Source organism: Erythrolamprus reginae, chromosome 3 (assembly GCF_031021105.1).
Source record: "Erythrolamprus reginae isolate rEryReg1 chromosome 3, rEryReg1.hap1, whole genome shotgun sequence".
NCBI lineage: Eukaryota > Metazoa > Chordata > Lepidosauria > Squamata > Dipsadidae > Erythrolamprus > Erythrolamprus reginae.
Genome location: NC_091952.1, coordinates 230,548,148 through 230,666,142, shown reverse-complemented (window position 1 = coordinate 230,666,142; position 117,995 = coordinate 230,548,148). Strand labels below are relative to the sequence as shown.

General features: G+C 40.8%; 2 protein-coding genes across 3 annotated transcripts; one reads left to right on the top strand and one right to left on the bottom strand.

Annotated features, from left to right (window-relative positions):
- Positions 1–9,556: 9,556 nt before the first annotated feature.
- Positions 9,557–42,781, bottom strand: ATP6V1C1 (ATPase H+ transporting V1 subunit C1). Its single transcript, XM_070748165.1, has 13 exons — positions 42,492–42,781; positions 38,366–38,510; positions 36,612–36,679; positions 32,005–32,090; positions 30,984–31,078; positions 28,546–28,637; positions 27,970–28,068; positions 25,264–25,332; positions 22,074–22,166; positions 21,436–21,529; positions 14,425–14,522; positions 11,715–11,841; positions 9,557–10,170 (listed from the first exon to the last, which is right to left on the bottom strand). Exons 2-13 carry the CDS (start codon positions 38,495–38,497, stop codon positions 10,075–10,077), a joined length of 1,149 nt encoding a protein of 382 aa, XP_070604266.1. The 5' UTR covers positions 38,498–38,510; positions 42,492–42,781; the 3' UTR covers positions 9,557–10,074.
- Positions 42,782–55,996: 13,215 nt separating this feature from the next.
- On the top strand, positions 55,997–96,024 carry AZIN1 (antizyme inhibitor 1). 2 transcript variants are annotated; one of them, XM_070748164.1, is made up of 12 exons: positions 55,997–56,168; positions 77,960–78,097; positions 80,003–80,200; positions 80,431–80,604; positions 80,899–81,071; positions 82,657–82,791; positions 83,636–83,717; positions 86,376–86,450; positions 87,995–88,160; positions 92,343–92,458; positions 92,607–92,821; positions 94,058–96,024. In XM_070748164.1, exons 3-12 carry the CDS (start codon positions 80,099–80,101, stop codon positions 94,167–94,169), a joined length of 1,350 nt encoding a protein of 449 aa, XP_070604265.1. In that variant the 5' UTR covers positions 55,997–56,168; positions 77,960–78,097; positions 80,003–80,098; the 3' UTR covers positions 94,170–96,024. The 2 variants fall into 2 exon arrangements, with proteins under 2 accessions (XP_070604265.1, XP_070604264.1); XM_070748163.1 differs by lacking the exon at positions 55,997–56,168 and adding an exon at positions 67,482–67,963.
- The last annotated feature ends 21,971 nt before the right edge of the window (positions 96,025–117,995 follow it).

The window sequence follows — 117,995 nt, the reverse complement described above, 5'->3', positions numbered from 1 at the left end:
TGTGCCCATGGCTTTTCGTCGATGTCTCTGCCTGCCCGATCCGGAGTGCTAATAGCGGCGGCGGCGGGAATAGCGGGGGGGGGCTCCTGCCCGCCGCCGCTATTAGCACTCCCGCGGATCGGGCAGGCAGAGACATCGACGAGAAGCCATGGGCGCGAGGGGGCTCAAGGGCTGAGGCTTCCACTTGCAGGAGCCCCCCCCGCCCGATCCTTCCTTCTCTGGAGCCCCCTCGCGCCCATGGCTTCTCGTCGATGTCTCTGCCTGCCCGATCCAGAGTGCTAATAGCAACAGAGAGAGAGAGAGTGAGAAAGAACAAGAGAGAGAAAGCATGACAGAGAGAGAAAGAACAAGAGAGAGAAAGAAAATAAGAGAGAACAAGAGAGAGAGAGACTAAGAAAGAGAGAAAGAAAAGAGAGAGAGAGAGAAAATAAGAGAATGAAAGAGAGCAACAGAGAGAGAGAAAGAAAAGAGAGAGAGAGAAAATAAGAGAATGAGAGAGAGCAACAGAGAGAGAGAAAGAACAAGAAAAAGCACGAGAGAAGAAAAGCAAGAGAGAAAAAGAGAGATAGCAAGAGATACTGAAAGAAAGCAAGAAAGAGAGAGAGAGAAAAAAAAGAAAGCAAGAGAGACAGATAGGAAGATGAAAGGAGAGAGAGAGAGAAATAAGAACAAAAAGGGGAGGAGAAATGAGAAAATGATTGAGGCAGAGAATGAGAGGAGAAACAAAAGAGAGAGAGAGGTGATTCTTGAAGCATATGGTAAAAAGCACCCAAATAATAAGAAAAAAAACCCAGCCCTCACCTGGTTTTGGAAATGGTTTGAGTACACACAGACATATAAGGGGCGGGGGGAGAGACAGAAATGAGACAGTAGTATAAATTTGAGGAGGGATGATTGATGATTGACTCTATTTATAAGGGGATGTTACATGGGATTGTATGTTCTATGTATAAATACATGTAGAAATACTGTAAATCTGAAGGTCAGCAGTTAAAATCTCATCCCCAGCTCCAGGTTGACTCAGCCTTCCATCCTTCCGAGGTGGGTAAAATGAGGACCCAGATTGTGGGGGCAATATACTGGCTCTGTTAAAAAATGCTATTGCTAACATGTTGTAAGCCGCCCTGAGTCTAAGGAGAAGGGGGCATAAAAATTGAATAAATAAATAAATAAATAATATTTACTGTCTTTTTGTGTCATTTTGGTTGGTGGTGTGCCCCAGGATTTTGTAAATGTAAAAAGTGTGCCGCGGCTCAAAAAAGGTTGAAAATCACTGCTCCAGACTATACAGATTGAGTTCATTAAGTCTTTCCTGATACGTTTTATGCTTAAGACCTTCCACCATTCTTGTAGCCCGTCTTTGGACCCTTTCAATTTTACTTCATAGTGCTTTTACAGCCCCTGGTTTACGGAATCAGCCTATTGCCCCCCAAAATCTTGGTCCTCATTTTACCCACCACGGAAGGATGGAAGGATGAGTCAACCTTGAGCCAGTGGTGAGATCTGAACTTCTGAACTACAGCTAGCAGTTAGTTGAAGTAGCCTGCAGTGCTGCGCTCTAACCATTGCACCACCCCGGCTCTTATCAGGGGATGTCTTATTTTGCAGGAAACAGAGTAGTATGTAACAAAAGATCTTTCACTTCCAGGATGCTGGGAAAAAGTTTCATTCTGAAAAGAACACAATTATTCCTAATGGATGATGCGACAGAATCACATTCTGAGAAAATGGGAAATGGAGATGATACCATCCTGTTTCAATATTGATTCAAAAACCTATTAATAGTGTCATTTTAATGAGTCAGTTTAGAGGGGGGGGGGAGGTTATTTTACGGAAAGTGGAATCTTTCCTTATATCTATTCCACACAACGGCCTAGCTGCACACAGCCACTGCCTGGCAACTGGTGAGTCAGGATTGTGTACACAAATAAAATGGGTTATATTTCTAAACACAGACATATGTCCCTTCCTTTGCAGGCAGCCTTCTTAACATCCTAACATTTCCTTCTCTCCAAAGACCGTGTTGGGGAAAAAGATTTTGAAATACTGTACAAAATTTCTGCTGCTTTCGATTCTAGAAAACCTAACCCAGCTCATCTCCCCCCCACTTTAAAAAAACTATTTTTTGTTATTTTATTTATTTATTATTTATTTATTTATTTGTCAAACAATTATAGGATGGAAATTTGTGCAAATAAAACATTAGATAAGTACAGTGATACCTCATCTTACAAACGCCTCATCATACAAACTTTTCGAGATACAAACCCGGGGTTTAAGAGTTTTTTGCCTCTTCTTACAAACTATTTTCATCTTACAAACCCACCACCGCTGCTGGGAAACCCCACCTCCGGACTTCCGTTGCCAGCAAAGCACCCGTTTTTGCACTGCTGGGATTCCCCTGAGGCTTCCCTCCATGGGAAACGCCACCTCCTCACTTCTGTGTTTTTGTGATGTTGCAGGGGAATTCCAACAGGGGAATCCCAGCAGCGCAAAAACAGGCGCTTCGCTGGCAACGGAAGTCCGGAGGTGGGGTTTCCCAGCGAGGGGAGCCTCAGTGAAATCGCAGCATCACAAAAACACAGAGGTCCGGAGGTGGGGTTTTGAGGACTTCGGTGTTTTTGCAATGCTGCGATTTCACTGATGCTCCCTTCGCTGGGAAACCCCACCTACAGACTTCCGTTGCCAGCGAAGCGCCCGTTTTTGCGATGCTGGGATTTCCCTGCAACATCAAAAAAACACAGAAGTCCGTGAGTTTTGGGCTATGCACGCATTAATCACTTTTCCATTGATTCCTATGGGAAACATTGTTTCGTCTTACAAACCTTTCACCTTAAGAACCTCGTCCTGGAACCAATTAAGTTTGTAAGATAAGGTATCACTGTAATAATAAAAAGTAATGGCAGAAGACAATAGGTCAAGGGCGGTAGGCACAATGGTGCATTTATGCACACCCCTTACACACCTCTTAGAAAGGGGGAGAGGTCAATTGTAGATAATCTAAGGTTAAAGGTTTTGGGGTTAGGAGTAGAAACCACAGAGTCAGTTAGTGCATTCCAGGGGTTGATTACTCTATTGCTGAAGTCGTATTTTTTGAGTCTAGTTTGGAGCAGTTGATATTTAATTTAAATCTATTTCGTGCTTGTGTGTTGTTGCAGTTGAAGGTGAAGTGGTCGCTAACATGTAGGACATTTTGGCATATGACTTTATGAACTATAGTTAAGTTGGAACGGAGACAACGGAGTTGTAAGTTGTCTAATCGAGGAATTTCAAGTCTGGTGGAGAAAGGTATTTTGTTGTGAGAAGATGAGTGAAGGACTCTTCTTGTGTAATATTTCTGGACTCTCTCAATTGTGTTGATGTCTGATATGAAATGCGGGTTCCATACAGGTGAGCTGTATTGTAGGATTGGCCTGACAAATGTTTTGTAAGCTCTTGTTAGCAGTTCAGTATTACCAGAGAAGGAGCTGGGAAGGATTAGGGTAACAACTATTAAAGCCTTTTTGGCAATGTTGTTGCAGTGGGCTCTAGGACTTAGGTCATTGGATATTGAAAATAAAATGTTACAAGAGAGCAAAAAATAGCCCTCCCCCCCAAAAGCAAAAAACAAAATAACCATGGCCAGGAACCAGCGCCAACAGAAGCAGTTCCGTGACCTCACTACCGGTTTACTACTGGTTGTATAGAACTGGTTAGAACCAGTAGGATAGAACTGGTTAGAACCAGTAGGACCCCACCTTTGCATCAAACTCATCTAAATCTTTTGGTATATTTTATTTATTTATTGGATTTATATGCCACCCCTCTCCGAAAACTCAGGCGGCTTACAACATATAAAAGAACAATAAACAACGTCTTAAATCCAAATTTAAAATTAAACTAACCTAAAACCCCAGTTCCTTCAAAATCAATCACTCTCATTCAGACAATCAAACATACGTTCCATTCAGTAGCCAGGGGCTAATGTCTAATTGCCCCAGGCCTGTCGGCAAAGATGGGTCTTTAGGCTCTTGCAGAAGGTGGGGAGGGTTGGGGCAATACGTATCTCGGGAAGGAGCTGGTTCCAGAGGGCTGGGGCCCCCACTGAGAAGGCTCTTCCTCTAGGTCCTGCCAGGCGACATTGTCTAGTTGATGGGACCTGGAGAAAGCCGACTCTGTGAGATCTGACCAGTCGCTGTATTGTGTCTGTCTTTTGTTGTATTGTGTTTGCTGTATTGTACCTTTCTTTTAAAGAGAAGTATATTGTCTTCTATGCCAGTGATTTTCAACCTTTTTTGAGCCGCGGCACATTTTTTACATTTACGAAACCCTGGGGCATATTGAGGGGGGGGCAGCTAAAAAAAGTTTGGACAAAAAAATTCTTTCTCTCTCTTCCTCCCCTTCGCTCTATTTCTTTCTCCCTCCATCTTTCTCTCCCGTCCTTCCTCTTTCTCTCTCTCTCCATCCCTCTTTCTTTCTCTTCCTTCCTTCCTCTCTTTTTTGCTCTCTTTCTCTCCCTCCCTACATCCCTCTATGTCTTTCTCTCTCTCTCCTTCCCTCCCTCTCTTTCTCTCTCTCTTTCTCTTCTCTTTCTCCCTCTCTTGCTTTCTTTCTCTCTTGTTCTTTCTCTCTCTCGCTCTTTCTCTCTCTTGCTTTCTTTTTCTATCTCTCTTGCTTTCTTTCTCTCTTGCTTTCTCTCTCTCTTGCTTTCTTTCTCTCTGAGATTCGCGGCACACCTGACCATGTCTCGCGGCACACTAATGTGCCACGGCACACTGGTTGAAAAACACTGTTCTATGCCATCTTCTTTTCCTGGATTATTTTACCCACAGACATGAAGTACAGTACCTTGAGACACCAGCAAGGATGTGAATTCTAAAATGCTGGAAATAAATGTGAAAAATGAAGACCCACCCAGCTGGTGAAGACTCGCTGTTTTAATTCAGATCAACATATTCAAATTAGACACCATAGACTCTGCAATGACTATTACTCAAGGAGGATAGTCTCCCCTGACAGCTTGTGGATACTAAGCTGTGCAGAAGATAGTGTTGCTTGGCAACAGAGAATAATTCTAAAGAGCAACCTTTGCTAAAATGGCAGCTTTTGAAAAATAAAGAGGAATTTGAGACAGGTAGAGATCAAGGGGGGAGAGGAAAAAGATGGGGGGGGGAATGGTTTCCTTATTCTCAAGAACCATTTTCCACTTACATTTTCCAAGCCTCTGAAACTGTAACCGTGGGGCCTCTCTAGGAATCTCCTGGGAGGAAACAGGGCCAGGAAAAGCAGGGAGAAGCCTCTGTGGGGCCTCTCTAGGAATCTCCTGGGAGGAAACAGCGCCGGAAAAGGTGGGGAGAAGCCTCCATGGGGCCTCTCTAGGAATCTCCTGGGAGGAAACAGGGCCGGAAAAAGCGGGAGAAGCCTCTGTGGGGCCTCTCTAGGAATCTCCTGGGAGGAAACAGGGCCGGAAAAGGTGGGGAGAAGCCTCCGTGGGGCCTCTCTAGGAATCTCCTGGGAGGAAACAGCACCGGAAAAGGTGGGAAGAAGCCTCCTTGGGGCCTCTCTAGGAATCTCCTGGGAGAAAACAGCGCCGGAAAAGGTGGGAAGAAGCCTCCGTGGGTCCTCTCTAGGGATCTCCTGGGAGAAAACAGTGCCGGAAAAGGTGGGAAGAAGCCTCCGTGGGGCCTCTCTAGGAATCTCCTGGGAGGAAACAGGGCCTCCATCCTCCATGTAGTTTCCCCAATTGTACACATTATTTATTTTTTTCCTATGGGAAAAATTGCTTCTTCTTATAATCTTTTCTACTTAAGAACCAGGTCATGGAATGAATTAAGTTTGTAAGTAGAGGTACCACTGTATTCAAATGCTGATGTTACCTTGAAGCAAACTTCACAAGAATAAAGAAAATAACCCCCAGAATCAGCCCGTAGAAGAAATGGGCAGAGTAAAAAATTGAATGAAGCAAACATTCTGATAAGGAAATATATCTTGTATCCAAGAGATTGGGTGAACCTGCATTTACGTGTGTGCACATTTGTAAGTATTGCTTATGCCAGGGGTTCCCCAACTTGGAAACTTTAAGACTTGTGGACTTCAACTCCCAAAATAGCTGGCTGGAGAATTCTGAGAGTTAAAGTCCACAAGTCTTAAAGTTGCAAGATTTGAAGACCTCTGCTTTATGTTCAAGAAAAAAGAAACTGCTGTACCAAAGGAACATAATTCCGGGGTGGCACAGCAGTTAGAGTGCTGTACTTCAGGCCACTGAAGCTGACTGCTAGATCTGTAGGTCAGCGGTTCAAATCTCATCACCGGCTCAAGGTTGACTCAGCCTTCCATTCTTCCAAGGTGGGTAAAATGAGGACCCGGATTGTGGAGGGCAATATGCTGGCTCTGTTAAAAAGTGCTATTGCTAACATGTTGTAAGCCGCCCTGAATCTAAGGAGAAGGGCGGCAGAAAAATCAAATGAATGAATGAATGAATGAATAAATAAATAAATAAATGCCACCACTGTGTGAAATCAGCAGCTATTACTGCAGATCTCATCTGCCAAGGAATTCCAGTTGGTGGGGTTCAGAAAAGCCTTTTTTGCCACGGCTTGTTCTCTGAAACATTGTGGTTCTCGAAGTGAAATCTGTCCCCATCCTATTAGCCTTCCAAAAAGCGTCAAAATCTGGCTTTGCTGGTTAGTTAACCTGGTTAGTCCCCACCGTATTGTTTACTGGATCCAGTCTTGGCTAATTTTTATTAATTTTAATAATTAATGTTCTAATGTTTTATACTTCTTGCTTCTAGCATGCTGTAAGCAGCCCAGAGCCACCTGACAGTCAGATGGGTGGCATATACATTTTATAAGTAAACTATGATTTGCAGAAAAACATTGCAAAATAAATATTGAAATAAAATAGAAATAAATATTGAAAAATATTTCAAAATAAATATTGAAATCACAGAATTGATTTGTGTGCCTTAAAATCAAGAATTTATGAAAGCACACAAGATTTTAAGGAGGAAAATATCTCTGATCCAGCGAAGGGCTGCAAAAAAGTTTACTACCCCGCTGTGGGCGTGGCTTATTTTGTGGGTGTGGCTTGCTGGCCATGTAACCAGGTGGGAATGGCTTGACGATCATGTGACCAGGGGGGAATGGCTTAAAGGTCATGTGACTGGCTTAAAGGTGGCCAACTTGACATCACTCACACCAAGGGTTTGGGTTAGGGTGCCTGACTTCTCCTCACCTCAAAGAAATGCAGTTTCCCTATCTATTTATTATTACTGAACATCCAAAATACACTATTTAATTCGATGTATATATATGCCATATGTGTACATACGTATTATACACAGGCACACAAAAATATACATTATCTACTATGTAAACTGTATGTGTATGTACACGCACACACAGCTCTTCTAAAATTATACACATTCAACCTCATTCACTGTGATAGGAAAAACATACCCAAAGCCCAGAACAGAAAAAAAGAAAAAAAATCAATTTTTTTTCTACCAGTTTTTGCGTACCTGACCAAATTTTTTCTACCATTTCTTCATACATTACCGTACCTGTAGGAGCCCATTACTGCTCTTATCCATGTGGAATATTATACTGAGGCAGGAGATTTAAGAAATAAAATACAATGCTTAATTGCATATATCTTAGCAATGAGGATATAATTGTTTCACCAAACCATTATTTTTATTTTTCTGTACAAGTAGTCTAAGTAGCAGCTATTCTTTTTTTAAAATATTCATTTCTCAGGATTTTGTGTAATTTTAAACTTTATTTACTACAACTTATGTATCAGTCAATTTATTTTGCTTTCTCTGTGGGGTTTAACCAAACCATTAATCCTTTGTTGCATTACACAATAGATTCTTCAATGGTAGTAATTTTCACTATGTATATATAATATCTATACAGCAATTGTCACAGTATATTCAGATATTTTGCCTTTTAACAGTTTCTGGAGTTTTCTAGAAGTTCAGACTTTTCATTCTAATGTTTCAAAAGCACGTTGTCATTCTCCTAAGCGCTACTTGTACCTGATCAATGTATTCTTGTTAGCCGTAGACCTACAATTTCTATTTTAACAAAATGCAGAAAAAGAATGATATAGAAACATGAGGAAATTCTAGCCTTGCATTTTTCATGTAACAAAAGCCTGAAATACCATTTATCATGTTTATTTTAAAATAAAATAAACAGGGGTGCCCCCTAGTGGACTGGAAAAGTAATACCCAAATTGTACAGCAACTTATGGCTATCTGTAAATAAATGTAATGTGACCAACCAATCAACAGTCAAGATGGACTCCTACATAATAGCCTCTCATGATCCAATTTTTAAAGCTTTGTATACATGCATTTATCACCTCTGTGAAGTCAGCCATGGCAGCTTGTACATCATGTTTTCAGGGGTGGGCTACTCTCCCCATGGGGGAGGGGGGCACCGTTCCGGTAGCTGAAATGGAGCTGTGCGCGCAGCTCCAGCTCACGGGTGGTCGAGCAGGCGCACCAGGCGTGAGATTTGCTTCCTGCACATGCACAGGAAGCAAAATCTCATATGAGGATGCTCGTGATTGCAAGATTTTGGCGATTTTTGCCAAAAACGTTTTGCTTCCGCGCATTCGCAGAAGCAAAAAAATCCAAAATCCTGCAGCCACACGCGTCCTCGCGTGAGATTTCACTTCCTGCGCATGCATAGGAAGCAAATCACACTGGGCACGCACACTGAACCCCTGCCCTCGCGACAGACGCCCACTCATGCCCGCCCGGAGGCATCCCAGTAAATGGAGATAAGTGCAGCCCCTCACTTTACTCAGCGTAAAGAGTAAACAAGGATTTCTTTAATGAACAATACTGAAACAAGCCATGCCTTAGTACAGGCATCAAACCCGTGGCCTGAGAGTCGGATAGGTCACACACTGGCCATACCCGGTTTAGCAAAAGGGGGAGAAGTCTTGATATGTCACGTGACAATGCAGGTTTGACACCCCTGCCTTAGTGCAATATTTAAACCAGGTTTACGGGGGGAAAGTGGGGCTGTAAGTTGCAGTATGACCACTGTAAATGTGACTGCTTGTGACTCATATTTATTTATTTATTTGTTTATTGGATTTGTATGCCGCTCCTCTCCAGAAACTCGGGGCGGCTAACAGCAACATGAAACAGCATATAACAATAATCCAATACTAAAAGCAGTTAAAAACCCATTATTATAAAAAAACCAAACATACCTACAGACATACCATGCATAAATTGTAAAGGCCTAGGGGGAAAGAGTATCTCAATTCCCCCATGCCTGGCGGCAGAGGTGGGTTTTAAGCAGGTTACGAAAGGCAAGGAGGGTGGGGGCAATTCTGATCTCTGGGGCGAGTTGGTTCCAGAGGGCCGGGGCCGCCACAGAGAAGGCTCTTCCCCTGGGTCCCGCCAAGCGACATTGTTTAGTTGACGGGACCCGGAGAAGACCCACTCTGTGCGACCTAACTGGTCGCTGGGATTCGTGCGGCAGAAGGCGAAACTCTCCCTATATGTTTCTATAGTGGCCTATTAAAAAAAATTACAGAGGCAAGACAATTGTACAGGTGTTTTTTTTTTTATTTTCTTGGGTGGGTGCAGTACTTAATATCTTGTAAACTTAAAACATTCAGAAAGCATCGACTGAATATCAGTCTGCACATATTTTACATCACAATTCAATTACAATGTTTATAGCACATCTATGAAAAACACAGTGAACAATGGCACGTTTCCCCCCACAATCTTGCTATATATAAACAAGGTCTTGACGAGACATGGCATGAAAGCGTAATGACCTCTTTTTTATTTCTTGCTCTTTAAATAAAGGACTATTTATAAATACACTCTTGATTCTCTCAATATACAATTACAGACCTGATCTATTAAAAACAATAATTACATTTCTCTTTAAAAAAAAAAGGTCAAGGGATCAACCACCAAAGGGGATTGTTCTCCTATGCAAAGGGAGAAAGAAGCAAGCACGGATTCATGAGAGATTTAGGAGCGACATTCTTCAACCTTTGTTTTTGCTTGAACATCAACACTATGAGAGGATCACTAGATTCAGAAAGAAGCTACTTGAAGTCAAGCAAGTTGCAGTCTATCTTGTAGTACACGTAAGGATAGTATTCCTGCTGACTGAGATTCAAACCTGGAATGTCCATGGTTGCCTGGAATTATTTAAAAAAATAATTATTATAGGTTAATTTAATCCCCCAAATTAATGGTTGCATCTTTGTCTCACACAGTGATACCTCATCTTATAAACCCCTCGTCATACAAACTTTTCGAGATACAAACCCAGGGTTTAAGATTTTTTTGCCTCTTCTTACAAACTATTTGCACTTTACAAACCCACCGCTGCCGCTGGGATACCCCGCCTCCGGACTTCCGTTGCCAGCGAAGCACCCGTTTTTGCGCTGCTGGAATTTCCTTGAGGCTCCCCTCCATGGGAAACCCCACCTCTGGACTTCCGTGTTTTTTTGATGCTGCAGGGGAATCCCAGCAGGGGAATCCCAGCAGCGCAAAAACAGGCGCTTCGCTGGCCACGGAAATCCAGAGGTGGGGTTTCCCAGCGAGGGGAGCCTCAGTGAAATCGGAACATCGCAAAAACACAGCGGTCCGGAGGTGGGGTTTCGAGGACTTCGGTGTTTTTGCGATGCTGCGATTTCATTGATGCTCCCTTCGCTGGGAAACCCCACCTCCGGATTTCCGTTGCCAGCAAAGCACTCATTTTTGTGATGCTGAGATTCCCCTGCTAGGATTCCCCTGCATCATCGCAAAAACACAGAAGTCCGGAAGTGGGGTTTCCCATGGAGGGGAGCCTCAGGGGAATTCCAGCAGTGCAGAAACAGGCGCTTCGGCTGGCAAAAGGGGTGAATTTTGGGCTTGCACGCATTAATCGCTTTTCCATTGATTCCTATGGGAAACATTGTTTCGTCTTACAAACTTTTCACCTTAAAAACCTCGTCCCAGAACCAATTAAGTTTGTAAGACAAGGTATCACTGTATATATAAAAATTACCACCACCACCCAAATTCAAATCTCAGCACTACCTTTTCATACTTCAAGCTGCTTCTGAGGCTAGACAGACATTAACTTAAAACATTGTTTTAATGTTTATTTGTTTATTATTAATTCAACTTCCATGCCGCCCATTTCCAATGGGGCTCTGGGCGGTTTTAATCTGGACTTCTGCACTGGGCATGGAATTGGATTCTGTGATCTCTTCCAACAGGAAATAAGAAAAAAAAATCTACAGTGGTACCTCTACTTAGGAACTTAATTCGTTCCGTGACCAGGTTCTTAAGTAGAAAAGTTTGTAAGAAGAAGCAATTTTTCTCACAGGAATCAATGTAAAAGCAAATAATGTGTGCGATTGGGGAAACCACAGGGAAGGTGGAGGCCCTGTTTCCTCCCAGGAGATTCCTAGAGAGGCCCCATGGAGGCTTCTCCCCACCTTTTCCAGCCCTGTTTCCTACCAGAAGATTTCTAGAGAGGGCCCACGGAGGCTTATCCCTGCCTTTTCTGGTTACAGTTTCGGAGGCTTGGGTTTGTAAGTGGAAAATAATTCTTGAGAAGGGGCAAAAAAATCTAAGAACCCGGTTCTTATCTAGAAAAGTTCATAAACAGAGGTGTTCCTAGGTAGAGGTACCACTGTACTTGTTATGGCAAAACCTATTAGGTAACCTCATTATGGTATAGATTACTCACATCAATGATTGCTGCAGCACTACTATCAAGATGTTTGTACAAATCATAGAGGATCTCTCTCAATTTCTTCATTGTTCTCTTGTTGGGTTGAAGAAGCATAGCCTGGAAATTAACTGGCAAGCCATACCTAAATAAATGACAATAAATTCTGAATATAATTGACTAATTGTTCTTTTGCAAAGGCTAATTAACTTATGGAAAGGGGGGAACTTATGGAAAAAAGAACTCACATTATTACACCCAACTCCCATTTTTTTAAAATGTTAACATTTTTGGAAGCATTAATCAGGGCTGTCAAACTCCCATCCTGCAGGACAGATGCGTCACACACTAACCACGCCCACACCCCGTTTAGCGAAGGGGGAAAAGGCCGATGCGTCATGCGACACCACCGTGACACCACAAATTTGACACCCCCGCACTATATCGCAAGTACGCTATATCATACTGGGACAGTCATAGGAATAGAAATTAAATCTTTTGCTGCATAATGAAAACACGGATTATAAAATTGGCCTGAAGGGATTAGCAACTGGATAATAGCTAGGATGACAAACTAAACTGCAGCATATGCCTGAAGCAGAAGTTACCAGTTCTCCTCTCACATCTGCATTAACCTAAGATGAACTGTATAGAAATATAGAAACATAGAAGTCTGATGGCAGAAAAAGACCTCATGGTCCATCTAGTCTGCCCTTATACTATTTTCTGTATTTTATCTTAGGATGGATATATGTTTATCCCAGGCATGTTTAAATTCAGTTACTGTGGATTTATCTACCACGTCTGCTGGAAGTTTGTTCCAAGCATCTACTACTCTTTCAGTAAAATAATATTTTCTCATGTTGCTTTTGATCTTTCCCCCAACTAACTTCAGATTGTGTCCCCTTGTTCTTGTGTTCACTTTCCTATTAAAAACACTTCCCTCCTGGACCTTATTTAACCCTTTAACATATTTAAATGTTTCGATCATGTCCCCCCTTTTCCTTCTGTCCTCCAGACTATACAGATTGAGTTCATGAAGTCTTTCCTGATACGTTTTATGCTTAAGACCTTCCACCATTCTTGTAGCCCGTCTTTGGACCCGTTCAATTTTGTATAAGTTGAGATAGTGAGGGGCTTATATTATAATTTCATTCTCATTTACATAGAGTGATTTGCAAAGCTTTTTTTAATTAAACAATTCATTTTATCAACAGAATTTGGCTGTCAGGGTTCCAAATAAGATCTAAAATCAAATCAGAGTCTGAGGCAGATTCTTCCTCAAGGTTCCAATTTTTACTGTATTTTTCAGTGTATAAGACTTTTCCTCCCTAAAAGACGCTGATAATTTGGGTCTTATACTCTGAATGTAGCTTTTTTCCCCCAGCCCTAACTAGCTGCTAACGATCTTCCCAGCTCTTACCTTGCAGGCTCTTTCATTGTTTCTCTCTGCGAAGAATGTGTTCCAAGCCCTAAGTCCTTGCAGGGTTTTTTTCACTGCTCTAAGTTGCTCTGAGTAAGTTTCTTTCCAGCCCTAACCAGGTACTAACAATGTTCCCAGCTCTTACCAGCTTGCAAGCTCTTTCATTGTTACCCTCTGCCAAGAATGTTTTCCAAACCCCGTCTTTGATTTTTTTTTCCATTCTCTATTTGCTGCAAATTTATTTATTTATCATTTATTTATTAATTAGTATAGAACAATACAAATCCAATACTAAAACAATTTAAAACCCTTAATATAAAAACAATCATGCATCTCATACAGACCATGCGTAAAGCGGAGGCAGCCCAGGGGAATCAATTACCCCATGCCTGATGACAAAGGTGAGTTTTGAGGAGTGTGCGAAAGGCAAGGAGGGTGGGGGAGTCCTAATCTCCAGGGGGAGTTGATTCCAGAGGGTCGGGGCCGCCACAGAGAAGGCTCTTCCCCTGGGTCCCGCCAGACGACATTGTTTCGTCGACTTGATTCGGAGAAGGCCAACTCTGTGAGACCTAACCAGTCGCTGGGATTCGTTTCTTTCCAGCCCTAAGCAGGTACTAACAATGTTCCCAGCTTTTACTGGCTTGCAAGCTCTTTCATTGTTATTCTCTCAGAATAATTTTTTTTTTAAAAACCCTTAACCAGGGGATAAAATAATGTGCTGAACCTGACCAAACTAAGGACGCTAGCCAGATGAATACCTGGTGAGCAGATTCATTTCCCTATTTTCCTCCCCCAAAATTAAGGTGCGTCTTATATTCCTATGAGTCTTATACTCTGAAAAATACGGTATTAACAGAGCTATGTTGGCACAGCTGGGTGAATCCTGAATCTGAAGTGCTTCGGAGTTCACTAACCAGTTGAAGGTTCAAGCCCTTGTCCCCACTCCCCCAAGTCCATCACATTGACCAATGTCCGACAGCCAGCCTGGCAGATCCACCCATCTTCTTCCACGCAGGTGCAGAAGTGCGAAGACAAAGGATGACCTTGACTTTCTAGAAATAATTTGTTATGACTACATGCAGACAGCCCTCAAACAGTCCTCCTCCCAAGTTCCCACAGTAAAGCATGCATAATATAATGGTATAAAGTGTGGCAGGCTGAAGACCCCAACTATATTGGCTTCACCCTGACATTGGTCATTTTAAAAGGGAGTTCATCTACCAAGATTTACTAAACTGAGATTATAAAATTGTTGTATAATTCCTGAAGAATCAGAAAACTGTATATGGCAACAAAGATAAATACCTTAGAACAGATTCGACAAAAACTCTTAGGGCTTTCACATGAATCCATGCAATAAAAGCTTCACTGAAATTCACTTTTAGCCACCGGACTAGAGGCCCCTGTGATTAAACAGAGAAAAGCAAGCAGACACTGTAAATATTAGAAGACTTTCTCTTGAATATTTAAAATGTGTATGTACGTACGCAAAACTGTGGTTATATACTTCTTTCAAACAATAAGCCAAAACATATCAAGATAATTGAACCAACTGAGCACAGTTAATGTATTTAATATTTTAAGCATTTATACTTTGCCATTTTATTATTCAGAACTGAAATATTATTTAACATCAAAAAATTGCAGGATCAGTTTTAGGACTAGTGAAACTGGACATCACATCATCGTCATGACAATCATCAAGTGTTGGACCATATGATTCTTGACAAATCTATATTTTCGTTTATGTACACTGAGAGCATAGGCACCAAGACAAATTCCTTGTGTGTCCAATCACACTTGGCCAATAAAGAATTCTATTCTATTCTATTCAATTCAATTCTAACTGGACAACTGAATAATCCTGCATAGAATCAGATTCTTGGCAATGCAATGCAAGTATTCCTGATAGCATATCATTCATCTCACATGAAGAAGTGTTAGTGTCCACCACTTATTGACACTCTCAAGCAATTAAGTTGTTAGAACATTTCTTGTAATGTTTAGCTGAAAACAATATTCACTTTCTTGCCATATCTGATCACTGGTTTCAGATGTAATCTTTGGAATCTGTTCTCGTTTCCTATGCAACAATCTTTCAAGTATCATATTTTTGAACGCACCGGTGTATAAGATGCACCAAGATTTTTAAAAAATAGTTTTTGTCCTTCCCAGCCCCCAGGAGAACTTTGCAGGTCTCCCAAACCCTCTGAGCACCCTGTTTTTTGCAAAAAACGGGCCTGGGCAGTAAATTTGGGAAGCTTGCAGAGTGCTTCTGGAAGCTGGGGGAAGGCAAAAAAGACCCCAGTTTTTGTGAAAAAAATGGCCCGTTTTTCATCTGTTTTTTTTTTAAAGACTGGGGCATTTTTTGCCTTCCCCCAACCTTCAGAAGTATTCTGCAAGTCTCCCCAGCCCATTTTTAGAAAAAACTGGTCAATTTTTTCATAAAAACAGGATGTAGGGTTACGTTTTGGGAGGCCTAAAATGGCAGTATTCGGTGTATAAGAGGCACAAACATTTTAAACCCTCTTTTAGGGAAGGGAAAGGTGCTTCTCACACTCTGAAAATTATTATGTCCTTTTAATTTTTCCTTCTTCATAAACAAGTCACCTGCTACTCAAAGGACTTCATTTGCAGAATTCTCAACATCCTAGTTGTGATTTCTCTGTGCAAAGTAGTTTAATCTATTTTTCATGGACTGGATTTTATTTATTTATTTTATTATTTATTTTATTTATTGGATTTGTATGCTGCCCCTCTCTGTAGACTTGGGGCGGCTAAGAACAGTGATAAAAAACAGCATGTAACAATCCAATACTAAAACAATTAAAAAACCCTTATTATAAAACCAAACATACATACATACAAACAATTATTCCTCTTATCATAGCCTATGACTAATAGCCTTTTCTTAAAAAAAAACACCATGTTGCATCAAGTTCAATTTGGATTGATTAAGACACTAATCTTTCATATTTCTATCAACCAAAGTCTTCCCTCCCTGTACTTGTATTATTTATACAAGATACATAAATTTATATTTAAAATTGCCAATGTTATTTTTGAATATTGCTTCTGACTTCTATTGTTGTTGGTGTCCAGTCGCTAAATCATATCCAACTCTTTGCGACCCCGTGGATCATACATGCCAGGCTCCTGTCCACAATTGGCTCCCTCAATTTGCCAAAATTCATATTGATTGTGTTGATGACAATATCTAATATGATCTAATATGATCAACAGCTCATCCTCTGTTGTCCCTTTCTACTTTTGCCTTCTACTTTCTCAACATCAGGGTCTTTTCCAATAAATGTTCTCTTCTCATCTGGTGGCCAAAGTGTTTGATATTCATCTTTAGCATCTGTCCTTCCAAAGGACAGTCAGAATTGATTGCCTTTAGAATTTATTGATTTGATCTCCTTGCAAGAGACTCCTAAGAGCAGGGGTCCCCAAACTTTTTACACAGGGGGCCAGTTCACCGTCCCTCAGACTGTTGGAGGGCCGGACTATAAAAAAAGCTATGAACAAATCCCTATGCACACTGCACATACCTTGTTTTAACATTAAAAAACAAAATGGGAATGTACTATTTAGAGGGGGGGAAGAAGTCTGAAATTCATACATGTTTATGTTTTGTTTTTAATTTTCTTTTGTTAATATCAGATTGGCTATAGAAGGTTTTCTTGACTTATGAAAAATGTATAAAGAAAGAAGGAAGCACTTTGGCATAATGATTAATAAGTTGGAAATATAATTGGTGTTGTACTTCTTGAAGGAACATTAAGGAGGGAATTTAATTAAAAGAAAAGTATGTACCTGGATGACAACATTAGAAAAAAACCTTTTGCAACTTTTTTGATGATTGATATTAGTTACTGACAAAATACCGCATTTTATTCAGGGAAAATTAGATGGTACATTGTATTGCTTGAATGTATGTTGAGAAAAATTTAAAAGAATTTACCCCCCCCCCCCCAAAAAAGTCCTTCCTTCCTCCGCCCCCTCCATTCATTTCATTCTTCCCTCCTTCTTTGTTCCCTCCATTTCTTCTTCCTTCCTTCCTTCCTCCTTTCCTTCCTTCCTTTTCCTGCCATTTCTCCTTCTTTCGCTCCCTCCCTCCTTCCCACTTCTCTCTTCCCTCTCCCTTTTTTCCCTTCTTTCTCATTTGTTTTTTTCCCTCTCCCTCGTTCTTTCCCTCCATCATTTTCTCATTTTTCTCTCTCACATTCCCTCCCCCCTCACTTGTTTTCTCTCCTTCTCTCTCTTGCTTTCTTTCTCTCTCTCCTTTTCTTCTCTCTTCCTTCCTCTCTTCTTTCTTTTTCTGCCCTGCAACACGCCGCGGGGCAGTCGGCTGCAAGCAGAAGCTCCCAAGACGGTGGCACCGACGTCGGGTCGCAGTACATTGCTGGCGCTGGCCCGCTGGCTGGCCCAGGACGGAGGTGCCAGCCCCATGCCCAGCGCAGCGCCAGCAATGTACGGCGTCCTGCAACACATCAAGCCGCCGGCGCCGGTGCCTTGCAGCCAACCGCCCCACCGCCGCCTTACGACTACTGCTGTGCCCTCCCGCTTGACCCACGCTGCGTCACCTTCGTGGCTTGCCCTGCTGCCCCGCACCCACCAGAGCTCCCGGTGCAGCCGAAGCGCGGGGCGGAGTAGGCGGCGGCGGCTGTTTCAGGCCCGCCCCCGAGCTGAGCTTCCTTCGAGGCAAAACTGCAAAGCTCACCTGCCGCCTCGAAGGAAGCCGAAGGAAGCTCAACTCAACGAGGACCGGCTGTTGGTCCCTTGAAGCTGCCGCTGCCCACTGCAGAGATCCCTTCGCCCGAACGGAGGCGGCGGGCTCAAGGGACCAAGAGCCGGTCTTTCTCGGCGCTGAATTGTTGCAGCCTCTGAGTCCGCCTCCAGGTGAAGGGATCTCCTCGGGGAGAAAGGAAGGAAGCCAAAGGAAGGAAGCCAAAGGAAGCTCAGCTGAAGGAGGGCCGGCTGTTGGTCCCTTGAAGCTGCCACCGCCACCAACGCCCACTGCGGAGATCCCTTCGCCCGAACGTAGGCGGAGGCGGGTTCAAGGGACCAACAGCTGGTCCTCGTTGAGCTGAGCTTCCTTTGGCTTCCTTCCTTTCTCCCCGAGGAGATCCCTTCGCCCGGAGGCGGACTCAGAGGCTGCAACAATTCAGCACCGAGAAAGACCGGCTCTTGGTCCCTTGAGCCCGCCGTCGCTGCCTCCGTTCGGGCGAAGGGATCTCTGCAGTGGGCAGCGGCAGCTTCAAGGGACCAACAGCCGGTCCTCGTTGAGCTGAGCTTCCTTTGGCTTCCTTCGAGGCGGCAGGTGAGCTTTGCAGCTTTGCCTCGAAGGAAGCCAAAGGAAGCTCAGCTCGGGGGTGGGCCTGAAGCAGCCGCCGCCTACTCCGCCCCGCGCTTCGGCCGTGCCGGGGCCAAGTAAGCCGAGGCTAGGCCCGTCGCCCCCGGCTCCAAGCGCGGGGCCTGGGCGGCGGGCAAGCATCGGGAGGGCCTCCCCGTCGCCTGGCCGGGACGGTGTGGCCGTTAACAAGTTAGTGCGCGGGGGTCCTGATAAATTGTTTACTGCCCCCTCCAGATGCTCTTGCAGGGCTTCCAGGCTCCCTGCGGGGCAGCGAAGAAGCAAAAAAGCAGCACTCTCCCACTCTCTCTCTCCCTCTCTTTCTTGCTTTATTTTTCTCTCTCGCTCCCTTTCTATGTCTCCCTCTTTCTCTCTCTCTCTCTCCCTCTCTGCAGCAGACCCCCCCCAACACCAAAAGTGCCCAAACGCGCGCAAACTTCACCGATGCAAAAAAAAAAAAAAAAGCAGGAGAGACCAAGACCGTCTGCAGCTGAGTGTCTGGAGAGGAGGCGGAAAGCCAGGGGGCGGGGAGGAAAGCAATTGGCCAATTTCTTTCTCGCCTTTAGGGAGAGGAACTGTTGCTGCTCTGCCATAGGGTGCTTTCCTCCCCGCCCCCTGGCTTTCCTCTTCCTTGCCGCCGCCAGACGCTCAGCAGCAGAGTGGAGGGGAGATTCGGGAACTTAGTATATTATATGGTAAAATCTTGCACGCTGCTGCAGGCCGGGTAAATAGCCTCAGCGGGCCGCATCTGGCCCGCGGGCCGTAGTTTGGGGACCGCTGCCTAAGAGTCTTCTCCAACAACAGTTTGAGCATCAATTTTTCCGTGCATAGCCTTCCATAAGGTCCAACTCTCACCGCCATACATGGTTATTGTTTTTCCCAGTAGTTATATATTCTTTGGTTGTGAGAAAATGAATCTGAGGTTGCGGACTGCATTTGGGAAAAACAGCATCAACCTAGCAGAATGCTTTCCACTTCCACCTCCCAAGGCTTAGTTCAGCTTCGGCCTTTCCCCAAAAGATTCTAGTAGTTGAAACATGAGATGACATGTGCTTATTCATTCATTTCTCCACCTGGTTTATTCACAAGCATCGAAGTGTTTCAGCTGTTAGGCTAATTAAGTCACTCCCTGACATTTTCAAGAAGGTGCAGGGGCGCACAGAGAGCACAGGCCTTTTGCTTATGAATGAACTCCAAGATCATTATGGGTGTGTGGGAGAAAAGGAGACAAGACAGCAACCAGACAAAGAAGCAATAAGCGATGTCTGGAAATTAGCAATAGGGAAGCAACTGGCATGTAGCAGTGTTGGCGAGCCTTTTCGGCACCAAGTGTCAAAACAAGACCCCGCGCTTGTGCACATATGCAGGAAACCGGAAGAGCAGTCGCCCAGCACGCATAGCACACCGGGAATATGATCTTCCAGTTTCCTGGTCTTCCATTTTCTGGCGCTCCCGCGTGTGAGGACCAGCTGGCTGGTGCACCGGACCCGGAAGAGTAACAGGTGATGATGGCTCACGTGCCCAGAGAGGTGGCTCTGTGTGCCACTTATTTATTTTATTTATTATTTATTAGATTTGTATGCCGCCCCTCTCCGTAGACTCGGGGCGGCTCACAACACAATAAAAACAATTCCTGACAAATCTAATAATTTACAATTTACAATTTAAAATAGATCATAAAATGAGGCAAAATTCACTTAAAAACTGTCACAATAGGGCTCAATTGTGGTTGACTACCTGTAAGCATAATAGCTATCCTTGTCAAATCTTGTTTAGCAGTCAAAATCAGCAATCTAGAACAGTACAGTTCAACTCATTGGCTTAAGAAATTGTCAATAAGGACATGTTAGAAAGCTACACAGCGTTATTCTTTTTATCTACTTGACTATAATTCTATTTAAAATGAGAAAGATGACCTGATTCTTGATAAAGTCAAGTTGCTTCTTAGTAATCAATATATTCTTTCCTAGACATTCACGGGCTCATCATTTAATAATCTATTCTAAAAATTCATTGCACACTGCAAAAGATTAGAGATAATAGTTCTTAAATAATACCTACATGTTCTTTTAGCACTTAGAAAATATCCCATCTGGCATTTAATATCTAAACTCAGCCATAGTGCCCCTGCAACATTCATTCTGTCTTTTGCAGGTCAAATATAATTCCCTGATGTAAAAAATAACCCTGAATAAAAATGGGATTGAGTACTACACCTACACTATAGCTTCTTTGATACTTCTTGTTAAATACTTTAAAAAAAACATCCATAATTCGCTCCTGCTCCTTTCTCTCTCCTCCTTCCTCTCATCTCTTTCCTTTCTCTCCCTCCCTCTTTCTCTCTATCCTTTCTACCTCTCACTCTTTCTTTCTCCCTCCATCATTCCCTTTCTCTCCCTCCTTTTCTCTTTCCTTTCTCTCCCTCCCTTTCTCTCTATCCTTTATATCTCTTTCTTTCTCTCCCTCCTTCATTCCCTCTTTCTCTTTCCCTCCCTCCCTTTCTCTCCCTCCCTTTCTCTCTATCCATTATATCTCTCTTTCTTTCTTTCTCTTCCTCCTTCATTCCCTCTTTCTCTCTCTTCTTTTCTCTTTCCTTTCTCTCCCCCTCTTTCTCTCCCTCCTTCATTCCCTTTCTTTCCTTTCTCTCCCTCTTTCTCTCTATCCATTATATCTCTCTCTTTCTTTGTTTATCTTCCTCCTTCATTCCCTCTTTCTCTCCCTCCTTTTCTCTCTCTTTCCTTTCTCTCCCTCCCTTTCTCTCTATCTTTTATATCTTTCCTTCTCTCCTTCATTCCCTCTTTCTCTTTCCCTCCCTCCCTTTCTCTCCCTCTGTATTTGTTAATCAGTGGTTGTTGTACCACATTTATATGGGGGGGGGGAAACTAAAAAAAACATCAGCAATGAAACTACTGATTCTGAAAAATTACTTCTGTATTTAATGCAAAAAATACCACTGAACTTACGAACTGTTTTTTCTTATCAGTAGACAGCCTGTTCATTTCCTCTTTGTCTGCCTTCATTTCTTCTTCATTGTACTGAAAGTCACGGACCATGAATCTGCACAGGGGAAGAAGCGCAATTCGTAAATTTCTGTGCAGCTATTCCTTAACAAGAAAATAAAGCAGGTATAGTCCTCCAGACTATACAGATTGAGTTCATTAAGTCTTTCCTAAGCATAAAACGTATCAGGAAAGACTTAATGAACTCAATCTGTATAGTCTGGAGGACAGAAGGAAAAGGGGGGACATGATCGAAACATTTAAATATATTAAAGGGTTAAATAAGGTCCAGGAGGGAAGTGTTTTTAATAGGAAAGTGAACACAAGAACAAGGGGGCACAATCTGAAGTTAGTTGGGGGAAAGATCAAAAGCAACATGAGAAAATATTATTTCACTGAAAGAGTAGTAGATCCTTGGAACAAACTTCCAGCAGACGTGGTAGATAAATCCACAGTAACTGAATTTAAACATGCCTGGGATAAACATATATCCATCCTAAGATAAAATACAGAAAATAGTATAAGGGCAGACTAGATGGACCATGAGGTCTTTTTCTGCCGTCAGACTTCTATGTTTCTATGTTTCTATGTATTTTACTTACTTGTTTTCTCTTGCTTTATGTTTGAACTCATCCACTGCCTTCCTGAATAAAGTGACGTTGCAGAGATAATTATCCTGATCCTCAGAAAGAACGCTGCAAAGTAAAAGATTCCAGGGCCCGTAAGACAAAAAGCCTCAATGAAAGCAAAAACTATAATAAGAACTGAAGGTGTAACTCAAAATTGTTAAACTGATTTAGAATTTTGTAATGTTTAGTTTACAATAACAGATTTAAGGCGGTATGGTTCAATTAGAGAACAGTAACTGCAGTTTACCTACTAAGCCAGTGTTTTTCGACCAGTGTGCCGTGGCACACTAGTGTGCCGCGAGACATGGTCAGGTGTGCCGCGAAGCTCAGAGAAAGAAAACAAGAGAGAGAGAAAGAAAGGGAACAAGAGAGAAAGCAAGCAAGAGAGAGAGCAAGAGAGAGAAAGAAAGAAAGCAAGAGAGAGAGAGAGAAAGAGAGGGAGGGAAGGTGGGAGAGAGAAAGAGAGCAAAAAAGAAGAAAGAAGGAAGAGAGAAAGAAAGAGGGATGGAGAGAAAAAGAGGGAGAGAAAGAGGGACAGAGAAATAGAGCAAAAGGGAGGAAGAGAGAGAATTTTTTTGTCCAATATTTTTTAGCCCCACCCCACCCCCACTCAATGTGCCCCATGGTTTTGTAAATGTAAAAAATGTGCCGCGGCTCAAAAAAGGTTGAAAATCACTGTACTAAGCTATCCTTTTAACAGAAGTAACATAGACAGCATATTTTATACAAGAAGCCCATTCTTCCCAACAAACAATGACTACACAAACTTCATTATTTCAGAAAATACTCAGTGCCAATCTAAGTGTCTGACACAAAAGTACTTTTGGTAGTCCCATTTGCTGAATGAAAAGCATGAATTGAAGTACAGTGGTACCTCTACCTACAAACGCCTCTACTTACAAACTTTTCTAGATAAGAACCAGGTGTTCAAGATTTTTTTGCCTCTTCTCAAGAACCATTTTCCACTTACAAACCTGAGCCTCCGAAACTGTAACTGGAAAAGACAGGGAGAAGCCTCCGTGGGGCCTCTCTAGGAATCTCCTTGGCATAAACAGGGCCAGAAAAGGCAGGGAGAAGCCTCTGTGGGGCCTCTCTAGGAATCTCCTGGGAGGAAACAGGGCTGGAAAAGGTGGGGAGAAGCCTCTGTGGGGCCTCTCTAGGAATCTCCTGGGAGGAAACAGGGCCTCCACCCTCCCTGTGGTTTGCCCAATCGCACACATTATTTGCTTTTACATTTATTCCTATGGGAAAAAATGCTTCTTCTTACAAACTTTTCTACTTAAGAACCTGGTAACAGAACGAATTAAGTTCGTAAATAGAGGTACCACTGTACATGGTTTGGGGGAAATGGTTGCAATAGGAGTTCTTCTTAGTCTGTGCAATTCGGTACTATTTCACCAATATAGTTTAACCAATAAAGAATATTACTGAAACTATTTAGAATCATACAGTTGGAAGGTCCTGTAGTCATAGTTCCCTCTAAGCTGAGCAGTGAGCAATCGCTCACTTAAAAATCATCATCAACTCAGAGTTTTCCAAACCTGCCCAGAAGCCGAGAGGGAAAGAGTGAGAGGGAAGGAGAGAGAGAGGAAGAGAGAGAAACAGATAGAAAAAAGAGAGGAAGGAAAAGAGAAAGAAAAAGAATGGGAGTAAGGAAGAGAGAAAGAAAATCAAAATCTAGTCTGAAACTAGTTCAACTATTTAAGTGGCATTTTGATATTGATAGAGTTGCCCTATTATGAGCTCACTGTTATAGACACACAGTACAGTATTTTATTTTGAAATTCTCTGAGGCAAAACAGGGTGGGTTTTTTATTTATTTGTTTGTTTATTTATTTATTTATTATTTCTGTGCCGCCCAGTCCCGAAGGGACTGCCGCTCAGACACTATACTTTTCCGCCCACCCCAAAAAAAAATTAGAGGGAACACTGCCTGTAGTCCAATCCCCCGCCTAAGGGAGGAGTCTTCATATCACGCAGACAAATGATTGTGCAATCTTTTTTGGACTGAATCTCCTTCTGAGCTTCCACCCATTGCTTCTTGTCCTACCCTCAGGTGGAGCATATAGAGAACAAATCGATGCCCTCTTTCCCTCAAATGATAGACTGCTATCATCAAGAAAAATTGAGATCATAACTAGGTTGATGGACTGCATTAATATGTGATGATTTGTCTGTTTTGGGTTTTGGGTAATTTGTGTTTAGAGTTCATATATACTCCAAAGAGCCATGGCGGTGCAATGGTTAGAATGCAGTAGTGCAGACTACTTCTGCTGACTGCCAGCGATTCAGCAATTCAATTCTCACCAGGCTCAAGGTTGATTCATCCTTCCACCCTTCCGAGGTCAGTAAAGTGAGGTACCAGATTGTTTGGGGCAATATACTCTCTAAACCACTTAGAGAGGGCTGTAAAGCATTGCGAAGCGGTATATGAATTTAAGTATTATTGCTATTGCTATAGTTCAGATTATATTTTATTCAACAAACCATTGTTTAGCACAATGGTGGTGGTGGTGATTGTGGCAAAACAAATTATTTTTACAGACCAAGCTACACATCAACTGAGAACAAAAGGCCTCCATACAACCATATTTGAGTACAACTAGCATTGGTTCTGCAGGCTATGGTTTGGAGAGAAAAATTCAATTCAATATCAAAAGCAGAGAAGAAATTTTTAGGGAGAAGAAATATTTAGACTATTGTACACATGGAATCTTTAAAAGGTATATTCAGTCCCTTTTGATTTGTACTCCAGTCTATTGCTCTAAGAATCAAGTATATTAAAAGTGTTAAGATATTCATGAACTGGTAGAGCCGATGGTAACAAGGTCAGCCAATGAACAGATATAGCAGCTCTGTCATCCAATAGGAGCTAACTACTTCTGAGTCTGTGGAGAGAATCAAAACTGAATACTTAAAATTAAGGCTGGGCATAGCTCCGGGTCTACACTCTGTACTCTTTCACTCTGAACTCTGCTGAAATGAAACTAACTGTTCTCTCTCTAACTGCTTGAAGAACTCTGCTAACAGTATTGTAAATTCATCTGTTATTATATTTATAAAGAAGTTTATGAACCAGCTGAATCAGTCATCTGTGTGTCCTCTTATTTTGATTTTGCAACAAACTTTAATAAAAAGGATATGAAAAGTGAAACAAGATTACTTGGTGGATCGAGGGACTATCATATCTGTCAAAGTTTCATACTGCTTCGTCCAATCAGTGTAATTTGTCCTGAAATAAAAAAAAGCAATAATTCCCAGTCTTAACACAGGTGTGTAGGACAGAATCAAGTTCTCTACTTCACTGTATTTATAACTTTTGGCATATATTAATGTGTTTCCAAAAAGCTGACTGTTTTTTCCATGTTCTAGACCAGTGATGGCTAACATTTCTTCCTCGGGTGCCAAGAGTGTGTGCGTGCCCACACCCATAATGCAATGCCCTCCATGCGCTCCCCAAGGCAGCGGGGGTATGCATATGCCTCTCCTGCATGCAGAGATCTGAAATTCAGCTGACCAGCAAGGAGGCACACAAACACGCGCAGTTGAGCTGACCTAGGGTGACGGCTCACGTGCCATTATTATTATTGTTGTTGTTGTTGCTGTTATTGTTGTTGTTGTTGTTATTGTTATTATTATTATTATTATTATTATTATTATTATTATTATTATGATGTCAATACAACACAGCAAACGAGATCACTATGCTGGATTTCGTATTTCATCACCAGTCGGGCACTTCCCAAGCACCTAGGACTACGTGATGTAGCGGCGAATTATGTTTGCTGATCTCAGTAAAGCGGCCTTTTGCAATTGACAGATGGAGATTTTGTCAATTCCGATAGTTTTCAAATGTCCGCTGAGATATTATCATTATTATTATTATTATTATTATTATTACTACTACTACTACTACTACTACTACTACTACTACTACTATTACTATTATTATTATTTAGATTTGTATGCCGCCCCTCTCCGAAGACTCGGGGCTATAGGTTTGCCATCATGGTTTGAGACACTGTTTTCATTTCCAACCATAAAACTTCATCAATTGTTCATCAAAACTGCATGACTGTTGTTTTGATACATGCCTCTCCTTTGGAAAGGACTTTCATATATGGAAAGGCTTTAGTTTTATGCTCCCTGGTTTCTCTTGCCAAAGATACACACCAATGTAATATTCTCAATGAAAACATTTCTTTTTTTACTGTTCAAGAAAACCTATGAAATGCTACTGAAACTAGCTGAACTACTTTTAAGATTACGTTTTTTAATTAATTTAAAAATGCACGAATGATATAAACAGCTATTTTGTGTCTCAAAAATATGATAAATAAATAAAATCTACAATATCTTATTTCTACCTAGGTTTCTTACCTAGGTTCAATTTGTTTTTAAAAAATGAAAACCATTAGTATTCTTCTAACAATTCAACTAGAACACTAGAACAATATAATTTGATCACAGTATTATTACAAAGGAAATATACATTATTAGAATTACCAATATTTTACTGAAATTACTGGGGAGGGGTGTAAAATTTAGACAACGATAATAAAGTTCTAAGAAGTAAAATTCAGACTAATTTTGGTAAATTCTACAACTACAAACTAGCAGATAAACAAGTCAAGCAACTCAGTAAGTGGAATTGCACCTTGATGTGATTTTGTGACTTATTTAAATTTAAAGATGTACTGTATATTTTATTATTATAATAATAATTTCAATTTATATGGAACCATATTTTTGATTAATTACAAGATTGCTCTATATGAGTAGTCCTTGGTTAATGACTACCCAATTTAGTAATTGTTCCAACTTACAACACTATTGGGAAAGTAGGATTATGACTGATCCTTAAATGTTGGATATTCACCGCATCTCTATGGTCATACAATCCCCAATTGTAATCTTCACACCTGGCTTCCAGTGAACAAAGTCAATGAAGAAGTTGGCAATAAGTCACAAATCAAGGCATGTGACATCATGCTCAACAACCACTGGTGACTGGCTTAACTATCACAGGGAAACTGAGATAAGTCAGGCACGATCACGTAATTCACCGAATGACTATGTTGCTTACAGATGGAATTGTCAGTCCCAATTACAGTCACTAAGGGTTGACTATATGTACTATAGTTTCTCTTAAGATTGTACAAATCTTTTCAGAGTCCATCTATTGAAACTGGGGGAAATCTGCTATTTTTAAAAGATGTTCCACATTTTCAAACATGCCTTTAATTTATACATGTGACAACTTGGCACCGGACCAGGATACCTGCGAGACCGCCTTCTGCCGCACGAATCCCAGTGACCGGTCAGGTCCCACAGAGTTGGCCTTCTCTGGGTCCCGTCGACTAAACAATGTCATCTGGCGGGACCCAGGGGAAGAGCCTTCTCTGTGGCGGCTCCGACCCTCTGGAATCAGCTCCCTCCAGAGATTAGAACTGCCCCTACCCTCCTTGCCTTTCGTAAACTCCTCAAAACCCACCTCTGTCGTCAAGCGTGGGGGAACTGAGACATCTCCCCCTGCCTATGTAGTTTTAGTGCATATGACTGTATGTATGTTTTTTATACTGGGGTTCCTTGTTTTTAGATTTTTTAAATGTACTATTGCTATTTTAGATTTTAAATTATTAGATTTGTCAATACATATTGTTCTTTATCACTGTTGTGAGCCACCCCGAGTCTACGGAGAGGGGCGGCATACAAATCTAATAAATAATAATAATAATAATAATAATAATAATAATAATAATAATAATAACTTTGTTTAAATCTTTCAATGAACAAGAAACTCTTTCTCCTCTTGGACTTTCCTTGCCTGTTCTTTTTTTTTTTTTTAGGAACGAAACTATTGACTTACTTTGGTACAACTACTAACAATGTAATTAAGTACTCAGAATCAAGTACAAAGTCATCTTTCTTCACAATTTCAGCCAGACTTCTTGTTAGCAAACTTCCCCTGTCAAAGCAGAAAAAGATGAGGAAGTGAGTGTTCTACTTTAATCTTTAAATGGATATACAGTAAGTTCTATTCATTCAGGTGGAGCTCAACCCGGAAGTGCCTCAATGCTTATGACATGAGTGCGATTCAGGTGGAGAGTGAAACTTTCCACAAATCTCCCTCCCCCGCCTTTGGGAAATTAACATTATTGACGTAATTCTTTCTATAGTACATTCTGGGAAACTCAATAGATCTTTATAGATTTATACTTACATTTGATTAGATTTGATTACAATGAGGTTAGTGAGGTTAAAAGACATTCTATAAAGCAGGCACAGCATTTAATGCTCCTTTACCGTCTAGGTATAGAAGGTTGCATTCGTATTCAGAACTTGTGTTTTAAAGTTCAAGAGGCAGAATAGCTTTCAAGAATTTGAATATATGTCCAATTGATCATCCAGCTCTGAGACAATCTTACAAAACAAGGTAACTTACGCATTCTTCCTTTCCAAGTTCTGAAGGTTGCCTTTTAGGCTGTTGTATGCAGATGCCCTGGCCTTTAAATCATTATCAATTTGAGTCACTCCCTTTGGAAGGAAAATAAACCTGATTAGGACCTGTGTCTTAGACGTAAGGAGAGACCAAAATTAAATACAGTGATCCCCCGATTATCGCGAGGGTTCCGTTCCAAGACCCCTCGCGATAATCGATATTTCGGGATGTAGTGGTGCGGAAGTAAAAACACCATCTGCGCATGCGCGCCCCTTTTTCCATGGCCACACATGCGCAGATGGTGGAGTTTGCGTGTGGGCGGCGGGGAAGACCCTTCGGCCGCCCAACAGCTGATCTGCTCCGCAGCGCGGCAGCAGCGAGGAGCCGAAGATGGGGTTTCCCCGTTGCCCAGGCTCCTCGCTGCTGCCGCGCTGCGGAGCAGATCAGCTGTTGGGCGGCCGAAGGAACCTTCCCTGGGTCTTCCCGCCGCCCAGGCAAAGGGGAAACCCCAAGACCGCTTGCCGCTTGCCCGTCACCCGCTCGCCCGGCCGCTCGCTTGCCGCTTGCCTGTTCGCCCGCCCGCCCGGCTGCTCGCTTGCCGCTTTGCCCGTTCGCACCGTCCGCCCGTCTGCTCGCTTGCCGCTTGCCCGTTCGCCCGCCCGCCCGGCTGCTCGCTTGCCGCTTGCCCGTTCGCCCGCGCCGCCCGGCTGCTCGCTTGCCGCTTGCCCGTTCGCCCGCCCGCCCGGCTGCTCGCTTGCCGCTCGAGAGCAAGAGGGGGAGAGATAGAGAAAGAGAGAGAAGGAAAGAAAGAGGTGAGAGAGGGAGGAAGAGAGTGTGAGAGAGGAAGAAGCAAGATAGAGAAAGAGAGAGAGAAAGAAAGATGACAAAGGAAGGGAGTGACGTCATCGGGTGGAAACATCGCGATATAGCGTTTCGCAATGATCGAGATCGCGAAACTCGGGGGATCACTGTATGTCTATAAAACCTATTACTAATTGTAAGGAGCCAGATAAAGGGAAAGAATAAACATTAAAAAATGAGACAAAGCACTCAAATTAATAGACTGAACTTCATTGATTCTTGTTTTTAGAAATGAACTAGGAAATATTATCAGGAAATATGATTTTGAGCACTTTGTAATTTAAAAAATTATTATGCTCAAAATCTTTTGCATTTTGTGATGTTTTTCCTACTTTAATTGCTATAGAAAACTATTGTCAGACAGAAGCAACAAACCAATGTTTCCTTGCAACAAGGTTACCCACTTGATGTTTCTGTATTAAAACTCTTGTCAAAGGCAATACACATTGTCAAAGTTTTAAGCGTACTTTGAGGGTACCACTCTGAAAAACACTTTTTAACTTAAATAATCTATATATTTGCATGTATATTTAAGAAACAAGGCCAAATTATTTCAATAAAAATTACACTGAAAATTGTCGTGCAAATTTTCACTGTTTTAGTAAACAGGATTCCATTCATGAACTGCAGTAGGAATTCAGGAATGGAGTCTTCTGCAGGATATTTCAATATTCCGTTTCTCTGCTTCCTAACCAATTTGGCAGTTCCAAGATTCAGAACATTCTGGAATTTTTCAGAATGCTCCATTCCCGAAATCTCAAGATCTTGCACATGTCTAGTGGTAAGTACTGCAGTTTTAAAACCTCACATTCAACAGAAGGGAGAATAGTTAGCAAAAAATGAAATAACTAATAATCTAAGGTAGCACAGCAATATAAATTATATATATTGTATATTAGGCAAACACACATTTATAGAAAAACTGAACAAAATGAGAAGTACTAAAGTTCATACCGAAATCTATACATTTTAAAAAATTATTATTATTATTATTTATTAGATTTGTATGCCACCCCTCTCCGTAGACTCGGGGCGGCTCACAACAATAACATAGACAATATAAGAACAAATCTAGTAATTTAAAAAACACTAAAAACCCCATTATTAAAAGCAAACATACACACAAACATACCATGTATAAACTGCATAGGCCCGGGGGAGATGTTTCAGTTCCCCCATGCCTGACAGCAGAGATGGGTCTTAAGAACTTTACGAAAGGCAAGGAGGGTGGGGCAGTTCTAATCTCCGGGGGCAGCTGGTTCCAGAGGGTCGGGGCCGCCACAGAGAAGGCTCTTCTGCTGGGTCCCGCCAAACGACATTTTTTAGTCGATGGGACCCGGAGAAGGCCAACTCTGTGGGACCTAACCGGTCTCTGGGATTCGTGCGGCATATTTCAGTTGGATTTACTCCCAGGAAAACTATGTAATGCAAACTTATATGTGATATATGTACTGTATTTTGAAAATAAAATAATCCTGAATATGTAAAATATTTTCACTTTATGGTATATAGGATATATAGTCATCATATATTAATAATTAGCATACAAGCTCAATAGTCTTTTACGCATATAATCTTACCTTAGCAATTATTTCTGAAATATTCTTCAGAGACTGTTTGATTGGATACTTAGCCATATCCCACTGGAATCTTGTTATGTAGGTGATCAAATCAACTGGGGGGAAACGATTAAATATTGAGTTAAATAAGCAAACCCATACATCCTACAAATACATTTAAGAAATAATTACTTAAAATAAAGATGGAACAGAATACAATGTAACCACCTTAAAGCGCATAGGCCAATTTTGGTCCATACAAGAACAATTCTATTATGGTATATTACTGTAGAAATAATGAGGAAAAAATTCTTATTATGTCTATGTAGAAATAATGAAAGAATCTTCCTCATCTATAGCTTTTATAGCTTTATTTTTGCCTAATTGAAGACAAAAATCTTCTTTGACTTTTGATTATCATATTGGCATTGTACCTTTTAGAAATTAGTTTGGTGGATTCTGAAAATTTATTTTGAATTGTATCATGGAGAATTTATTTATTTATTAGATTTGTATGCCGCCCCTCTCCGTAGATTTGGAGCGGCTCACAACAGCAATAGAACAATTCATAACAAATCTAATAATTTAAAAACATTTTAAAAACCCCATTCTTAATCAGACATACATATCTAACCAAATGTATTATGTTCCTTTTCTTCTGTTCAATCATGTCTGATTCTCAAGAGATTGTCTGGATAAATCTTTGCCGTTTTCTAGATGAAGTTTTTCAAAAGTACATTGCCATTGTCTCCTTTCTAGGGCTGAGAGGTCCCACAATTGGCTTTGCGCCCAAGGCAGAAAATAATTGAAAGTCTCCGGAGTTCTAGTCTGATGTTTTAACTACTGTACAAAACTGATTCTCAGGATTCTGTTTATGACACTACAAATACAAGATAAAGGCTATTTTATTGTTTGTGTTGCTTTTATGCCAAAAAAGATTTCTTTCAGAACTGATTTATTTTCCACATAAGAATTAAAGGATAGTCTTCTATATACTCAACCCTCAGCATTCAAATACATTGCAATAGCAGGACAAAATTACCTCCATTGGCCAGAAGGTTTTCCTGAACTTTATCTCTGCTGTCTTCCAACACATCAGCCATATATTGAGCCACCTTCTTGACAGCCCTGAAGACCAGAATGGGAAAGATTTAAGATTTATATCTTAAATAATATATATTTATTGTTTCTTTTTTCCTTTGCATTACAAAAGACAATCAGTCTCCCAGTTTAATTCCTAGCATCTCTGTCTGATATCCAGGAGAGCAGGGGTCCACAACCATTGGGACATCGACTGGTACTAGCCTGTGGTCTGCTAGAAACCAGACCACGCAAGCAGCAGGTGAGTGAACAAAGTTTTATCTGCACATGCATGGGGAATTAGGCTGTGTGATAAACCATCCCTCCCCTGGTCCATGGAAAAATTGTCTTTCACAAAACCGGTCCCTAGTACCAGCCAGATTGGGAATCGCTGCAGGAGAGCTATTCCCAGTCAGTATGAAGACATGCCACTAGATGGCCCTAGTGGTCTAACTTGGCTAAAGCGGCTTGTTATGTTCTTCTAGAGTCCATAGTTTAAAACAGTGTTTTTCAACCAGTGTGCCGTGGCACACTAGTGTGCCGCGAGACATGGTCAGGTGTGCCGCGAAGCTCAGAGAGAAAGAAAGCAAGAGAGAGAGAAAAAAAGAGAGAAAGAAAGTAAGAGAGAGAGAAAGCAAGAGAGAAAGAAAGCAAGAGAGAGAGAGAAAGCAAGAGAGAAAGAGCGAGAGAGAGATAGAAAGAGAACAAGAGAGAGAGAGAAAACAAGAGAAAGAGAGAGAGAGGGAGGGAAGGAGAGAGAGAAAAACATAGAGGGAAGTAGGGAGGGAGAGAGAAAGAGAGCAAAAAAGAGAGGAAGGAAGGAAGAGAAAGAAAGAGGGATGGAGAGAGAGAAAGAAAAAGGAAGGGAGAGAAAGAGGGAGGGAGAAAGAAATAGAGTGAAGGGGAGGAAGAGATATAGAGAGAATTTTTTTGTCCAAACTTTTTTTAGCCACCCCCCCCCCCCCTCTCAATGTGCCCCAGGGTTTCGTAAATGTAAAAAATGTGCCGCGGCTCAAAAAAGGTTGAAAATCACTGGTTTAAAATATAAGTCAGGTAGTCTTTATCATTAAGAACTGCTGTCTGTCCCAATAAATGTCTCTGTTATTTCTTCAGTTCTACTATCCCCCTTTTAAACAATATTTAATCCATTTATACATTCTGTTTCCTACAGTTGACTGAATCCGAAACATATCAGGCTTAACAGTTCATTAGTTGAAACTTCTAGCGCAACAGACAGCCTCGGGCATTAACAAAACTGCAAATACTTAAAAGTTGGCATACTGATAAATTAGAAAGTTTTCAATAACTTTCTCGATTCTCCAAGCTAATATTGTGCTCAAATAACCCTACTACCTTGCACTTTGAACAAACATCAGAAATTTTATTTGAAAATGTTTCCAATTTGTCAAAGTACAAATCATGAGTTATATTATTAAATATACACTGCTCAAAAAAATAAAGGGAACACTTCAACAACAAAATATAACCCCAAGTAAATGGGTTTTTTAAAATCAAACCGGGTTTTTTAAAATATCTTAAATTATATTTGGATTTGTTATACAGTGGTCCCTCGACTTGCGCGTTCTCGATTAGCGCGAAATGCTGCAACGCGGTTTTTCAAAAAATATTATTTAAAAAAATAAAATATTAAAAAATAATTTTTTTTTTATTCTGTTCCCTGAATGGAGACCGCCGGCCGCTCAATCGGGCCGGCAGGGAACAGAATGGAGCCTTCCGCGGTGGGGCTGGTAAGGGGGGGAGCCGAGGGGGGAGCCGAGCCCAGCCCCGTGGCATTCGCTTTCCTCCCGCCGGCAGCCGACTGATCGTGGGCTCCTTCGCAACCTCGGAGAGCTTCCTGGTTTTCGTGAGCTTTCATGCCCCGGAAGCTCTCCGAGGTTGCGAAGGAGCCCACAATCAGTCTCGGCTGCGGGTGGGAGGAAGGCGAATCCCCCGTGGGCTCCGTTACATCTTCCGCTGCCAGCCAGGCCATGCTGGCGGCAGCAGAACAATCGCTGGCTGTCAACTTTTCTTTTTAAAACTGGGCAGGAGCTGACTTGCCTCCCCAGTGCTAAAAAGAAAAGTTGACAGCCAGCGCCACGCCTGGCTCGACTTCCCTGGCTGCTTGGCCGGGGAGGCTCGGCCGAAAGCGGCTGGAGCGGCAGAGCCGAGCACGCCTTCCGCCCGGGAAGTCCTGCCCCTTCATCCCCACCCCTCGCCCCTGTGGTCGGCGGGGATGAAAGGGCAGGACTCCCTGGGTGGAAGGCGTGCTCGGCTCTGCCGCTCCAGCCGCTTTCGGCCGAGCCTCCCTAGCCAAGCGACTGCCTTCCGTCGCAGCGGGGAACATCGGCGCAGGAGGCAGGAGAGGACCGGGCGACCGGAGAAGCAGCGCTGCCGCCGCCACGCCTGGCTCGACTTCCCTGGCTGCTTGGCCGGGGAGGCTCGGCCGAAAGCGGCTGGAGCGGCAGAGCCGAGCACGCCTTCCACCCAGGGAGTCCTGCCCTTTCATCCCCGCCGACCACAGGGGCGAGGGGTGGGGATGAAAGGGCAGGACTCCCTGGGTGGAAGGCGTGCTCGGCTCTGCCGCTCCAGCCGCTTTCGGCCGAGCCTCCCCGGCCAAGCAGCCAGGGAAGTCGAGCCAGGCGTGGCGGCGGCAGCGCTGCTTCTCCGGTCGCCCGGTCCCTCTCCTGCCTCCTGCGCCGATGTTCCCCGCTGCAACGGAAGGCAGTCGCTTGGCTAGGGAGGCTCGGCCGAAAGCGGCTGGAGCGGCAGAGCCGAGCACGCCTTCCACCCAGGGAGTCCTGCCCTTTCATCCCCGCCGACCACAGGGGCGAGGGGGTGGGGATGAAGGGGCAGGACTTCCCGGGCGGAAGGCGTGCTCGGCTCTGCCGCTCCAGCCCCTTTCGGCCGAGCCTCCCTAGCCAAGCGACTGCCTTCCGTCACAGCGGGGAACATCGGCGCAGGAGGCAGGAGAGGACCGGGCGACCGGAGAAGCAGCGCTGCCGCCGCCACGCCTGGCTCGACTTCCCTGGCTGCTTGGCCGGGGAGGCTCGGCCGAAAGAGGATGGAGCGGCAGAGCCGAGCATGCCTTCCGCCCGGGAAGTCCTGCCCCTTCATCCCCACCCCTCGCCCCTGTGGCCGGCTCATCCAGGGGGGCGTGTGTGGACTGGCAAGCGGCAAGCGGCAAGCGGGAAGACCAAGGGAAGGTTCCTTCAGCCGCCCAACACCTGATCCGCTCTGCAGCGCGGCAGCAGCGAGGAGCCGAAGATGGGGTTTCCCCTTTGCCTTTACCCCATCTTCGGCTCCTCGCTGCTTCCGCGCTGCGGAGCAGATCAGCTGTTGGGCGGCTGAAGGAATCTTCCCTTGGTCTTCCCCGCTGCCCACACGCAAACTCCACCATCTGCGCATGTGCGGCCATGAAAAAAAAATGGCGCACATGCGCAGATGGTGGTTTTACTTCCGCATCCAATATAACGCGGAAATCGGTTAGCGCGGGAGGTCTTGGAACGTAACCCCCGCGCTAACCGAGAGATCACTGTAAATTGTTTTTATTCTGTTGTGAGCCGCCCCGAGTCTGCGGAGAGGGGCGGCATACAAATCTAAATAATAAATAAATAAATAAATAAATAAATAAATAAATAAATAAAATAAATCAAACTTCTGTGAAATCAAACTGTTCACTTAGGAAGCAACACTGATTGACAATAAATTTCACATGTTGTCAGCACATTCAACTTGGTACAGAACAAAGTATTCAATGAGAATATTTCATTCATTCAAATGTAGGATGTGTTCTTTGAGTGTTCCCTTTATTTTTTTGAGCAGTGTATTATTTGACTGTAAAGATAGTCAATAACCTGCAGGTATTTGTTTAACAATCTTTCAAAGTTACAGTGGCACTTTAAGAAGTGACTTATGAGTGATCTCTGCATTTACAACTGTCATAGCATCAGGAAGGTCAAGTGATAAAAATCAGGACACTTGGCAACCAACATGTATTTACAATGGTAGCAGCTTTCTGGGATCATATTATAGAAACATAGAAGACTGACGGCAGAAAAAGACCTCATGGTCCATCTAGTCTGCTCTTATACTATTTCCTGTATTTTATCTTACAATGGATATATGTTTATCCCAGGCATGTTTAAATTCAGTTACTGTGGATTTACCAACCCTGTCTGCTGGAAGTTTGTTCCAAGGATCTACTACACTTTCAGTAAAATAATATTTTCTCATGTTGCTTTTAATCTTTCCCCCAATTATGGTCTTCCCAGACAGCTTCCAATAAGCAGTCAATGTAGATTCACTTAACATTTGCATGATTCACTTAACAATTGCAGAGATTCAGCCCATGGCAAAAATCAGGGGCAATTCACTTAACTATGTCTTTTTAAGAAATTCTAATTCCGACTATGATCATAAGTCAAGGATTACCAGTATAATTTGAAGGAATTTTTACTGTCACTAACTAGTGAAGCTAAAACAACAGCACTTAGAATGTCATGCTCAGTTTGGCACAGAATAACCGTGCAGAAGTTATAAATTGCAGATATATGAAAAAGTAGTGATTACCCTTCCACAAAGTTATCCAGTTTAGCCAGCTCATCAGATAAACCAACTAAGACATCAAGAGTGCCAACCTAAGGAGGGAAAGAATTATTTAGAAAAATATGCAAAAATATAAAAGAAACTGAGACAAAAAGAGAAGGCTACGCATTATCATAAGTAAGTTCTTATTCAGTATAATAGGATTACCGTATTTTTCAGAGTATAAGACCCACGTCCCCCCCAAAAGAGTGGAAATGTAGATGTGTCCTTATACACTGAATACAGCTATTTTTGGCCTTCCGAAGCCCCGCCCCATGTCCCATTTTTGCAAAAAATGGGCCCTTCTTTCGCAAAAAATGGGGTGCAGAGAGGGTTTGGCAGGCCTGCAGAGTACTTCTGGAGGCAGGCAAAAAGTTTTTTGTGGAAAATGGCCCATTTTTCACCTTTTTTTGCAAAAAATGGGGGTGTTTTTGCCTTCCCCCAGTCACAAACACGCTGCAGGCCTCCCAAATCCTCTGTTCGCTCTGTTTTTTGCAAAACAGGCCCATTTTTCACCTGTTCTTACAAAAAACATGGTGCGCAGAGATTTGGGAGGCCTGCAGAGTGCTCCTGGAGGCCAGGGAGGACAAATCCTTTTTTTCCTTACTTAACTCGTCGAAAACCTGGTGCGTCTTACGGTCCGAAAAAATACGGTGAGTTTCAAAAATGTAGAGCAGATGGCAACCTACAGATTTTTTTTATCATGTCTAAATCCAACATAATAAAAATTACATCATTGAAAACTTTCATCAAATTTAAAACTATTTCACACAGTATAAAAACGCTATTTCATATGTTAGTAAAACCCAGTGCTCATTACTGCAAACCAGATGGGAAGAAGCACATAGCATATGAACAAAAGGTCAGTGGTTCCATTGCTAACTCTGGAAGCAAGATTGTAAAAAAAATACTTGTCTGAAATACTGGGACCTTATAAGTTACACACTACTGAATTACATAGACAGCTATGAATAGTATAGAATTTAGACTTATATACCGCTTCACAGTGCTTTACAGCCCTCTCTAAGCAGTTTACAGAGAGTAAGCACGTTGCCCGCAACAATCTGGTTCCTCATTTTACCGACCTTGGAAGGATGGAAGGCTGAGTCAACCTTGAGCCTACTGAGATTTGATCTGCCAAACTGCTGGCAGCCGATGATCAGCCAATGTAATATGCTCAGTTCCAAGCATAGAACTGTTTTCATGTATTGTACAATGCACAATATGCAATGTAAGCTTAGTATGTATGTATAATTAAAAGTTGAATGGCTGAATTGGTCAGAACAATTAGCTTTGATTACATGTATGGATGTTGTACACAAGACAATAACCAGGGAGATAAATTAATTATTTTTAGAAAAAGGAACTCTTTACTGGTGTTGAACTTGTGCAATGCTGGGGATTCAAACATCTCTACAGCAACCCCGCAATCTTCGAAAGAGATAATCGCTGCTATAATGAATGACAAAAGCCACAACTGCCATTTTTATACAAGTTCTCCCAAATGAAACACAAAGCATTACACAGCCCAATAAGATATTTCTACACTATCTTAAGTTGCACTTTGTGAGTTAAATAATAATTTACAATTAATATCTTCAATATAAATTAATATAGCTGTATAATATGCTTTATCAAAATGAATTCGATCTATTCATCTTATTATCTAAAAAAAACCCTTAATTTAAATTGCAAGTTAAACAGTAACATTGTGAACAGAAAAAAACCCTCAGCTTTACCTTTAAATCTGGAATGTTAAATTTTGCATTGATGGACAAGTTATTATTTTTTATTGTTGCAGCACATAACTTCTCCCACGTCTGCTGACATGTCTTCTCCCCAGGAGCAGAAATCAACCAGAACTCTGTCATTTTGGTCACGTTACTGCAATGATTATTTTGGGAAATAGAGTGAATTTTTTTGATGTGGGGGGTTAAGAAGAAAATAAAATATTCAACAAAACAACAATATTCATTTTGAACACTTAAGTTTCTCCATTGTCTTTAAGGAGGAATTCTCAAGGAAATAATGTGCAATTTTTCACATTTGCTAAAAATGCTATCATCCTGAAATTCATGTAGATTAACACATTCTGAACAATCAGTGCTTTTAAGACCCAGATTTTTTTTCCTATACAGTATAGTTTGATTCAGCACAGTGAAGGGGTGATTTCCTTTTTGGTGGTTTTTCCCAATGAAAATATACTACTGAAGCTATATTAATAAAATGAAAATAAACTACTGGAACCATTTTAAGAATTAAACTGTACAGTATTATCATTGATATTATTTAAGGAACTGCAATTCTAAAAAAGGAGAAGAATGGGAATCAGTGCAACAGAACTTTAAACTGCCCAGCCCAATTCTTTGAAAAGAGGAAACTATAACAGAGAGTCATTATTATTCTAGTGTGGATATAAAATGCCAGTGTTTCCCAACCGTGGCAACTTGAAGATATCTGGACTTCAACTCCCAGAATTCCCCAGCCAGCAAAAGCAAAGCAAAGCTGGCTGGGGAATTCTGGGAGTTGAAGTCCTCCAGGCCTAAGGACCCCCAAACCTTAGAGTAGGGGGTTTCCAGCCTTGGACAATTTTAAGCCTAGAGGACTTCAACTCCCAGAATTCCGCAGCTAGCAAAAGCAAAGCAAAGCTGGCTTGGGAATTCTGGGAGTTGAAGTCCGCCAGGCTTAAAGACCCCCAAACCTTAGAGCAGACGGTCTCCAGTCTTTGGCAATTTAAAGCCTGGAGTACTTCAACTCCCAGAATTCCCCAGCCAGCAAAGCAAAGCTGTCTGAGGAATTCTGGGAGTTGAAGTCCAAATATCTTCAAGTTGCCAAGGTTGGGAAACACTGCAATATGCAGTATTATCTTTTCTGTCTTAATTCTAGAAATTTAGAGCCTTAAATTAACCCAAGCGAGTACTGGAAATCTGCACATAAATACTAGAGAGTATATTTCACTTCACTCTTCCAAATGATTTTCTAATCTAGCTAATATTAATTATTGCTCCCCTGATTAAAATATCATTAAGGTTTATAGAAATCACAATATCCTAGGAAGAATAAAGGATCTACCTCACAATACCCAGGCACATTGACTTGAGTTTCCAGAGCTCAATAAATAATGCAGGTGACCAAGAAAATTAATCAAGTCAACAAAATGAGAAGAGAAATAATTTATTTATACAAAAAAATGTGTGAGTACACCCCACTTAACAAAAGGCATTATTGTATCAGTTTGCAGTATATTTTGGACTGCCCATGTGAAGATAAGAGATCAATCAAAATAGAGCTGGAAGGGACCCTGGAGGTCTTTTAGTTCAACCCTCTGCTCAAGCAGGAGACCCTATAACCATTTCAGAGATATGACTGTTTCTTCTTAAAAACTTCAAACACCCACGATTTCTGGAGGAAAGACTAGAGAGCACCCCCCCCCAAAAAAAACATTTCAGATGTACCATCCCCATATTGGGGTTAAATAAAAGGCAGGATTCAAGATGGTCAAACCAAGAACTGAGTTCATTTTGGATGCCCTGGGAGATCATTGCATACCAGGGTTATCAGGAAAGTAAGGTTACAAAGCATCCAACTCTCGCGAGTTATGTTTGCTGGGGAAGTTGGTATTACTATCGTGTAGCAGGAAGGCAGTGGTCAGTAGATTGATTGATTGATTGATTGATTGATTGATTTACTTACTTACTTAGTTACTTATTTATTTATTTATTAAATTTGTATGCCGTCCCTCTCCGTAGACTCGGGGTGGCTCACAGCAATAGTAGAACACAATGTAAAATACAAATCTAATATTTAAAAAACTAAAAAACCCATAATTTAAAAAACATACACACAACATACCATCGATCATCAACTGGCATTGTGGTGAAAGTTACAGATGAGCATTCTCATTCCGTTTCCCTCCAAAGTGCGAAGTGCGCACTGTAATACGCTACCCGAATGCTAAGAGCATAAACACTACTGTGATGGGTGCCCCCAATGCTTACTGAAGCAAAATCGACAGAATCAGTGCCACCCCGAGAATTTATTGACCATTTCGAGATTGAAGGCACGTTTTTTCTCAACTGTATAGTGATAGGAGACAAAACTTGGCCTTATGACCATACTCCAGACAGCATACGTCAATCAATGCAGTGACACCATGCCCATTCTCCTTCAGCCCAAAAATTCAAAACTCAGCAATCAGCGAGAAAAATCTTGGGCACCCATTGCGCACAAATCTTGGGCACCCATCGCAGCAGCGCTCATGCCCTTAGCATTCAGGTAGTGTATTACAGCGCGCGCTTCGCACTTGGAGGTAAACAGAGTGAGGACGCTCAACTCTAACCTTCACCACAGCGTCACCAAGAGAGCCTGGGTGGCACAGTGGGTAGAGTGCTGTACTGCAAGCTACTTCTGCTGATCACCGGCTGCCAGCAGTTTGGAAGATTGAATCTCAGTAGGTTCAAGGTTGACTCAACCTTCCATCCTTCCAAGGTTGGTAAAGTGAGACCCAGATTATTGGGGGACAATATGCTTAATCTATCGTAAACCGCTTAGAGAGGGCTGTAAAGCACAGTGAAGCGATATATAAATCTAAATCTAAATGCTATTGCTATCTACTGACAACTGACACTTCTTGTTCTCTTCTGCTGACTTCCCACTACATGATAGTAATACCAACTTCCCCATGAACATTCTCTGTGAGAGCTATTTGCTTTGTAAACTTACTAACCCTCTTAGTTTATGAAATTAAAGGTGACCTTGGGTGGGGGGGGAGGGCAAGAGAACCTTAATAATAATAATAATAATAAATAAATAAACCTAACAAACAATTTCCTCAACACTGTCAGACCTTTTACTAAATCTGCACGTCTATTTCTACTAGTTTTTCTCATCATTCCTATCATCCTTTTCCTCCCACTTAGACTGTATGACTAACTTATTGCTTGCATCCTAAGATTTTTATTACTATTGTTTCTTCATTACTTATTTGACCCCTATCACAATCATTAAGTGTTGTACCACATGATTCTTGGCAAATGTATCTTTTTATTTTATGTACGCTGAGCGCATAGGCACCAAGACAAATTCCTTGTATGTCCAATCACACTTGGCCAAGAAAGAATTCTATTCTATTCTATAGTAATAATAATAATAATAATAATAATAATAATAATAATAATAATAATAATACCACCACCATGGTATCCTGGTCTTTCAAGACTGAAGGATGCCAATGCATGCATGTTGTAATAATAATAATAATAATAATTATTATTATTATTATTATTATTATTATTATTAAATCATAATCATAAAAATTCACTGGGAACATGCAATTATTACAGGCAGGGAAGCCACCAGCCCTGGGCCCGGGATTTCTCTACTTTGAAGCCACCCGTCTTCGACCCAAACACGACCCGTCCAAAGGATCAACCTTTCCTCCTTCCAGCCCTGGCTGAGCCGGCCTTAGGCACAGGAAGATGCGCAAATGTCAAGAGCCGCGACAACGGAGAGAGAGAGAGAGAGGCTCCCCGGTCTTTCCTCCGTCGGATGATTCCCCACGGCAGCCTTATTCCTCCCCTCCGGCCCCTCTAACAAGCCTGCTTGTGGGGGATAATGGGATCTGTAGTCCTACGTCCCTCTGCCGAGGAAAGCTACGTCCTTGCCGCGGGGCTCGCGCCCGGCGGTACATTTCCCAAGCCGCGGAAGAGAAGCAATTCCCGCTCGCTTCCTCCTTTCCTCCCCCTCCGAAGCGACCGAGCGGTTCTCTCCAGCTCAGCAAATCCGGCGCTTCCTCGGCCGAGCGACCCCAGCCGCCGGTCGGGAAACCGACCGAAACCCCCTCTGCCTGCCTGCTTGCCTACCTACCGGCGCGAGGCGCAGCTGGGCGGGGAGAAGAAGCCGCGACCGGCCCGAATCGCAGCGGAGGCGGAACGAGCGCGAGGAAAACCGGCGACTCTCTGAGAGGGGGACGGAAAACACACGTGAACGAGCGTCACGAGGCGCCGCGGGAGGAGCTGGGCAGGCGCAGTCGGAGCGGCCGCCGCGTGACAGAAACGCGCGGGTGCCTGTGGCGGTGTGGCGACCCGGAGCCGAGTCGGTTCGCCTTTAAGAGCCAGGCGTCTCCAACCTTGGCAACTTTAAGCCTGGAGGACTTCAACTCCCAGAATTCCCCAGCCAGCAAAAGCAAAGCAAAGCTGGCTGGGTAATTCTGGAAGCTGAAGTCCTCCAGGCTGTAAAGTTGCCAAGGTTGATAAGCCCTGCCTTTGAGGAGCTTGTGGTGCGGGTGGGGAGGGCATGTGGCTCCCTGTTGTGTTTTTGCTCATCTCAATAGTCGTAAAAATAATAAATTGGGAGAAAGAGAAGCTTGGTTGGGTTTGCTGGTTGGAGGCCATTTTTTGTATTGTTTTTAAAAGAAGAATGATAAACAGTATTAAGTATTTGTTTGTTTGTTTGTTTGTTTGTTAAGTTCATTAACATAGATCCAAACTGTATAGAGAAGAAAAGATATAGCAAAATACAGAAAAAAATAGAAAAAATACTACAGCTGTGAGTAAAGAGACAGATACTGTAGAAAATTTACTATATTTGTAAAGTATAAATTGTTGACCATATGAAAGGCAGTTTGGTTAAGGCAACAAATTAAAAACTGGGGGATGTTGAGTTATAGTCCCACATTAGACATGAAAAACTAGCTTGCTGGCTTTGTGCTAGTCAATCTTGAGGTATAAATAAATATTATACCCCATATTGTTATGTTATACTAACTATAGCAATCAAAATCCATCCATGTTTGATCGCACTCTTGTTCCTGACTCTGATTTTTTTTCTCTCATTACTTTATTTGTGATTTTCCCCCCCCAGTGTGACAATTGCAAGGAGCTTGTCAATCCACACCTCAATGGTTATCTAGAATTCTGTGTGTGTGTGTGTGTGTGTGTGTGGAAAATTTTCGGTTTGTTTTAAAAATACAAAAATGCCAAAATATTTTTTTTTAAAGGACAAAAGAATTTTAAAGAAGACATTACAAAGAAAAAAGTGTAGAGAAAAAGAAAAAAAAGACAACATTTACAGGTAGTCTTTAACTTACAACAGTTCATTTAATGACCATTTGAAGTTACAACGGCACTGAAATGGCTGGGTCCCAGGGTTTTGGGATCCCCTTTTTCAACCTTCTGACAAGCAAAGACAATGGGGAAACAAGATTAACTTAACAATTATATTAATAATTTAACAACTGCAGTGAGTCACTTAACAAATGAGTTGTAAAATGAGATAAAACTCACTTAACAAATTTCTCACTTAACTTAAATTTGAGGCTGAACTGTGGTTGTAAAGTGAGGATTACTTAATATAGCAGTGTTGGTTTCCCATCCTCTGTGAAACAGGCCAGAAGTTACTTAGAGTTTTCCAATGTTGGGATAAGATTTTAAGATGTTCACACAGCAAATATCTGTAAAGCCTGCAACAAATAGGTGTATATCTGTCTTTTATTGGGGCTCCTTACTAGCTAGTGATAAAGTGTGATTACTTCCTTTTTGAAGGTAGAAGACACTTCTCAAAGCTTTTAGCCCAATGATTCTTTTCTGGTTCCCCTTTAAAGGGGAGGAGTTGATTACCATCAGAGGAGCATTGACCAGGATGATAAATGAGCACTAGAAAAAATTATAAATAGATAAATGAGCACTAGAAGAAACAGTTTTCTTTTCATCCTTCTGGATGCTACTTAAGGCAAGATTGATGTAAAATTTTTTAAAGAGATCTCTGATTATCAGATGATGGATGCAATCCAATGCTTGCAAACCTTATTTTAAATGACATAGAATACTGTGTTCCCATAGAGTTGAGAACATAGTACTGTATTCCTGAGTGACAATAGTTGTTAATAAGATGAATAATTGAGCCTATGATCTTCCTTATGTCTGGCACCACAAGGCTCAGATCCCACCTTATACTATTCAACATATTTATCAGAAAACATATAAAGGAATAAAAATGACAATGTGGAAAACCAAGAATGGGGTTTGGTTGACTTTACCTCTGGTGTGCATAGATATTTTTTCCCTTCTTCTAGGGAAAGGACAACATATGAATTTTTACAGCATAAACTATACTTATCCTTTGTAGTGATAAGGATGACCTTTAATTATGAATCACGTCAATGTCTTTCACAGATGTCAACGTCTACAGTACTCAGATTTTTGAAGCAATAAGAGAACAGTGAAAATTATCTGCATCCTATATAGAGCTGGGGTGATGCAGCAGGTAGAGTGCTGTACTGCAGGCCACTGAAGCTTGACTGTAGATCTGTATGTCAGCAGTTCAAATCTCATCACCGGCTCAAGGTTGACTCAGCCTTCCATCCTTCCGAGGTGGGTAAAATGAAGACCCAGATTATGGGGGCAATATGCTGGCTCTGTTAAAAAGTGTTATTGCTAACATGTTGTAAGCCGCCCTGAGTCTAAGGAGAAGGGTGGCATAAAAATCAAATAAATAAATAAACATATATATGAAGCAGAACCAACAGAAATACAGTGGTACCTCTACCTACAAACGCCTCTACTTACGAACTTTTCTAGATAAAAACTGGGTGTTCAAGATTTTTTGCCTCTTCTCAAGAACCATTTTCCACTTACAAATCTGAGCCTCCGAAACTAACCGGAAAAGGCAGGGAGAAGCCTCCATGGGGCCTCTCTAGGAATCTCCTGGGAGGAAACGGCCGGAAAAGGCAGAGAGAAGCCTCCGTGGGGCCTCTAGGAATCTCCTGGGAGGAAACAGGGCCTCCCCCCCTCCCTGTGGTTTCCCCAATCGCACACATTATTTGCTTTTACATTTATTCCTATGGGTAAAATTGCTTCGTCTTACAAACTTTTCTATTAAAGAACCTAGTCACCGAAAGAATTAAGTTCATAAGTAGAGGTACCAATGTACTGTGAAAATCCATACCCAATGGATGGAGGCAGTAAGAGTCTAGCTGAGAATTTACCAGCATTGGGAAGTGACTGTTTAGTCAGGATCGATTTAATGGTTAAATTGTTTTCCTGCTGGCTTTGCCACAAAAGTAGTTTTTTTCAAACCAAATTGGAGATGTTCCTGGATTCATAACTCCACCTAGATCCATAAATGAAAGCTGTGTTCACTGCTGCCTTTGCTCTACTATGGCCTGGTACAGGGGTAGGCAAGATTGGCTCTTCTATGATAGGTGGACTTCAACTCCCAGAATTCCCTGAGTCAATCCTGTTAGCTCAGGAATTCTGGGAGTTGAAGTCCACATGTCATAGAAGAGCCAACTTTGCTTACCCCTAGCCTGTTACATTGGTTGCAGCCCTATTTGGATCAGGAATCTGTCAACAGTCAACCACATCAACTATCTAATGAGATTGGTGGCTATACAATGATGAAATAAGAGATGATCTCTAGATTATCTTATAGATTGTTGCAATGTACTCTATTAGGACTACTATTGAAGACTAACCACAAATATCAATTGCTGTAAGCCCAGAGGAGCCTGGTAGCTATTTTATAATCCTCATCAAGTTGCAGGTCGGTCCACTTTCTTAAAAGAGACAAGTCTTCCCACTTGTGTTTTTTTTTAAATCACAAGAACCATGTAACTGCAATTTTTTAGAACCATTAAACTGCAATTTATTTAGAGATAGGCTTGAAAGAAAAGTACCATATTTTCCCGAGTATAAGACGCACTGGAATAAAACCTGAGTCTCACCTTAGGCAGGAAAATGCATCTTATACTCCAAAAAATACAGTAGTAGTTAGAATGCCTGTGTTGGTACTTTTATCCTCTCCCCCCACCCAAATTTTACCAACTTCAGCTCAGAGAAACTTAATCAATTTCATCATTTCAAAGCTTATTTACCGCTAAAGACATCTGATATTTGGCACAGATGCAGAATTTATGTGAGATAATTCAGCAGTATAACATCATTGTGGATGCTGCACATTAGGTTTCTGACTACAAATCAAAGCCAACAGGGTATTGGGTATACAAACCTAGGGGACTGTTTGTGAATCTGTTCAATTCATTAATATTGAATTAGATTTTTTTTCTCATATGTTTGACTTCTAGTGACTGCCTGGATTAGTTGGCTTTTGTCTAAAGCGCGATTATTAGTAATCTCAGTTTCCTAGTTTCTAACCTAATACCAAACTGGTTCTCAATGTTATTTTAAGTAAAAGATAGTTTTTGTAGCTATAATTAGATTTTTCTTATCAAACCAAACTATTTGTGTGAGACTGATAAAATCATATTTAACATAACTGATCCCTTTTTCATGTCTTTATTAGCAGTTGCCAAGTTTTCTACAGAAATAAATGGAAAAATATCAAGTGTTCTTTGACTTTATATAAGTAGAGCATAATTTAAGAAACCTTAACACAGTCAATAAAATATTTTTAATTAATCCAGAAGAGTTTTTTATTGTTTACTTATCTATTGGCTTTTTTGTCACCTGATTGATATAGTTTCAGTAAGATTATCAAAGCAGCTATTGGAGTATAACTATACTGTACTGCTAAAAAAAATTAAGGGAACACTCAAATAACGCATCCTCATCTGAATGAATGAAATATTCTCATTTAATACTTGGAGTTATATATTCTGTTGTTTAAGTGTTCCCTTTGTTTTTTTGAGCAGTGTATTTGTAATGTATTGATTTGTCTGAATGCGTGTACTACAAACATGGAGTTTTTACCTTAGACACAAGTAAATGTGCTTATAGCAAGTTCTTAAAGCATTTTGGAATCTTTATCTACTGCTTCTTTAAGAGGTAATGAATTTTCTAATATTGCATCGTTGTGTTTATTTTTGAGTACCCAAGAGATGGAGCTTAGATTAAAGATGCTTGAGCTGGAAGTACAGGAAGAAATGACCTAAAACTGCTAGATTTCAATCAAATTACTTTCAAGAATAATTGAAAGATCCTAAAGAGGTCCAGGTATGTTTCTCCTTCGCTATTTCAACAATTTGCCCAGGTCCGCCTGGTGCACCAGTTGTGGCCCTATTTGGACAGGGAGTCACTGCTCACAGTTGCTCATGCCCTCATCACCTCGAGGTTCGATTACTGCAACGCTCTCTACATGGGGCTACCTCTGAAAAGTGTTTGGAAACTTCAGATCGTGCAGAACGCGGCCGCGAGAGCCATCGTGGGGCTTCCTAGATTCGCCCACGTTTCTGCAACACTCCGTGGCCTGCATTGGCTGCCGATCAGTTTCCGGTCACAATTCAAAGTGTTGGTTATGACCTTTAAAGCCCTGTATAGTATTGGACCAGAGTACCTCCGGAACCTCCTGCTACCGCACGAATCCCAGCGACCGATAAGGTCCCACAGAGTTGGCCTTCTCCTGGTCCCGTCGACCAAACAATGTCATTTGGCGGGCCCCAGGGGAAGAGCCTTCTCTGTGGCAGCCCCGGCTCTTTGGAATCAACTCCCCCCGGAGATTAGAACTGCCCCCACACTCCTTGTCTTTCGTAAATTACTCAAGACCCATCTATACCGCCAGGCATGGGGGAGTTGAGACACCTTTCCCCCAGGCTTTTTTATATTTATGTTTGGGTATGTATATGTTGTTTGCTTTTTAAAATATGATAGGGTTTTATGTGCTTTTTAATATTAGATTTGTTTTCGCTGGAATATTGTTTTTATTATCGTTGTGAGCCGCCCCGAGTCTTTGGAGAGGGGCGGCATACAAATCTAATAAATTGAATTGAATTGAATTATCAAGCATTACAAAAAAGCCTTTTACATCAAAACATCACCAAGATGTTTTCAGACGCACTTGATGCCAACTTCTCATGACCCAACCCCCACACCCATAAAATTAAACACTCTGATTGAAATGTGCAATCTCTCTAGTCCAAAGTTGGCAAACAGTTGTGTAACTACTGTTGCTGCCATTTATTCTCACATTAATAACGGGAAGTATGTACATAGTTCAGATTGCAACAAAGCACAATCTAACTTTGGTAATCAGTAAGACTAGTTTTATAGGCACCTAATCAGACAGCGTTATTTCATTATTATTTTTTTTAAGTTTTGATGAATGAATTTGTGCAAGAAGATACAGCTTCTAAAATTCCACTTTCAATCCTAATGAAAGTCCATTTTTAAAGTATACTACTAATGCAGACATAGCAGCTGTGGGATCAAGCTTCCTTTTCAACTGTGGCCAAAAGGTTTCAAACAACATAAGCAGAGTAACATTTCAAAGCAGCACATGCTTGGAAGGACATTCTACCTAGCTAATTTCTAAAATATGATCTGAAACCAGTGACTAGTCAAATGGAGTCTTAAGTTTACTTAAGACTCCATTTGAACCATTGCTAATGCAAAAATTCTCAGGCAACAGGGATTAGGGATGCAATTCAACACATCTATCTTACAGTATTTGTAAGATACATCTATCTTATTGTATCATTTTCTGCATTCACATCTGTAGCACTGTGCTGCAAATAACTTTTTGGGAGGCAAGTTCTCAAGAATTAAGCATGATTTATTTGGGAAATAGATTAATAACACATGTGAAAAATAAAGAAACATGAGAAACATTTTTGCTTGGATGATAACAAAAGACATGGGACAATTCTGGCTTATTCCTTGCCTTTTGAAATTAGCCAGAGCAGCTTTGGGTGTAAAAAGGATAGGCAAATAAAATATCTAGAGCAAGAATCAGCCGAAAACTGGAGATAGGAGGGCAAAGATAACAAGGGAGAGAAAACAAAGAGAATTGGTTGTTGGCACGCATTGAAATACAGTAGAGGTGGAAATATGCAACTAGCCTGACAATCATGGAAACTCCCTTGGCCATGAATAGTTCAGATGATGAAGCAGATGTGATTATCATTTGTATATGACAATGATTATCAGTAATCTGCAAATTTTCCATTGGTTTGAGTACTGTATCATACACAGCCATTTATTATTTAAGTACCGTTAGTAATTGACAGGCAGGATACTCACTGCTCACAGTCACTCATGCCCTCATCACCTCGAGGTTCGACTACTGTAATGCTCTCTACATGGGGCTACCTTTGAAAAGTGTTCGGAAACTTCAGATCGTGCAGAATGCAGCTGTGAGAGCAATCATGGGCTTTCCAAGATATGCCCATGTTACACCAACACTCTGCAGTCTGCATTGGTTGCCGATCAATTTCCGGGCACAATTCAAAGTGTTGGTTATGACCTATAAAGCCCTTCATGGCATCGGACCAGAATACCTCTGGGACCGCCTTCTGCCGCACGAATCCCAGCGACCGGTTAGGTCCCACAGAGTTGGCCTTCTCCGGGTCCCGTCGACGAAACAATGTCATTTGGCGGGACCCAGGAGAAGAGTCTTCTCTGTGGCGGCCCCGACCCTCTGGAACCAGCTCCTCCCGGAGATTAGAACTGCCCCCACCCTCCTTGCCTTTCGTAAAGTTCTTAAGACCCATCTCTGCCGTCAGGCATGGGGGAACTGACACATCTCCCCCAGGCCTATACAGTTTATACATGGAATGCTTGTGTGTGTGTTTGCTTTTAATAATGAGTTTTTTAGTGTTTTTTAAATTATTAGATTTGTTCTTACATTGTTCTTGTTATTGTTGTGAGCCGCCCCGAGTCTATGGAGAGGGGCGGCATACAAATCTAATAAATAAATAAATAAATAAATAAATATTGTAGCAGATAATTTTATGTGCTGCACTTAGGTCGGATATAAGGTGGTGTAGTTCTAAATTGTCTAAACCCAAAATTTCAAGTCTGGTGGCATAAGGTATTGCAAACAGAGGAGTGGAGGACTCTTCTTGTGAAATATCTCTGTATTCTATCAATTGTATTAATGTCCGATATGTAGTGCGGGTTCTAGACAGATGAGCTGTATTTGAGAATTGGTCTAGCAAATGTTTTGTATGCTCTACATACAGAAATGCTTCCTTTTGCCTCTCGGCCCAACCCAGGCCCTTATCCAAGGCAGTTAATCAATTTTTTTATAGCTGACAAACTATATTCTGTATATGTAACATATTTTTGCTGAATTGAAAATGAAGGGAGACTAGTAAAGATCTATTTTGAGGTTGTTTCCTCTCTTCAGTTAGCCATACCCTTATTGGGATTTGATCCTGCAGCATTAAGGAAGCATTAAGCTCCTCCCATATTTGGATATACCAGGGTGATTCAACAGAAAAAAACATATAACACTTCGCTGGTACAAAGCTGAAAGGATGAGATCCTGTGGCCTAGAGGTTAATTCTCTTCCTCCCAAGGCAGAGGCTGCAGGATCAAATTATTAAGCATTAAGCTCCTCCCATATATATATACTCAGAGAGCCAATGTTAAAAAAAACCCAAATAGGCTAATCAAAATGCTTAATCAGTTAGCATGTCACTAAGTGAAGCAAAAACATTATAACAGAAGACAGACAATATTATTTTAGTTATTCTAAATTCACACACCCGATGGAGAAAACAAAATGAAAAACCAAACAGATTAGAAAATTTGTCAGTTTTAACAATAAAAACAAGGGGAAAAAACTTACATAAAATATAACAATCATAAACACGGTAACAAGGAGCAAAAGTAGAAAGCATAACAGCATTGTAAACAACTTGGGAGAGAAGAAAAAAGCATATTTTTTTTGGTGCAGACAATTAATGTAATTGATTTCCCCATAATTAACTGCATAGGAATATCATTGTATTTTTAAAAATGTGCAAAAGACGAGGCTTCCTCAAATGTTATGTTTCTGTTATGTAACTCTTAAACAATAGTCTTGGATAAAAGCATATTATTAAAGTCCTGGGGGGGGAATATTTATTTGTTTGTTTGTTTGTTTGATTGATTGATTGATTGATTGATTTTTTTTATGCCGCCCTTCTCCTTAGACTCAGGGCGGCTTACAACATGTTAGCAATAGCACTTTTTAACAGAGCCAGCATATTGCCCCTACAATCCAGGTCCTCATTTTACCTACCTCAGAAGGCTGAGTCAACCTTGAGCCGGTGATGAGATTTGAACCGCTGACCTACAGATCTACAGTCAGCTTCAGTGGGCTGCAGTGCAGCAGTCTACCTGCTGTGCCACTCCAGCTCAAATCAGTTAACTCTGAAAGTAATCAATAAATCAGCTTGTCAACTAAATAAATAGTGTTACTAATAGCTATTTCATTTATCCTTGTTCTTCCTAAACCAACCTTTTATCTAAGAAAAGGCTTTACTATCTTCTGGATCCAAACAAGATCCAGTTGTTGGAGTTGTTCCAAGGGCATTTATGAGACAAAACTCTGTACTTGTAGGATTCAAGCCATAGCCATAGCAGAACTCACACATTACATGTTGTCTTTATTTCTTGGCATGAAGACTAAACAAGAGTTGCTTCTGGTTCATTCTGACCCAAATTTCCAAAAGTTATGAAATGCTTCTTCAGCATCACTTTCCTCCAGAGATATGGGTGGACTGAACTTTAAGGGTAAAGTTGAAGCCCACACAATAATCTTGGGACTGTCAGATGATACAACAATAGATCTGACATTAATTCCTGGAGTAACATTGGCAGCTGGGGCTTCACAAGATTTATGATGCTTACTACATTATATTCAATTATTTTTCCATTGATATACTCCCTCTCCCTCCCTCCCTCCCTCTCCCTCCCTCCCTCCCTCTCCCTCCCTCCCTCCCTCTCCCTCCCTCCCTCCCTCTCCCTCCCTCCCTCCCTCTCCCTCCCTCTCTCTCCCTCCCTCCCTCTCTCTCTGTCTCTCTGTCTCACACACACACGTAATTCTGTTTAAATTGTTCAGAATAGAATCTGGAAAAGCAGATTTGATGTCAACGACCACCAAATCAAGAAGGCTGCAACTACTAGAGACATACCCAGTTCTGCGTAGTTTCTATAATATTTTTATAATAGCAAATTTGGTACTGTATAATATAGCAGTTGGCGATAAGCACTGATAACACAGTTCCCAGTTTGGAAAGCCAAACCCCTCTCTGATTCTTGCATGTTGGAGCAGTTTCAAGTTTATCCTCAGTCTTTTCTCTTGCCAAATAAATTTCAATGTTATTTTATTTAGTTCATTGAAAAAAAGTCTTATTTTTACTGGAAGTGGAAACTTTTGCATCTCATTTGGTAACCAATGACCCAGAGTATGGAGGAAGAATGGAGAGGCACACACTGCAAGATGCTTGAAGTCCAGTGTGAACTTTCAACAGTCTGTGTTGATTTGGTGACCCATGTCATCTGCTTGTGTTGGTCCACTGTGCTTCATTAAGTCCAGGGTCAACACAGCTGTCTCCCAGGAGATTTTGGAGCACTTCATGCTTCTTTCCACAGATGAGTTTTATGAGAATGCTGGCTTCATTTTCAAGCAGGACCTGGCACCTGCCCACAGTGCCAAATGCACCAAAACGTAATTCAGTTACCATGGGATTACTGTGCTTGATTGGCCAGCAAGCCCACCTGACCTGAACCCCATAGAGAATCTATGGAGCATTGCCAAGATAAAGATGAGAGACATGAGATTAGAGCAGTGGTTCTCAATCTTTCTAATGCCGCGACCCCTTAATACAGTTCCTCACGTTGTGGTGACCCCCAACCATAAGTCAATTTTCCCAACAGAGCTTTAAGCTGACTGGCAGGAATGCCAGAGGGACACTCCCACTGTAAACACCTGATTGGTTGGATTGTAAAAATAAATTCCAAGGCACCAGCTTTAGTTCCTAACACCATGGGAAATTTGTCTTTTCCCCTGGTCTTAGGCGACCCCTGTGAAATGGTCGTTCAACCCCAAAAGGGGTCCCGACTCCAAGATTGAGAACCACTGGACTAGAGGCATATAGGGCAGACTAGATGGACCATGAGGTCTTTTTCTGCCGTCAATCTTCTATGTTTTTATGAGACCAAACAATGCAGAAGAAGCCACTATTGAAGCATCCTGATCTTCTTCCGAAGTGCCAAAGGCTGATAACTTCCGTGTCGTGTCGTATTGAGGCAGTAATTGCAGCAAAAGGGCCCAACCCAACTACTGCATGCCCATGCCTGCTTATACTTTTCAGAGGTCCAATATTGTTCTATGTACAATCCTTGTTTTATGGATCGCATCTAATATTCTAATTTTCTGATATGGTGGATTTGGGGTTTTCATGAGCTGTACCCCATAATCATCACGATTATTATTATTATTATTTATTAGATTTGTATGCCGCCCCTCTCCGAAGACTCGTGTTTATGACAAAACACGGCTTGAACTATCTTGCTTTGGATGTAATGGGTCTCTCTCACATATTACATTTTGGCTTTTAGGTTGCATTGCTGAAATAAATGAATTTTTGCACAATATTCTAATTTTTCAAGTTTCGCCTGTATGGATGATATTTGGTACAACTGTGGCAACGAAGTGGCCCTGTCCCCACAGGGTAGCTTTTGCATATCTCTTTCTAATGCCGCGACCCCTTAATGCAATTCCTCATGTTGTGGTGACCCCCAACCATAAGTCTAGCGCCAATTTTCCCAACAGAGCTTTAAGCTGATTGGCAGAGCTTTAAGCTGAATGCCAGAGGCAGTGGGCCCTGCACTCTATAGAGGGGACGGACACTGCTCCATTACCAACCACCATGCATGCGCCTTGCACAACCAAACGGCATGATTCCGGTAAAAATCACAGGGTTTTTTGCTTCCGCGCATGTGCAGAAGAAAAGCAATTGATGGTTTTTGCCAAAATCTCGCTGCCGGAGGTTTGTGTGAGATTTGGGTTGCTGTGCACAGCCTGCTGTCTGCCCTCCTGTGCCGCAAGGATCTCTCAGCGTAGGCGGCTAGGGCGCCCTGAGTGAGTCATGGCCTTCGGGAGCAGCACTGTGCTCCTGAAGGCCACAACTTGCTTGGGGCACCATCGCCACGCCGAGAGATGCCTGAACAGCGGGAAGATGCCTGAATCCCAGCGACCAGTTAGGTCCCACAGAGTGGATCTTCTCCGGGTCCCGTCAACTAAACAATGTCGCTTGGCGGGACCCAGGGGAAGAGCCTTCTCTGTGGCGGCCCCGGCCCTCTGGAACCAACTCCCCCCAGAGATTAGAATTGCCCCCACCCTCCTTGCCTTTCGTAAGCTACTTAAAACCCACCTCTGCTGTCAGGCATGGGGGAATTGAGATCCTCTTTCCCCCTAGGCCTTTACAATTCTATGCATGGTATGTATGTATGTATGTATGTATGTCTGGTTTTTATATTAATGGGTTTTTAAGCGTTTTTAGTATTAGATTACTATTGTACACTGTTTTATTGTTGCTGTTAGCTGCTCTGAGTCTCCGGAGGGGGGCGGCATACAAATCCAATAAATAAATAAGTAAATAAATAAATAAATAAGGCAGAGAACAGGCTGCATGGCCAGAGCTCGGGGCTGCCAGGTCTGCTGCCCACACCAAATGCCATCTTCTCAGCGCCGCCCCTTCTGCACTTCACAAGCAAGGTGGAGGAGGCCCCAAAAGGTAAGGGGAGGGCTGTTTTGTGAGTACTGTACGGTATTTCTGTAAATAAACAAAATGGCTGCCAGAGTGACTATGGCGCGTCTCACACCATCACTAGAAGGCAAACTGATGTAGTTACTTTCTTCCACCCATTCTACGCTCTGCGTCTGATCTTTCCCTCCCAACACCTGCAGGCATAGTTCCCTCTAAGCTGAGCAGTGAGCAATCGCTCACTTAAAAATCATCATCAACTCAGAGTTTTTCAAACCTGCCCAGAAGCCGAGAGGGAAAGAGTGAGAGGGAAGGAGAGAGAGAGGAAGAGAGGAAGAGAGAGAAACAGATAGAAAAAAGGAAGGAAAAGAGAAAGAAAAAGAATGGGAGTAAGGCAGAGAGAAAGAAAATCAAAATCCAGTTTGAAACTAGCTCAACTATTTAAGTGGCATTTTGATATTGATAGAGTTGCCCTATTATGAGCTCACTGTTATAGACACACAGTACAGTATTTTATTTTGAAATTCTCTGAGGCAAAACAGGGTGGGTTTTTTATTTATTTGTTTGTTTGTTTGTTTGTTTATCTATTTATTTATTTATTTAATTATTTTTATATTTCTGTGCCACCCAGTCCCAAAAGGACTGCCGCTCAGACACTATACTTTTCCGCCCACCCCCCAAAAAAATTAGAGGGAACACTGCCTGCAGGTGGTATATTTTCAAGCGAAGTACAAGATTGCAATTACAGAGGTTTTTTTTTATTTTCTAAGAATGCCTTTTGAACCCCTGTGGGTCCAAAGAGCATAAAAATAAACAAATAGAATGGAATAGAATATTTGTCACACACCGTACTTTCATGAAAATAAACACAAGTTGACGTAGGGACACCAGCGGAGGGGTGGTCAGCTTTGGAGGTGCTTCTGCCACGACTAGATGTTTTCCTCTCCTGCAGTGATTAGATTAAAACAAGGAATTGCTCTGCTTACGCAGAAGGGTGGAGGAAGTCTAAAGGTTTAAAAGGTGCAACTTATTTTCCTGGCTCCGTGAAGTGTAATCTTAAGATCTCTGACAGAGGCAAAAACGCTCCCACACTGCCCCCTCTTCATTAAAAGGTAAGAGTTTGGTATTCGGTACACTAAAGTTTGTCATAATTGATATCCTGTGTAAATGTTAGTTAATAGATATGTCACATATTAATTCATTATTTTATTTGCAAACCTAGCTAAAACCTGAATCAAGAACCATACTTTTTTGGGGGAGGAAAGTGAAATTGACAAATTATATAAATTTTTCATGGCTAAGCAACTAAGAAACTACTGTGCCATTGAAGAAATGGGGGTTCAGTCCTACATTTTTAAAGCCTTTCTTAAATGTAACTTTCCCCCTTTTATTGTTGTAGTACCTCCTTTCCATTCACAAAACATCTTTGAGAATCTCAACAAAGTAATTTCTTAACCTTGAAGGCAATGATGTTTTTCTTTTTTTAAAAAGGCAAATCCTTTAGGCCAAGTTTGATTCTTGGGGATAATGAAGATTATGATGATGATAACAACAATAACAACAACTTCTACAGAGTTGGAAAGGATTTTGGAGGTCTTCTAATCCAACCCACTGCTTAGGCAGGAAACCCTATACAGTACTACTTCAGACAAATGGTTATCCAATATCTTCTTAAAAACTTCTAGTGTTGTAGCATTCACAACTTTTGGAGGCAAGCTTTTGTTTGATAGCATCCAATGTTCAATATTGTCAAGATCCTTCTGTATTTTACTTCTGGAGTGTTGGCTATTCCTGCCAGTTTGGTGTCATCTACAAATTTGAAGAGTTCCCCATCTATCCCCTCGTCCAAGTGATTGATGAAGATATTGAAGAGTACTGGGCCTAAAACTGACTCTTGGGGTATTCCACTGCATACATCCCTCCATGTAGATGCAGTTCCATTGAGCACTACACATTGAGTGTGATTGGTTAGCCAGTTTTGAATCCATCTGATGGTGTTGCTGTCCATCCCCCATTTTTCTACTTTACCTAGTAGTAGGTTATGGTCTACTTTGTCAATTGCCTTATTGAATTCCAAGTAAACCACATCATGGAACAGCCTGCCAGCGGAGATTATTTTTAAGAGGAGATTGGACTGCCATCTGGCTGGGCAGGCATAGGGTTTCCTGCTTCAGCAGGGGGTTGGACTTGATGACCTGTAAGGTCCCTTTCAACTCTAATAAATAAATAAATAAACAAACAAACAAATAGCTCTGGTCCACTAATTTTGTCACTTTGTCAAAGAATGCAATAAGATTAGTCTAGCATGATCTGTTTTTGACAAACCCATGTTGGCTTTTGGTTATTACTTTGTTTGCTTCCAGGTGTTTGTTGATTCGTTGCTTTGTTATCTTTTCCAAAAAATTCCCTGGTATCAAAGTCAGGGTGATAGGTCTGTAGTTTCCTGGATCTGTTTTTTTTTTCTTTTTTGAAGATGGGAACCACATCAGCTCTTTTCCAGTCCTCTGGCAGTTCCCTGGTGCTCCAGGATTCTTGAACGATATACAGTAGTAGTTCAGTGGTTCTGAGATCTCGTGTGACAGTTCCTTCAGAAGCTTGGGGTATAATCCATCTGGTCCTGGTGATTTGAATTCATCTAGGGTAGACAGGTGTTCACTTACCATTCTCTTCCCTATTTTAACTTGTGTTCCTAATACATTTTTTGATAGGTTGGACTGTTTTTCCCCCCTTTGTGTAAAGACAGATGACAGATTACATTGACATATTGCTGTTGCCTTTTTCCAAGGTGCTTTTTTAACTTACCTGTCCTTCCATTTCTTGGCAGTTTTTCATCCAACTACAGTACTAACCAGGTGCAACTCTAATAAAATTTTAAGGATTAGCCATGGTCAGTTTGGTTGGGTCACCTATTGCTGGCATTTTTTCCTTTTCATTAACCTAAATTCTATTTGTCTTAAATACTTTCTTAGTACACATTTCTGCATATTTTGGCATAAAAAAAATTGTTCTAATTTTTCATGGAAGAGTCAAACAGAAAGGTTACAACTACTATATTTGCAATTTAATCTAATAGTAGTTATATAATACCAATGTTATCTTAGAAACATAGAAGACTGACGGCAGAAAAAGACCTCATGGTCCATCTAGTCTGCCCTTATACTATTTCCTGTATTTTATCTTACAATGGATATATGTTTATCCCAGGCATGTTTAAATTCGGTTACTGTGGATTTACCGACCACGTCTGCTGGAAGTTTGTTCCAAGGATCTACTACTCTTTCAGTAAAATAATATTTTCTCATGTTGCCCTTGATCTTTCCCCCAACTAACCTCAGATTGTGTCCCCTTGTTCTTGTGTTCACTTTCCTATTAAAAACACTTCCCTCCTGAACCCTATTTAACCCTTTGACATATTTAAATGTTTCGATCATGTCCCCCCTTTTCCTTCTGTCTTCCAGACTATACAGATTGAGTTCATTTAGTCTTGCCTGATACGTTTTATACTTAAGACCTTCCACCATTCTTGTAGCCCGTCTTTGGACGCGTTCAATTTTGTCAATATCTTTTTGTAGGTGAGGTCTCCAGAACTGAACACAGTACTCCAAATGTGGTCTCACCAGCGCTCTGTATAAGGGGATCACAATCTCCCTCTTCCTGCTTGTTATACCTCTAGCTATGCAGCCAAGCATCCTACTTGCCTTTCCTACCGCCTGACCACACTGCTCACCCATTTTGAGACTGTCAGAAATCACTACCCCTAAATCCTTCTCTTCTGAAGTTTTTGCTAACACAGAATTGCCAATGCAATACTCAGATTGAGGATTCCTTTTCCCCAAGTGCATTATTTTACATTTGGAAACATTAAACTGCAGTTTCCTTTGCTTTGACCATTTATCTAGTAAAGCTAAATCATTTACCATATTACAGACCCCTCCAGGAATATCAACCCTATTGCACACTTTAAGTTTGTAAGAAGCAATCTTGCACATGCTTTGAATTGGTGATGGGCTGCTACTGGCTTTACCGCCATTTTGCTGAGAGTACGCTTTGCTGTGTGCATGTGCAGTTCAGAGGAAATAGAACTTCCGCATTGCAAACTAGGCAAGGAGCAAGAAAAACAGCTACGGAACAGCAATTCAATCCACTGCCCCTGATCAGCTGGACTTCAGAAGCAGAGATAAAGGTCAGTATAACCCAGTGGTGGCCGGACGGGCCCACTTTCACAGATACAGTGGTACCTCTACTTACGAACTTAATTCGTTCCATGACCAGGTTCTTAAGTAGAAAAGTTTGTAAGAAGCAATTTTTCCCATAGGAATCAATATAAAAGCAAGCCCCATGGAGACTTCTCCCTGCCTTTTCTGGCCCTGTTTCCTCCCAGGAGATTCCTAGAGAGGCCCTACAGAGGCTTCTCCCTGCCTTTTCCAGTTACAGTTTCGGAGGATCTGGTTTGTAAGTGGAAAATGGTTCTTGAGAAGACGCAAAAAAATCTTGAATACCCGGTTCTTATCTAGAAAAGTTCGTAAGTAGAGGCGTTCTTAGGAAGAGGTACCACTGTATAAAGAACCGATTCGCTTTCGGCTTGGGGTCAGAGCTAATGGTTCGGGTAAACCAGTCTGAACCAGTAGCAACCCACCACTCCTTTGAATCCTTTTAAGTTCACAGAAGTGACCCTGCTCAATCTTCCTCCATGTTCTTCCATAAAATAAAGTTCTGAAGCTTCATGGTATTATATAAAATATACTGCTCAAAAAAATAAAGGGAACACTCAAATAACACATCCTAGATCTGAATGAATGAAATATTCTCACTGAATATTTCATTTGCACAACTGTTCCATTTGCACAAGAGCATGTGAAATTGACTGTCAATCAGTGTTACTTCCTAAGTGGATAGTTTTATTTCACACAAGTTTGATTTACTTGAAATTATATTGTTTTTTAAGTGGGTTCCCTTTATTTTTTTGAGCAGTGTATATAAATTTAAAAAAATATTTCTGGTTTCCAACTTCAAATATGGATTTAACTGCAGAGTGTGGGGTGAGCATGTATTTATTTATTTATTTATTTATTCATTCATTCGATTTCTATGCCGCCTTTTTGCCTGAGACTTAGGGCGGCTTACAACATGTTCATATTTCCTACAATCATTTATTGGACCGGGTGTTCAAGATTTTTTGGCTTCTTCTTAAGAACCATTTTCTACTTAAGAACCCGAGCCCAGGAAAAATTTCCCAGAAAATTTGAGAGCGGCATGAAGGCCTGAGCAGTTTCCTGCCATTCTCCCTTTAATCCCAGCCTTGTCAGGCTTTTCTGGGCTGCCAGAGGAACCTTTCAGTGGCGCTTAAGGAGGCTTTGGCATGGGAGGCGCATACTTCTCCTCACCACCCTAGAGTCCCTGGTTTTTTTTTAAGGCTTAAAGTTTTGGATTTTTTTGATTCCCTTCCCCTCACCTTCTTCCTTTGGCAGTGATTGTCTTCCTCCTCTTCTTCCTACTCCTCCTCCCACCCAAATTCCGAGCTTTTATTTCTTTCCTAATGGGTTTGCACACATTATTTGCTTTTACATTGATTCCTATGGGAAAAATTGTTTCTACTTACAAACTTTTCTACTTAAGAACCTGGTCACGGAACGAATTCTTAAGTAGAGGTACCACTGTACAGACATTTTGAAGTTCTACTTATGATATCCCAGACACAGTGGTGAAACACTTTAAACTTTTTTCTCCTTTTCTCCATTACACCTGCTGCAATTTATATCTGCAGCACTTTATACATCAGTTGCCCTCAAGCATGAAGTTTTTCTCTTCATACCTGTTTTGGCCTTTGTTTTGACTATTTTGTTTGTTTTGACAGTAATAAAATAGAGAAGATAAGAAGACTCATTCTTGGCATCCAAAGCAGAATTTTATTTTGAACCTGACAGAAAATTTAACATAGCATAATGTTTTGATATTGTAGCTCCTATTTTATTTATCCAGATAGCCAGACAGTCAACCAACCAACCAACCAACTAATCAACCACGTTCTCTTTCACAAAACATTCTTCCATTTTCCACTCTTGTTATTCAGCATTTCATCACTCTAATTTAGAGTGTTTGGGGATTTCTCCATAAGTCAGGATCTTTTTTCCTCACTATATATTTTGAATCTACACCAAATGTTCAGTTTTTGGAGGCTATTGTCATAGATGTTTACATTTGGAAATGAAAAATAAATCAGAATACGAACATGGTAGGACAACCATCTCATATTTTCGATATGCTTATTCTCATTGAACGTTTTGAACTCTCAGTGGCTATTATTTTTCCTTCCATAAATATTTCCCCTCCTTTTTGTTGCGAGTTTTGGAATCCTATGACTTAGAAGATAATATTGATATTTCCCACTTTGCAGTTTATTCTGGAAACTACAGATTGCTGATTTCATATTTTCCTGTGATAAAATCCCATGTTATTTTGCTATATATTATTTTACTTATGTTGTCTTGTTATATTTTTTCTGGGTTACGCATACACACCATGACCCTTCTTAGCATTATGCTGACCAAAACTCAATGCTTTCCTTCCCTTACATAAGTTTTCTTAATTCCATGTGGAATGTTTATTATTGAACAATATGTACTAATATGTTGTACTAAGATGACCCATAGTTACTACTGAAAGGTTGTAATACATGTTTCTTCTCAAGTATCTTCTCTCTTGTTTTTTGTTCTGTAAATATTGACAAAGATCAAGCTTGGGCTTTGTCAAAGCAACTACAGTATGATGTTCAAGTGGAAAGCCAAATGCCTTAGGGCCAAATTAGAAATAACACAGAAGCAGCAGGAGTTTCACTTCTGACATTTTTAAAAGGAAATGTTATTAGAATAATCTAAGTTAAATAAAAAATGAAGAAAGAGAAAGAGCTTGTTAAACTTTATTCTCTAGATATTTTCATTCAAAATCTACTTTCTTAGCTGGGAACACACAATATGCTAATTTACAAGTAAATAAATTATATTAGGATTTAGTGTGGTTGGAAAGCATTTTTATGTATATGTGTAAGAAATTGGGCTGTTCCAAATAATTGGAATGGAACTATAAACCAGCTATTTTTTGCTAGTTGCGGCTTCCAATATCATTTTTATTCATATAGAAAATTTTTATATATGTCTCAAGTCATGTTCAGGTTCCTTTATCATCAGATTTTTGCTGAATAAGGAAAAAAATATACATTTCAAAGATTGCACTTATAATTGTATGATTTCTTTAATAATAAAGTTTTTAAAGTTACACAATTTCTGTATTTCTAAACAGTAAATAGGTTCGAACATTATTTTTAAACTATTATTATTATTAGCATATTACTTATACAGTATGCTGTATTCTCTTTTCATTTGTATCAGATTATTGGCCTTTCTTGCAATATTTCATACCCTGTTAGTTTAGCAGTTAACTGTCCTATACTGTTATTGTTAAAAATTGTTTCACAATTTTTTTTTTTGGTTAGGAAAAAAACAGTAACAGTTCAGTTAAATAACACTTTCAGTTAGCATACACTGTGTCCCAAGAACTAGGTGCGATTAGGCAGTTCTTAGCTTGATAAATTCTTGGCAAATCCATGTATATTTATACTGGACTATTCCAGGACAGCTAACATTGTTCAAGTCTATTAATAATTATCTAGCAGTAAAACGTACTGTATTCAGAAAGTCACTTATAAATGCACTAGAAAGGCAATCTCTGATACCACGATAGGTTCCTAATGATAAACCTGGAAAGTGAAGTCTGAAATGCCAAAAGACTAACGGAACATATTATCATATGTGGTGGGAATGCTACAAAGCAAGAGATTATTGGGAGAAAATTAGACAATGGCTAGAAGACATATTCGAGGTGAAACTCAATCTGAAACCCTAATTATTTTTGTTAAGAATAACTATCAACAAATACACGAAAAATAAAGTATATTTAGTGTTACATATTTTAACTTCTGCAAGAATAGCATATGCCCAGAATGGAAAAATAAAGATACTCCTACAGAAGAAGAAATCTTATTCAAAATTCTAACATGTGTAGAGATGGATGTACTGATGTTAAAGCAGGGGTCGACAAAGTTGTTCAGAATCTAGGAGCCAGCCAAAAAATTTAGGAGCCAGAATTTTTTTTAAGCAAACTTGGTTTTTTGCCGAGTCTCCACCTGACATCGCTTTCACCCCCTCCCCCCCGGCGCAGGCCTGGCTCCGCCGAGCCGGCTCTGCTGTACTCCCGTCGGGATCCGAGGGGAGACCGTTAGTCAGAAACCGAAACAGAGAAGAAGGAAAGGGAGACCGGGCCGGGGACGTGGGTGAGGGGGGGAGGGGGAGGAGGGGTTACTGGTCGGAAGTCACCGCGCACGCGGCCGGAGGAGGAATGAACAAAATCTCACGCCGGGAGGGGAGGGGCTTCCGCTTCTCTCCGAAGGCGGGTGAGCGGCCAAGATCGGAGCGTCTGTGTGCGGTGGGGGGGAGTGAAGGGGTTCGAGTAGGAGGCGGAATGGAGGCAAGGGGGGGAGGGAGAGACGCACGCAAGCGCAGGGGACGCTGGGAAAGCAGCTCGCTCCGAGGTTGATGGGCGGAGCTACGGAAGCCAAGATGTACCATTTCTGGGCGTAAACACAAGGCGGGAAAAATATACTGTATACCAGTGATTTTCAACCTTTTTTGAGCCGCGGCACACTTTTTATATTTACAAAATCCTGGGGCACACCACCAACCAAAATGACACAAATCTAATAAATAAATAAATAAATAAATAAATAATAAATAAATACATACATACATACATACATACATACATACATACATAAATAACCCCCTCATATATACAATCCCATGTAACATCCCCTTATAAATACAGTCAATCATCAATCATCCCTCCTGAAATTTATACCACTGTCTCATTTATGGGTACTTCTCCTGTCTTTCCCCCTTTTCTCTCTCATGTTTCTCATTTCTCTCTCTTCCTCCCTTTTTCCCTCATTCCTTCTCCCTCTCACTTCTCCTCTTTTTCCATCCCTGTCTCTCTCCCCCCCTTATGTGTGTGTATGTATACACACTCCAACCATTTCCAAAACCAGTTGAGGGCTGGTTTTTTTTTCTCTTTTATCCTTTTCAAAAACAGGTGTGGGCTGGGGGGGGGGTTCTTATTATTTGGATGCTTTTTACCATATGCTTCAAGAATCACCTCTCTCTCTCTCTCTTTTGTTTCTCTCTCCTCTCATTCTCTGCCTCAATCATTTTATCATTTCTCCTTTTTTCTCCCCTTTTTGTTCTCATTTCTCTCACTCTCCTTTCCTCTCCCTATCTGTCTTGCTTTCTCTCTCTCTTGCTATCTTTTTCTCTCTCTTGTTCTCTTATTTTCTCTCTCTCTCTCTTGTTCTTTCTCTCTCTCATGCTTTCTCTCTCTTGTTCTTTCTCTCTCTGTTGCTCTCTCTCTTATTTTCTCTCTCTCTCTCTCTTTCCTTTCTCTCATTCCCTCTTTCTCTCTATCCTTTCTATCTCTCACTCTTTCCTTCTCTCCCTCCCTTTCTCTCTCTTTCCATTCCCTCTTTCTCTCTATCCTTTCTATCTCTCACTCTTTCCTTCTCCCCCTCTCTTTCTCTCTCTTTCCTTTCTCTCATTCCCTTTCTCTCTATCCTTTCTATCTCTCACTTTTTCTTTCTCTCCCTCCCTTTCTCTCTCTTTCCTTTCTCTCATTCCATCTTTGTCTCCTGGGGCTGACTGCGCCTGCCCTGCACCCCCCACCACGGAGGGAAAGCATTTGGCATCGGCACCGCCAAACCCCCCCCCCCTCCACAAGCAGCAAAAGCCTCTGCGACTGAGCCGGAAGGCAAACGGTGCACCCCGCCGCTTAGGCTTTTGCTGCTCCGGGGGGGGAGGATTTTCTCCTCCCCGCCCCCCCGGCAGCCAAACGTCGCTGGTGCAGGAAAGCAGCGTGTTAAAAGGCGCGCTGCTTTCACGGAAAACAAACCCGGCTTTCCTGGCAACGGAGGATGACAAGCAGGAAGAAGCGGGGTGGAGCAACGCCAGGCTCAAGCAGGCAGCTTCCGCGCGTTTCTTTCAGCGGAAGAGGAGGAGAGGGAGCGGATCGGGTGGGCGGGGGCAGCGCCTTCTACTGCCGGCGCCTCCCCACCCCCGCCCCCGCCCCCCCCCCAGGCAGGCAGGGGAATGGGAACTGCGCGCCCATGGAAAAGGGCACGCAGGGGGGTATTTTGGGGTGTGCGGGTAGCGGCAGCGGGCAATAGCCGGGGGGCGGCTTCTGCAAGTGGGAGCTCCAGGGCTGAAGCCTCAGCCCTGGAGCTCCCACTTGCAGGAGCCACCTCGCGGCACACCGGTTGAAAAACACTGCTGTATACACATACAGTACAGCAGGCAACATTTTCTAGGCGCCAGACAACATTTTCTAGGCGCCACTGGCGACCAGGCGCCTGGGTTTGTCGAACCTTGTGTTAAAGTATAAATTGGATACAGATTATTTTGAAACCTGGAATAAATTATATAATTGGACAGAGAGGAAAACCAAGATTAAAGGCTAGAAAGTATGATGGAGAATTTCTAAATCAATGAAAATTTAAACAGATATTGGAAGATTAATAGGGGGGGGAAAGGGAATAACCAATGTATATACAGTACTGAATGAACTGTCATGTACCTTTTCTTTTCTTTTTGTTACCCGTTCGTATTGTGCTATATTGTTATGTATATGTTATGTTTTTTAAATGTAGTATAAATTTTTAAAAAAAAATAAAATAAAATAAAAAAGAAAGTGAAATCTGAAATAATGCACATTACGAAAGTCACACAGCACAGGATGTAACCTGAACTTGAAAAGTATGTTGGCTGTAATCTGGAGCAACTCCCCCCCCCCCATTGTCAGAATTTACAATAATTTGGTCTGATTTTCGGAGTCTACTTGGTAGATCAATTGCCTCACTGCCCTCTAATATGAATGCAGAATAGAATAGAATAGAATAGATTAGAATTCTTTATTGGCCAAGTATGATTGGACACACAAGGAATTTGTCTTAGTGCATATGCTTTCAGTGTACATAAAAGAAAATATAGATTTGTCAAGAATCATGAGATACAACACTTAATGATTGTCATAGGGGTCAAATAAGCAATGAAAAAACAATCAATATTAATAAAAATATTAGGATACAAGCAACTACAAAGGAATGCTTCCCCTCTTTTAACTGCTCTTGACCAGGGCTGCCTTTTCTTATACAGACAAGACCAGCTGCCCCAATTCAAAATGACAGCCACTGCCCTAGCGCATCTCCTGGGATGCCACCGGGGTCAGCTGGGAACCCAATTGTCATCTCAAAAATGGGCACCCAGCCCTGGGTGTGAAGAATTACCTGCGGCAGAAATGCCACCCTAAATAATAATAACAACAACAGAGTTGGAAGGGGTCTTCTAGTCCAACCCCCTGGTTAGGCAGGAAACCCTACGCTACTTCAGACAGATGGTTATCCAACATCTGCTTAAAAACTCCCAGTGTTGGGGAATTCACAACTTCTGTAGGCAAGCTGTTCCACTGATCAACTGTTCTGTCAGGAAATTTCTCCTTAGTTCTAAGTTACTTCTCTTCTTGTTTACTTTCCACCCATTGCGTCTTGTTCTGCCTTCAGGCGCTTTGGAGAATAGGTCGACACCCTCTTTTTTGTGGTAACCCCTGAGATACTGGAACACTGCTCTCATGCCCACTGCTCTCATGTATCCTAAGATTTTTATTAATATTGATTGTTTCTTCTTTGCTTATTTGACCCCTATGACAATCATTAAGTGTTGTGTCATATGATTCTTGACAAATCTATCTTTTTCTTTTATGTACACCGAGAGCATAGGCACCAAAGACAAATTCCTTGTGCGTCCAATCACACTTGGACAATAAAGAATTATATTCTTTTCTATGTCTGCCCTGGTCCTTCTTTTCATTAAACTAGCCATACCCAGTTCCTGCAACCGTTCTTCATATGTTTTAGCCTCCAGTCCCCTAATGACAGCTGCATATCAGAAGAGATTGGACTGGGACGGTGTAGGGTTCCTGCTCCAGCAGGGGGTTGGACTAGATGACCTTCCCAGGTCCCTTCCCACTCTAATAATCAATATAAATAAATAAATAAACTTCGAAGCGCTTCTGTTTAAATCAAGGCAGAGCGCATTGGAATAAGAGTCACTTGCTCCTAACTAACTGGAAAGCGCTAAGAGCTTCTCGTGCTGATCTGGATGTCGCCTCTTCTCTTGTCCCCTCTTCGGACCCGCTCAGCGAAGCTAAACCAAGCTCTCCCCCCTCTTCGCAACCCGTCCGAATCTTTGAAACTGTGCGTCTCTCTGTGCCAGGCCGACGCGCATGCGCACTGCCGTCCTCGTCGGGAAAAATTCGCGTCGGGCGGGTGGGGAGGGGGCGGAGGTGAGGAAGTGCGCAGGCGCGGCTTTGCGCTCCGCGGGGGGAAGCGGCGCCTCCTTCCTCGCACGCTTGTGACGCGCGTCTCCGAGCCCCTCCTCTAAGGCCGGCTTTCCTTATAAATGCCGCCTGGCTGCGGCCTTTCTTCCTCTTCTGCCTTCTCGCGGTGCGTCCCGCTGCCCCCGGTGCTCACCTCGGTTGCCGTCCCGCCGTCTCTCTGGCCTCCCGGGTCTCTCGTCGTCGTCGCCTCCTCCTCCACCACCCGTTCTCCGTCCCTTTTCCCCCGTCGGGTGCCGCTTTTTCGGGCCGCTCCTCAGCGCAGCCTTGCGCTCTTTCGCCGGCCGCCCCCGCAGCCTATGGCCCTGGAAGGCGCCCTTGCCGCCTCCTGTATTTCTGCTGTAGGTTCCCACATCACTCTTTAAAAATTCCGCCTAAAAAGAGAAGACGATTTACCAAATCTTTCGGGCCGTTGTCCCACGTGAGTATCCATAGATCTATCTCTCTATATGTGCGCTTTATTCGGGGGCCTGGTTTTCGAGGTGTGTGTAGCGGGATGGGGGTACCCCGGCGGGCGGGCGGCCCCTCCGCGGACTGAAACTCGCCCTCCAAACGCGGCGAGAAAGGGGAAAAACCTGCGAAGCTCTCTCTCTGTGTGTTTGTGTGTGTGTGTGTGTGTGTGTGTGTGTTTTGTGTAGGTGCGGGCCTATCTCACAGGTGTCCGGGAGTGGAGGGGGGGGGACGGGACGCCCACCTTCCTTCTGGGGGGGGGACCATCGTGGCGGGCTGCCCTGTGACACCACCGCCAAGTTCTCGAGAGGGGAGCCGCCTCCAGAGAGCCTCTCTCTCGCCGACCGAGGCTTAGATGGCGGGGAGGCGGTCGTGCCTTGGCCGCCCTTTTCCGAGGAAGCATTTTAGCTCTCATTAAGAAGCGGGGCATAGTGTTGGATGTAGTGATAGGTCCATTCACTCTGACAGAATGGTATTTACAAGAAAGGTTAAAAGGTTCCTTGGGGATGCTCCAAATAACTTAAAAAGAGCAGAGGAGGAAGGAAGGAAAAATAATAGGTTAGCTTCAAAGGGTAGGATTACAGTTTTAGAATAGAATAGAATAGAATTCTTTATTGGCCAAGGGTCATTGGTCACACAAGGAATTTGTCTTTGATGCCTATGCTCTCAGTGTACATAAAAGAAAATATATATTTGGCAAGATAATGATTGTAATAGGGGTCAAATAAGCAATGAAGAAACAATATTAATAAAAAGCAAGTGTATATTATATTCTCTATGTTTGTAGAAATATATGAATATTCATTTCTGACAAGGAAGGGAATGCTTCATAAGGACCTATGGAACTGTATAATTTCTTATGAATGCAATGACCTGGGAATCAAAAGCGATTTATTATATAACTGTGTAATTATTATTTTGACAGTTTGTCATGTTTGTTGTTTGTAACATAACATTTGAAAATAAAAGAAGAAGAAGCGGGGCACGGCGCCTTATAGCACCGGCAGCGCTGGACATCCCGTCCCAGCTGGTGTTTTTGAGGATGTGGGGAAGCGCGGGGCTTCGAGCCTCTGGCTTCGTCCTCCTCCCGCTTCTTACTTCTCAAGGGAGGGAAAAGGCGCCCGAGCTGGTCGGCCGTCTCTGAGGGGGGAGAGGGAAAAAAAGCGGCTTCTGTTTCTAACATGGCGGACGCTCGCGTGGGCGGAGAAGGGGGCTGATGTCTGCGGGCGGGCTGAGGGGCCCGCTCGAAGTCCTTAGGCCGGGCGGTTTTTTTAAGGGGGAAAAAAGAAGCGAAGGGTGGGGGAGAGCCGAGAAGCGGGAATACGGGCGCGGCGCTCGGAGGGAGAATATAACGGAGGGGGCTCGGCAGCAGCAGCAGCTCTAACTAACATGGCGGATTCTTGTGGAAGGCGGTGTGGGAAGCCGCCGCCGCCGCTTGTGTGGCTGCCTCAGAACTGGGTCACTTTGCAGGGAAAGGCTGGAGAAGCAACAGCCGTTTCAGCCTGTTGTCACTGAAAGTGGGAGGCGGGGGGAGACGACCAGACCGGGGTCGAGGAGTGGGTGGGTGGGCGTTGTCAGGCTGGGAGAAAGGAGATCCCTAGTCGCCCTGAGAAGCCGGCGCGATCTCTCCTAAGCCCGGGAAGAACGTTATTTTGTCGGCATGTTTTCCTCAGGATGGATTGGGGGGGGGGGTGCTCAGGAGACTGAGAGCCCCCCCCCCATTTTGTGTGTGTGAGAGAGAGATGAGGACCGGTGGTAATATAGCAAAGCTTTCTTTCCCCTCCACCGTGTGCCTCCATGGGAAGGTTTAGCTCAAGCTCCACTGGTTTATGTTTGTCGGTTGACACCAAAACAAGGCTTCCTCCCCTTTGTGAATGTTAAGAATTCACTGAATTCTTCTGTTTCTGGTAGAATAGAATAGTATAGAATTCTTTATTGGCCAAGTGTGATTGCGCACACGAGGAATTTGTCTTCGGTTCATATGCTCTCAGGATACATAAAAGAAAAGATACATTTGTCAAGAATCATGGTAGAACACTTAATGATTGTCATAGGGGTCAAATAAGCAAGGAGGAAACAATATTAATAAAAATTGTAAGGATACAAGCAACAAGTTACAATCATAAGTGGGAGGAAATGGGTGATAGGAATGATGGGGGAAACTAGTAGTAATAGTAGTACAGACTTAGTAAATAGTTTGACAGTGTTGAGGGAATCATTTGTTTAGCAGAGTGATGGTATTTGGGGAATACCCTGTTCTTGTGTCTAGTTGTCTTGGTGTGCAGTGCTCTGTACCAACTTTGAAGGTAGGAGTTGAAATGGGTTATGTCCAGGATGAGAGGGGTTGGTAAATATTTTCACTGCCCTCTTTTTGACTTGTACAATATACACGAAAATGGTATTGAAAATGGAAGGGGATGGTGATCCTGTCACAGATTACTTAGCATGTCACTAAATTTCATAGGTTGTCTGAAGTTGTGGGAATTAAACTACAGTGGAAAAGTGACTGGTCTTTTCCTGGAAAAATAGTTTTGATGTCATTTAGTCACCAGCATCTGATATCCCACTCTTTATCATGAAATTATCCTTCATTAAAGAATATCAAATGGCTGGTGTGAAAGTTGACAATATAAAGTGACATCAATTTCACAGGTAGTCTCCTTTATATCTCTTTCTCTTCCGGAATGAGTGGCATTAATATCAGAGCCTTTCTTGTATCATAACATTTAAGACTAGTTTACTAAAAATAAATGAAACAAGCCCCTTAACTACTGTATGTTATTTAATGACCAAAAACTATTAGACATGCATGTATTTTCCACCCTAATTGTTTATTTATTTATTTATTTATTTGGATTTACATGCCGCCCCACTCCTGGAGGACTCTGGGCAGCTTACACCAAAAACATAAAATATGTTGGGGATATTTGTGTCATATCAAATTAAAGAGATTTAGTAAGTTCACAAAAATGTTTCTGCTATCGGTACAAAATGTACAGCAGTTCTGTTGGATCTGAAATCTACCGTTAGCAATTACAGTAAGTCAAAATGACATTAAAGAATATGTCTTAAGTTCTTTGGGACTTTTAGGAAGAGACTGGATAGCTGCTAGTCTGGAATGGTATAAAGTCTCTTGCTTGAACAGAAGGTTGGACTAGAACACCTCCAAGGTCCCTTCTAATGCTGTTATTCTGTTGCTGCATTTTCAACAGGGTCTAATAAAAAGAATTATGGAGGAAGCAAGAAATTACAAAAATTGGGCAGATTATATAGCCGTGAAAAGTCTGTTTAAAAAATGCTTAATAAATACAAATTATCTTTTGAATAGTCTATCCTATTAATTTAACTTTAAAATTTAAACCCATTCATGCTGCTTAGGTAATATAAATTGTATCAAATCTATTTGGACTCTTAGTATAAACAAGCAATTTCTGCTTTATTTCGGAATAAGTAGATCGAACTCTGATTCAGTTGTGTAAGTTAGTTGTTATTAAACATGTAAAGGGAAACATTCCAGTTTGGGAATACAGAATCAATACTGGTTTTTTTCCCCTTTTTGGCATGGCTGCTTAAAACTAAGCTAGGGAGCATAGGATTATAACCCAACAAAAGCAACAGTTATTTCTTGGTCAGGAAAAAGTATTTATACACTAAATTCCTCCTTTCTTAGCCTAGTACTTATCAGGTAATTGGCATTTGGTTTCTTGTAAAAAATGTGGGTTTTAGAAAATGTTGAAAAGTGTATTAATTTAGCTGTTACAAAGTTGTTTCTTTGGCCTGACCTAATTTATGAAGAGATTGGATAGATAAAATGAATTATGATACAACTTGACAAACATTTTACCCTGGGGTTGGACAAAAAAATATTGAAGCTGTTTAATGTCACAAGAACAATACCTTTATTTTGGTCATAATATTAATACATAACATTTAACGTCTTGTTTATATTGATCAGAATTGGCAATCTTGATTTATAATAACTGATGGGGAAAGCACCTTAACTCTGCTCCCTTTTCTAGTATAATAGTTACAAATTTTAAACTAAACATGCATTAGAGCTTTTGAGTATTAAATATATACTGGTAACAGAAAAGCATATTGTACTTACACAAAGGGGCCCTTCAATTCTTCATTTGATATTGTTAATGCTAGTATTATTAGTTACATAGGCATATGCTGTGGAAGTATAAATGAAGTGTGGAGCTCAGCACCTTTAAAAAGGAAGTACAGTACTGTTTATATGTATTTCAAATGAAAATGAAATCTAGCTTTTTAGTGCTAATTCTTGGCACTAAATTCTTGGATAAATGTATAGCAAATCCCATAAGAAATAGTATCATTAGCTGTCCAATTTTTGCTTCTGTATAATAACATTTTAAAATTGTGTGAGTTAACAGCTGGGAGTGTTTTTAATCAAGTTTTGTGGGCGGATCCTTCTAACACAGCTGGCTAGTGAACAATCTTGGTGAAAGGGGAGGGGAGTCTGTTCCAGTCTGGACTGGTTTTGCCCAGTTCTTTACTTCCTGTGGTGTCAACAGTACTATTGCTACCATGGCTTCTGAAACATGGCTTCTGAAATAACATGTCTCCAGCCCATATGTCTCAGTAGGATTGGTGTCCCCTTTCTTCATTTGCCCACTTATAGCACAGCTAGGAAGCTTCTTTATCACACAACAGGCATATTAACCTATCTCAGCTACAGAGAAGTTGGCAGCTGATGAACTATAACAAACTTCAGAGCAAACCACAAAGTGACAGATTTGAGTTAATTAAGTTGAAGAATTTATGGCACACAATAGATCTTCTGTTTTAATAATTTATTTTAATAATTTCAAGTCAATTGAACCATCTGTGAAGATATCAAAAATTGGTTATTCTGTTTTTGATTTTTTGTTTTTTTTCTCTAAAGGTAAGGTTTAGTTTTATGACTTAAAATTTGCTTGGAGTACAGATTGTGGATTTAAATATTACTTGCTTTCTTAATCATGACTTGGAATAAAGGAAGAAAGACAATACATTTTCAAAAATTAGTTTAATTACAGATGTAGAACATGATAAAAAATAGCCTTGCTAACAATAGTAGGTTTAAGGGTTGCTGTAAAAAACAAATATTAAAGGAATTAAATATGAAACTAAAAGGAGAAAGTAACATTCATGTAATTCATTTTGAAACATTTATTGACTTTAGAACATCTGTGGAATGAATTTTAATGGTAAGTAGTTAAGCTTGCAGTGTGGTTTTGCACAAACAATGCTTCACATTGTGTATAAACTTTGCTATAACTCTTGACATTTTCAAGTATTTTCTTCATACAGTATAACTTAAACTTCTTGGAAGCACTGAATCTTAATGTTATACTCAAACTTCTTACTATTCTATTGATAATAAATTGTTGCATAAGAATCACAACTGAAAAAGACAAATGGGTCCCACTTTGTGATTGAAACTACACACTAATTGTCTGTATATTGATAGGTGCCTACAAATTTAACTCATTTTGAGAAGACTGAATAATTTCTGTTACCTATTTATCTTTGCCATGAAAAGTATGCATCACAAATACAATCTGTAATATTTATGTACATGAAATGGATACTGGATAAGGTGACTTTTGTGTGGCTGTTATGTGTATCCAACAATTTTAGTTTGTAAACCGATTTATAATTCATTTTGATTTTTAAAAACAGGGTTTGTTTTTTTTAAAAAAAAACCCTGTGTATTGTCATAAATGAGCATTGAAAGTTCTTGTATGGATGATACCTAAAGTAGGCATTCAATACAATAGAATATTTAGTAAAAGCATTTTCATATTTAAGAGAACTTTACTTTTCTAAACAAATTACATACACACATCTTTAAACTAAAATATCTCATATTTTATACTTATCTAGCATTGCTTTATTAATAGCTACTATATCATAATATGATCAGGAGAAAATATTGTAAAATTTAGCAAAATATTACAAAAGCCCATAGTGACACATCATATACAATTCTTTGCTAGAGAATATTGTTGCTTTCAAAAAGTAGATTGCACATTTCTGACAATTGTCCCTTGTTCTTTAGAATAATACTACATTTCCAATTTCTGGTATGATTCTTTTAGCCACCTGCCAAGCACTATAAAATCATAGATCCTGATCAGTCAGATTCCAAAGTTTTGGTGTATAGTTCAACATTACATTGATAGATTTGACATTTGAAGATTCTACATTGAAGTAACTCTCCAAAAAGTTAGTAAATTATTGCATGACCATATGATATGATTCAATATTTGAGCTTTTGATAGAAGTATATTATGGCATGTTAATTTTGTCATGGATTCTATCAATTAAGAGAGCAACTCAGGAGACTATAAGGCATCAAAGTATATGATCTAAATTTGAAGATGCATCCATTATTTTGAATTGGGAAGACTATCCAAAACTTTCATGATGGGGTAAAAGCAGTATGAAGAACTGGAGGAAGACTCAGTGTGGTGGGGCATATTTATGTAAAATACCGCATGTTCAAGATGCAATCCCTCAAGTCTATTCTAAGCCTGTATCTGGCAACACAATCCCCTGACCTCCAGGAGGCGTATCTACATGTGCCAATCCATCCAGAGCACAGAAAATACCTGTTTCTAGGGGGTGCTCACTTTCAATATCGAGCAACGCTCTTTGGACTTTCATCCGCTCCCAGGACATTCACAAAACTGTTGAACTTGGTGATGGCAGATTTATGGCTCCAGTCCATAAGACTTCAAGTGTACCTAGACCAAATAACTTCACGGAAATTCTCATTGGAGGCAAGCTACAACATTTCCTCACACAATAGGAATTCTATTCTATTCTATTCTATTCTGTATGATTATTTCAAACGTAAGCCTATTTTTAGCCCATTTTCTCACATCTTTCTGTTTAAAAACATATTTATTCATATTAATAGTTTAAGCCAGGGTAAGGCAAAGTTGGCTCTTCTATAACTTGTGGACTTCAACTTCCAGAATTCCTAAGTCGATCATGTCAGTCCAGCAATACTGGGAGTTGAAGTCCAACTGTTATAGAAGAGCCAACTTTGCCTACCCCTGGTTTAAGCTATAGATATAATTTCCCCCCGTGTTGTATCTAGTCAATGCAATCTTTCCTCATGGGATGAACTCCAGGTCCTTCCACAGATGCTGCCTTTTCTAATGACATTTGCATTTATAGCTCAGAGAATTTTGCTAACCTCTTAGCAAGTAGGAGAATGGGAGAAAGGAGAAGCAGGAAAGTCAAATTCCACACACTTTGAAAGAGATTCCTTGTGCTGAGAACTAAACATAGTATTTCAGTAGGTCTCACCCAATGGTTCCCAATTTGGGGGGGGGGGGGCGCTGCCCCTCCTAAGCATCTCTAAAATCCTGACACCCCCCCCCCAATATAATTCTTACTATTCAAACGGTGAACTCTACTTACACAGAGGAAGCCTAAATGCCATTAACTTGGTTTAAACAAGGTTCAAAAGAACATGGCATCCATGAAATAGAAAAGAACGAAAGATAATAGAAGTACTTAGGAACTTAAAAAATAATAGTATGAAAGGATGTGAATAAAAAGCAAATAAACTTTCAAAACATAATAGAGAACTGAAATACATAAATATAAAATAATTTTAATGGAAACTTTTTCTGTAATACTTCGTTCATATTAATTATACATTTTGAATTAAAGCTACCTAACAAATTCAATTTGAGCACACCTCAAGATTTACAATGCAATCCTATGCAGGTCTATTCAGAAGTAAGTACCATTGTCTTCAATGGGGATTAATCCTGTGAAAACATAAGGTTGCAGCTTCAGTCTAGTTAAGTTAGTGAGATCCTTGTGCTTGATGTCTGCTGCAGAAAGATTTTATATTAGGCTCCAATTTAGTCAGCTTCATTTTCAAATCTCGTTCAGTGATATCCAGTCGATTTTTTTTTCTTCAGTAGCAAATTACGTACAGCACTAAAGCCTCATTCAGCTAAATATAAAGATGAGAACGGTAGCAGCAGGTTTTTTTTTACAAAGTAGGTTAGAATTGGGTATTTAGTTTCTGTCTTATCACAAAGCCATACCACAGCTCCTTTTATACTGAATAAAGTGGGAGACCTAGTTCTGCTTGCGACAGCATAGGAGGCTGCGTGATGTGCTAGTGCCTCTGCCGCAAGGCAGGGAAATTGAGCTGCCCCCCATGTCCCACACCAGCTTACCTCAGGGGACCGGGCAGCCAGGCCTCTCATGGCCATGACACCATCACTCCATTCGGTCTACTCCATTGTGGCCATGAGCAAGCAGAAGAAGTGGGCTGGCAGCCTCATGGGCTCCTGTTGCATATGGCTGCTGCTGCAAGGCAGGTATCGGGGAATGGATGGCCTGGCTGAGGTAAACCAGAATGGGTGGTCGGTCAGCTGCTCAGGCTCTTAAGTGGGGCTTATTTGGGGGCAGGGCTTACATTAGGTGCACACATACAACATGCTAGGTCTTATTTTTTGAATAGGTCTCATTTCCAGGGAAATGGGTAGGTAGGCTCCAATGTGAAATCAATATAGGCAAAAGGGAAAGGTAAATAGAAAATAGAATAAGACAATTATGTCATTTCACTGACCAACCTTCATTCACATCATCCCTCAAGCTAGTGTTCCTATTCCTATGGTGCTTGTGCTACGGTAGCATAATTTGCTACCAGAGGGGGAAATTGCAACCCATTCCTTTCATTGGATCATTACACTGCAGAGATAGATAGGTGGACTACCATTATCTTAGCAGAATTGCAGTAGACCCTTGGCATTTAGCGTATCTTTTCCCATCCACAAAGCACAATTTATTATGTCAGCCTCTTTTTAAATCTTGTAAATCCTTGGAGTCCTCTGAGAGGGATGGCATATAAATCCAAGACTTTAAATAAACAAACAAATAAATAAATAAATAAATAAATAAATAAATAAAAGCTTGCACCATTAAGACATACTGATAGCAGCTGCTTTAGTTAATAATGGTTCAGGTTACAGACAGGAGAGAAATCAGCTGTATAAACCTAACTTTGCTGCTCTCCCTAAAAATGATTGAACTAATTTTTATTATGGAATTTACGTATTGGAACTGCAAAAGTGGATGGCCGGTCACATTCATTCCATTTCCATCAAAATGGTCTATGTGGGTTTAATTATTAGGTCTCGCTCCTCATATACTTCCAGCTGTTATCCATTATAAATTTTATCCATTATAAATTTTTAATAAACCAGTGCTACTTTGCTTGCTTGCTCAGATTTTTCATTAAGCTTATTAGTCAAACATTAAATATGTTTATACAAGTAATTTTTTGCTAGAATCTTGGTGATCTTAGTCTTAGTTAAGCTCTGTATCCTGCTATACTTTATTTTATGATAGTTTAGATATTACCCCCAATATATCCACTATATAATTTTTCTGGAGGAATTTTGGTGTCTGCAGGATTTGCTTACCCTGCACCATAAATTAGTCCTTTGTGGAATTTGCATACATGGGCAAGAATGTGTTCCTATTTCTTGGTCTTCAAAAAGTCAAACTTAAAAACAAATCATATTTATGAATCAGAATAGAAAGTGTTGCTCAGTACTCTGTGCTGTTGCTTAATACCCCAAAAATATGTTTACCAGTGTTTTGTGTTTTTTTTCCATAGACCTATGAAGTATCTTTAGACCATAAATTTTGAAACAGATGATAGATATACAGTACTCAAGTTTCCTGATATTTTTATGACACGGGGCTGTGTGATGAAATGGGAAGATGTCATGATGTTGGGCCAGATGTTTGAAGCTGGTGTTTGAAAGTTATTTTTGAAAAATTGACATTGGCAAATTGTTGTGAATGGAACAATTTTAATTAAATAGCATACCAATGTATTGGAATCAGCATAAGGGAATATCTGTTTTGTGGATCTAGATTTGATGATTTGATGATAAATACTATATTTTCTTCATAGGGCAAGCTCTCTGATCAAGTTTGCAACTATCCAGAGGGTTTAGGAGAAGTGCTTTATCGAGAACAGTTCGACTTCAACGCTGAGCCACCTTGGGAACCTAGCTGATGATAGTAGGGTTCCATCTCCTAACTTGTCCATGTAAGTCTGTTGATCATAGCTCAGCTCAGTACACAGCTATCTAAATAAGAATAAATCACATGTTATTTTTAAGTTGATCACCTAATTATGTTCTCTGTTGTTAAATTTTGATACAATCTAACTGGTTATAATTCAGTAAAACTGCATTTATTTCAAAAATTAGTAGTGTTATAGCCTTATCAGTAGTCTTCTAATACTATTAATATTTTTATTAATATTACAATTCAAAACATATTAAAAACATTTTAAACAGTAAAAATATTTTTAAAAAACAGTAAAACAAAAATTTAAAACATGTAGCCATGAAGCTGCTGTAGCTACTAATTCCTGAGCCTTGGCAGAGACTGCACCATTGGGTCCATCATTTGCTAGTACTATCAGGCATAATGGAGTTCATGGATTTCTCCTGTCCACACAATTATAGTCCTGCTTAATTGTCTCTTAGTTATTGTAGACCTATGGTGCACATAATATTTTGATCTGACAACATGTTGTAAGATCTTTTGAGATAAGGGCTTATTTAGCTGTTTCATAAGACTGAGTAATCATATTATATTAGTGCTGGCTCCTCTTCTCCAAACAAAAGTAACCTCAATGCCTTTTACTATAATAGCAAAGTCTCCCAACGTTGTGTTGAATGATTTGATTGTTAATATTTGCTAATCATTCTGAAAATGTAATATCTGCTTAAATTGACGTACCACGTTGTTTCTATTCAAGTTCTACTCTGAAATAATTGAGGGAAAAGTCAATTAAATATTAATTTACTGGGAGCAGAGTATTAATTACCACTGCCTTGTCTGATTGTATAGTCAAGCCCCATTAATATGTTTTCAGCTTTTTCCTTCCTTTGATGGCTATAGAAAAGAGACTATTTCTATATTAAGTAGAATGATTGTGGTTGTAGACTAATCACTATTACTGGGTTAGGCATCTGAATTATTTAATTGTGAATTGTCAGTGTAAAATGACCTTTACATTTCTGGAAGAAACAAAAACCACTGGAGATGGCTGCATCATTCAATAGTAAGTTAGGAAACTGGGAAAGTGGTAAAGCTGAGAAAGTTTTTATTTCTCTCAATAAGTGGGCTTGAGTTTTTAAGAGTAACATAGTTTTCCTTTCTTTTGAGGATATGCAATTTTTCAAATATATGGAGCCAAAGAAGTAAGAGTGGGCATATATGTATTGTATGTATATGAGGACCCGGATTGTGGGGGCAATATGCTGGCTCTGTTAAAAAGTGCTATTGCTAATATGTTGTAAGCCGCCCTGAGTCTAAGGAGAAGGGTGGCATAAAAATTGAATAAATAAATAAATAAACAAACAAATAAATAAATAAATAAATAAATAAATTGAGCAGAACCTCAACCTGAAGTTTTCCTGAACTTGCACTATGGCTACACAATTACAATTTCAGTAAAGGAGGTGCTGAAAAGCTTGACCACCTAAAGTTCCCTGTTAAACTTATCAATGCCTTCTTAACTCAAGTGCTTATCTTCTTGAAAGCACATAGCTATTTTGAGAACTTGGAACAGTATGTATGCTAATTAGTTTAAGTATGTCAGTGATGGGTTCTACCGGTTCTGTCCAGTTGGGCAAACCAGTAGCAGCAGTGGTGGGAGGCCCACCTGGCAGAATGTCATCAAGGATCTTCTGCGCTCCCATTCCCAAAACGATGGCAAAGGTAAGTGAAACCCACCACAGAAGTGTGTGCTATTTTTTCTACAGCCTAAAAATTGAAGAAAATAAAGAAATAGAATAACAAAGTTGGAAAGGACATATTAAATCCTTTTTTGCTACATGAATCTATAATATCTTTCTTCAGAAGATGAGTTTTGCACATGAACCAGTTATTCATATATAATCCAAACTAAAATTGGCCTGAATTACTTTTTTTTAAACAGTTTGTTGCATAATTTAAGGATCCAGCTCTAAGGCTTTGTGGCCTGTTCCTTGTGTTTCTTGGTTTATGACTGTCGGCTTCGCGGAATACGGCTGAGATGAAAGGATTTCTTGAGGATGCAAACTACTCCATTGGCTTACTGGATGAAGGAATAAACATTGCAGATGTCGTTGATAACTACATTTATGAACATACCCTTGTAAGCTGTTTTTACATCCTATTCCCATTATATTTACTTTTACATATATAAATCTTACAGCTTTGTACGTGTTCTGATAAATCATAGTTTTATGAGTTATGTGTAGTTAAAATTTAAAAAAACCCAACCATTTTGAGGCAGTAAGAGAAAATTACAAATGTTCTCTAAATATGTTGGCTGTTCACTAAAGATTACTCTTTGTTAACTGGATGAAAATACTTCCTTTATAGACTGGAAAAAATAGTTTTTTTATTGGCGATCTGGGAAACTTGATCAAGCAACATATTCACTGGCAGAATGTGATGGCACCAATAAAGCCGTTTTACAGCCTAAAATGTAATTCCACTCCTGGCGTACTCGAGATACTATCAGCTCTTGGAACTGGTTTTGCATGCTCAAATAAAGTAAGTCTTCAGTGTTCCTCTTCTCATTCTCTTAAAGTTTCTAGATAATGTTAACCTCACCAACAAAAATCTGAGGAAATTATTTTTAAGAAAGTTTTAGAAATCAATTGGCCTGTGGACAATTTATATGTTGGTACTTTATTTTTAGAAGCCTTCTTTTACAAAGCTCATGACTGAGTTGACATTTGTGATTGAAAAATTATTTATTATTTAACTTTTAGATGATTTTTCATTTCTAAAATTTTGCTTCTAAGATTAAAAATGATTTAGGAATAATATTTTTTTCTCTTTCAGACTGAAATGGCATTGGTTCAAGACTTGGGTGTTTCTCCTGACAACATTATATTCACCGGTCCTTGCAAGCAAGCTTCTCAAATAAAATATGCAGCAAAAATTGGAGTAAACATCTTGACATGTGATAATGAATTAGAATTAAAGAAAATTGCTAGAAACCATTCAAATGCAAAGTAAGCTTACATTTATTAATTTTAATAATTTTAATTTAATTTAAGCATGGGAATCAAGTAAAAAAAAGATACATTTCCAAAGTGTATTTCTTGTATAGTAATATTTATTTACAGTTCTGGCGTGCATCTCTTTATATTATCTACTTTAAAATGGATGATCATTAAGAATTTAGTAATTTTTTGATCCATTCAGTTTCTTTTTATAAACTGCTTTAAAAACTTCTTATCTATTGATGATACTTTATCAACATATACCTTAAAACTCCTTGACACAGAAGTTGCTCTTGTCAAAATTATGTGGGAAGTCAAGAATAAGAAATTTATATTATACATATATATCCCCATGTTGCCTGGGACTCTGGCATGAATTGAATTTCTGCTCAGATGACCATCTGAAAATTGCCTCAAGATCCCTTTAATATCCAGAAAGTTTCAGAGGGGAAAATCAAGTACAAATCTGGAATGGCTCACTGTGTGATAGAATTATGGTTTTGTACCAGCAATGCACATCAAACTTTCTTCTAGGTTACAGGCATGGAAGAAGGATTATCTAAAAGAGATAAGCCTTTTAGAGGTAAGTATATGATAATTAGAAATAGTAATTTTTTTAAAAAAACCTACTTGTCTTACTTGCCTTGCTCTCATTGTTTACATTTCCTGAAGTATCTTTTGTTATACAAAGGATCAAACCTGAGTTTGGCAGTAGAGACATTTCTTTTTCTAATTTTGAGTTCTGCATAAAATTATAATTGTAATATAGCTACGTAATTGGGTAATTTAAAAATGTCATGTTTTATTTTGTCCCATGTTAACTGATAGATATTGAAGCATAGCACTTTAAGATCAAATAATTAAATTAAAAAGAACAGTGCACAATATTTGGTTGCAAGAATTTATGGAAATTTGCTGTTGACCACTCCAATATTATAATACTCCAAATTATATTTGGCAAACTGCCTACATAGTAACTTATGTAGGCTGTGTTAATGGGAAAACAATACCATTATTTCTGGTGGTACACATAGACCAATTCTTGGAGAAGATTATGATAAAACTGCAGCAATAAATATATTATTTCAATGTCTAAGAGCAATTCTGACTATTAACTGATAACTCAGTTTGCAAATAGATCTTTCATTTCTGAGACCAGAAGGAATAGAAATTTAGGTTTTAGTGAAATAAGCAAGTACTCATTTTTATTCATAATGAAAGGAAATGTATCAAGACACTTTTTTGTTTGCTTCAATATCCAGCAGTGTATTTAACGTACATTTTTAAAGGCATTATGATTATACTATGGTGTAATGGCCTTTCATTGCAGCATTCAACAGACTTTCTGCTACAACAATCTTTAGCAGCAGCTGCATTTCCAATCCCCCCATGTTTTTTCTGACTCCATGTTTTAGGCCCTAATTGATAGTTTTCTCTCTGTACAGGATTGTTTTTATCAGGTTCACATGAGTCGTCGTCTACAGAATTGGAGTAATGACATCATAATCAACATGCTTCTGACAGTCTTCAGGCCTCACATGTGCTGATGCTGCTGTAAACCAACTGTGCCCCAATCATCTTCCCCTTCTCTTAGGCTCTTACTTCATATTGCCACAGAAGACATAAATGGAGATGAAGAGATGACTATGAAGTTTGGCACTACCCTGAAGAATTGTCGTCATCTCATGGAATGTGCTAAGGAGCTGAATGTCCAAATAGTTGGTGTTAAGTGAGTAGACTTGTAATATTTCTCCATTCCTTCCTGTCATCGGTATTGAAAGAAGGCATTAGGAATATATGTAAAATTAAAATTAAGGCAGCAAGGGTGACAAAAAAAAATCAGTGTATGTTGCGAAAATGCACATAACATTCTTTATTCTTGCAAATAAGCTCATAGCAGGAATCACTTTATCAACAAGATACATCAAAAAATGTTTCTTGCTTCGAAGCTAGTTAATTTTTAAAGCAAAATGGCAAACTTGGATTTGGGATTAAAAGATTTAGGCTCAATTATTCTTTGACATTCTTGATGTATCTTGTTAATGACGCTTTTTTTTCTTGGCAATTCATCACCTATACAATATGTTAGCTCTTGATTTTCATATTTATTTACAAGGTAAAATAAATAAACCTGATCTTAAGTCAGCAATTTTGTTAAGTGGAAATGGTTAAATAAAAATTAAGAATATTTTCCAAAAAAGCTATTTTTAAAAGAAAAAAATGGCCTTGACTATTGTGAAAATTGTGTACAGTATAGCTGAATCAATTATGTTAGTTAAGTATCCTGTAAAGTAGTTGTGAAAAGGTACCAAATCATTTCTTCATGTTGTGAGAGAATGAGAAACACCCAAAACAAAATACTGAAAAATATCACCCACACTGATCCTTAGTTTAATTATTAACATTTTTATCCAAGATTCTTTTTTTATTAATATTTTAGCTATTATATTATTTGATGGATTTGAGAAATTAAAAGGTATCTTTTGTACTCTGAACAAAAGCTAAAACTTCTTTGTAACAATAATGCAATGTTACCTCGTGTAACTTCTAGTTCTTTTTAATTTTTTATGAAGGTTTCACGTGTCAAACCCTTGCATGGAATCTCAAGCATACAAAAATGCTATTTCTGACGCTCGTTGTGTATTTGATATGGCTGTAAGTATACTAAAATTTGAGAATATTTATCTGTAAGTTCAGATCTTCTTGATTTAAGAAGCTAGGAATTTGTCCAGAATGGGGAATGTGTTTGGAAGATAGGCTGTACCATTCTGGACTGAGAAACTCATGGTTTATCCAAAGTAAAACAGAGACATTTTGAGTGTGTTATTTTTGGGGGGGCGGGGGAGGGAGGGAGGGAGAGGAAGGAATCGAGATATTTAATGGAACAACTTAGGGGATGGCTTGCTTCCTTCATGTCCACATGGCCTCTTCCCTTGTTCGTTTTAATTGTTGTCATGTTTGAATTAACATGCAAAATATCTCATGTGTCTGCCTGTCCCTATCAAGTGAGTAGACTAGTTGAATATTACAGTGGTAGCAAATACAAGGAGGAAGCATACTATCAGCTTGCCTTGGACTTTCTAGCTAGATATACTATACTTGAAGTCAAGGGGTCTAAGAGTCACTGTGCCACACTACCCTAGATTTCAAGTACAGCATATCTTGCCTATTGGGGGACAGGATTTCCCAAGCTTTTCTTCACTTCCTCTTTGCTGTTTAAGTGGCCTATCTTTTCCTCATTTTCCCATCTTAAACACTTAGGCTTGGATATGAAAGTTTTGTGTTGACATAGTCCACGCTTATGTTTTAGTTCAGAAATGTGCACATGCACGCACACGCATTGATATGTGTGCGCAGAGCGTAGAAAGTTTTACACCTCTCTACAAGAAACTTTTAAAAATGCAGTTATTTGTTGTAATTAATTTAAAATTTGTGGCAATGTCACATTACCATCTTGACATCTAAATTAAACATGGGTTTTTTTTCCTGTTAACAATGGCTGGGTTTCTATGGTTGATACCTATTTTGAAAAGCATATCTGAGTGCTCAAATGAAAAGAGGTTTTTCCCGTTATAAAGTCACAGATCACAAGTCAAAATTTTTCAGGAAATTGCCCAAGCTTTAGAAATGGCTTTCAGGGGGCCCAGAGGATTTCAGTAGGAAATAAGAAATGAGAAACCTGTATGCTGTTACCGGAGTTCCACTAGCCATTTGTTGGATCCAATCTACAATATTTGCAATATTAGTTTCATATTTAATATAGTGTGTTTTTTTAAAATTTGACATCTGTTAAGTTTTAGCTATTTTTTTAAACTATGGAAATGCTTGTATATATGAATATTATTTGAAAATAATAGCTAATACAGTAATACCTCATGATACGAACTTAATTGGTGCAAGGAGGAGGTTCGTATGACGAAAGGTTCGTAAGACGAAACATTGTTTCCCATAGGAAACAATGTAAAGTCAATTAATCCGTGCAACCAAAAACCCCCCGCAAAAAAACGGCTTTTGGCGACTGCTGGGAAGCCGCGCGGCTGTTTTAAAAGGTGACAGCCAGCCTGGGGGGCTTCCCAGCACCCCCCCGAACCCGTACTTTAAAAACTGCAAATGTTCAAAAAGAGTCAAAAAGAGGGCGGGTAAAATATTTACTGACCCCTCACATCCTGAACACAAATTGTTTCAACTCCTACCCTCAAAACGTTGCTACAGAGCACTACACACCAAGACAACTAGACACAAGAACAGTTTTTTCCCGAACGCCATCACTCTACTAAACAAATAATTCCCTCAACACTGTCAGACTTTTTACTAAATCTGCACTTCTATTCTACAGTGATCCCCCGATTAGTGCGGTCTCGATTAGTGCGAAACGCTATACCACGGTTTTTCAAAAAATATTAATTAAAAAATACTCCACGGTTTTTTTGCTATACCACGGTTTTTCCCACCCGATGACGTCGTATGTCATCACCAAGAGTCACTTCTCTGTCTCTTTCTCTTTCTTTCCTGTCATTCTCTGCTTCAATCATTTTCTCATTTCTCTTTTTTCTCCCCTTTTTTCTATCATTTCTCTCTCTCTTCCTTCCACTCTTCTCTCTCTCTCTCTCGTTCTTCCCCTCTCTCACTCTCTTCCTTCCTTTCTCATCTTTCTTTCTCTCTCTCTTTCTCTATCTTGCTTCTTCCTCTCACACTCTCTTCCTCCCTCTCTCATCTCTTTCTTTCCTTCTCTCTCTTTCTCTATCTCTCCCCCTCTTGCTCTCGAGCGGCCGGGCGGGTGAACGGGCGAGCGAGCGGCCGGGCGAACGGCGGGCGGGCGGGTGTTGGGGGGTGGGGGCAGCCGACATTCAAAGCAATCTTTGTCGGCTTCCGCACTTTCGTTGCTCCCCGGCTCCACCATCTGCGCATGCGCGGTCATGGAAAAAGGGCGCGCATGCGCAGATGGTGTTTTTACTTCCGCACCACTATACCGCGGAAAATCGATTAGTGCGGGAGGTCTTGGAACGTAACCCCCGCACTAATCGAGGGATCACTGTACTAGTTTTTCTCATCATTCCTATCACCCATTTCCTCTCATGTTGACTGTATGACTGTAACTTGTTGCGTATATCCTAAGATTTTTATTAATATCGCTTCTTCATTGCTTATTTGACCCCTATGACAATCATTAAGTGTTGTACCACATGATTCTTGACAAATATATATTTTATTTTATGTACGTTGAGAGCATATGCACCAAGACAAATTCCTTGTGTGTCCAATCACACTTGGCCAATAAAAATTCTATTCTATTCTATTCTATTTGTATTTTAGGAAGAATTTGGCTTTACCTTGAATATGTTGAACATTGGTGGTGGTTTCACCGATCATGCACTTGATCTGGAAGAGGTATGAAATTAGATCGTTTTCCAATAAAGGAGATTCCTTTCTTACAGAATTTAGTTCAAACTTTTATTCAGTTCAAATTTCTGTTTACAGTACTATGACTGGCAACAAGCAACAAATATTGCTGTTTCACCTACAGTACAGCATGGACTGTTTGCTTATTTATCAAATTTGTATGGCCACACATATTCATAAAAAGGGACTCTGAACGATATATAACTATTAAATAAATTATGTAAAAAGCAGTTACTATTAAAAATACAAGTTATTAAAATATAAACAATGTATACACAGTTGACTTGGTTAGAACTTGAAACATCCTCAGATTGGACATTTACCAGGAGCCCAGCGAGTCCTTTGCACCTTGACATTGGGCTTGTGCTTTAATTTCAGGAAAGCTGTCTTTATAAGTGTCTGGACTGAGGCAGCCTTTACTATATAGTTATATATGCTTGGCTTCTATAAAACCCCAGCCCTGATTACCTAGGTTCAGGTGGAATTCACTATATGTGCAACATGAAGATCTTTTCCATTTCAATGTAGTGAGGATTCTGAATCTACATTGTAGATGAATCATTGCAGGGAAATGGGGCTTGAAGCTGTGTGTTGTATGAGCAAACTCCATTCTTTTAGCACCTTCAAAAAGGAAGCAAATCTGGTTGTGGACAATAATTATTGGACTCAAGAAACTATGTGGGTTATTGCAGTTAAAAAACCCAAAGAATTTATAGAATCTTTTTTTTTAATTGCTGCAGTATGACAAAATGTAATATGCTTTTATAAATAATTGTGTGATAGTATTTTTAATACTTCCCATTAGCTTGTATCACATTTATTTCAAAAGGCAACAAGAATTTCATTGTTTTCCATCGTTACAAAATGTGGAAACTGGTGTGATTAACAATTTACAGTTAGAATAAGCCAGAAAAGAAAGCCCTTTTTAATCAGTTTGTTTATGGGCTCCAACTTTGGTTTATTCTGATTGGAAAATCATTTTAGAAGTTTATGGTTTTTGGAAAAGAACCCGAAGAATAATTTGTTTGCTGTTAAAACTGCTCAGGGTCAGGAACTGCCAGTTATATTCGGCTAAATAATGGTTGATAGCCAAGAGCTGGCAAGAACATTTTGTAAGGTAGCTGCCATGCATTGCTATAAGATCTCTTTAAAACAAAGGAAATAGAATTACTGGGTAGAGCAGCAAGCTACTCTGTTGAGCATGTATGGCTTTATTGCAATGTCTGGGCTACAACCTGGAAAGGAGCAGACAAAATCTTGGTCATCAGTTAAGCCACAACTGTGTCACATAACTATGCTCTCCACCTCAAATGCTGGAACTAGCATGTAGCCTTAATACCAATAACCACTGATACATGTTTTCTTCATGAAGAGTAAGTTGTGATAGTCATATTTTCTTCAGTTAATTTCCCACCCGGAAGTGAATTTATTTTTATCTTCTTATAGCTCAGAGTACCAAGGATTCCACAATTTATTTGTGATTGCTTCAAATAAGCAGATAATTTTCAAATGTTCATTTTCTATTTTTTTAGATTAATCGTGTTATCATTCCGCTGCTTGGTACCTACTTTCCTGAAGAATCTGGTGTAACTGTGATTGCAGAGCCTGGATGTTATTATGTTTCTTCAGCATTTACTCTAGCAGTTAATATTTTTGCAAAGAAAGCTGTTCAATCTGGTGACCCTCTTTTCAATAAATGTAAGCAAAATCTCACAAATATTTAAATTGGTGTAAAAACTGTAGAGGTTAATCACTATACTGGATCCTAGTTTGTCAAATATAATTCTCCTTTTAGATTGTCCAAGTTTTATCTTTTTCAGAGAAGTCTAACAGTAGTTTATATGGAGTATTTTAAAATAAGCATTTATAAAAGAATGACAAAATCAAGCTCTATAGGAAGTTTTCTAAAAAGCTGAAATTCTTTGTAAGAGGTAATTGGTAGAACAAAGGGCCCATTTACTTAGCTTAATGAGAAAACAGTCCTTAAATTGTTTTCTTTCATTGCTTGAAAAGTAGGTCATACCTGGAAAAAGTTCAGGCTGAAAGTTTTAAATCTGTAATTTCCTTGTAAAATATTTTTTCTTCATCTTTGCATCATATGTATGATCACTTTGGCAATGGCAGTCTCAAGCACTTTCTGTACCTGAGGACATCTTTTTTCTGGGAGACATTCTATATATTTCACTGCAGCAGTAGAAGCATTCATTTATTCTGTGTCTTTTTTTCACAGTTGAAGAAAAATCTGTTTGTTTATATAATTGGTACCTACTTTTGATTTTTCATTCTCATCCTCTCTGCCAAATTATTACACCTTCCCTTTTGTCTTTTTTGTTCTTCAGCATCAATGAAGTCTTAGCAAAATTTCTACTAGTTGTTTGGACTGTAGCATCTCAAGCTCTTTTCAAAAGTCCTCGAAATACAACAGCTAGCTTTTGCCAGCTAGTAATTGTTTGCCATCCCTTGTCTTCTTTGTCAGAAACTATCCCACTGGTAATTAAGCACTTTTCCTGGCTTTCATCTTTCCTTTGGAAGAAAATGTTCTTTATAGGTGATATGGCTGCTAGTTGCCTGGTCTTCCATTGCCCTTACATCTATAACGGATAGAGATGGGGACTGATCATTTGAAACTTTCAGTTGCCTTAATGTCAATATATCATATTTGTACTGGCCTGTTCCTAGAAAGATTTTTCAAATACTTATGAAGCGAAGCAAAATAAAAGAAGCAGTTATATAGCTAATTGAACAGTGGTTTCTTAAGGTATCTTCTGGTGCTTGGATCTTTTTCATCTATAATTAGGGATCTCATTCATATCTTTAGGTTGTTTATCTGGCGTCTTGATTTTGCTGTGAAGATTTTTATTCTGCCTCATCCTTATACTCCACATTTGATTACTTGTGTAGTTTCATGATCTCTATTTATTTGATAAGCATTGTTCGGTTACTGCCACTTCATCTGGTCTACTGTCTATCTGGCAAATCCTGTGTAATTCCTCTCTCTGCAGCTTGTTTGAGCAATCTTCCCCTTCTTTCTTGCCACTTTTCTGGTTGCCATGATAATATTGTAATCCAAAAAATGTCTCAAACAAGGAGAGGGAAAGGAAAACATTTTCTCTGTCAACTTACTGTGCCTTAAATACCTTCTGCTCTAATGGCATCCTGTAGTTAAAATCAGCATTACAGTCTATTTTCTTATAGCTATAATCAGCATTACAGTCTGACTCACATTACCTTTATCTTCTCTTTTGTAAAATCCACCAATTGCCTGCACTCAGTAATAGTAAATAAAAAACATTCTCATAAAGGGCTGGTTTTATTTGTCTAATTTAATTCCACATTTATTTAAAAGCAATTTCACTAAAAACAATATTTTAAAACAATTGTTCTTTTACCCATTTTATATTTTTCAATAACTTGCTAGCTTTTTGCCAAGAGTTTTAAGTCCTTAAAACCCTTTCCACTGGAATTCACTAAATGGAATCTTATCCTGCTGCTTAGAAAATCCCCTTTAAGCTGTAAATTAATTGCATCCAAAAGTGATTAAGAAATGAGGTTTGGCACAACTTTGTGTTTGTATAATGGGCTTCATAAAAGGCTGTGATCTTGGTTGAAATCCCTGAAACACCCAGCTGCCCAATTTATGAACTAGAAACCTCAACTCAAGAGGAGCTGCAATCTACTCAAGAGGACCAGCTATCTGGAGTGAAAATGAGCAATCTCAGAATTTCTCCTTTATCTGGAAAGACTTGCATGGTCCAGTTGGGCTGCTGATTCCACTGTAAATGCCGTCCCTGTTGCTTTAGGGATGTCTAGTTTATCACGACTCTCACCAGATTGTCTGGCTAAGCATCTCACAGCAGAAATACGAAACATCCATAATCATACAAAAACCTCTAAAAATAGTTTAAAACAGTTTACAATTCACACTCGTATGTATATCTTGGGAGACTAGAAAAACCTCTCTTATGTTTTGGCTGATTATAGTCATTTTTTCAGAACTCCCTCCTTATTAATTATAGCGGAAGCAAGATTATCAGTATAACTGTCCTCACTTCGTGCTGACAGACAGAGGAGAGAAAGTCAGATGCCACAGGACTCTTAAATTTATGCTGCAAATTTTTGGGGGTACATGTTGAGTTTTTACAATTCTTATTTGTGGGATAAAATAGCCACCTTTAGACTATGTTTACTGGAGGACAAGAAGAAAGCAGTGAATTGGGGGGGGGAGGTTGTGTATGCCCTATATGTCTTGAAATAACAGATTTAAAAATATGAGGCTACTGTTGTAACAACTGTTTTGGCAGGAGTGGAGGCCTTAGCAGACATGCCTATTTAGGAGTCTTGTGATATCTCAAGAAATAACAAATCGGTCCATAATCTCATCAGTCTTACATGTTCATAAGGGCATTAAATTGGCATTCTCTAGTCCTATTTCTCGGTATTGGTTATGCCTTAGACTTTCTGCATAGCCAAGAAATTGTTAATGTCTTTAGAAGATTACCTTCTTTGTATTCTTCCCTACAATTATACAATAATCCTAGATTCCATCCTTTCAATGTATTAGTAAGCATTTCGTTTGGCTTAACCACGATGATTCGAACCTGTATTTTTGTTATTAGCTAGGTGGGCCTTTCTAGCATGAGATTACTTAAAACCTTGGGTCTTTTTTATTTAACCTTGACAGGGAAAAAGTACCACCTTTTGCATTGGCCAAGATTGTTTTCCATTCTTATTTCAGTGGATTGATTTCTCTACATTTTACTTGTCTGAATCCTTGTATCTTACACAAATTCTTCTCAGTATTCCACCCAATGGATCCAGGATCTCTTTCTGTTGTACTACAGACATTTCAAGGCTCCTACATCAGTGCATTCCACTGAGCAATCATTTTGTAAGGAATGAAACCAAGACATACCCTGAGTTTTGTGTATTACACTTGGTGAGATCTTCCATGTCTATTGCTTGTTTTCTGCAATAAAGCAACTAATTCAGCTATGTTGTGCCTTTGATATTTTTGCAACGTAGTCTTCCAGAAGAGGTGTAGGGTTTCCTGCCTAGGTAGGGGGTTGGACTAGAAGATCTCCAAGTTCCTTTCCAACTCTGTTATTCTGTGAAAGTAGGGATTTTGGTTAGAAATCTTACATTTTAGGAAAAGCCAGCCAGGATTATATTATCTCCTTTCATGGTTTCCCCTCTATTGGCGTATGAAAAGAAGTCATAATATTTCAGCTATCCATTTTTATAAACAATATTTGATAAATATACAGAACACAAGTAACTATATTTGGGGAGGGCTGTACTTTTTTCAGTCCTTCTTGTCCAACATTGAGCAAGCTTGCTAATTGACTATATTAGGATGCAGAGATGATTATGAATAAGTTGCTTACTTATGTTTCTTCAACTAGTTATCTGTGCATTTACTTCTTGCACTTGGCAGGTGCCTTTTCTGACCAGCCTGACCAACACCTAAAGGTTTTGGATACTATTATGGGAAAACACAAGAACCAGGAGTATGCATAGCATGTGCCTCCTGCCTAAAAATCTCAGATATCAGACGTTTCTGATGATGAATTTGTGGAGGTGCAGCTCCCATAAATGCAAATGTACAAATGACCGCTTGAAAATAAGCAACCTATTGTAATTTGCATCTTTGTGATTAGATATATTAAGCAACAAATAAGTTTTATATGAGTTACCTAACCATTTGTTGTAAAATGCTTTTTATATATTTCAGTAAGTTCATGCTTCTTTCTTCTAAATGTGTTAACTCTTTTTTTTGTACTCATGTAACATGCATTCGTGGAAAAACTAGCATTTAAAAACAAAGCATCACCATAAATTGAAATTTACTGTGCAATTTATATTTGGTTGCTTGTTTTACAGTGGAACAAACGCAGAACAATGAACCAGTCTTCATTTACTACATGAATGATGGTGTTTATGGTTCGTTTGGAAGCAAGCTATCTGAGGACTTGACTAGTATTCCGGAGGTTCACAAGGTAAGGGTACACTTAATGTATATGCTACAGGCAAAAATCTTTGGTAAATTACATTGGACTACATTTTGCTATCGTTTGCACTACTCGTAAGTTGCTCAACAATTGCTGTTTTGAGCAATACATAACTGCCAGAACTGTTTTTCTTTAGAAATACAAGGAAGATGAGCCTCTGTTTGCAAGCAGTCTTTGGGGTCCATCCTGTGATGAGCTTGATCAAATTGTGGAAAGCTGTCTACTCCCTGAGCTGAATATTGGAGACTGGCTGCTCTTTGACAATATGGGTTCTGGTTCTTTGGGTGAACAACCTGCTTTTAATGATTTCCAGAGGCCACCCATTTACTATGTAATGTCAATCCGTAATTGGTAAGTTTATATTACGTTATTGTGCTGCTGTTGGTAAATTAAAAGAAGGTATATTTGTTATTTGAGAGTAAAAGATTTTAAAGATTGTTATATCAAAAATTAAAATGATAATTGATGTGTTTCCTCAATTATATTTCAGTTTTGGGACAGGATCCCCTCCCTCCCAATATATACATGCCATGTATTATATAAACTCATGACATGTAAGGACCTTTTACATTTGAACAATGTAAACTATATTGTGGGTGGGTGGCACTTTTGTAGCAATCAGGTTTTAAAAGATTCCAGCTTTAGAATAATAACTACAATTCTGAATTCTTTACATTTCCATTCAGTTTGAAATCTGATTCACTTTCGCAGGCCTCACTGATTTCACAAGAAACAAGTAGCAACTTAGTAATGATTATCTAAATACACTTTTAGCTAATCTTACAAGTCTATCCTTGGAATCACTTTACAAAATTAAAAAAACCTAAGGAAATTATTTCAATATGCTACAACAAATAAATAATAAAAATGATTTGCATAATGGCTGGAAATACAGTCATACCTCGTCTTACGAACCTAATTGGTTCCAGGGGGCGGTTCGTAAGACGAAACATTGTTTCCCATAGGAAACAATGTAAAGTCAATTAATCCGTGCAACCCAAAAAAAACCCTGCAAAAAAACCGCTGCCGCCCAGCTGTGACCTTTTAAAACAGCCGCGCGGCTTCCTAGCCGTCTCCCGAAGCCGAACGCCAAACCCAAACTTCTGCGTTTGGCATTCGGAGGCTGCTGGAAAGCCGCGCGGCTGTTTTAAAAGGTGACAGCCGGGCTGGGGGGCTTCCCAGCAGCCTCCGAACGCCAAACGCGGAAGTTTGGGTTTGGCGTTCGGCTTCGGGAGACGGCTGGGAAGCCACGCAGCTGTTTTAAAAGGTCACAGCCGGGCTGGGGGGCTTCCCAGTAGCCTCCCGAAGCCGAACGCCAAACCCGAACTTCCGCGAAAAAAGTTCGTAAGAAGAGGCAATTTTTTTCTGAACCCCGGGTTCATATCTTGAGTTGTTCGTAAGACGAGGGGTTCGTATCTTGAGGTACCACTGTAATTATGCATGTGCTTGGTTTTTGACAATTTTTGCATGACTTCTTAGAGTTGGAACACAATATCAATTGAATATTCCAAAAAATTCTTTGAATAAAAATGTTTACTCTGCTGTATGCCAATGTTGTTGCTTGAAATCTCTGTATTTTTACTTCAGGTGTGAGATGCAAGATGCTGGATTTATCTCTGACACACTGATGAAGAATTTCTGCTTTGTGCCTTCTTGCATTCAGCTGAGCTCTGAAGATGGCTTTTCCATTGCAGCTTAAACAGGCACTAGTGCTACATTTAGCCTTGCAGTTGCTCGTCTATAATCTTGTCTGGTCACAACATTCCAGAGTGAAGGAAAAGTGGAACAACCTTGAATGAATTATTGAAACTTGAAATCAATTGGGACCAGGCAAACCAGCTACAACTAAATTCACTGGGGGAGTAAAGCTTACATAATAAACATCACGAAATGTCAGATCATTTAATCCCTCAGTAGTTAAACAAAATATGCAACAAAATGGATGACTTAGTTGAGATGGAAACCCATCACTTGGGTTCTCTGTTAAAACAGTTTACATACAAGTACAGTTTTTATACTAAGGATTTCTGTTAGAAAGTCTTGTAAAGTTGTCTTTCCCCAGATATATGAAATATCAAGGGAAACAAGTGTGAATTCGTTAGCAATGTTAGTATATTTAGAATGTGTAAATTTGTGCTTTGAACTGTAGTTTAATAAATGTAAAATTGCATCATAGTATTTGTTGTATTTCACCCTTGTTGTTCCCTCTCTTGTATGAATGCAATAAAATTTTGTGTAGATTTTACTGTTCTCTGGAGCTAACGCGGAAGAAGTCTAAGCAACAATGATAGTTTAAGTACAAAAACATGGAAGATAAATTGAAAAAAACCTTTATATTCAATTGGCAGAACCTTAAATCATGACTATGTATAGCACTCAGTTAAGAATTGAAGTGTAGGTATGGAACTTTCTGAAAATTTGATTTAAAATCAAGTTTTTGCTCTTTTGAATATTGAAAGCAAGACCATAATTCTGAAAATAGGATATAATTAGATTTGGAGAAACTGACGCAGTAAATGTAGACATTATTGAAGCTTTTACTCATTATTACTTAGACTCTTCCTATATTTTGATTACTTTTAATTTATTTTACTAACCTAGTAGTCTTGGTAGCTATTTTTGAAATGCACCAAGTCAATTTCAAAGTGGAATTTGTATATCTAATTTGGTGATGCGAAATGGGCTGCCAAGTGTAAATGCATTTTATATTAGTGCCAATTGGTAGAATGTTTATGCCTCAATTTAGTGGAGCTAAAATGCACTGTTTGCTAGAGGAACATCATTATAGAAAATGGTTCTCTTCAGCATGAACATCTAAAATTACAGGTACTATATTTGAGATGCTTTTCACTTGCATGAATGGTTTCTACAGCTAAATCTAAGTGACCCTGAGCACTGACCGTGGCTGTGAGCATTAAAGCACAAATAAAAATACAAATGAATTCAGTTTTACAATTCAGGCAAAAGACAAATCACTTTTTAGCATTTTGATCCATATCTGCCAGGGTTCTGTCAGTCTGGAAACGGGGAAATTGTCATAATTCCCCAAAGTGTCTCTAATGATGCCCACAGCTCTGCTATAAGTTTTTAAACTATTGTGAGTTTAAACCAACTCTGTTGTAAATGGTACAGTCGCATTGGAAATGTCTGTATTGTATTTTGACAGTTTGCCATAAAAACTGGTTTGAATTTAGTATATATTTGAATTTATATGCTAAAACATATCTTCTGTTTACAATATTGTAATATCAGTTTTGGAATAACACAAATATAAAACTGAATGATTTCTATATAGCAAATTAATCAATGAAACTTTGTCTTGTATATAGTACAATTAATTGCTTTTGGAGCTGTCTTATCTGCATTCATATGGTCATCCATAATAGAAAATAATCAGTGTTCGGATGCAGGAAACAGTGCATTTAACACTGCTTATTAATTAGTTAGTAGATGTAATGAAACAGGAAGGAAAACTATTGCAACTATGTATCTCTTGAACTATTGTGGTAATTGCTCAATTGCCATTGCTCCCAAATATATATTTTACATGCTGACCCTAGTTTCATTTAACAGTTCAAATCTAAACATCCCTCATTAGTTAAAACAAGAAGTGAATTTTGGCATGAGGTCCTGCAGAGGAAGAGAATCATTTCATATATCTACCAGTAGTGCATGGATCGCAACAATTGTGAGCTTTCTTTGACCACATGAACAATGGTTATTAAGAGGCTGAATAAGGAATTCCAGGATAGTTTCATGAAATAGCAGTAGATCTGCAAAACCACTGCCTTTTGCTCCATTTGGTGTTTTTGACTGGAAAAGCCAGATTCTTAAAGAAAGTAAAGAGCAAAGCATATAACCTAAATTTATTTTAAATTTAATGATATAAACAAGGATCTTTTACATGAAAATGTTATGTGCAAAGGAGTTAAAGCTTAAATTACAACTATTTACTTGTCCAGTTATGGCTGTGTTCTGGCTTATATACATACTAAGTCATAATATGATTTGCTTTAATTTTGGCTCAGTACAGTACATGAATCCTGAAAGGCAAATGGAAAAATTAACTAAGCTGCATTTTCTTTTCTAGGTTTGGAATTTTCAAAGAGAAATGGAGAGAGAGAAATGGGTTGGGGTTGGGGAAACGCTTTGTATATACCAGTGATGGCGAACCTATGGAATGGGTACCACAGGCGGCACGTGGAGCCATATCTGTTGGCACGCAAGCTTTTGCCATAGCTCAGCTCCAACATGCATGTATGTGCTGGCTAGCTGATTTTTGGCTCGCACAGAGGCTCTGGGAGGGCAGTTTTGGCTTCCAGAGAGCCTCCAAAGGGGAAGGGGGAGGATGTATTTATCCTTCCCAGGTTCCAGGGAAGCCTTTGGAGCCTGGGGAGGACAAAACACGAGGCTACTGGGCCCACCAGAAGTTAGGAAACAGACTGTTTCTGGCCTCTAGAGGGCCTCCAGGCTGTGGGGGAAGCTGTTTTCACCCTCCCCAGGCATTGAATTATGGGTGTGGGCACTCGCGCATGTACAATAGCACACGAACATGCTCTTTCGGCACCTGAGGAAATTTTTTTTTGCCATCACTGGTCTATACTATCCATATCAAAGAGCAAACTTTTTTTTAAAAAAAATTGAGCTTTTTCTTTAAAAACATTTTAAAAACAACATACAAAATATATGACCAAGCAAACATAGGGAAAATTAACCACTTTTACAATTTTTTTGTTATAATTTCACTGTTACTGATATTTTCCGTATTTCTCCCCTTAATTCTATTTCCTTATCTTTTTTATATAATAAATACATTGAATCTCCCGTTATATTTTCAGTTACTATTTCTCAATTAACAGATATATTTATGTAGATCAGAGTCAGAAAAAAGGAAAACACTTTACAATTTCTTAGTTGACATTCCTATATTATGGCAATATTTTGAATCTTTTGTTTTGTGCTAACCATTTATACCATTTATCATAGAACTCCATTTCTTCCTTATCAAGCAATTCCATTATTAATTTACTCATTCTGTCACATTCTGAGATTTTTCTCACAAACATTATGATTGTGGGGATATTCCAATTTCCACCTTTGGGCGTAAACTATCCTAGCTATAATAGTTATATGGAGTATTATGTATCTGTTTTCTTTTTAATCTTCCCTTTTATAATTCCAAGTAGAAATAATTCTGGCTTCATCTTAATTTCTTGTACTATTTGTTCCAACCAATTTTTAAATTTACTTCAAAATATTTTTACTTTTGGGCATGTCCACTAAAAGTGATAGTATGTCCCTTGTTGCATTTCCAACATTTTGAAGATATAGTTGGGAACATTTTTGTCAATCGTGCCGGAGATAAATAATGCCATTGATAAAACATCTTATATTTTCTTTATATGTCACCGCCATAGTTAATTTATAATTTACTTCTCAAGTTTTGTCCCACTCTACCAAATTGTGTATCCAAAATTTTATGTCCAGGCAACAATTGTCCTTTAACAATTTCTTCTTCCATTTTGTATTGTAAAAGAAAATTATATATTTTAGATATCATTTTTTCTTCCGGTCCCAACAGTATTTTATTCAATCCATGTTCATTTTGAAATCTGAATTATGCTGTCCTTTTAATATTTTGATTGGATTTGCAAATAATGCCATCAATCAAATTCTATTGTTAGTGATTTGAGCTCTTGTTTTGTCAAGAGATTTTCTTGTTCATACAATATTTGTTTATATGTCACCACCTTTTTCTCATCTAGTGGGTTTGGATAAATGATTGCTTCTATTGTCGATAACAATTTTGGAGTTTTTCTGTAATGTTTATTCTAAATTTTTAGCCAAATCCCTAATGGTGCCCCTCTTATATGGTGTCTTTCAAAGTATGCATGTATTTTATGTTTCCCCTCCATATAAACATGTGCCAACAAATTTGCAGATCATAACCCTCTGTTAAAATAAATAAAAGATCATTTTATTTTTAAGAATAATAATCCCCCCAATTAATGCTGCCGCTTCATAATAGATTTCCCAGTTACATACACACTATTCCAAAGAGCCAAATATACTCAATCTCTAATGGGTGGATTGGCCGACTGGAGGGATTAATATTAATATTCCTTTTAACATTGCTCCTGATTTCTTAGGAGGTAATCACTATATAAATCTCAACAAGTTTAAAAGGGGTATTGCATTTGCCGAGTATGGGAGACATGCAAATTACACCATTTTCTTGCTGGGAACCTGCCTTGTTTTTGGCTCTGGTACCCAGATTAATTTGGGACTGAGACTGTCAAAGTATACTAGGGACTGGTGTATCCATCCATACACATCTAAATGTACATACAAGAATATGGGGTTTAGAATGTATAAAAATGGTACTTTAAACAATCACTATGCGGGGGGGGGGGGGGAGATTAAACTCCCATTAATTCTCAAAGAGCTAGCTTTATATTCAATAAATAACTCTAAAATACATATAACATTGCTTGTTCTGATCAGGACATAGCTGAATTCCAGTCCCAATTTCTCTGTTAACACAAATTAATGGTCAAGTAATGTTCATAATCCACCCTGAGTACCCGGAGAAGGGCGGCCTAGAAATCGAAATTATAATTTTGAAATAATAATAATCACTTTAAAATTACTATGATAATAGTACAAAGGCAAATTCTAGTTTATGAACACTGGGTGACGAAGTCGCCAGAAGCTATTGCTTTCCAGCTAGGTAACTTAGCACGTTAGAGGAGTAGGAGTAGAGGTATATTATAAAGTTTTAAACCAAGAAAATAATGAAATAATAATATATAAAAGCACATTTAATATATAAAATATTGAATAAACACTTAACCAGAAAAGATAAAGGAATAAAAGGCATAAAAAGAAGGGGGGGGGGAAGAAATAAGCCATATTAAATGGGGCAAAAGTGTATGTTTTATAGAAACAAAAGACAGCATTAAACCCAAGGTATCTCATAAAGATGAAAAAGCCACATTCACCCGAATCCAATAGTCTCATTAGAAAGTGAATAACTTACTATTAGGGATTCCTAACAGCAGAGCTTATAATTTGTATTAACTAAAACTCTGACATGTTGCCAGCCACCATAAACCATTCAAAGGAGCACAATCATTCCTGCTGATTGTGCAGGTAGTCCTCATCAGCAACCAAAGTTACAGTACTTATGACCCAGGTGCAAGGCTTAGTCTGTCCCTTCTCGGTCATGCGTTCACGTTTTGTGCTTGACAACAAGCATGCATTTACAGCTACTGGTATTTGCAGTATCCTGTGCAGTCAGGCAGTAGGGAAAGCAAGTAGGATGCTTGGCTGCATAGCTAGAGGTATAACAAGCAGGAAGAGGGAGATTATGATCCCGCTATATAGAATGCTGGTGAGACCACATTTGGAATACTGTGTTCAGTTCTGGAGACCTCACCTACAAAAAGATATTGACAAAATTGAACGGGTCCAAAAACGGGCTACAAGAATGGTGGAAGGTCTTAAGTATAAAACGTATCAGGAAAGACTTAATGAACTCAATCTGTATAGTCTGGAGGACAGAAGGAAAAGGGGGGACATGATCGAAACATTTAAATATATTAAAGGGTTAAATAAGGTCCAGGAGGGAAGTGTTTTTAATAGGAAAGTGAACACAAGAACAAGGGGACACAATCTGAGGTTAGTTGGGGGAAAGATCAAAAGCAACATGAGAAAATATTATTTCACTGAAAGAGTAGTAGATCCTTGGAACAAACTTCCAGCAGACGTGGTAGATAAATCCACAGTAACTGAATTTAAACATGCCTGGGATAAACATATATCCATCCTAAGATAAAATACAGAAAATAGTATAAGGGCAGACTAGATGGACCATGGGGTCTTTTTCTGCCGTCAGACTTCTATGTTTCTATGTTTCTGTGGTTATATAACTAATTTACAATGGGTTTTTTGTGTGTGTGGGAAACAGCTTTCTTACTATTGCCAGCAAAACGTGAACATTGGCTAAAATGGGCTCACACAATAACCAATGCATTCGCTTAACTGTCATATTCTACGACTACTGCATTCTCTTAATAACTGCTGCAAAAAAAGTCATAAAATTGAATCATCATGATTGCGCTTAACTGGCGCAATTTACAACTGCAACTTTGAACTCAACTATGGTTGTAGGTTGTCTGCCTGTGCGGCTTATTTTGTGCTCACAGCAGCAAATGTTGCATGGTGAACTGTACAGCTTTTGCTGGTTTGAAAACTGCTCCAGCCTTTACCCAGCCTGTCAAAGGTCAGTTTTCAAAAGTAGGACTGGACTGATGCAGTTTATTTAAAAAATGTATGTGCCATCTATTTCATGATATGTCTAAGCAACAGATAATGATAAATACATAAACAAAAATATGTCTCCAAGAACAATATCCACATGATCAGGAAGCAGGTTCCCTCGCTCACTTGGGGCCTAAACCTAAGCACAGAGCTGATTCTAGGGCAGTGATGGCGAACCTATGAGTCTATTGGGCCCACCAGAAGTTGGGAAACAGGTTGTTTCCAGCCTCCAGAGGGCCTGGGAGGGAAGCTGTTTTTCCCCCTCCCCAGGCATTGAATCATGGGTGTGGGCACTCACGCATGCGCAATAGCATGCACCCATGCTCTTTCGGCATCCGAGGGAAAAATAGATTTGCCATTGCTGCTTTAGGGCTTTGCAAAAGGCCAGGAGGATTGGGTGCTACCCTATTTCTGGAGGGAGAATTTTTCAGAGGCAGGCACTATAGCAGAAAGTTTTGCCTTCGGTGGGGGGGGGGACCTCTACCCTACATTCCTTAGTAGATTGGACCTGCTGGACTGGGATAAGATAGGTAAAACAACCAGGGAAAGACAATCCTTTAAATCTCTGCTAAGGTGGAACGGTGACGTGTGTTCACCCCCGTGGCTCTGAGTGCTAGCGGAGTCTAGCATAATTCTGCTACTGCAGCTGTGCAGGTTGCAGAATCGTGTGTGGAGACGCAGGTGCGGCCGTGTTTCGGTGTGGTTTTTTGCTTCCGTGCTTGCTTTACAGTTAACAACAAACACTTTTAATTGTACCTAGAAGCCTACTGGCAGCCAGTGCAGCTCAAGGAACAATGGCACAGTACACACGCATCGGTAACCAGCACTATTAACTACTTGCGTCACTGCATTCTTCCCCAGTTGAAGGTAAGGATTTAAGTGGGTGAAATGAATGGAAGACTGCAACTGGCATTATTTGTTACCTGTGCTATTGCATTCTGAAAGTTCTTGCATGACAGTCCTGTGTAGAGAGCATTGTAGTTGTCCAGACAGAAGGTCACAAGGGCATGAGTAATGAGCAGGACCTCCCAGTCCAAGAACTGGTGCAACATGTACAAATCTTGAACGCATGCAAAGGCTTTCTTAGCCAGAGCTGCTATCTTTTCTTTAAGCAGTAGCCATTAGTCCAGGACACCTAGATTGTACCGAGTCTGTCTGAGGCAGTGTTACTTCATCCAAGACTCACAATGCAAAGTCCTTATTACCATAACGTCAAAGTACTCAAAACCACTGTTTTGTGTGGGTTGGGCTGAAGCCTGTTGTGTCCCCATCCAAGTTTTCAGATTCCAAACATTGAGACAGGACGTTTTTGTCATCAGTCAAATAGCTATCGATTGAACACTGTTGTCCCATACAGTATTGGTTATTTTTCCGAAAATTTTTTAAATGATGTGCTTAGAAATACAGTACCTATGGAACATACGTAAGAGCCGGAGGCATTTTGTCAGAAGTTGGATATTTCGCTTTATAATATGTTGGCTTCCATTTTTTTTGTTTCTCAATATTTGTTTTAAACAATAGGTAGGGCAGGAAGCACAACAAATACTCTGTTTTTTTCAAGCAGAGACTATGAGTTATTGTTTCAAAAAGGAAAAAAACCCAAACTTTTAGATATACAGTAGTACCTCTAGATACGAGTTTAATTCGTTCTAGAATGGAGCTCGTATGTCGATCAACTCGTATCTGGAACAAATGGCTTTAGACTTTGTTTTTCCCGGCTGAGATAACCAGAAACAAGGATTCTTGCGCCACCTAGTGGAAGCTCGGCTTGTGTCCCGAATTTGAGCTCGGGTGTCGAACAGAAATTTCGCTCCCGTCGTGGCTTGTAACTTGGAATACTCACATGTGGAGCAGCTTGTATCTAGAGGTACTACTGTAATTTGAAATAAATGTTGGCTATCGGCAAAACCTAGATTTTTAGTTTGTTTATTTCATTGGCAGAAAGTATTACAATAGGCTCACACATTCGGAAATATTAGATTAGTAAAAGCTTCCTTAGTTTCTTCCTGAAAATGTCAATTCCAATTTAGAATGTGGGGTCGTTGCTGCTCTTTGAACTTGATTATTTCCCTGCAGATGTTTCATTACCAAACTAGGCCACCTCATCAGTTCACATTAGAAAACAATCAAGCTCATACAGCAATAAAGACTTCACAGTTCAACCCTGAGCCACAATGTTCTCCTCTTCTGCTGGTATAGAACTCTGTAGAAAAGATGAAAACCATTCAGCTATTTTCCAACCTCTGCACACTTCTTTATCCAGTGGCCCAACCATTACCTAGATCAGGGGTAGGCAAGTTGGCTCTTCTATGACATGTGGACTTCAACTCCCAGAATTCCTGAGTTAGCATGATTGGCTCAGGAATTCTGGGAGTTGAAGTCCACATGTCATAAAAGAACCAACTTTGCCTATCCCTGACCTAGACCATTGGACTTTCTCACCTGAAGTTCTGGGAGACATTGCTAGGAGTTTCACAAAAGAAGCTTTCCATGAGATTTGCCATAATTGTCAACCACTAGGGGGCGCATTTTATTAACCTATTTAGAAGTCAGGACATTCTTCCAACTATAAGCTACCTTAAGAAATGTACAGTATTGCTGATGACCTGATAGTTTTAATCAAAATGCTGTTGGCATATTACAAAGGGGAAAGCTATTATTCCACTCTACAGATAAAATGACTCCATTAATTGTGGTTCCACAAATAAAAGTACAGTATTTAAACATCTGATAGGTGATGGAGCAGGACAAACAATTTTGGAAAAGAGAAAGATCACAATTTTGGAGAAACACATGGGTATTTATTTATTTGTTAAATAAATACCCATATGTTTATTAAATCCCTAGGGACTCTGGGAGGCTCACAACCAAAAAACAAAGCATACAGGGTATCAGGACATTAAAAAAAAAGCAGTTTAAAAACAAAACCAACAGTAAGAAAAAACATGTGCCATTTATGGCTGGTTCTTGATGGTACACCATCCAATCAATGGCCCTAAGTCTGCCGGAAAAGACAGGTCTTTACAGATTTCCAGAAGGGCGGGGGCAGTCAGGATCTCAGGAGGTAGCTGGTTCCAGAGAGCCGAAGCCACCACAGAAAAGGCTCTCCCCTGCAGTCCCTTCAGCCAGCACTGTTTACCTGACGGGACCCAGAGAAGACCAACTCTGGGAGCCTTATCAGCCACTGGGAGCTATGTGGTAGAAGGCGGTCCCAAAGATAATCTGGTCCTAAGCCATGCAGGGCTTTAAAGATAATGACCATCACCCTGAATTGCACCCAGAGACCAATTGGGAGCCAGTGTAGCTTGCAAAGAGTTGGTGTAATGTGGGTGTAAATTGGTGCACCCACAACAGCTCGCACAGCTGCATCCTGGACCAACTGTAGTCTCCGAACACTCTGCAGGGGTAGCCCCATATAGAGCACGTTGCAATAATCTAACCATGAGGTGATAAGGGCATGAGTGACCATGAGAAGAGCCTCCTGATCCAAGTAGGGTCGCAATTGGTGCACCAAACGAACCTGTGCAAAGGTCCTCCTAGCTACCTCTGTCAGATATTGATTCAATCTCAGCTAAGTCTAGGAGGACACCCAAATTGTGAACCTGTTCAGAGGAGGGTCATTTTTCTCCTCCCAGAACCAAGGATGGACAGTCGATATAATTCTTTGGAGGCAATGCCCACAGCCATTCAGGTTTGTCAGGGTTAAGTCTAGGCCTGTTAACTCCCATCCAGATCCTTACATCCTCCGGGCACTGGCACATCACATCTACCACTTCACCAAACTGACACGGGGTGGAGATATATAGCTGGGTGTCACCAGCATATTACTGGTACCTTACCCCATGCTGTTGGATGATCTCAACCAGTGGTTTCATGTAGATATTAAATAGGAGAGGAGAGAGGACAGAACATTGAGGCACCCACAGAGGGGCGTGGGGGTCAACTTCTGTCCTCCTACCAACACTTATTGCAAACGACCAGAGAGATAGGAGAACTGCTGTATCACAATGCCTCCCATTCCCAACTCCCTTAGTCGTCGCAGAAGGATACCATGGGTCAATAGTATCGAAAGCCGCTGAGAGATCAAGAAGCACCAAGATAGAGGAATAACTTCCATCTCGGGGTTCTCAGAAATTATCTATCAGAGTGACCAAAGCAGTTTCTGTGCTGTAGCCAGGTCGGAAGCCTGATTGAAAAGGGTCTAGATAATCTATTTCATCCAATGACAGTAGCCATTGGAGTGCCATCACTTTCTCTACAACCTTTTCCACAAAGGGTTGGAGAGTGGACACATTTCTTTCCAGCTGGATGCATGGAAGGCTTCTTGAGGAGGGGTCTCACAACCACTTCCTTTAATGGTTGCAGGAAAGACCCCTCCTTCAAGGAGGCGTTAACCAGAGCCTGGAGCCAGCCTTGTGTCACCTCCCTGCTAGCCGAAACCAGCCAGAAGGGGCACGGGTCCAATAAACATGTAGAGGAACTTGTTGCTCCCATAGCCTTGTCCACTTCCTCAGGGGTCACAGGATCAAATTCAGGGTAGATTTAAAAGTAGAAGAAGGTCACAGAGTAGACTTAAAGAAGTCACAGGGTAGACTTAAAGTAGATGAAGAACTACTGAAAGATTCTTAAAATATTGCAATCAGTAATAATAGCTGGCTTTCAATTACATTAATAGCTTCCTTGGTCAAGGAGGAACAGCTTGCCCTTTTAAAATATGTATTTAAGCAAATGACTTCAGTTTTTTGTAAACATGTATCTGCGCTCTTACTATATTAGTCTACATTCAAAACACAACTGGACAAGCTAATTAATTTCTTCTATTTGTGGAGCAACACAAAAATGTATCCTCCAAGATCTATTCCAACTCTGTTATTCTGTTTTGTATTTGGTTAATTATGAGTTTTTATTCTGGGTTTTATAGTTTTAGATTGTAAATTTGACTTATTTTTATTGCTTTTGTATTTATATTGTTGTTGTAAGCGGGGGCGGCATAGACATCGAATAAAATAAAATAAATAAATAAATAAATTTGTCCTGATAGCCTCTAAGCCAGTGTTTCCCAACCTTTTTTGAGCCACGGCACATTTTTTACATTTACAAAATCCTGGGGCACACCACCAACCCAAATGACACAAAATGACACCCCAAGACATTCTCCTCTCTTTTTCCATCCCTGTCTCCTCCCCACCCTTGTGTGTGTGTGTGTGTGTGTGTGTATACACTCTTGAATCATTTCCAAAAACAGGTGAGGGCTTATTCTCTTATTCTTTGGCTTTTTATCATATGCTTTAAATCAAGAGTCACTTCTCTCTCTCTTTTGTTTCTCTCTCTTTCTTCTCATTCTCTGTCTCAATCATTTTCTCATTTCTCTTTTTTCCTACCCTTTTTGTTCATTTCTCTCACTCTCTCTCTCCCTTCTCCTTTTCTCTCTGTCTCTCTCTTGGTTTCTTTCTCTCTCACTCTTGATTTTTCTCTTTCTCTTTTCTTTTTCTCTTGCTTTCTCTCTCACACACACTCTCTTTCTCTCTCTCTTGCTTTCTTTCTCTCTCTCTTGCTTTCTCTCTCTCTCTCTCACTCTCACTCTCTCTCTCAGCAAAACCTGAGCTTCCTTCTTCGCGGCACACCTGACCATGTCTCGCGGCACACTGGTTGAAAAGCACTGCTCTAAGCTGCCACTAAGAGACGGGTGATCAGCACAGTAAATTTTTCATTTAGGTTTTTTGGCTATCCAATCAAAACAGCATATAAAGTTAAAGCAGCATTAAACAACATATAAACCACAAGCACAACACATTGTTGCAACAACTAGTGGGGGTAACTGGGACTGTGGCAGGTACCAGTTTTGACACATGGCTTGATCTTTGACTGTACAGTAGCTGTCTCACAGAACCTGGTAGTGGAGGGGTGTTTGTCTTCCAGTACAGTGTTCCCTCGATTTTCGCGGGTTCGAACTTCGCGAAAAGTCTATGCCATGGTTTTTCAAAAATATTAATTAAAAAATACTTTGCGTTTTTCCCCCCCTATAAGGTTTTTCCCACCTGATGACGTCATATGTCATCGTCAAACTTTTATCCGCCTTTAATAAATATTTTTTAAAATAAGATTTTAATATATAAACAAGGTGAGTAATAATCTAAATGGTTGCTAAGGGAATGGGAAATTGCAATTTAGGGATGGAAAGTGTTAAGGGAAGGCTTGTGATACTGTTCATAGCCAAAAATAGTGTATTTACTTCCGCATCTCTACTTCGCGGAAATTCGACTTTCGCGGGCGGTCTCGGAACGCATCCCCCGCGAAAACTGAGGGAACACTGTATTGGAGGGAAGGTATTTCCTTTGCCACTTTACTGGAAAATCCTGATCCATCTTGTGGTCTGCAGATTACTCCCCTCTTGCTCCATCAGTTTCTCACTCTCTCTCAACACTCGGTGCACCTGTCTTACTCATTTATCTGCCTCATTCTCTTTTCTGCCTCTTCTTTGTGCCTGTAATTGTTTTCTACCACATTCTCTCTCATTCCTTCATTATTCTTCTACATTCATCAGTCCAACTAAAAAACAGCTGATGGGGAAGTTAATGCGAGCTGCCTGTCGGCTGGAGCATGTTCACTATGCGAGTCCCACACGTAGAAGAGAATTTTACAGGATGCCTGTCAACACTTTGCAAAGCATCAGTCGGGCGTTACATAGGCAGACACTTAGTGCCTGATCCTTTCTACTGTATGTTCTGTCTGGGTTCCCCCAGACCTCAACACCAACTGGAAAAAACAGCCAGACACGCTGGTAAAAGCAAAAGTACTTTATAGCTTGAAAAATAAACACAGAGAAAAACCTGTTCTTCCCAACAGGCAGGCTAGGAGACTTTACAGCAGAGTCCTGATGTCCAGACAATACAGCAAACTTCTTGCTGGCACACCCACCACTGTAGAGCATAAGACCCCCACCTTTCCCCCCCAAGGTTTCAGTAGTCAAAGTCACAAACCAGAATTCCAAGACGCCAAAGATCACAGCCAGGTCCCAGGACTCCCAAAGATAATACTCCACAAGCCAGGAAGGGTGGGTCTGCCTTTTAGCCTTTCCAGAGAGCACCACACCCAAACCCAGCTGTTGCCTCTTTAGTGCTGAAAGTACCTAGCCAATTGGTCCCTTCTTTGTGTTGCTCTTCTCTGTCGCAGATCGATTATTGCTTGTGCATTTTCCTCTAAGGAATCCAGGCTGCTTGCTGGGGAGAGCTCCCTCTCGGGGGCCTCTGGCTGTTCCCCCTCTTCCTCAGCCTGGGATTCCTCCTCCTCGTCTGCCTGCACCTCCTGTTCCTCATCCTCCCCCTCTGAGCAGGAAACCGACAGAAGATCAGCCGTTCCCTGAGGGGCCTCGGACGGAATCACAACACTGTATAGGAGCAAATGGAAAAGATAGAGCATCCTAACAATAACCCAAAGTAGCCCCTGCCTTGTCATCGCCACTACTGGGGTGCTTCAAGGTATGTGCTGAGAAAATATGGATAACAGTCAGGAAGTGGGTTCCCACGTAGGTTTGCTTGAATTGTGGAATGGCTCATTAGAAATCTGAACTGATTGTGCCAAGTTGCATTTCTGAATTGATGACCCATTTCTTTGGATGAAAATTAAGTTACCATCTCCCTCTGGGTTTGCAATTTTTCATTCATGTATGGTTTTCTTTAGCTTGTTATTATAAAACTGATACTGTCATGTCTCTTGGATCTTGATCATTTTAAATTCACCATTTAACAGTACTATCCTTTTTTATGTCTTCTCAAAAAGAATCTGAGTCTATTGAGATTTACTATATCAGGAAAGTAGACTGTTTGGTGTCTGCTGCCCATAGATGTCATGAATACTTCTCAACTTCTTCTGTTCCTTTATTTACCGTATCTATCTTCTATATAACTACTAAAACTTTTTTTCCCCTCTTAAGATTAACTGGGTGAAACAGTGCATCATAGAACAACATGTGTACTGTGTTGTTCTATGATGAACACCTGTTCACGTATACTGTGTGAGCCGCTCTGAGTCCCAGGAGATTTCCAGGGATTTCTTTTTAATAGAAATCTGATTAAGAATAAAATAATAACAATAACAATCTTTGAACCAAGGTTGCTCAAATGGGCTAATTTATAGAATGCATCCAAAAGTGATGACTTCCATGGAACTGAAATTTGGCAAATTTATATTGAAAATGGCGTAAAATTATAGTAAAACATGTTATGACCCAATACAAAAATGCCATCAAACAATTCCTTTGGCCAACCCGTGATGTTTGGCTATGCTACACAGTTGAACATGGTTTATTTTCAAAACAGATACATCTTGACTGTATCTCAACTTTTCTCCTGAAGGCAGCACCGAAGCAGCTCTGCTATTGTTGAAGCACTGAAGGCATAGATAAATTGCACTGAAGGCATAGATAAATTGCAGACATGGTACAAACATAATTGAGGAATCTAGTGAGGAAATATCTTACATGATGATCCAACGGGTCATGGGTTATGTAATATATTTTCAACAATGGTACTCAAAGAAGCTAACAATAGTTAAATTGGAGACATAATTATATGCGATTCTTAAAATCATTAGCCGTAGTATAGTAATTTTCAGTATTAATAAAGGTACATTATAATTGTTCGTTTCCTTTAGAAGATTAGGAGATTGATGACATCACAGACAATGCTGAAAATAAAAATAAGGGCCGTAAACAGGATTCCTGCCTTTTTACCTACATTACCCTATATAAATATTTACACTTTTTCTCTTTCTTTCATAACAATCCCTACTTCTGTGAACATGCTGATCTTGCCACTTGCATAGGGAATTCACATTTTTATCACATTTTCATTAAAATCTGGTGGATTTGAATGCCAGTTGGCTAAAATGTTGATGGTATTGTTTATTCTGGAAACCAAACTGAATTCATCAAACTTTGCAGACAGCAACAAAATGCCACGCTCCAGTCTAGCATTTTCAAAGGTTGCTCAGGAAATTGTGCCTAGAAAAACAATGGACAAAAGTCAGTCTAAAAAACAATTATAGTTAGACTCAGCGACCTCATACAGGGTAGCCCTGCAATATGAGGAAGTGCCAAGAGAAAAGACAGCTGATTTAACATAAAGCCAGACAGATATGTTAAAGTGCTGGTGCACACAGTCAAAGGCAGCTCCTTCAGGAGAAATCCTTACGAACCAAGAAATAACGTTGTTTTCACAGCCTTCTGGAAAGTCAACAGAGGGAGGGGTCTTGAGCACAGGGATGGTAAGATGTCCAAAAACTGAGGGCTAAAGAAGAAAAGGTCCATCTTCAGGTTTATTACCCTTTTATTTCTCTCCAGGTTGGGAGTGGGCAGAGGGATTCAATTTGAAGAAAACAGTGTCAAAATTATCCAGTCAAAAGTATCCAAACAGCTATACAGTGTTCCCTCGCTTTTCGTGGGGGATGCGTTCCAAGACCGCCCACGAAAGTTGAATTTCTGCAAAGTAGAGATGCGGAAGTAAATACACTATTTTTGGCTATGAACAGTAACAAGCTTTCCCATAATACTTTAAACCCCTAAATTGAAATTTTCCATTCCCTTAGCAACTATTCAGATTATTTACTCACCATGTTTATTTATTAAAGTTTATTAAAAAAAATATTTATTAAAGGCAGACAAAAGTTTGGCGATGACATATGACGTCATCGGGTGGGAAAAACCGTGGTATAGGGAAAAACCCCGCAAAGTATTTTTTTATTAATATTTTTGAAAAACCGTGGTATAGACTTTCCGCGAAGTTTGAACCTGCGAAAATCGAGGGAACACTGTATAGTGTTTTAACACACTTTGAATTGGATTAAAAAACTGATTATCAGCCCATGCAGTAACTATTGTTCTATTGTATTTCTGTTAATATAATTACTCCCATTAATATATGAATTACTGCATTTATGTTTATGTTTATGTTTATTAGATTTGTATGCCGCCCCTTTCCGTAGACTCGGGGCGGCTCACAACACAATAAAAACAGTTCATAACAAATCTAATAATTTACAATTTAAGATATTTAAAAAACCCCATTATTAAGCAGACATACATACAAGCATTTAGGACCAGCTGTAATTTTTGTATCATATTGAAAGACAGTCAACCAATACATTAGGACATATGTATGCCACATGACCACGGAGAGATTTTCATACAGTGCGGGCTCTTCGGCTTTGAAACGGAGATGAGCCCTGCCCCTTAGATTCGGGAACGACTAGCACATTTGCACGAGGAGCCTTTACCTTTATATCTATAGAGATTCTCAATTGCTCAGGACATGTTTTTTCCCCAAAAGGCAACTGGACTTTCTTGATTTTTTTTTCTTTGAAAAGAAGCTTCTTGCACGAGAAGAACCGTTGAAACTTACCTGAACGGTCTTCTCGATGCACTGCAAGGAGAGTCCAACGTGGGTAATTCTCCAGTCTGATTGGAGGGACTGAGTTTTAATTTATACATTATGCAGGCACCGCCCCCTAGCCCACCAGTCATACATAAACGAAGGAGCAGTAAACTATAAACATTTTATTAACAAACAACTGGTAGGCTACAAGCCCCGGTCAAATACTCAACAATGTAAGGCACGAAAGCCCTTGGTCCACCAACTGGGTGGGTTTTGGACTCTCCTTGCAGTGCATCGAGAAGACCGTTCAGGTAAGTTTCAACGGTTCTTCTCCAATGCACTTGCAAGGAGAGTCCAACGTGGGATGTACCCAAGACATAATAAACGGGAGGGAAACAGGTCCAAGGGCGTTCAAGTGGAGCACACTCTCTGTAACACCCTCCTCCCAAAGGCTGCTTCCGCTGAAGCGAAAGTGTCAATCCGGTAATGCTTGATGAAGGTAGAAGGAGCTGCCCACGTGGCTGCTCTACAAATCTCTTCGATCGAAGCTTGAGTTGACCAGGCTGCCGAAACTGCCGCACTACGTGTCGAGTGTCCCGTTATTCCTTGAGGGATCGTCTGGCCTGACACTGTATAAGCCTCAGAAATGCACTGACGTATCCAGCGGCTGATCGTTCGGGAGGACACCCTAGAGCCCGTGCCATGTACAGCAAAGGATACAAACAATGCTTCCGATGAACGACAGTGTTGTGTCCTACGTATATAGATTTTGATGGCACGTCTCACGTCCAGTTTATGCCATCTGAGTTCAGATGGATGCGTGCCATGTGCACAGAAATCAGGTAGAACTATTTCCTGAGCCCTATGGAACCCAGAGTTCACCTTCGGAATAAACGCAGGGTCCAACCGGAGGACCACCCTATCCGGGTGGAACAGACATAAATCAGGTCTTACTGATAGGGCTGACAACTCCGACACCCTTCTGGCCGAAGTGATGGCAACTAGAAAGGCCGTCTTTATTGACAGGAAGCGCATTGATATAGTCCTCAATGGTTCGAAAGGTGGTGCTGTCAAGATCTTAAGCACCAAGGAAAGATCCCAGGAAGGGAATCGATGGATAGCCGGCGGACTAATGTTCGTCGCTCCTCTCAAAAAATCCCGAATCCAAGGGTGACGTGACAAAGGACGGTAACAATCCGGACTTAAAATTGTCGATAAGGCGGCCACGTGACGTCGCAAAGTGTTAGGGGCCAAGCCTTTATCCAACCCCGCCTGAAGAAAGGTTAAAATAGTCCCTGGCAAGGCGGCTAGAGGTTCGATGTCCTGAGTTGCACAGAAAGTGCAGAAGGCAGTCCAGGTGGATTGATAAATCCTGCGAGTAGATGGCCTCCGCGCCGCCTGCATGGTAGCAATGACCGAGTTGGGTAGCTGTAGACGTCTCAGCCGGTCCCCTTCAAGTTCCACACGGTTAGACTCCACCACTGGGGATCTGGATGCGCAATGCACCCCTGGCTGAGGGCTACCTGGTGATCTGGGATCCTCCACGGTGGAGAGACCGACAACTCCATTAGGTCCGAGAACCATGCTCGTCGAGGCCAAAAGGGAGCTACTAAGAGTACCTCGGCCCGCTCCTGGATGATCTTCTGTAGTACTTTCTGAAGAATGCTGGTAGGTGGAAACCCGTACAGGAGCCCCTTTGGCCATGGAAGGCGTAAGGCATCCACCCCTTCCGCGCCCGGAGATGGAAACCGGGAAAAAAAGGCGAGGTAGTTGCGCGTTGTGGCATGTTGCGAACAGATCCAGGATCGGAGTGTCGAACCGAGAGGTCAGGGTTCTGAATACAGAGGGATCCAGTCTCCATTCTGCTGGGTCCAAGGTCCTGCGGCTCAGCCAATCCGCCCAAACGTTCTCCTGGCCAGAAATGTGCTCGGCTGAGAGAGAGGCCAGGTGAGTCTCTGCCCATCTGAACAGGGAGTTCGCCTCCTGCATCAGACGGCCGGACCTCGTCCCGCCCTGGTGGTTGATGTACGCACGAGCGGAAACGTTGTCCGTCAGGACCAGGACATGATTGCCCTGCACTAGGTGAGCAAAGTCCAGCAGGGCGAGGGACACTGCCCTCAATTCTAAAAAATTGATATTGACGTTCAGCAAGTCCCGAGGGGTCCAAAGACCCTGTGTCACATGAGATGCGAGGTGGGCCCCCCAACCGAACAGACTGGCGTCCGTCGTAAGAGTGATGAAGTCCTGAACTCGAAAGGGCGACCCCCTCCGAAGAGCGGTTGAAGTCCACCATCTCAGGGACCGCCTGACTTCTGTAGGAAGAATCACCTGTGTTTTGGAATGGCTGATCTTCCTCCTTTGGTAGGGCAGGAGAAACCATTGGAGGGAGCGAATGTGTAATCTGGCCCAGGGCACTACGTCTATGCAGGAGACTAGGGTGCCCAAGATCTTTGAGAGGAAGGCCAGGGAAGGTCTTGGCTGTGATGACAGTGTCTGAAGCAGGGTTCTGATCGTGGACTGTCTGTCCCCTGATAGGAAAACCTGGCACAAGTCCGTGTCGATGACGGTGCCCAGATGAGCCAATCTGGTTGTCGGGTTCAAATGACTCTTTTCCAGGTTTACGGTAAACCCGAAGGCTTGAAGGGTCATCAAGGTGAGCTGTAGATCCTGTTGTGCCCGGTCCCAGGACTTTGACAAAATTAGTATGTCGTCGAGGTATGCCATAAGGCGTACTGACCGGTGTCTCAAGGTGGCCGTGAGGACGTCCAGGAGCTTGGTGAACGTCCTCGGCGCCGATGACAGACCAAATGGCATCGCTCGATATTGGTAGTGGGATCCGTTCACACAAAAACGGAGGAATTGTCGGTGCTCCGGTAAGACCGGAACATGGAGGTAGGCCTCCTTGAGATCGATAGAAGAGAGGAGGTCTCCTGGTCGTACCGATTGTAGGATAGACCTGAGGGAGTGCATTTTGAATCTTTGATAACGCACATATAGATTCAGCCGCTTGAGATTTAAGATTAAGCGGACCCCACCCGAAGCCTTGGGGACTAGGAATACGATTGAATAGAAACCCTGTCCCCTGAGGTGGAAGGGGACCTCCTCTATTGCATCTATCTCCAGAAGATGCGCTATTTCTCGCTGTAACTGCTCCCTCTTTTGAGTATCTACGACGTGGGGACAAGAGAGGAACCGGTTTGGGGGAACCCGGAGAAAATTTATCCGCAGCCCTTGAGTTGCCGTGGCAACTGCCCAGGGGTCGAGGGAGGCAGCCTTCCATGCATCGGCGAAGTATAGAAGTTTGCCCCCCAAGGGGTAGCGGCCGGTAGAGTCACTTCCCACGCTTTGATCCCTTAAAGTTGGAACCCCGGTAGGGACGGCGTCCTTGTTGATAGGGCCTGCCGCGGTCCGCAAAATACGGTCTGTCTTGACGGAAACCTCCCTGATTGAAAGAGCCCTGTGAGAAGGTCCTCGAGCCCTGAGAGACGGCTGAGGAGGGCTCGGCACGAAAGTTCTGCCGCCTGTAAAATGGGGTGTAGCGCCTTTCTCCCCTCCGGTTTGACCTGGGGAGCACCTTCTTCTTGTCCTTATCCTTGATAAGGACCTTTTCAAGGGAGTCGCCAAACAACTGTTCCCCTTGGAACTTGGCTGAGGCTAGGCGCCATTTTGACTTAACGTCAGCCTGCCAGCTACGCAGCCAAATTAGTCTCCGAGAGGACAAAGATGATGCTAGTGCTCGGGAAGCAAACTTGGCCGCGTCCATTGTAGCGTCGGCGGAGAACTCCGTTGCCGCCAGTAACTTATTCAAATCCTGACGGAGCTTGCCATCCTCCTGGCCTGCACGTGATTGCATGTCCTGTATCCACAGGATAGTCGCTCTATTAAAAAATGAGGCAGCTGAAGCTGCTCGCAGAGCCCAGGCGGCCATTTGGTGCGTCTTCATAGCCACGGTCTCGGCTCTTTTGTCCTCCGCTTTTAGTCCTTCAGAGACCTCAGAGGGGACTAAGGCATTGGACACCAAGCTAGCCACAGGAGAGTCTATGGTGGGTGGTGTAAGGAGAGATTCCATTTCTTGATCGAATGTGTAATATTTCCTATCAATCATGGAAGGTCCCTGCGCTGCTGCTGGTGCCTCCCAAGGTCTTTTGATGTTATCAAGGAAGATATCCGATGAGGGGATGGTTTCAGGCTCCTTCTTTGGCACCGAAAGCAATACCCCTTTAGAAGCTGGTGCAGAGGTATCTGTAGGTAGCTTTCCCTCTCCTGCCCCTTCAAACGCCAGCTTAGCCTTATTCAGCATGATCCTAAACAGAGAGGGCTTAAACAGTCCAACTAAGCTTGGGGGTTCAGGAGGTTGTTCATCCCCCGATAGCCCCTCACCCTCATCACTTTCCTCCTCCCTGAGATACAAATCCTCATCCATGGAGCCTTGAAGGGAGGCTGGTGCTGGAGGAGCCCAGACATTCCTGTGTCTTTGAGGCACAGGGGGCATTGGGGCTTGCTGCTGAGACCCAACCGTGATGCCCTGGGCATAAACAGTGCTGATGAGATCCTGAAGGTGTGGAGGCATATGCTGCCAAGTATCAAAGGAATTCCTCAGACCTACAGCTGAAGGTGTAAAGGTGGCTGTGGCCTGGCTAAACTGCCCTCCAGGAACATGATGTTGACTAAGCTGACCTCCTGAAGTAAGTAGGGGGCGTTCAGGCGACCAATCTCTTTCCGTTGCCGAGCCTGCAACCCCAGATATTCCAGGCAAGGGGGAGGCCGGGGGGGCTGTGGGCCCCAACAGCAAACTAGGCTGAGGCAGCTGCTGTCGCTGAGAGAGCTCTAATTGTCTCTCCAGAGCACGAATCCTCTTCTCTGCCTCCTTCAGTGAGGCACCCTGAGAGGTCTTAGACTTGGCCTTTTCCACATGAGGCTTCTCCTTGGGGGTAGCGGGCCGAATAGAAGTAGCCACCTCCTCCCCCGAGTGAGCAGAAGACTCAGCCATTGCAATGCACACAAACCTGACCGTATAAAAAAGGCAAGCCTTCGTGCGAGCGTGCAGCCGATTGAATCCACAAGTAACTGTCCCGAGAGAAATGCTCTCTACGGCTGCGTGTATCCGGGCAGATGAGAGGCGAGACGGAGAAATTGATGAGGTCGCTTCCAGACCTTGTCATCAAAGATGGCTGCCGCGCCGTTGCCATGGCAACCGGCGCGACGCTAACGGCCTTTCCCGCACTTTTCCCCTGCTGAGGAAATCGGCAATGGCGGCCGCGCCGTTGTCAGGACAACCGGCGCGGATTCTGAAGCCGTTCCCGCCTTCAGGTCTCGGTAAGAGACCGTTCTGCCTCTTAGTCGCCCGGTAGGTCGCCTCTTCATTCCTTGGCTCAGGTCTGTTCGTCGGGAGGGGCAGGCCCCTCCCAACGGCAACCACCTCCACCGCCGGGAGCGACCACGGAGGCCGGGAACCCGGTTGCCCTGTCATATTCGTTTCCCCCCCCCCCACAGACTCTACACGCTTGTCAGAGAGTCAGGGATAGAGGGGGGGGGCAGGGCACACAAGCAGCTAATAGAACCCACGGAGGGCCTAAATAGCTGTTGTAAGGGAGGGAGCCAGTCCAAAGTACCTGCAGCAAAACAAAATAAAAAGGAAGAAAAAAAGCATTAGTATCATTGCAAACATTTTTATACTAACACTTTAATCAATAATATTAATCATTTTTCTGAAGAGAAAACTCAAACAAGTCCCTTTACTGCGACTGAGTTTTCATGACTGGTGGGCTAGGGGGCGGTGCCTGCATAATGTATAAATTAAAACTCAGTCCCTCCAATCAGACTGGAGAATTACCCACGTTGGACTCTCCTTGCAAGTGCATTGGAGAAACAAAACATTTTCAGAGAAAAAAATCAAGAGAAACATTTTTGAAGAAAAAACCAAGAAAGTCCAGTTGCCTTTGGGACAATTACATTAAGGACAATAAATCATGGTAGTATAAATTGTGTGCTGAGAGTGAATCATACTATCAGAGGTTTCTGGTCTAGAAAGGACTGCAACTGGCGTAAGAACCAAAGCCTAGCGAATAGTCTTTTGGCCAGGACCTGAATTTGCTGACAAAAACCAGCCATGGGAGAAGCCACCTTCTGCAAAATTCAATCCCATCCAGAGCCGACACTAAAGCCAAAAAGAAAGTTGTTCCAGATATATCTATGAGCGAAGTATGACTCCATCCGGTTAAGATTTAATTTAAGATGCCATTAGTTCCTTACAGCTTCCAGGAAAAGATAATCTCTGCTACATCTTCTGGCCAGTTATATTTAGGTGGAAATATAGAACTGGATATCAGTAGCAAACTGGTACTTCACCCCAAACTGTTGGGTGACCTAATCCAGGAATTTCACATAGATGTTAAGATAACAAAAGGGAGAGAACTGGGGTGATTACATTGCTCTTTTCTCCTGCCAATGAACCCAGGACACATGGTCAGGACAGGAGATTAGTGCTTCATATTCCCACTTTTCACAGAGTTCAGAGCTCAAACTCCAAGAACGATTTTTCCCAGACCCCACAAGATTAAAAAAATCATGGATAATGTCATCAGATCCTGTTGTACGTTTTCTTGTAAGCTTTGAAAAGTGACATTAGACAAAATATTATTTGGACCAGAAGAAAAACTGGTCTCAAAATTTAATAAACAACTCCTTAATGTCGAAATGATGGAAGATCAGGTCAAAGGGCCCATGATAGCATAGGCACAAAATTTTGGGTACACTATTAATATTGATGAGTGGGAAAAATATGGACTATTAATTATAAATTGACAACATCTTCTACATATAAAGAGAATATC

Coding starts and splice junctions, on each gene's coding strand:
- ATP6V1C1 (XM_070748165.1), bottom strand. CDS start 38,497: ATGACAGAGTTCTGGTTGATTTCTGCTCCTGGGGAGAAGACATGTCAG. Junction 21,530..22,073: donor CATAAAGCAAGAGAAAACAA/GTAAGTAAAATA, acceptor TCCCCTGTGCAG/ATTCATGGTCCGTGACTTTC. Junction 14,523..21,435: donor CTGATAAGAAAAAACAGTTC/GTAAGTTCAGTG, acceptor GTTTAATCACAG/GGGCCTCTAGTCCGGTGGCT.
- AZIN1 (XM_070748164.1), top strand. CDS start 80,099: ATGAAAGGATTTCTTGAGGATGCAAACTACTCCATTGGCTTACTGGAT. Junction 80,605..80,898: donor GTTTTGCATGCTCAAATAAA/GTAAGTCTTCAG, acceptor TTTCTCTTTCAG/ACTGAAATGGCATTGGTTCA. Junction 86,451..87,994: donor ATGCACTTGATCTGGAAGAG/GTATGAAATTAG, acceptor CTATTTTTTTAG/ATTAATCGTGTTATCATTCC.